Raw genomic sequence first — 144,179 nt, forward strand, 5'->3', positions numbered from 1 at the left:
CTTACACCTCAAAAGTGTATGACACCGTGCTCATTTAAGAGAGGCGACTGTGCACTTAAAAAGTGGCGGCGTAACAAAGGTAACATGCGATCCCCCACATAGTAACGTAGTTAATATGATTTTGCCAAGAAATCTTAGCAATTCTGTGAACTCCTTGGTACTTATGAGATGTTACTTCGTCTGACACAGAACCATCGATGTTATAAAGAGTGGGACTACAAGTGTTCGATTTTCCGAAAATTCTCATTGCATTGCACTTTTTGGCATTCACACGCATTTACCGTGCGTTGCACCAAATAGTGATAGCGTTCGGGTCGGAGTGAAATGCTGCAATGTCAGCGTCTGAAGATATTACGCGATAAATTACGCAGTCGCCAGCGTGTAGAATAGCAGACGATGTAACTACATTAGTCTGCTTGGTAATATCAACTGAAAACAAAAGAGGGCCGAGGACAGAACACCCGAGGTAAATGAACATTATTGGGACTCAAATTTGTTTTCTGTAACAAATTGCGTTTTGCTAAAAAAGAATGTTTTCAAACCAGGCAATAATATTGGAACCGATGTTTAATTTGCTTAATTTTGAACATTGTAGGGGGTGAGAGACAAGAACAAATACTTTCTGAAAATCTAGGAATATGCAATTGATGAAGCACCTATTGCCAAGCGCTCATTCATTAGAAGAGTTCATTAGTAAATTAGATTAGTTGCGTTGCACATGGAAATGACTAAGGAAACCCATGCTATTTATACGTAAGAAATCATTAGACTCGAGAGAGCTAGCTAAACGTAGGTAGATATGCTCCGAGAGCTTCCAGGGGATGCTAGTTAGTGATAGAGGCCTGTAGTTAAGAGAAGAAGGAGCGTCACCAGATTTGCACAACAATACCACCTTGCTCACCTTCCAACCGCTGGGTAACTGGCCGGAAGCGATTGACAATGAAAAAAGTTCTATTAACATGACGTAACTATAAATGTCAGTGCTCGTCTAAAATTTTGAGCTAATACCGTCAGTTCCAGAAGAGGAAGACAATTTAGAGTTTTTAATTAAGTGCAACACACCGAAAGAACCCATGAGCGCTGGATCCATTGGCGGATAACTCATTATACAATACTAAGGGAGATTAGTCGTTAACGCATAGGAAATAGACATAGTGAAAATGTTATTTAATACAGGACATTGTGAATGCCGGACCTGGGACAACATCACTTTTGTTCAACCTTATTTTGTTATCTTTAGAAGCACTGACATTGTTGGAAATTTTTATGATTTTCAGTAAATAATGATGGAACAGTTCCATTGAAAACACTTCCGTCTTTTCTCGTATTGCATATTTAAGTATAAGAGTTGCGTGGTGGTACTTGTACCACAACTCAGAATTGCTTGACCTGCCGCGGTGGTTTAGCGGCCATGGTGTTGCGCTGTTAAGTATGAGGTCGCGGGTCAAATCTCGGTGGCAGCAGCCGAATTTAGATGTGGGCAAAATGCAGAAACGCCCATGTCCCGTGCATTGGGGGCACGTTAAAGATCCCCTGGTGGCCAATTTAAAACGGCGTCCCCCACTACGGGGTGTCTCATAATCAATTCAGGGTTTTCGCACGCAAAATCATCCCAGAATTCAATTCGGAATTGTTAGATCGCTCAGATTTATGGAACGTGCGCTTTCTTTTCTCTATTGAGAGGGCTTTTTAAAGAGGTTCTGAACCAGACCGAACGATGTTTGCAAGGAATGGCACCTAATGGCATGTATTTCTTAATTACATGCTTAACTTGGTTCTTAAACAAAGACCAATTCGACTCAACTGTTTGTTCAAACTAGTTAGACAAGCAATGATCAATAAAATGTGACAGTCCTTTGTTAATAGAAATACAATTGGCATTAGAATAATCCCGTATATGCTTTGGTTTCAATGGAACACGCTTGGGGAAGACATTGCCTCCGAATTGTTTGATTAAATTGCTGGACTGGCCGAGAAATCTTTCCTTCTTGTATCATATTGAACTCCTTGCATGTCTGGCCTTGATTTGCATAAATTGTGAAGACCTGAGGGACTTCGTGATAAATTTTTCTGGTAGAGCCTCCAATCTCCACTACGTCAATTGCGGCTGACGTTGTCCTGCAGTTGAACTGATACCTTCGAATGACAGTACAACCCAGAATAAAAGCTGCCGCAGTTAGAGTGGGGAATGATACAGAACCTTCCGTATACACGTGCATGTAGCTACTACAGTCTTTTTATTGCATACGACCGAACTTGAGTTACCCGAAGCTTCAATTACGCAGTCTTGTAGGAAAGAAAATTAACCCACCGTATTTTTTACCAGCCATTCACTGGACACAGCCAACAGCACAGGAACGATCCTACAGAAGCAACAGCGAACAGCTGAATGACAGCTTACACTCGACTGATCTCATTCTCGCAAGCGGATAGCAACATTGGGCAGAATAAAATGGACAAACGCGTCTTTGCAGTTCAAGAAAGTATACAAAAGTATACCTCTACGCGACGATCTATACATATGTCGTAGCAAACGGGCTGTCTACTCCAAGTGTGATTAGGGGCAAGTGGCGGAGGAAGTACAGCAGATAATCGTTGCTTGTGCCCAACGTAATTGTGAACAGGAGGCGTTGGCATGTTCGTTACCGTAAATTGGCAACTTTCTTTCTAGAAACTAGGAAAGATTAGCTGTAAGAAATGAACGACTTCTGTCAAAATAGATCCGTAATTGATAACACCGTTGCCTTGGTCCAGCTGAAGAATCGGCGTGTGCAAGCACGCCTACCGCACGCTTTGGACATTACGGTATTAGAAGAACTTGAACTGGGCCTCGCAGGTGTTGTTGCATCTGGGTCGCAAGCCCCAAGGGTAGCGTTGGCCTGGCGGCCTGGGGCACAACTGGAAGCATCCGAAGGTCCTGGCAAAGCATGAGTCGACTGCTAACAGAACAACTTGTTTATTATAGCATCGCAAAAGAGCGGCTGGTCAGGTCGACCGAAGTGGAGAGACGGGCGAGCACGTTACTCGACGGAAGAAATCGAAGCCTCTCTCGGCGTCCGTGCGCTGCTGCTTTTATACTCTCGGAGTCGAGGGCAAGAAGGAACGGCTTGGGATGAGGCCACGTGACGGCGGTGCTCCGGCACGTTGAGACTAGAAGGTGACGCATCCGCCGGGCCGGCGCCGGTCAGGCCTCCTCACTTCACAGTTGGGGAGCTCCTCTCCCCGGCTGCCGCGCTTTGACAAGCGTGGGCACCAACATGCACACACACACACGCGCGCACACGAAGACACGTGGCATTGAAACATGCCTGGACGGGCTTGGAGGGGAGGCGTTGCGGCAGCGCTGAACGGGCCAAAATGTCCGCCGCTTTGAACGAAGCCCCGGCGTCCGTTGCATCCGCGCCGGCTATACCACGCGTCGTAGGCGAAACGTAACAGACCGCCCCGCCGGGAGAAGGAGATCCCGATGGACAGGGGACTGCATCCGCTGTCCGGAGGGATGTCGCTCGATGATGCTCGTAACCGAAGTCGGTCGTCCCTCGGCGTTTCTTGAGCGCAGCGCACCGAGAAGGCCTCGTTCTCACGTTCAGGTTCACACAGGAGACTGCAAAGTGACTTCGGGAGAGTTGCCATTTTTGTTTCTCGTTCCCAGCAAGCGTTAGAACTACGCCGAAACTCAACCGCTCAGTCAGCAAGCACGGCACTACCCTCACTAAGCCCTGCCAGGCTCTTTCCCCTTTTATACTAGTACCTAGTTCCTTACAGTAGTCTAGCAGCACTCAGAACGCGTCCACAAATTGGAAAATTGCATTAGAAAGCACGTCATCACTTTGAAACACTAAACAAAAGCAATATGTTAAAAATCCTGCCTCAGGAAGAAAAACATCACTAACAAACAACTCTGAGGCTGATTTCTACGTTAGGGGCTTCGACTTAAGCCATCGGCGTTACCGTTGTAACGCCTTTTTGTAACGCACCTCAAAGGAATATTGTTGCAAAGCGAGGCTCCAGCGCAGGAGGCGGCCATTTTTGGGAGAGATGGTCTGCAGCCATTGGAGAGGGCAGTGATCCGTCTCAATGATATACCTCGAGCCGGCTAGGTGGCATGACAATTTCTGAACGGCCCATACGAGACACGCACACTCTTTCTCGGTGGCGCTGCACGCCTGCTCATGACTGGTCAGCTTACGACTAGCGTACAGGACGGGGTGTTCCACTTCTCCATTTTCCCGTTGGCACAGTACAACGCCCATGCCTCGCTCACTGGCATCGCACTGAACAACGAACCCTTTTGTGTAGTCTGGCGATCGTAGCAAAGGCTGGCTTGTTAGGGCGCTCTTTAGGGCGCTAAAAGCTCTTTCCCTTGCCTCGTCCCAGACGACTGTTTGGGGCTCTGTTTTTCTTAGAGCATCCGTCAGGGGAGCTGCGATATCAGAGTACCTGGGGATGTACCTCTCATAGTAGCCGGCGACACCTAAGAACGACCGAATATCGGTCTTTGTGCGCGGTTGCGGGAAGTCTCGCACAGCGGCCACCTTTATTTCAGAGGGGCGGCGACGACCCCGTCCAATCACGCGACCGAGGTAGACAACCTCGGCCTGTGCTAACTGGCACTTGGGAGCCTTGACTGTCAAGCCCGCTTCGCGCAGGCGGGTTAGCACTGCCCGCAAGTGTGCCATATGCTCAGACCAGGATGCGGAGAATATCGCTACGTCGTCTAAATACGGTAAAGCGAATTCTTGCTGTCCCTGCAACACTTTATCCATGAGGCTTGAAAAGCAGTATGGCGCGTTCTTCAAACCAAAACTCAAAACATTATGACGGAATTTTCCCATTGGTGAAATGAACGCCGCATACCTACTAGCCCCTTCTGTAAGTGGAACCTCCCAATAACCCCTGACAAGATCTAGGGTGGAAATAAACTGAGCGCTACTAACTTTCTCAAGGCGCTCCTCGATGTTAGGGATCGGATAAATTTGATCCTTAGTGATGGAATTAAGCCTGCGGTAGTCGACGCAAGGACGAGGTTCCTTGCCCGGTACCTCAACTAAAATCAAAGTGGAGGTATAATCACTCTCACCCGCCTCAATAACACCGAGCTGTAGCATTTTCTTTACCTCCGCCTCCATAATATCGTGCTGGCGGGGTGACACCCGGTACGCCTTGGATCGTACTGGCTCTGGGGAGGTAAGTTCTATATCATGAGTAAGGACAGAAGTCCTACCAGGCCTCTCAGAGAACTGACCTTGAAACTCTTGTAAGAGCTGGTGTAGTTCGGTTTTCTGCTCAGGCGACAGCGGTGCTTTACTGATTAAGTCACTAATGACTTGATCGGTGTCTTTCCTGTTCGTCACTGAGCCTAGTCCTGGAAGCTCGACCGGAAGCTCTTCGGGAACGTTTACCATCATGCACACGACTGCTTATCGTTGTTTATAGGGTTTGAGCAGATTACAGTGGTAAATTTGCTGTGCTTTCCGTTTTCCTGGCAGACTCACCACGTAGTTAACGTCCGACAGTTTTTGAACAATCCGTGCTGGGCCCTCCCACTGCACGTCGAGTTTGTTTTTTAGCGATGTGCGCAATATCATGACCTCATCGCCCACCTCAAAACGACGGGCCCTGGCTGTCCGATCATAATAAACCTTGGCCCTCTGCTGTGCCGTTGCCATTGCTTCACCTGACAACTCCTGTGCCCTTCTTAAGCGTTCGAGGAGCCTAAGCACGTACTCTACCACGACTGGGTCGTCGCCCCTGCCTTCCCACGATTCTCGAAGCACGCGAAGCGGAGATCGCAGCGAGCGACCGTACACCAGCTCAGCTGGCGAAAACCCTGTAGCCGCATGCGGCGCGCTCCTTAATGCAAACATCACCCCAGGCAGACACAGCTCCCAGTCAGTTTGTTGTTCAAAACACAATGCTCTCAACACGCGCTTCATGACGGAGTGGAGCTTCTCAACGGAATTCCACTGTGGGTGGTACACTGAGCTGTGTAACAGCTTTACCCCACACCTTTCGAGAAAGGCTGTCGTCAAAGCGCCAGTAAACACTGTGCCCTGATCTGACTGGATTTCCGCAGGAAAACCAACTCGCGCAAATATGGACAGTAGTGCATTGAATATCTCAACTGAGCTGAGTTCTTTAAGCGGCACTGCTTCAGGGAACTTTGTCGCTGGGCAGATCACAGTCAAAATGTGTCTGTACCCCGTGGCTGTTACCGGCAGAGGTCCCACTGTATCAATAACGAGCCGTCTAAAAGGCTCCGTAATGATAGGTACCAACTTCAACGGCGCCCTCGATTTGTCCCCTGGTTTGCCCACCCGCTGACAGGTGTCACATGTCCTCACAAAGTAGTCTGCGTCCCGAAAACACCCTGGCCAATAGTACTCTTGCAAGAGACGGTCCTTAGTTTTCTTAACTCCTAGGTGTCCGGACCACGAACCCCCATGCGACAAGCGCAACAGATCCTGACGGTAGCACTGAGGCACGATCAGCTGATCGAACTCCACTCCCCTGCGGTCTAGATACTTCCGGTACAGGACCCCACCTCTTTCCACAAAACGAGCATTTTTCTTGGCGATACCTTCCTTGACATTGCAGCGTATGTTTTCTAGGCTGCCATCCTTTTTTTGCTCGGCTATCAAAGCCGACCGGCTGACTTTTAGCAACCTATTATTCCGTCTGACGTAGGCGCGATGAGCAAATCTGCAGATAGCTCTTCTAACTTTCCCGTGTCGGACATTTCCTCTCCAGTATCTGGTGCCTTCAACGCTACAGGCTCAATTTTATTCAGTTCGGACGTGCTCTGAATATCTGCTTGCTGCGCCTCTGGCCCTTTCTCATTGTTCGACAACGTCGGCCCCGCAACTACCGCCTTTGCAGCGAGCTCCCGAACTCTCGATCTGGTTAAGGCCTGAACGCTAGCCTCACCAAACAAAAGCCCCTTCTCGCGCAGGAGGTGATCGGACCTGTTCGAAAATAGGTACGGGTACTGGGGGGGGGGGGGGGCAGCATAGATGACACTGCGGCCTCCGTCTCAAGCGCTCCGAAAGGTCCTTCAATAAGCACTTTTGCTACGGGCAGACACACGCTATGAGCTTCCACGGCTTGCTTGATCCATGCGCACTCGCCCGTGAACATATCGGTTTCTACGTAAGAGGGGTGAACTACATCCATTGTAGCTGCGGAATCGCGAAGCACTCGGCACTCTTTCCCGTTCACGAGGAGGTCTCGCATGTAAGGCTCGAGAAGCTTCATGTTCTCGTCAGTGCTGCATAATGACAAAAACATGACTTTTGTTTTTGTTTCTGGACACTGCGCCGAAAAGTGACCCGGCTTCTGGCACGTATAACAAACGCGCACTTGCCTCGTCTCGAACCGCTTTCTGCGTTCGGCTTCGGTTGCCGCCGTCTCCATACGTTCGGTCGGACTGCTTTCGCTCGCATCCGCACTACGTGTGTCCCCCTTTGCTCTCATGGGCGTGAACTTCGGCCTCTCAAACTTGGAGCCAAATTCACCCTTTTGACCGTCCTTAGCTCCGCGAGCCCGACGCGTCACAAACCCTTCGGCTAGCTCAGCGGCTTTAGCCACAGTACTAACGTCTGGCCTATCCAAGACCCAGTACCACACGTTCTCAGGTAACCGACTATAGAACTGTTCCAGCCCGAAACACTGCAGAACTTTCTCGTGGTCACCAAACGCTTTCTCTTCTTTGAGCCACTCCTGCATGTTTGACATAAGCCTGTAGGCAAACTCTGTATATGACTCACTTCTGCCTTTCTCATTTTCCCGAAACTTCCGACGGAACGCCTCCGCTGACAGCCTGTACTTTTTTAGCAGACTCGATTTAACTTGGTCGAAATCCTCTGCCTCCTCTCTATTCAAGCGAGCGACTACGTCGGCCGCCTCGCCGGGTAACAAAGTGAGCAAGCGCTGTGGCCACGTTTGCCGAGAGAACCCCTGCTTCTCGCACGTTCGCTCAAAGTTAACCAGGAACAAACCAATGTCCCCTCCAAGCTTAAACGGCCGCATCAGGTCAGTCATGTTGAACAATACTCGTTCTCCTGCACCGTGTGCCTGACTTCCATTACGAGCCCGTTCCATCTCTACCTCGAGACGTTTCATTTCCAAAGTGTGGTCGCGCTCTTCTTTTTCTTTCTGCTCTTTTCGTTCGCGCTCATCTTTCTCTTTCTGTTCTTGACGTTGGCGCTCATCTTTCTCTTTCTGCTCTTTAAGTTCGCGCTCCTGTCACTCTTTTTGCTCTTTAAGTTCGCGCTCCTGTTTCTCTTTTTGCTCTTTAAGTTCGCGCTCCTGTCTTTTTGCCTTCTCCTCAATGGTCTCAAGGCATTCCGACAGTTCGTCATCCTCAGCTTCTAACTCAAGAATAGCCCTTAGCAGTTCTGGTTTTCTGAGTTTGTCTGAGGCACCCAGACCCAACTCTCTTGCAAGCTCCAGCAATTTCGGTTTGCGCAACGACTTCAAATCTATGGCTGCTCTGAATGCTGCTTTCTCTACTGCCTTCTATTGTCTTGCCGCAAACTAACGCGGCAGCAACGACAACCACAATTACCAGCTCTGTTTCTGACACTAACAAAAGCCTGGCAAAACTCAGAAGAAAGTCCCGCACTCACCAAACCTCGCAGCCAAGAATTCAGCGCAGTCATTCTGCTGCAGGCAACCAGTCATCACACAGGGCTCGTTGCACTGCTCCCGGATGGTCGTTGTGCTGCTCAGCATACAGTCAACCGCATATGTTCGCTGCTGGCCTCCTTTGTCGCAATCTCACCGCTGGCAAACAGTTGTTGCAATCTCACCGCTGGCACCAGTTGTTGCATATGGGTCGCAAGCCCCAAGGGTAGCGTTTGCCTGGCGGCTTGGGGCACAACTGGAAGCATCCGAAGGTCCTGGCAATGCATGAGTCGACTGCTAACAGAACAACTTGTTTATTCTAGCATCGCTAAAGAGGGGCCGGTCAGATCGAGCGAAGTGGAGAGACGGGAGAGCACGTTACTCAACGAAAGAAATCGGAGCCTCTCTCGGCGTCCGGGGGGCAGCTGCTTTTATACTCTCGGAGTCGAGGGCAAGAAGGAACGGCTTGGGATGAGGCCACGTGACGGCGGTGCTCGGGCACGCTGAGACTAGAAGGTGACGCATCCGCCGGGCCGGCGCCGGTCAGACCTCCTCGCTTCACAGTTGGGGGAGCTCCTCGCCCCGGCTGCCGCGCTTTGATAAGCGTGGGCACCAACATGCACACACACACGCGCGCGCACACGAAGATACGTGGCATTGAAACATGCCTGGACGCGCTTGGCGGGGAGGCGTTGCGGCAGCGCTGAACGGGCCAAAATGTCCGCCGCTTTGAACGAAGCCCCGGCGTCCGTTGCATCCGCGCCGGCTATACCGCGCGTCGTAGGCTAAACGTAACAGTGTTTATTGCGTTACATCCTTACAGATAAAAGAAAAGCGAGCATAGTGCATGAAACACAAACAACTGTTCGTGCCATTATTATTATTTCCTTCGCTGATTTCGTCTTTCTTTAGCGGCAAATATGTCGAACGGATATTAAGGCAGCCTATGACTCCATTCATCCCAAAGCAATGATCGATGTTTTGAAAGCCATTATCTGTAGAAGACGGCTTTACACATGGATTACTGGCTATCTTCAATGACGCAACTTTTTCTGTACTCCTGAAGACCTTACGGCGATCTAGGATTTTCAGAAAAAAATATATAATGGGAATATGTTACCTGCCGTGGTTCCTTAGTGGCTATGGTGTTGTGTTGCAAGCACGTGGTCGCGGGATCAAATACCGGGCCCGGCGGCTGCATTTCAAAGAAGGCTAAATGCGAAAACACCCGTGTACTTAAAGTTAGGTGCACGTTAAAGAACCTCAAGTGACCGAAATTATTCTGGAGTCCCCCGGAATATTTTAACTTTAACTGTTTCTTAATTTACCATTCATTCATATCAGAAAAAACCGGCCGCGTTGTGTTAGCATCGCACTGTATGCGGACTACAACTGCATGTTGTCCGCAGCGTGTTCCAGCCGTACCACTCAACGTCTCTAGAGAACACTAGAAACAATCTGTTTACTTGGATTAAAGGGATATGAGCTCGTTGCCCGACAAAAGCGTTGCTATGACTTTGCAGCGGAGGCGAATGGAGAGCTACTACATAGTGTTAAATGGTCGTCCCCGTTCCATATGTCTGAACAGAGATGTTTCAGAGTGGCGATCAACATTAATCTCAACTGGTTGCCTCAAGTGAAGAAACTGTGCGAGTTCTAGCTTAGGGCAAGCCGTCGGAAGCATCGATTCCTCAATTTCTTTTTCAGTCTTAAATATTATATCACGAGACATACCACCCTAGGCAATGTCACCCCTCCAAACTGTGGAATATATATTCCTGGAATCAGTGATTGAAAAAACAAGTTACAGGGACGTTTCAGTTCGTTAACCTGGGTCACGCACAATCGTATGGGTGCTACAGCGCACACGACGCTCTCAGCCATCGGTGCGCCTAAACGCCTGCGCTATCCGCATCGCAGATCGTATTCAAGGCAGGGCTAGCACGGTGGCGCCATACACAGCAGCCGCCGGAGCAGAAGGCCCCGTTGTAAACATTCACTTACTATCTAAAATGCCTAGCATGGTGTCAACGCGCACAGGCAAACATGAACACTTCACACTCGATGACCGCGGACATTCGTTGTCAAACTGCTGACGTGAGGGATCGCAGGAGCAGCAGCGGGCGAAGTGACCTTCCTGCTGTTTACCGCTTTAACGCAAACTGAGTGGTAAGAACACAGCGCACGCAAAGCTACGAGCCGTCGGCACACCTACATTGCGCCGTCAAAGCAGATCGCCTTCAAGATAAAGCCCACGCGACCGCGCGTTACCGCGCCGTGGGTCAGTACGGTGGTACAGTGGTAGGTTAGTAACATTCAGTACCGCATGGTGGCACGGGGGTAAGGAGAGCGATGCTAGGCTAACGAAAATGGAGGCTTTCCAGGCTGAGCTCGTTAAGCAGGTCGAAGAGCTCAAAAATGAGCTAAATATGGAGTGTGATGCACAGTAGGTGGTGGAAAAAGACTTCAAGCAGCGGAGGAAATGCTGAACAGGGCGCCATCGTGAACGAGAATGGTCGAGACAATGGAACGCACTCGGCTGATGTGACAAGAGAGGGAGTGTCAACAAAGCACGTGGAATGCGCGCAACGTGCAGAGGGGTGGCGGGAAAGAGCTGCATATACCTTGACGCGGCCACAAAGGAAAAGCAGGAAAGCAGGCGTCAATGCCGCTTGTCAAGTCCAAATCACACAGAAAAGGATGACAAAGGGAAGCAGGGAGAGGCCTCGGCACTAGGAGAGAGTGAAAGGGTGATTTATCACCGACGACTCAACCCTACCTATAGGTAGGGTTGAGTCGTCCCTCTCCACAATTGTGGAGAGGGTGAAAGGTGACAAAAGAGTGGTGGTAGGTACATCTCCAGGACGGACATTAGGCTGCCATGTAGCGAGCAAAAGCAAAGCTTGCGGAAAATACCCACGGACGCAACCTTGCGTAGTAGCAGGTGGGCTAAATAACGTCTTTAACAAAAAGGGACAGGACTAGCTGAGAGAGACTACTTGCGCTAGCTGTGCTCACAGGTGCAGAGCGAGGTGTGCTCGGGGCAGGAGGTGCCTGTACGTGATAGTAACTTACGAAAAGTCGTAGTGGCTATTAATGAGGCTATATGGACAATGAGCCGAGAGAAAGGCTTCGAGGTTGTAGAAGTAAACAAGGAAGTGAGAAGGTGTTGGTTTCCAACGAAACGGGATCCACGGCAATCACGGGCTTGGAGGAGAACTGGGCTGGCGACTTGCTGGTCACGTGGTTGCTTTTTTTGGGGGGCGCACCGGCGATCAGGAGGCCACTGTAGGTAGTAAGGAAGCAGATCCTCTAGGTGTACCTCGGAAAAGCATCACCGTAAAAGAGAAAAATGAGGAAAACAGGAAAGAGAGCTCGCCATGCGATAGGCTACATAAACGTACGGGGCAGTAGAAGAAAGCCAAAGTTGGTAGAGACTGAGGAGCAGCTAAATAGAGAACAAGGGGTGTGTGCGGTCACAGAAACACACCTTAGAGACTCGGAAGAGCCGTAAGAGATTGAGAACTATGTTTGGGAAGGGTACAAGAGAACTAAATTGGAAAGAAAGGGAAGGCGAGTCGGAATGCTCATCCATCAGGGAGTCAAATGGGAAAGAGTCAATTCGAAAATGTCAAGAGCACCTTTGGTTATCCCGTACAATGAGTGAAAAAAAAATAGGCTAGGCGTAACGTATTTGTGGACCGGAAACAATTGCACAAAGAAGAATCATGAGTTAGTGGAATACATAAGTGCTGATATTAAGGGTTTCGGGAATGATGTCAAAATTATCCTATTAGGTGACATGAATGCCCACATACGGGATCTAAATGGCTATACCGACAACAACGGGAAGTCAATGCCAGATCTTCAAGAGCAACATAAACTTGAAAAAATGTCCCAAAAGCCCGGGATACTCATTCTTCAACGTGTTGTTTTCACTGGCTTTACTCAACAAAAAGAAAGGAAAAAGAAACACAGAAGTTTCGCCACCTATGCGGGTGGCATCGTCAGTACACAAATGGCAACAAATGCGAAATACATCCTATTTGTGTATGATACTGCCGTAAACATCCGGCAGGGGGCCACGGTTAGAATTGCATGAAGATTGATTACGGCGGATGAACCATGATTCTACAAATTTTCTTGGGCCCCATCGGTGTTCCCGTGCTAGCGTGGTTACATTATCAAAATCGAACATCTGTCCCTTTGTTAGACAAGGATCCACCAATTCCGTCTTGGCACGTGTGGCATGGGTGGCTTTCGTAGCATCCCTTAAGTGTTCCTTGAGTCGAGTGCGACGTCGCCGCCCCGTCTCGCCAATGTAGCTGACGCCAGAGTCTCAGCAGTCGACCTTGTAGACTACACCACTTTGTTCGTCCGGAGGTGTGCGATCCTTTGGCTTCGGGAACACGTTTGCCAATGTGTACGAGGGTTTGAACACAGTTCGAACACCCAAAGGCCGTAAAGCCCTGCGCACTGCTTCCGATACACCGCGGACATACGGAATGCACACAAATGAAGCTGGCCTTTCGGCCTTGCTCTCGCGGGGTTTCTGCATGCGGCGCCGCGTATCATTGACAAAGCGCTCAGAGTAACTCCGTTTATGTAAAAGAGCGGCAACATTTGTTAATTCTTGCTCCCTCAAAGTTTGCGTTGACGAGAGCGCATCGCAACGGGACAGAAGCATACATACCACGGCATGTTTGTGTTCTGTAGGGTGGTGACAGTCAAAACTCAGCAGACTCCCGCTATCGCAAGATTTGCGATATACGGCTGCCTCCACTGAACCTCCTTCGCTCCGTCGTACCAGCACGTCTAGAAAGGCTAGGCTGCCACTATTCTCCATTTCACATGTAAATTGAATGTCATGATGGACGGCATTAAGCGCCTCATGCATGGCATGCAGGTTTTTCTTTTCGACAATCACAAAAGTGTCATCTACATAGCGACAGTACATTTTGACAGGGAAGGGCAAGGACGCCATCACAGCCATTTCCACGTGTTGCATTAACAGATCAGCCACGATTACAGAAACAGGACTGCCCATCGGGACGCCTTCTATCTGGTGATATATGGTTCCGGCAAACGTGAAATATGTTTGCTTCAAGCAGAACCTAAGCAGAATCATGATGTCGTCGACAGTCAGTGAAGTGCGGCTTTCTAACGTGCTGCCATCCTGCAGGCGTTTCTCAATAATATCCGTAGCCAACGCTATCGGCACATTCGTGAACAAGGACACCCCATCGTAAGATACCATAACATCGTCATTCCGAAGCTGCTGCTGACGTACTGCGGTAACAAATTCTTTGGAATTCTTGACCGTGAACAGTAACATAACCTTGTTATCGTGAATACAGGGCCCAAGCGTGAAGGATAGACCGAGTCGGGAGTCGGAAATCGGCAATCGACCATTGATTATTGTCTGATGACAAAAATAATTTATTATAAGTTTAGAAAAATGGTCATTGACGAAGAAGGGTATAGCAGCATAGACAGTAACCATAAACGCATCCTTCTTAAAATGGGATATGTAGTTGTGAAAGAGAGCGAGGAGCACAATATGCCCACTCCAAATTTGAACGTTGAGCAAATAGCAAATATAGTCAACAAGAGTCGAGGAAGAACTTGGCAAATGGCCAAGCAACGAGTAGGAATATGGGGAACTTCTAAGTGTGATAACGAAAGAAATACGGAAAGAGAAGCTACGTTCTCGTTGGAAAGTAAAAAAGAAACCGAAAAGCTGGCGGAACAGGGAGGTACAAAAACTGATCGCCGAACGACAGAAGGCCTCCCGAGAACGCAGGCAGGCAAAGAAGGCGCAGTTGCCGCAGGGAGAAGTAACCAGTAAATGGGAAATATATCAGGAGAAAAAAAGCTGTGGTTCAAATACTGGTTCAATAAAGGATAAAAGGTGAAAGTGAACGTTGGTTGTCAGAAATACGTGAAAAAAAGAAAGCTGCACCTAGAATACTTTGTAACCACATCAACTTATTCGGCAGGAAGTCTGGAACAATACAACCACATATGCTAAACGAAGATGGAAACAAACTTAAAGGGGACGCGGCATTAAGTGACATGCGAAAAATAACAGCCGGATCCTTCCAAGGCATTGACGAGGTCTTACTAGAGGGAAAGAAAGAGAGTAACAGAGAATGAGATGGAAAAGGAGCCGGTGCTGACAAATTTCGACTGGAAGAAAGCCGAAGAGAAAATTCTGGGAATATCAGGAACGTTGTCTAGCCACAAGGCTAGACAAGGTTCCCGATAGGCTGATTAATGATCTAGGTCCAAAAAGTAAGGACGCTCTTTGAAACCTGCATAAAAAAGTTTAAAAGATAGGCGAATACCAGGCAGTTGGCGACAAAGTAGAATGACTGTAATTTTTAAAGGTAAGGGTGAGAAAGTTAGAATTCACTCGTATAGACCGTTAACCATAACAACGGTAATATACAGATTAGTGACGCAGTCAATATAATTAAAGCTCCAAGCATGGGCAGACAATAATGGCATTTCGGGAGAACTTCAGAATGGCTTCAGAATAGGAATACGCGTCTGCATGATAACTTATTTGCCCTACTGAGTGTATTGAAAAATTCAGAGTAGAAAGCAGACCTTTATATCCCTTTTTAGACAGTCAGCAGAGACAACGTAGACTGCTACATTTTGTGAGATATTCTCAAAGGGGAAGGCTTAGGCAACGATCGCCTACAGGTTTGAGAGAGATTTACCTAGAAAATGCTGTTTGCGTTGAATGGGAAGGGATCAGGAAGGGGCAGAAAGTAGATATCAACATGATACTGAGGCAGGGGTGCCCTTTATTCCCACTGCTGTTTATGATGTACATGATGAGGATGGAAAGGGAGCTAGAGAAAAGTAATATCGGGTTTAATCTTTGATTCAAACAGGTGGATACAGTAGTAGAGCAGCAGCTTCCAGATTAGTTTTTCGCGGTCAACGTTGTATTGCTAGCTAACAAGCACGGTGATACGCAATGTCTGGTTAATGTCTATGGACAGGAAGGCGAGAATATTGGTCAGAAACTTAGCGTTGAAAAATAAAAAATCAGGCGTTATTGTATTCAGTGAAAACAGGGAACAGACAGTGTCATTTCAGGGCCAGAAAATACCTTGGTTAATAGAATATAAATACCCCAGTGCATAGATAAACGAAGGCGATAGGTATATGGAAACATGTGAAAGTACAATAACAGCAAAGGGGAAGATAAATGCGGCCATAATGGAACACAAAGCGCTATGGGGATACAATAGGTACGAGGTACTCCGGGGTATCTGGAAAGGTGTAATGATTTCAGTACTTACATTTGGAAATACGCTTGTTTGCTTGAAATCAGGGATACAATCAAGACTCGATGGCAACCAAAGGTCATTGGGACGCGCCGCAATGGGCGCTCACGGGAAGATTACAAATGAAGCTGTACAGGGTGATATGAGATGGACTAGTTTTGAAGTAAGGGAAGCTCGCAGTAAAATTGATTATGAAGAGCGACTGAGGAATATGAAAGAAAGTAGATGGGTTGAGAGAGTTTTCAGTTATTCGTAAAGGCAACACATTGATTGACAGTGGAGGAAAAAAGAACTAGGGAGGTTACCAGCAAGTATGCGAGCTGTATGGTGTGCAACATGGCAACAAAAAATATCAAGCGTTAAGTCAGAGAGGCAGAGATAATATCATGGGTGGCGGCAATGGAAAAGACACTTGCTATGAGTAACTACTTAAGAGGAAAAAACGAGATCAGGAAAGAAAGAACTTATAACCACTCACAGGGAAGATCATTACTTTTCGAAGCGAGATCAGGAACAAGCACTTATAAAGCGAGCTATAAGAAGGATAATGCATGCGCTTGCTGTGGTAAAGCTTTGGAAACGATGAAGCAGGTTTTATTAGAGTGTGAAGATATCTGCCCAGTAGTTGACTTAAGCTTCGCTAGCCTCCTTGAAGCCCTCGCGTTCAGCGAGAGCAGGGGGAAAGTAAACATGTTCGCAATAGAGATTAGTAAGAGGCGATAGGAAGATTGGTTGAAGAAAAGTCGGGAAACGACAAACAACGGAAGCCTACAAAAACAAAGTTAAAATAATATTATGGGGTTCTACGTGTCAAAACCGCTTTCTGATTATGAGGCACGCCATAGTGGAGGACTTCGGAAATTTCTACCACCTGGGGTTCTTCAACGTGCACCTAAACCTAAGCACCACGGGTGTTTTCGCATTTCGCCCCTGTAGTGTCGTAGGGCGACACTAGGTGCCCTTAGTTGCATAACTATCGAAGCCATAGAGAGATGGCACCACTGTTGCCCGGGTATATATATATATGGGTGCTCGCATGAATAAAGCGTCTTGCGTCTGGTGTGATATGGGTTGACATCTATCTCGTTCTTCTGCTGACCAACACTACAATTTGGCGACGAGGATGGGATCCGTTGCACTTTCGCCGCCGCCGCTATCCCTCGCCACCCCGGGCACTCCAGCCATTCCATGGCCCCGCTGGATACGCCTCTTCGAGAATTTTCTGCTCGCGTCTGGAGCTGCCGACTTGCCTGCGCCCCGCCGTCGAGCTCTTTTGCTACACTGCTTGGGGCCGGAAGGACAACGCATTTTCCATGCACTCCCATCGCCAACGGCGCCGAACGAAGCTGTTTCAGCCGCGCTCTCCGAGCAAGACGCCACAGCGACGAGTTCCCCAGACGCATACGACGTGGCCCGCGAGACGCTGGCTCAACATTTCGCCGACACGCGCAACGTTCGGCTGGAACGCAACCACTTCCGCGAACGCCGTCAGCTACACGGTGAGTCCATCTCTGACTTCGCCCTCGCGCTTCGAGAACTGGCTGCCTCTTGCAATTTCGGCGAGCAAGCAAACGAAAACATGTGCGAGCAGTTCATCACTGGCGTTGCATCTCCGCAGTTACGTTCACGATTGTTATTGGAAGGAGACGCACTGACTTTCGACCGTGCCGTCGAAATTGCGCTACTTAGTGAGCGAGCTCAGCTCGAGTCTGAAGCCTTTGCTAACCCCATTCAGCGCATCATACAACAGCCACGCCAACGTGACGCTTTTGGAATGGCCAGAGAAGATAACCGGCGTTTCAGCGACAATGACACGCGCGTTCCAAGTCAAGCCCGCGTTCGTCATGCTCTCCCGCCAACTTCAGACACGGCCACCGCCGTTGTTCAGTACAGCGGAATTTCAGGTGTCTGCGGTAATTGTGGCACAGCAGGTTACGAGCCGTCTGTGTGCCCCGCTCGCGGTAAGATCTGCTTCGCATGCGGCCGCCGTGGTCACTTCATGCAAGTCTGCCGTAGCGGCCGCAGCGCACGAGGACGACGCCCGGCTCGCATCCGCGAAGTAGTTTCTGAACAGGACACGTCGGCCGCCATCAGCATTCTCACTGTTTACGAAGATAAGCCCACAGGTGTATACATTGAAGTGGCAGTCACGCCAATCAACTCCAAATCGCAACCGCGCGTTGTGAAGTTCTTGGTCGACACTGGATCCGCTGTGTCAATTATACGGGAACAAGAATTCCGAAGCGTGTTCGAAGACAGCATACAATTGACCAGCTCTAAACTTACTTTGTTGGACTTCCAACGCCGGAAGATTCCTGTGCTGGGACAATTTAAAGCCGGAATCTCGTACAAGGAAAAAACGGCCGTTATAGCAATTCATGTCGCACCCGGAGGGACTTCTCTTCTTGGTCTGGACGCTGTGCAAGCTCTAGAACTACATATTGTGGGTGCACAGCTACGTTGCCTGCACACGGCGGCCTCGGAAGGTTCAGATGCCATGTTGGGAGGAGCAGCTAAAACGGCACAGCAACAGCACAGCCCGCTAAGTCTACCAAAGTTCGGTATGCCAGCTATGCTATGGGCAAAATTTTGCCATTTGTTCTCACCAGGCCTTGGACTTGCCAAGGGCATTCAGCACAAGGTCAAGATAAAGTCGTCAGCCTCTCCAGTCGTGCAAAAGCTCAGACGTTTGCCACTTTCTCTGCGCAAGCCGGTTAGCGACCAGCTTGAGCGTCTTCTTTCTGATGATGTCATTGAAAGGGTTAACGCTTCCGAGTGGGTTTCTCCTATCGTTGTAGTCCGCAAGAAGGACGACAGTATCCGCCTCTGCGTTGACTTAAGAGAGCCTAACAAAGCGATTGTAGTCGACAGCTTTCCCTTGCCCCATACGGAAGAGCTTCTACACTCTCTGAATGGAGCACGCCACTTCTCAAAGCTCGATTTAGCTTCTGCCTATTACCAGGTGCTGCTTCACCCAGATAGCAGAGACCTCACTGCTTTCATTACGCACGATGGCCTTTTTCGTTTCAAAAGGGTGTGCTTCGGACTGGCATCAGCCCAAGCTGCGTTTCAACACCTCATGACAACGGTCCTGCGAGGCTGCAAAGGGGTACTGTGCTACCTAGACGACATCATTATCTTTGGCAGGACTGAAAAAGAGCATTTGAGAAATCTGGAGCAAGTTCTTCAACGAATCTCTGAAGCTGGACTTAAGCTCAATGAGAAATGCGTGTTTAATGCATCGGAGTTACCATTTCTTGGGCATCGCGTCAGCTCGGAAGGAATAGCTCCCCTTCAAGCCAAGGTTGATGCCATTGTTCACGCTGCCACCCCCACAGACACAAGCATGCTGCGTTCATTTTTGGGCTTGGTTGAGTACTATGCTAAGTTTATTCCTCACCTGGCTGAAGAGGTAGAACCTATGCATAGGTTGCTTCGTAAGGATGTACATTTTGAATGGGATGACGCTGCCGAAAAGAGCTTTGCAAGGGTAAAGAAGCTCCTAGCATCGCACAAGATACTGCAAATGTTCGATCCGACGCTCCCTGTTATTGTGGCCACAGATGCGTCTGCTTATGGCCTGGGTGCAGTACTACAACAGGCTCACGGCCCACACACTCGGACTGTTGCATTCGCATCCCGAACTCTGACAGAAACGGAGCGGAAGTACTCAGTGGGAGAGCGGGAGGTCCTGGCGTGTCTGTGGGCATGCGAGAAATGGCACATTTATCTCTGGGGACGACCATTCATGTTGGTAACGGACCATCAAGCCCTAGTGTCTCTACTTTCGACACAAAGCACAGGACAGCGACCACTTCGCATCACAAGGTGGACCGCTCGTTTGCTTCGTTACAATTTCACAGTTCAGTACAGACGTGGAGAATACAACAAGGTAGCAGACGCTTTGTCCCGGCTGCCTGTTCCAGACACAGAAGATGGCCTTCAGATTGAAGAGGAAGTTGTGTCTCTGGTCACATCTTCAGTTCATGTCAATGACCTTCGACTTGCTACAGCCGAGGATTGCAAACTCCAGGAGGTTGTTCATTTTGTTCAGACATCATGGCCAGCGAAGAAATCTTTGACTGCTGAACTGACTCCTTACTATGAGGTCCGGGAGGAATTGTCCGTAGCAGATGGTCTGCTTATGCGCTCGGAGCGTATTGTGGTTCCAGCCATGCTCACTGCTACGTTTATTCAGCTTGCCCATGAATCGCACCCGGGAATTGTGAAGACCAAGCAACGTCTTCGTGAGAAGTACTGGTGGCCAGGTCTGGACAAACAAGTAGAGACTGCCATCCGAAACTGCACGGTCTGTCAGTCGGCAGACAAAAGTGCTAAGAGCTATCCCACTCCACTACAGCCAGTGGCCCTTCCAGATAAACCTTGGAGCAAGATAGCTATTGATATTGTGGGCCCATTTGAGCGTGCACCAGCCGACTGCCGTTTCGTTATATCGGTTGTTGATTATTTTTCCAAATGGCCAGAAGTTGCTTTCTGCAGGGATGTGTCTTCCACTAAAGCGATGGACTTCCTCCTGTCAATATTTGCACGAGAAGGCTACCCCGACGAACTGGTCTCGGATCATGGACCACAATTTACATCCCGAGATTTCGAGTCCTTTCTTCAAGACAGGGGCATCAAGCACAGCTTCTCGGCTGTGTATCACCCACAGGCAAATGGACAGGTGGAAAGGTTCAACCGTATGCTCAAATCTTATATTCAATTGGCCTTCCTAGAGCAGCGACCAGTGAAGAACACTGTGACAGAGTACTTGGGATCTTCAGAGTTACTCCTCACACTACCACTGGCCTTTCTCCTGCAGTGCTTCTGCATGGCCGGCACATCAGGACATCCTTGGACGTCATCGGACATCCCACCTCTAGCTTCTTCACGGACCCCGCTCCGGAGATGTCTTCACTTCGGAAGAGGGTGAAAGAGCACCAGCGCAAAAACAAAGTGTACGCTGACCGACGAAGTGCAGCCCGAGTACCGCAGTTCCAAGTTGGGAAGTATGTGCGCGTTAAGAAACCAACTCCTGGTCCGAAAGGTACTCCCAGCTTTGGACCTCCAATGAAGATCCTTAAGCGCATCGGGCGTTGGTCCTTCTGCCTGGAAGATGGTCGAACTTGGAATGCCTCACAGCTGACTGCAGCGCCAATGGGAGCATCGCCACAACATGCGGTACGGTGGGATGACGACTACCAAACTGCGCCGCTACACGGAGCACAAGCCTCTTCGCTGCCAAGTCCACGGACACCTGGCAGAACCTCTGGGCAGTTGGAGCTATCCCCGTCAATATCTTCAGATCTTTCACAGCCACAGGGTCCAGTACATGCAAGCCTTGCTTCAGAAGATGGTGACAGTGCTTCCGTTGTCATCGAAACTGCTGGCGAGCCGCCTGCGTTTCGTCGGTCCACAAGAGACAGAAGACCACCGGCAAGGTTGCAGGACTATGTGCTTGGATATAAACATTGACTGGCTTGTGAATATGTCTGTATTAAGGAAGGGGTAGATGTAGTGTCGTAGGGCGACACTAGGTGCCCTTAGTTGCATAACTATCAAAGCCATAGAGAGATGGCACCACTGTTGCCCGGGTATATATATGGGTGCTCGCGTGAATAAAGCGTCTTGCGTCTGGTGTGATATGGGTTGACATCTATCTCGTTCTTCTGCTGACCAACACTACAGCCCCCAGCGAAATGCGGCCGCCGTGGCCAGGATTCAATCTTGCGACCTCGTGCTCAGCAGCCGAACACCATAGCCACTGAGCAACCACGGCGGGTCAAAAAGAAAGTTCACAATAAGTGTTCAGAAAGTTTGGTTATGGGAATTATTCGTTTTTTTTAACGCAGGTAGGACATTGGGCAGCATAATAACAACAGGTTGGTGGGGCAACTTACCATCCCGTTCCAAAGGGAACGTTCACAGCATCCATCCATCCATCCATCCGTCCATCCGTCCATCCGTCCATCCGTCCATCCATCCATCCATCCATCCGTCCGTCCATCCGTCCGTCCATCCGTCCGTCCGTCCGTCCGTCCGTCCGTCCGTCCGTCCGTCCGTTTGTCCGTCCGTCCATCCGTCCGTCCGTCCGTCCGTCCATCCGTCCATCCGTCCGTCCATCCATCCATCCATCCATCCATCCATCCATCCATCCGTCCGTCCGTCCGTCCGTTCTCGCATTCCTACCTCGTGAGAGTTAGCGCTTTCAGAGGCTGTCAGTGAGGTGCTGCGCCTCTGGTCGCAGTTTCTGTGATCAGAGGTGGTGGCAGGCGCTGCAGAGGGTGCCGAACGCGTTGCTTGAGGAACTGGCGCTCGAAGTACCGGTTGGCTTCCGCGTACGGGCAAGGCACACGGTGGTAAACGGGAGCAGTCCCAGAACAGAGCAATATAGTACCACAAAGAACCACATCCCAATGCACGCTCAACGTATTCTTGAATAGTAAGCAGATTGCTTCTTCATAAATTTTATCGTTATCCGTTAATAGCAAACATTTCAGCAGCGCAATTTCAGGCATATGCGTTTAGACTTTGTGTTAAAAGGGTTAGTTTAAACACTGTGTAGAACGCTTAACAATTTTTATCCTAAAATTACTACGTTGTCCTTGCCCATAGTGCTAAAATATGTGCGGAAGAAATCTATAGAGATTCCAGAGCCAGCACGGAGGCCCAGGAGCGTTCCTCGTTCGCTTGCTTCGCGGCTTCAGACAATCGTCACTGATTTCACGAGCTGACCAGTTACGCTTGCGTGTAAAGAACAAGATGGCTCAAGCAGTGACACCATGAGACTAAGCTCTGAAATATATTCACAAAGGGTGCAAAGCCATAACCCACATTCTCACGAATGGCTCTAAGCTCATCGCCGTTCTTCATGCGGACTTTTTGTGCCCTCGACAGAGCAGCGATTCTCGTGGTGTTTTGAGTGACATCATCTACATCCGCGAGCGGTATCGCATTAAACACGCCCTTATGTATAAACCTGGAGAGCAACCAAGTCACTGGGTCATATTGAAAGATTAAAAAGCGGCGCTAAAAATTATGGCACAACTCATCTCTACGAACGACGTCCAGAAGCACCACGTGGGTATCAGCGCCGCTTGTAAAACCTGCTGGTATCACGGTCGGGTCATCAGACAGGCTGGCTGGGGTTGCCCACGTTTATTTGTAAGGAAAAAATTTATCGAATCAGATCCTGTATCTAGACTGGCTGCATGTCCAGACAACTAGGTAGGCCTCGAAGAGGACCTTGAAACGTGCGCGCGATTAGTCGCATGTTACTTTTATGTTTCGCGGGCTTTTTTAGGTTTGGAAAAGAACTTGTCTGGTCGGGAATTTTTCAGATTGGCCTACAATTTTTTCATTGGCAGCAATGCTCTAAGTATACATTTTTTGAGAATTTTATCGGAAACTTACCGTGGCAACCTTTAACACCCGTACTCTGTCGAGTGAGGCTAGCTTAGGAGGACTCTTTGAGGAACTATCAGGAACTGTTTCGGATATCATTGGCCTTAGTGAGATTAGAAGAACTGGTGAGGCTTATACAGTACTGACTAACGGCTATGTCCTCTGCTATAGAGGTCTCCCAGATAAGTAGCAATACGGGATGGGATTCCTAATCCATTAAGACCTAGCGGGCAACATTGACGAATTCTACAGCATTAATGAGAGGGTTGCAGTAGTCGTAATGAAGCTTATCGAGAGCTATAGATTAAAGGTGATACAAGCGTACGCTCCAACGTCCAGTCATGGTGATGATGAATTAGGCCAGTTATATGAAGATATAGAATTAGCCATCAGAAAAGTGCGAACTCAGTATACTGTAGTAATGGGTGACTTCAATGCAAAAGTGGGGAAAAAGCAAGCTGGTAAACAAGCAATTGCCTATGCGGCGTCGATTCTGGGAAGGCTAGAGCAGAGATGCTGGCAGGATTCGCGAGATGGAATAAGCTGCGAATAATGAACACATTCTTCAGGAATCAGAGCAACAAAAACTGTACCTGGAAAAGCCCTAATAGAGAAACAAGAAATAAAATAGACTTGATTCTTGCTACCGATCACAAGATAGTGAAGGATGTTCAAGTGTTAGGTAGAGTAAAGGGCAGGGATCATAGAGTAGTGAGGTCAAGAATTCACCTCAATTTGAAGCGAGAAAGAGTAAATTGGTCAGGAAGAAACAGGCCTGCCTACGCGCAGAAAGGGGAAAAGCCCACCAATTCAGGCTGCTACTTGCAAAGAAATGTGTATTCATAGAACAGAGAGATGAAAATGACATAGAGGTAATGGATGAAACCGTTACTAGGCTGGCTTCAGGAGCAGCAGTTGAAGTTGGAGGTAAGGCACCAAGGCAACCAGGGTGCAAGCTCTCCCAAATAACAAAGGGCCTAATAAAGAACCGACAGAGAATGAAAGTGTCCAACTCAAGAGATAAGATAGAATTCGCAGAGCTGTCAAAACTGATCAACAAGGAGAAAATAAAGGATCTTCGAAACTATAACGCGAGAAAGACGCAATATGAAATGGACGCAGTATGAATGGACGCAGTTTGAACTCAGTGAGAAAGAAACTTGGCATAGAAAAAACGAAGATTGAGAGATAAGCAGTATAATATCATCAACAATTGCAAAGGTATAGTAAAAGCAGCGGGAAAACTCTCAACTTTCCTCTACACTACCCAGAGTAGCCACAATACCTCCATTCGAAGCAGTCGTGAACAGGCTGTAGAGACTACTTCTATAACTAACGATGAGGTTACAAGGGCCTTGCAAGGCATCAAACACAGAAAAGCGGCAGGAGAAGAGGGAACATTCCATGTAATCAAATGGAGAAGACATAACGCTTGAAAGACTGGCGGCATCTTATACGAACAGTCTATCGTCTTGAAGGGTCCCAGAGAACTGGAAGAATGCAAATAATATACTAATCCACAAAAAAGGGAGACGTTAAAGAATTGAAAATTTATAGGCCCATTAACTTGCTCCCAGTATAATATAAAATATTCACAAAGATAATTTCCAATAAAATAAGGGCAACACTGGACTTCAGTCAACCAATAGAACAGGTTGAATTCAGGAAGGGATACTCTACCATGGATCACATCTATGTCATCAATCAGGTAATCGAGAAATTTGCAGAGTACAATCAGCCTCTCTGCATGGCTCTCATAGATTACGAAAAGGCATTTGATTCAGTGGAGCTACCAGCAGTCATAGATACACTACGTAATCAAGGAGTACAGGCCGCTTACGTAAATAACTTGGAAAACATCTACAGAGATTCCACAGCAACCTTAATTCTCCTTAAGAAAAGTAGGAAGATACCTATAAGGAAAAGAGCCAGACAAGGAGACACAATCTATTGCATGCTATTCACTGCGCGGTTGGAATAATCATTCAAGCTATTCAACTGGGAAGGCTTAGGAGTAAAGATAAACGGCGAGTATCTCAGGAACCTTCGGTTTGCAGATGACGTCCTGTTCAGCAACGCTGAACATGGAGATGAGGTGCAACAAATGATTGAGGACCTTAACAGAGAGTGTTAGAATGGGGTTGATGATTATTACGCAAAGAAGACAAAGATAATGATCAATAGCCGGACAGGGGAACAAAAGTTTGGGATCACCAGTGAGCCTCTAGATTGGGCAAGCGATCGCCAGCGCGCGCGAAATTGGGCTGCCATTTTTCGTCGCACAAAAGGCATACGACGCACGGCGACGATGTTATGGCCCTCGGACTTTATACGGAATGTCATGGTGACACCGACGGGGACGGCAGAAATGCGCTTGGAGTGTCCATGTAGATAGTATCGCAATAAAACGGTTTATCTGGAAAGAAGCATAAGGAGCCTGTAACTCCATAAGGAGTATGTAACTCCTATTTAATAAAAAAATAGTATTTGCACGTTCATAATGTAGCAGTCCTGATAATAACGTGCTTGAAAAAGTTTACGCCCTTGAGCAGGCTTCGGGTCTGAGGGGGTTAATCATTTTCTGGCGACCCCGGAGTAGAGGCGGCGCAGCGGCTCTTTGAACGTTCGGTACGCACGTTGCGCATGCGCGATACACGAGACACAAATCACGAAGGTAACACACAGACAAAACGTTATACATCTGCGTTAACTTCGTCTTGTGTAGCACCTGCCAAGCTACTGCACAACGTAAATTTTCAGTCTTAACCATCCCATCTTGTACTGCAGATTCCGTTCTGCCATTTTAATGCGTTCGTTGACACGCTATGCAGCAAATATAGTGCATTTTCACGTTGGATTTGTACACCTTTGTGAGTTGTTAACACTACGAGGTGTTCGAACCCCACTAGACATGGTCTTTTAGTGTCGTCACAATTTTATTCTGTTGAGTAGCAAACAAAAATCGTGCGTATGTAGCAGCTTAAATAATTCCAACCTCGACAAGGGCAAATGACACAGGAGCAAAGTACCCGAAGTTTCAACGTTGTGCTGAACGTGGTACCGTTCACGAGGGTTGCAATGTAGGCTTGTTGATAATGCATTTTCAAGGGGTGTACGGAGCGCGATTAAAGGACGGGACAAAAGAAGACACACAGGGACACACACAGCGCTGTGTGTGTCCCTGTGTGTCGTCTTTTGTCCTGTCTTTTTATCACGCTCCGTACACCCCTTGAAGGAACCGTTCAGTTGCATTTTCTTGTCGGTTTTCACGCGTGAATTTCCCGATGCATTTTGAAAGGTAAGTTACCTAACTTATTGAATTTGACATGGCAAACGTGCAGGCTATCGTTATGAATTTTCTTCAACAGCATTAGCTCCGTGGCTTGAGTATACAGCGTCGTCAATTTGTTTTCTAATATTTCGTGCACGTTAAGTTGCATCCCTTCTCCGGAGAATTTTATTCCTGCACAGAAACCAATAAACCTTGAATATGTTGCGAACTTTGTAATCTAGATTTGCGTTGAACGTTAATTAACTGTCTAGTTAGTAAATTATTGGCTTGCTATAGTGGCACAGTGACAACGCACCCTCCTGCACCGTCATGTAAAACTCGTGCAACAATGCGAAAAGCAGGTAAACAGCCTGTTCTTGTGGATACAAAGCGGTAGAAGACGATACGTTAAAGAAAAGTAAATCAAAACTGTGCAATGAAGTCAACCAGCCGCATTCTTTCCTGCGAATCTCTGAATCTTTTAAGCATAAACAGTTCTCATGAGATAAACATAAGAACTGGAGACTGGACGAGTTCACATGTATTAATTATTAACTACAGCGCAAAATATACACAACGGAGAAGATCAAACCACTCTGTGTGTTGTGTTCTTGTCTACTGTCTTTATGTTGTGCTGTAATTAATGAATTCATGAGGATCCACAGAAGTACGATGCCCCCACCCAAGGCACCGATTTCACATCCAAACCTATGTGCACGCACGCACGCACACGCACGCACATAAATGTTGCAAGAGCATAGTATGAAGCCGTATCAACAGAACGACATTAGAGAGGGGTGAGGGCTAACTTCCAACTAAGGTTTATTGTGAAAATGAGGCAATTTGTAGAGTTTACCAGGAAAGAAAGAGAGCAAGAAGGCCAGGTAAAAATTGGTGCTTGACGCAACTAGACATACATGAAAACATTACAGAAAGAAAACACAGAGCAGGAAAAAAACAAATCATTACAATCGCCAGTCTTGCATGGAAGCACCTTTCAATAAACACTGCTATTTTTTTTTCTGTAGACAGACTCAGAGCTTGCATATACAAGCACACTCTTCCAGTTCCATGCCATCGGGAAAAAAATTTGTTTCTTGGAAGGTAGTCGCATGCCCATCTGGTCATAACAATTTTTTCCCTGGGGCGCCTATAATGTAAAGCTATTCCAGACTTTTCTATTTCAATGCTGCAATCATCCCTGCGCGATTGGTCAAAAACTCTCTTGGACCACCCCGACTTCACCTGCCTGTCAGGTATATTCTCTCTTCCTGTTTGTCATTATGTTTGGTTTCATCAAGCACTGATTTTTTTTCAGGCTTTCTTACTATACTACTTTCCGGTAACCTTGAAAAATCACTGTATTTTCCCAATAAACTATTTAATTAGAAGTTGGCGTATCCCGTTCTTACTGGTTCACACTGTACACTCTTGCATGATTGCCCAAATAAAACATTTTGCAACGTACTCAGCAGCATCATAACGTTCATTGAAGTAACTTGTTGCATTCTAAAAAATAAAGAATAGCCTGGCTCCAAATGGCACAAGAGAATACTTATGACAAACAAGAAAACCGAGGGGCTCTAAAACAAAGTTTACTGTGCATGACGAGTAAATGCTGGCTGACAAGCAAAAACCGTATGCACGAAAAGGAGAAGCAAAAACTAATGTATGTTTCTTTACAGGAAACGCATTAATCTCTAACGGAGAGCATGCTGACACAAGATTGTCCCAGCGCTTTTAGACATACAGCTTTCATAATTTCTCTAGGGAGCTGATAAGGTCTGCACAGAATGCTAACTTCTTCCTGTACAGTACATGCTGAGATGTCTCGACATCTGAGTCTGTATTGTAGAGGAAGAAACGAGAATTCTGGGCAGATTGGCTGCGTAGCGCTTGCCTTCGTCGTTCTTTCGGTCCCTTGTCCCTGTATGCGATGTAAGGGATGTTTGAAACAATGGAATACCAACTAGCCCATACCCAAACCTTGCCTAGAAAAATTATGCAAGTTGTAGATCAAAAAACGCTGGAAGAATCTTGTGCTAGCATGGCCTCTGTTGCGCTTCCAGAAATGGATGCGTTTCCTGTCGGGATCTGCAGGGACACACATCAGTTTTTCCTTCTCCTTCTTGTCTATACCTTCCTTTCATTGCTTGTGAACCAACATTTACGCGGCGTTTTCAATCATCTTGGTCTCTAGCAGAAAGGCGTTCATTCTGTTTTCTGTTATTGTTTCTTAAGTACTGTAGAAGGTTGTGCCCTTCTTCCTTTCATAACTACATTTTTTTACTCCCCCTCACCTGAAACTCCAAGCTTACAGGCTTTGAGGTATATAAATGAATAAATAAACACAATCACATGGCATTCATTTCTTCGCATACGCCTCTTACCATCACTTCTTGAAAGATGTCCCCGTATGGATGTCTCGCAGGGCGAATTCGTATAACTGTCGTTTGCATTTTGGTATAGATTGATCCATTCTCCTCGGCTCGGCCTTCAACGAAGCGCAAGATGGAAGTGCCCCCTGTCTAGTCGCCTTTTTGGTGAGAGAAGCGACCAGTTTTCTACGTTCTAAGCACTGTCAAAGGCGGCCGAGACGCCTTATACCTAGCCGGGTTCTCCGCCTGCTGCGATGTTGCGATTCCGGAACTACGAGGCCAGAGCCGTTTAGAAATAATTCTCTATTGAGTTACCCATCCACCCAAGGCATCGATCGTGGACAAATCAAGAAAATTTTTAAACACGTAGTTCCCTGAGGGCTGTACTTTTCGGCGATATGTTTGCCTCGCCGCATGTGGGATTGCTCTTTCTCTCTTCAAATTGATGTGAATCCTAGCCTTTACTAACCTATGATCACTGCACTTCACCCTACCTATCACTTCTACAACATGCCGTGTGCTGGGATCACCAGAAAGTATGCAGTATGAAAGAGGAGAGATGCTGGTAGAATTCGCTAAAAGGAATAAGCTTCAAATAATTAACACCTTTTTCAAGAAGCGTAGCAACAGCCCTAACGGGGAAAAGCGGCAGAAGAAGACGGAATAAGAGTCGATCTAATCAAAGATGGAGATGGTGCAGTGGTGGCGTAGAGGTAGAGCATCCGCCTCGCGTGCAAGAGGACCGTGGTTTGAATCCCGGTGCCGCGCAATTTTCCGCCAAATAAAAAAAAATTCCGTGTTGATAAAATTTCACAAACAGGCCTGCAGTGCGGCCTGATCCCGGTGACCAGAACCGGTAACGCACTCCCTCACCAGAGCAGGATTGGCCACCCTGGTGCAGTACTTGGCCACAACCTCACATATGAACATAACAATCGAACCCCGGCCCTCAGTCCCCAGCAGCTGCGAAGCAACTGACCAAGGCGGCGGTCAGACCTGTGACGCCGCAGAGGGTGCTAAGAATCCCTGGATCCGCACAGGCCGCCATTGGAATCTGAACCTGGCAACGGTTAACGCTACAACGTTATCTAATGTGGCGAGTCTAAGAGTGCTATTGGAGGAATTAGAGGGCAGTAAATGGGATATAATAGGGCTCAGTGAAGTTAGGAGAACAAAAGAAGCCTATACACTGCTAAAAAGCGGGCACGTCCTGTGCTACCGGGGCCTAGCGGAGAGACGAGAACTAGGAGTCGGATTCCTGATTTATAAGGATATAGCTGGTAACATACAGGAATGCTATAGCATTAACGAGAGGGTGGCAGGTCTTGTGAAACTTAATAAGAGGTACAAATTGGAGGTCGTACAGGCCTACGCCCCTACATCCAGTCATGATGACCAGGAAGTCGAAAGCTTCTGCGAAGGCGTGAAATCAGCGATCGGTAAAGCCAAAATAAAATACACTATACTGATGGGCGACTTCAATGCCAAGGTAGGCAAGAAGCAGGCTGGAGACAAGGCAGTGGGGGAATATGGCATAGGCACTAGGAATAGCAGGGGAGAGTTATTAGTAGACCTTGCAGAACAGAATAAGATGCGGATAATGAATACCTTCTTCCGAAAGCGGGATAGCCGAAAGTGGATGTGGAGGAGCCCGAATGACGAGACTAGAAATGAAATAGGCCTTATACTCTGCTCAAACCCTGGCATCGTACTAGATGTGGACTGTGGACGTGCTCGGCAAGGTGCGCTGCAGTGACCATAGGATGGTAAGAACTCTAATTAGCCTAGACTTGAGCAGGGAACGGAAGAAACTGGTACATAAGAAGCCGATCACTGAGTTAGGGGTCAAACGGAAAACAGAGGGATTCCGGATCAAGCTACAGAACAGGTATTCGGCTCTAACACAGCAAGAGAACCTTAGTGTTGAAGCAATGAACGACAATCTTATGGGCATCATTAAGGGGTCTGCAATAGAAGTAGGTGGCAACTCCGTTAGACAGGAGTTGCCACCTACTATTGCAGGAGACGAAAGATCTGATCAAGAAATGCCAATGTATGAAAGCCTCTAACCCTAGAGCTAGAATAGAACTGGCAGAACTTGCCAAGTTAATCAACAAGCGTAAGACAGCTGACATAAGGAAGTATAGTATTGATAGAATTGAACATGCTCTCAGGAACGGAGGAAGCCTAAAAGCAGTGAAGAAGAAACAAGGAATAGGCAAGAATCAGGTGTATGCGTTAAGAGACAAAGCCGGCAATATCATTAATCATATCATAATGGCAGAGAGAATAGTCTAGAGGAATCTGAAATCCCACAAGTAACGCCGGAAGAGATAAAGAAAGCCTTGGGAGCTATGCAAAGGGGGAAGGCAGCTGGGCAGAATCAGGTAACAGCAGATTTGTTGAAGGATGGTGGGCAGATTGGTCTAGAAAAACTGGCCACCCTGTATACGCAATGCCGCATGACTTCTAGCGTACCGGAATCTTGGTAAAACGCTAACATAATCCTAATCCATAAGGAAGGGGACGCCAAAGAATTGAAAAATTATAGACCGATCGGCTTACTGTCCGTTGCCTACAAAAGTATTTACTAAGGTAATTGCAAATAGAATCAGGAACACCTTAGACTTCCGTCAACCAAAGGACCAGGCAGGATTCTGCAAAGGCTACTCAACAATAGACCATATTCACATTATCAATCAGGTGATAGAGAAATGTGCGGAATATAACCAACCCTTATATATAGCTTTCATTGATTACGAGAGAGCGTTTCATTTAGTCGAAGCCTCAGCAGTCATGGAGGCATTGTGGAATCAGGGTGTAGACGAGCCGTATGTAAACATACTGAAAGATATCTATAGCGGCTCCACAGCCACCGTAGTCCTCCATAAAGAAAGCAACAAAATCCCAATAAAGAAAGGCGTCAGGCCGGCAGATACGATCTCTCCAATGCTATTCACAGCGTGTTTACAGGAGGTATTCAGATACCCGTATTGGGCAGAATTGGGGATAAGAGTTAATGGAGAATAGTAACTTACGATTCGCTGATGATATTGCTTTGCTTAGTAACTCAGGAGACAAACTGCAATGCATGTTCAGTGACCTGTAGAGGCAAAGCCGAAGGGTGGGTCTAAAAATTAATCTGCAGAAAACTGAAGTAATGTTTAACAGTCTCGGAAGAGAACAGCAGTTTCTGGAAGTGGAAGTGGAAGGGAAGTGGTACTGGAAGTGGTAAGGGAATACATATAGTTACGACAGGTAGTGACTGCGGATCCAGATCATGCGGATGAAACAATCAGAAGAATAAGATTGGCCTGGGGTGCGTTTGGCAGGCATTCTCAGATCATGAACAGCAGGTTGCCATTATCCCTCAAGAGAAAAGTATATAACAGCTGTGTCTTACCAGTACTCACGTACGGGGCAGAAACCTGGAGGATTATGAAAACGGTTCTACTTAAATTGAGGACGACACAACGAGCTATGGAAAGAAGAATGATAGGTGTAACGTTAAGGGATAAGAAAAGAGCAGATTGGGTGAGGGAACAAACGCGAGTTAATGACATCTTAGTTGAAATCAAGAAAAAGAAATGTTCATGGGCAGGACATGTAATGAGGAGGGAAGATAACCGATGGTCTTTAAGGGTTACGGACTGGATTCAAAGGGAAGGAAAGCGTAGCAGGGGGCGGCAGAAAGTTACGTGGGCGGATGAGATTAAGAAGTTTGCAGCGAAAACATGGCCACAATCAGTACATGACCGGGGTAGTTGGAGAAGTATGGGAGAGGCCTTTGCCCTGCAGTGGGCGTAACCAGGCTGGTGGTGATGATGATGATGATGATGATGATGATGGAGGAGACATAGTGTTAGAAAAACTGGCGGCTCTCTATACAAAGTGTCTATCGACTGCAAGAGTCCCAGAAAACTGGAAAAATGCAAACATTATACTAGTCCACATGAAAGGAGACGTTAAAAAATTGAACAAGTATAGGCCCATTAGCTTACACCCACTACTTTATAAAGTATTGACCAAAGTAACCTCCAATATAATAAGGGCAACACCGGACTAGTCAACCAAGTGAACAGGCTGGCTTCAGGAAAGGATACTCTACAATGGATCACATCCATGTTATCAATTAGGTTATCGAAAAATCCGCAGAGTACACTGAGCCTCTCTATATGGCTTTCATAGATTACGAGAGGCATTCCATTCAGTAGAGATACCAGCAGTCATAGAGGCATTACATAATCAAGGAGTACAGAACGCTTACGTAAATACGTTGGAAAACATCTACAGGCGTTCTACAGCTACCTTAATTCTACATAAGAATAGCAGGAACATACCTATAACGAAAGGGGTCCGACAGGAAGACACAATCTCTCCAATGCTATTCATTGCGCGCTTAGAAGAAGTATTCACGCTATTAAACTGGGAAGGCTTAGTAGTAAAGATCGACGGCGAATATCTCAGCAACCTTCGGTTTGCCGATGACATTGTTCTATTCAGCAACAACGCAGACGAGTTACAACAAATGATTGACGACGTTAGCAGAGAGAGTGTAAAATAAGGGCTGAAGATTATCATGCAGAAGACAAAGATAATGATAAAAAGCCGGGCAAAGGAACAAGAGTTCAAGATCGCCAGTTGGTCTCTAGAGTCTGTAAAGGAGTACGTTTACCTAGGTCAATTAATCACAAGGAACCCTGATCAAGAGAAGGAAATTCACAGAAGAATAAAAATGGGTTGGATCGCATACGCCAGACATTGCCAGCTCCTGACTGGACGCTTACCATTATCATTGAAAAGGAAGATCTACAATCAGAACATTTTACCAGTGCTGACATATGGGGCAGTGAATTGGAGACTGACAAAGAAGCTTGAGAACAAGTTAAGGACCGCGCAAAGAGCGATGGAATGAAGATTACTAGGCACAACGTTAAGAGACAGAAAGAGAGCGGTTTGGATCAGAGAGCAAACTGGTATAGACAATATCCTAATTGACATCAAGACGAAAAAATGGAGCTGGGCAGGTTATGTATTGCGCCGGTTAGATAAGCGTTGGAACATTAGGGTTGCAGAATGGATACCCAGAGAAGTAAAACGCAATCGAGGACGACAAAAGACTAGGTGTTTACAGGAGGTATTCAGAGACCTGGATTGGGAAGAATTTGGGATAAGAGTTAATGGAGAATACCTTAATAACTTGCGATTCGCTGATGATATTGCCTTGCTTAGTAACTCAGGGGACCAATTGCAATGCATACTCACTGACCTGGAGAAGCAAGGCAGAAGTGTGGGTCTAAAAATTAATCTGCAGAAAACTAAAGTAATGTTTAATAGTCTCGGAAGAGAGCAGCAATTTACGATAGGTAGCGAGGCACTGGAAGTGGTAGGGGAATACATCTACTTAGGGCAGGTGGTGACCACGGATCCGGATCATGAGACGGAAATAATCAGAAGAATAAGAATGGGCTGGGGTGCCTTTGGCAGGCATTCTCAGATCATGAACAGCAGGTTGCCTTTATCCCTCAAGAGAAAAGTATATAACAGCTGTGTCTTACCTGTACTCACGTACTGGGCAGAAACCTGGAGGCTTACGAAAAAGGTTCTACTTAAGTTGAGGACGACGCAACGAGCTATGGAAAGAAGAATGATAGGCGTAACATTAAGGGATAAGAAAAGAGCAGATTGGGTGAGGGAACAAACACGAGTTAATGACATCTTAGTTGAAATCAATAAAAGAAATGGGCATGGGCAGGTCATGCAATGAGGAGGGAAGATAACCGATGGTCATTAAGGGTTGCGGAATGGATTCCAAGGGAAGGGAAGTGTAGCAGAGGGCGGCAGAAAGTTAGGTGGGCGGATGAGATTAAGAAGTTTGCAGGGGCAACATGGCCACAATTAGTCGATGACCGGGGTAGTTGAAGTATGGGAGAGGCCTTTGCCCTGCAGTGGGCGTAACCAGGCTGATGATGATGATGATGATGATGAATACAAGGTAAATACATGACCAGCTTAAAAAATCTCGATGATTGCTCTAAATTAAAATGAAGGAAGTATAACATTGATTAACATATATAACATAATAATAATGATATTTATTTCCCCAAAACAGGCTAAGCGTGAGCGGCGTGGTTAACTGAGCAGAAAGGTGGAAAACCCTATGGTAAGTGCGCCTGCCGTATACGCCTACCTTCCTGCATCATGCACAGCACGTATTGATATGGTGTTTTTGTTAGAGGTTCACAGTATACTAACAGCACGAGACACTGGACAATAAAGTGGACGACAGGCGTGTCTTTCAGAATGCTATGATGCCACGCACAGGTTCCTACACAAGTGACGGTAGCTGGCCAAAAAATTTGATGTGTCGGCTCTTGCGCCTTTAGAAATATTAAGAGAAGCCTCCTATATACATTCACAGCACACACCGCGATAGACGAACCAGGCTAGCGCTAAGGCTGAATGCCAGAACACAATTTCCATTCCACGTTCGGCAATCAAACACAGCTCATTTGGGGTTTCGTTCAGGGTCAGACGTGGGCTTTCCGGTCGGTGCGTGTTGCGTTTGGCGCAATAATATTGCTAGGAGCAGGAATCGCTCATGCGGAATCACAAGCAATATACACACATCATTTCTCCAGAAGCTGACGCTGAGCACGGCTAGCGCGAGGATCTGGTTGGGCTGACACGACAACTTCGCTGCAGCCAAATTCCGAATACAGCATATGCGGTGAAGGTAGCTTTATGGACTTGATAGCTCATCTTGTAGGTTGTTGTAGCGCAGGTAGAACTACACGGACATAGAACGCACGACACAACACACAGCGCTGAACAACCAGCTGCGTACAGCGGATGTTTACACGCGCCGTGTCACATCGCACCGAACTAAAGGTAAGTATACCTGGTAGCGAAGCTTCCATAGAAGCCCTTACGTTCAAAAGATGGCGGTTCAGTGGCGGTTCATGGAGCTTAGCGCCATTTGCGTGATGAGGGAACAATTGCGGTGGTAGAAAAGATCTGACGCCGTATCCGATAAGAAGAGAAGTGACGTCATCTCAAAGGCGCGAAATTTGTTTTGGGAGCCTGACATTAAAGCTGTATATTCAAATGACCCGCCATTCGACTTGATGGCCTTTCGAGCTTTCAGTGCCGAAATCGATGCAGGAAATGGTCAGCCGTACGGGTGTCGAAAGCGCACCCCTGAACAAAAGTTACTTTCTTTAAAGGCCGACGAAAGCTTTAGGTGCAGAGTGCTGGTCCTATCATCGGACGCCAAGCCCGTCGGCCTGCGCAGTCGCACGAAAACAACTAAAGTAAAAAAAAATATCTGGTGGTGGTAACTCACTACTTTTGACTGAACAGGTTAACAAACGACGAAGCTACCCGCGTCACCAAACTCACACAAACGTAGAGAAGCAAAACAGTACAAAGTTTGGGGTACATTGTAACAGGTGAACTTCATGAGCGCGCCTTTCTGCACTCTCCAAGGGCTGCATGGCATTGCAAGTGATACTGCATTGCATCGCAAGGCTTTTATTGATAATGATAAAATAAAATGAAGTTGTCTTTTCTTTACTTGTTACGCATATATAAAATTTATTAGGAATTTCATTTTTGTTGAATGAACCTAACTGCGTCTGGGTTCAATTAAATAACGCTTTTTTTCCCCAAATCTTTGTTCCCTCCAAACAAAGTAACGCTTCAATCGCTGCTCCCATAACCACTCTTGTTGATATCGGTGAAAGTTTGTTCCGAACCGCTTTTCGCTGGAGGGTTCGTGACCTATTTGGATCGGCCTTGCCAAACTTCAGAAACCACCGTTGCGCGCTTCAAAACAAATGTACACTTCAAAGCTGTTTAAATAAAAAAACGCCTATTTTATGCTCCTAATGAAGACAAGTCAATAATATTATAGTGTATATGTTTTCTTTGTTGTATTAACACGCCGCCGTGGCTGCTCAGTGGCTATGGTGTTAGGCTGCTGAGCACGAGGTCGTGGGATCGAATCCTGGCCACGGCGGCCGCATTTCGATGGGGCCGAAATGCGAAAACACCTGTGTACTTAGATTTAGGTGTACGTTAAGAACCCCAGGTGGTCGAAATTTCCGGAGTGCTCCGCTACGGCGTGCCTCATAATCAGAAAGTGGTTTTGGCACGTAAAACCCCATAATGTAATTTAATATTAAAAGAATTATGCGGCTTCTGTCACAAAACCTAGCAGCAAGCAACCCTGGTCGTCGAACCAGTCGCCTTGTTGAAATCGCAATCATGTGAAATGGGCCCTCTAAAAATCGCATTGCGAGACGTGCGACTGCCCCGATTTTCGTCGTTCCAGTCGCAGCATGTGAAACAGCCTTCACCCTCGCACGCTTTTAGTCGCACCTACCGCATACGGCGCGCGGCGATGATTTTATCACCCTTGGACTTTATAAACGGAACCTCACGGCGACGCCCTAGGTAGAAATACTCCTGTGTCCACATAATTGCTATCGCAATGAAAAAAAAACGTTTTCTGACTGGCTACAAACAGCGACAAACGGCATAATCTTGGTTCACTGTAGCTACGTGGCGCTTCCATGTTTTTAAATTTGGCACAAGTTACCCGGGACACTTGGTATGTTATTTCATAGGAGCTAGAAGATGACGCAAACTAAATAAATACAAGGTAGTGAACTGCAGAATAATTGAGAGCTGGAGGATTTGGTACACTTTCCAAAGACTAGTATTAGCACACAAAGGACGAAATACGGTGAAGGACAGCGCCCGTGTCGTACCTTTCACCGTCCTTCGTCCTGTGGGCTCGGTTAGCAGTCTTGTAAAAATGTACCAACCCACATAATTATAGATTATTTTGCAGTTAATTTCTTATACATCGGACTCCTTTGTGTGGGATAACCCTCAAAGCAAGCGCACGTGTTTCTTTCACCGTCCTTCGTCCTTTGTGTTCTCTTTATATTATTCCAAAAGAGTACAACGTAGGCGCTAACTATCGACTCAGCTTGTCTCTGAAACACGCACGCTTTTAAATGAGTAAGTATGTCTATGCTAACCCAATGAAGAACCCTATCGGTCCGTCCTTCCGTCCGTCTGTCACGTAACAAGATCACAAATTTCAAGGTAGGGTCCACAGCAGCGAGCGAATACACCTTCGTGCTGCCTCTCCATAACGCGAACTAAACATCGAAAACACAGCACACACGAAGCTATCAGGTATCAGCTCACTACGTCCCCAATGCTGTGTCCCCACCCAGATCCGTTACACGGATCTGCGTGGGGACTGGGGTGGGATCTGGGTGGGGGTGGCGCCTATGCACAAAGGAGTTTTACGTACACCCCTTGTTGCATATGGGTCGCAAGACCCAAGGGTAGCGTTGGCCTGGCGGCCTGGGGCACAACTGGAAGAAATCCGAAGGTCCGGGCAATAGGTGAGTCGACTGCTAACAGAACAACTTGTTTATTAGAGCATCGCAAAAGAGCGGCCGGTCAGGTCGACCGAAGTGGAGAGACGGGCGAGCACGTTACTCGACGGAAGAAATTGAAGCCTCTCTCGGCGTCCGTGGGCTGCTGCTTTTATACTCTCGGAGTCGAGGGCAAGAAGGAACGGCTCGGGATGAGGAGCACGTGACGGTACCGCACGGACACGTTGAGACGAGAAGTGACGCATCCGCCGGGCCGGCGCCGGTCAGACCTCCTCGCTTCACAGTTGTGGAGCTCCTCTCCCCGGCTGCCACGCTTTGGCAAGCGTGGGCACCAACACACACACACAACACACACACACACAACACAACACAACACAACACAACACAACGCACACAACACAACACAACACAACACACACACACACACACACACGCACACGCACACGCACACGCACACGCACACACACACGAAGACACGTGGCATTGAAACATGCCTGGACGCGCTTGGCGGGGAGGCGTTGCGGCAGCGCTGAACGGGCCAAAATGTCCGCCGCCCGTTGTCCGTTGCATCCGGCGTCCGTAGCCCCGGCGTCCGTTGCATCCGCGCCGGCTATACCACGCGTCGTAGGCGAAACGTAACAGACCGCCCCGCCGGGAGAAGGAGAGACACGCTGAGAGACATGTTGAGACGAATGTAGTGACGCATCCGCCGAGCAGGCGCCAGGCAGACCTCCTCGCTTCACACTTGGGGAGCTCCTCTCCCCGGCTGCCGCGCTTTGACAAGCGTGGGCACACACACACACACGCACACACGAAGACACGTGGCACTGAAACACGCCTGGACGCGCTTGGCGGGGAGGCTTGCGGCAGCTCCGAACGGGCCAAAATGTCCGCCGCTTTGAAGGAAGCCCCGGCGTCCGTTGCATCCGCGCCGGCTATACCGCGCGTCGTAGGCGAAACGTAACAGACCGCCCCGCCGGGGGAAGGAGATCCCGATGGACAGGGGACTGCATCCGCTGTCCGGAGGGATGTCGCTCGATGATGCTCATAACCGAAGTCGGTCGTCCCTCGGTGTTTCTTGAGCGCAGCGCACACAGAAGGCCTCGTTCTCGCGTTCAGGTTCACACAGGACACTGCAAAGTGACTTCGGGAGAGTTGCCATTTTTCTCTCGTTCCCAGCAAGCGTTAGAACTACGCCGAAACTCAACCGCTCAGTCAGCAAGCACGACACAACCCTCACTAAGCCATGCCAGGCTCTTTCCTCTTTTATACTACTGCCTAGTTCCGTACAGTAGTCTAGCAGCACTCAGAACGCGTCCACAAATTGGAAAATTGCACTAGAAAGCACGTCATCACTTTGAAACACTAAACAAAAGCAATATGTTAAATATCCTGCCTCAGGAAGAAAAACAACAGTAACAAATAACTTTGAGGCTGATTCCTACGTTAGGGGCCTCGACTTAAGCCATCGGCGTTACCGTTGAGACTCCCCTTTTTATAACGCACCTCAAAGGAATATTGTTGCAAAGCGATGCTCCAGCGCAGGAGGCGGCCATTTTTGGAAGAGATGGTCTGCAGCCGTTGGAGAGGGCAGTGATCCGTCTCGAAGCATGCGAAGCGGAGACCGCAGCGAGTGACCGTACACCAGCTCAGCTGGCGAGAACCCCGTAGCCGCATGCGGCGCGGTCCTTAATGCAGACATCACCCCAGGCGTGACTCTGAGTACTTCGTTGTGCCTTCCAGACCTAAATAGCATTCTGTAGCCACAACGTCCAAAATATTCAACGGAACGCTTTGCATCAGAAGTATTACGCAGCCTTTCAAAAGTAAATGTTTGAAATCAGGTGAGGTAATCCCGCAGCTTGGTTTCGAAGCTTGCTGTTTCTGAACGGTGTCTATAATGCGGCAATAAATAAAAATCAAGTTCTTCATAGCACTAGCGCGGTGTCTAACGTCCGCAATTTTCGAACCCATGTAGGCACACAAGATTTGTTACTGTGTATGTGGAATCACTGAGTCCCTGTGATTCAGCAGAGATGCGTCCTTGAATCTTTTTTACTGCTCCACACTCTAGAGGATCGACAACAAGTTCTACTTTATCGCGAAGATTGTGCTTAGTGCGCAATGAGGGCGGTGCTAAACGCTTGCGCTGACTTCGCGCATTGGAAACTTGTAGATCAGCAACTATGATACGAGAACATCGAGCTGTTTACCCGCAGATAATGTCTAGGCCAGTGACCACAAAAAAAGGCATACAGTGGTCCATCGTCGCAAAAATCTCAGCGCGCTCTACAAATGCACATTCCAAGGTCAGTTCTCGGTAAACGCCGATCAATAATCTGCCAACTCTTGTATCTGTCATCCCGTCGTCTGTCAGGCCCCAGTTCTGATATGCCTTTCTAAGATACCCATATAAAGCTACCGTTCGACGCCAGGTTATTTCTGCCTTCTGCAACGAGCACAACAATGTGGGTGCCTCGCCTCTTAAAAGAAACGACGAAGGCGGTCGCACGCCTGCAGCCCACATGGCACCTTGACACGGCCGCCTACGAAGTGCTCAAGCCCTGGGTCCACGGGGAGAACCTCAGGGCCCTCGACGTGGTTCGTTTTGCACCGCCCGCGGCTATGGCAGCCGGTGCCGAGCCTCAATACCTCGACGTCGGTTGTGGGCCGGGAAGCTTTACGAAGGAAACACTGCTGCCCCGAATGGAACCAGCGTGCCGCCGTATTGTGGCTGTCGACAGGTAAGCTACTATGACCAGCTGTGCTTTGTATGCGTTATTATGTCCACTAGACCACGCCTGAAGCGCTTGACCTATGGCTACAGCCTTCTAACGTAGGCTACAGCGGTGATTATTTTAATAATGTAGAAATATGGAACAGTGAATATGAAACAAGCAAGATATTTCATGAATGCCACCATAAAAAAAATAAGTGATTTAGCAGAACAACTTCTAGTTGTCTACTCAAAATCAAGTCTACTTGTAGCGTGCCTTCGTTGTGGGCCACAGGGTATACAAACTTAATTCAAGGATCCTATACGACCTTTAAGGTTCTTGCAGTCTCGTTCACATTCATCGCTAAGAAGTCCTATCGTCATCTTTGGTGGCACCTTGTTGTTTGTGACGAACATTAACTTAATAACGTTGCAGAGCAGGAAGGGTTGGCGGAATTAATTGCAAGAGTTAGATGCAACAATAATCCTTTCATGCTAGACGAATGTCAACATACACCAACCACTGATACACGCTAATCTAATGTGCTTACCTATAACGGATAGTTTACTGAAATATCATATTTATCAAACCGTTCGTCAATCGCTGCACTGACGGAACTTCTAGCAAACGTACCCGCCGTGGTTGCTCAGTGGCTATGGTGTTGGGCTGCTGAGCACGAGGTCGCGGGATCGAATCCCGGCCACGGCGGCCGCATTTCGATGGGGGCGAAATGCGAAAACACCCGTGTACTTAGATTTAGGTGCACGTTAAAGAACCCCAGGTGGTCAAAATTTCCGGAGTCCTCCACTACGGCGTGCCTCATAATCAGAAAGTGGTTTTGGCACGTAAAACCCCAAATATTATTATTATTCTAGCAAACGAATTAACTTTCGTAATGTTTCGAGTGTTTCATGTCCATTTCATTTCATGTCTCATGTTTCATTTCATGTCCTTCTGAAAACAACATAAGGATAGCACATCTGCTTGTTTATGTATTTATTTTACCCTCAAGCGCACAAAGCTCTACTGAGGGGAATGGGGCACATGAATGAACAATACAAAGTATCAAATGTAATAACATATATATAACATATGAGGAAGCGATGTTAGGCAAACACAACAGAAAGTTAGAGTAAAGGTACAACGCGGAAAACAGATTCATATATATAACACACTTGACGCGTCCATCAAATAAGTAATTGTTTATGGTTCCACAAAAGAAGTCGTGGCCCGAAATGGAAACGATATCGCAGGAAAGGTGGTTCCAGTCACTGGTGGGGCGACAGAATAAAAAGATGTTAGTGCTGCAAGTAGTAGCGTGTGCCTTGCGGTAATAATCGAAGCGGACTGAAAAATAAGATAGGGCCGTAATGAACTGAGCTTTCAAAACTTGATGATGGTGTTTCTTATACAAAAGCGTACATGCGACATGCTTTGCGACGTGAAACCGGTGTTTCATCGACGTGGTACTACTAGTATGTTGGTAGATAGACATTATAAAACGTACTTCGTTATTCTGTATCAAGTCAAGTGCGATTGAGAATGGTCCGAAATAGAGCATGCGTATTCAAATTTTGGGCGCACTATTGTTTTATACATTGTTAGTTCCACACTTACAGAAACATGGCCAAAGTTACGTGGCGGGTATCCTAGCATGCGGTTCCCATTGTTAATAACGTAGTTAATGTGATGGTTTCAGTTTAGATGAGAAGTTATATGAATTGCCGGGTGTTTATAAGAAGTAAGATTCTACAATAGCGTTATTTAGGGTTCAGATAACAGGAGGTCTGCGAGTGCGTGAAAGACTTTAAACTTTGCGTTTGTTAGTGTTTAGTTCCATGTACCAATTTCTGCACCAATTAGCAATATTTGATATACCAGTTTGCAGATACAATACAAATACCAATACCAAGCCAATACAAGATACCAATACAAAGCCTTGAGGCACGCCGAAGGTAACAGGTGACGACGGTGAGGTAGAATTATTGGCCACAACATACACTAAGCGATTAGTTAAAAAGAGCTCAATCCAAGTTAGAATTCTGTGTCGATGTTCAAGCTCCTAAGCTTGTAGAATAACAGCTGGTGGGTAATCTTGTCAAAAAGCTTGGAAAAGTTCAAAACGATACAATCGACCAAGGAACCATGATCTAGAATGGCGTGTAAGGATTGGGTAGAGAACAACTGCGTTGCACATGAAAACGATTTCCTAAATCTATTCTGTGACTTCGCAAAGAACGAGTTGGATTCTAGCAAGGTGACCAGATTAGAGATTACACGCTCCAGAAGCTTACATGGCATACAAGTGAGAGAAATAGGTCGATAATTAATGATGGATTGTTTGTTTCCTGATTTATGTAGTGGAACCACCTTCGCCTCTTTCCAAGCATGATGCATCCCTCTTTTATCCAAAGACTGTTGAAATATCTTACAGAAAAAAAAGAGAGGAGCATACTTTCGTTTCTTTAAGAAATCTTGAACTGACATTGTCAATACCATACGCAGAGGACATTGGGAGTGATTCAATCAGTTATACGATGCCAGGAGCTTCGATCTTGTTTGGAGACGGGCAAATAATTGCGTACAGGCAAAAGAACAGACGTGCTAGTGGACAAAGCTGAAAATGCCATTTGCGAAGCACAGGGAAAATTAATACACGTATATTGTAGCGAAGAAGTGGAGCGTGTGCTTCGCGTGCATCATCAACGTCTTGCTTGAAGTTAGCGCTGGCGCGGTGGGGGCCTGACCCTCGGTCAACAGACCTCCTGCCCATGTATTGCTTTGGCTTCGCGTTGGACATAGATTGCCTTTGTGCTTCAAACTGAGGACAGCGGAAGAATAGGTGGTGAATGTTCTCATCACAGCCGCAAACATCAAATCCAGGACTGTCAGCCATTCCATTACTGCTGAATAAGCTTTCGTGAAGGCAACTTCCAACCACAACCGACCCAGAAGAGACGCTTCGCGCCGGTTCATTCCGGCCGGAGGTCCCAGTTGCAGCGAAGGGTTGAGTTTGTGCGCTGTGATGTACCTTGTATGTGCGGTATTCCACTCCAGTCGAAACCAGTCAAAACTTGAGAAAATGCGGTCTATGGCCCATTACCATTTGTACATCACCGCATTACATGCGCTAGTTACTGCCCAAAAAAGTGGCTAAAAATATTGCTTCCGAGTTCATCGTAATGTTTGAGCACAATATCCCTCAAGCTGTAAATTCTTGTACGCTGAAGTGTAATTTGTCATTTACAATAGCGATGTTTAAATGGCCACATAGAGGGCATCATACACTTCGTTGTAATTTTTTGGCTCTTTTGAACGCTAGTGGTCCGTGAGTTCCGCCACGCGGGTTTTGCGTCGCCTCGAGAGATGTCGCCACGCTGCATGGCGCCTCCTTCAGGCACGTCGTAGCGGTTCCGCGGTTATGGTGTTGCGCTGCTAAGCATGAGGTCGCGGGATCAAATCCCGGCGAAATACAAAACGCCATGTCCCGTGCATTGGGGGCGCGTTAAAGATCCCCTGGTGGCGAAAATTAATGTGGAGTACCAAACTGCAGCGTGCGGCATTATCAAATCGTGCTTTTGGCACGTAAGACGCCAGAATTCAACTCATTCTAGCTGGGCAGTGCGCTCTGTCTCCCTGGTGTATTTCGCTGCTTGTCGTGTGGCCTTCAGCCGGATTTCTTCTTCTAGATGGGCCGCTTCCATATGGATCCGTGCCCAATATGGCGTGGTGCGGTGTGCCGTCGTGAACATGCACTACACCCATTTTAAGATTGCGGATTGTATTATCTCCAACCAATCTGCTTTGCGCGGTTGCCATTTCATGCTTATTTCTACACTTGATTACGGAAGAGCCAGCAATTTTTTTTTCTAACCCGAGTGTGGTAGTCTTACTGTACCTATCTAAAGGTACCTCGAGATAAGTGCTAGGTGTCGGAAGCTGCTGTATAATAACGCAAGCGCGTTAAAGGGCTCGCGTCACAAAAAAATCCGGTGTCGGCGTCTGGTGTCTTTTGGCGGAAGATCATTCCGAACCACAACCAGGCTGGCCTTCCGCGTGGCGCACAGACGGTGCTGAACTAGGGTGGCTAGCATTCTAGCCACCCTAACTGAACTAATTGAATTCCCCAAAGATGCGTCAGGAAAATCGCATAGTACAACCTAAACACGATCTACATACCTGATAGCGTCGGATTTTAATTTGAATATACCAGAAAACATAATTTTGTTACGTGGAAACTCACACAAGCCACACTTCCAGCATTTCTGCCTTTCTTAGAGCGCTCGGTTCCTTGCAACACGGTCCAGATGGCGCTCCCCCTCCGCGGCACACGCAAGCAGTTGCATTTCTACGGGAAAGCTCGCCTTCGTAAATGGCGTTCGCCGCCAGTGTTACCTGGTAAACATTATGCTTGCGTAAGCTGCAGTTGCCGAGAGGCGTGAAATGTCAGGCAGGGATCTTTGAATAGCGTCGCGTTGGACTCTTAAAGGGAAAACATTAGCGTCCTCCAATTTTTTTTCAAACACGATATGTGTGGAATTTGAACCGTCATGCCTAAGAGCAATCTTTTTTTTCCTTAATAAAGACAATGAGGAATAAATTCTTAATGTTAGCGCGTACAGGCGCCTCTGCCGGCCCGCCACCTGTTCACTCTCGTAGGCCAAGTGATCTCGGAGGGAGACTGTACGCCCGTCGTGAGATGGTTTAGAGTGTCCACAGGGAGACGCTAGACAGGAGCCCTTTCCGCAATTCATGGCTGATTCGTGACGTATTCCTGGTGTAACAATACGTTTTGTCCCAACGTTGCTTGAATGCCAATCACACTAACGTTGAATGTCGTTTTCATGCTAGTTCTGCTGGCTTTTTCATTTGAAAAGTGATACTATAAATAAATTTTGGGTGGGCCATCCTAATAAGGTCACGGGTAGATGCGTTTCAGCTCAGAAAAGCAAGTAAGCAAAGCTAAGCACAAACAAAGTAACATGCGAGCCAAACAGTTCTTATGCATTACTAGACGATTTTGGAATGTCTGTGGTGTATTTTTTTCTTTTGTACTCGAAAGTTTGGCCTGTAGCAAACAACCTTTCGTGCATTGTTTCATACATTATACATGACTCAATGAACCTTCCAGCGTTATCGCTGCTGCTCGAGTAAGATCTAGCATGTGCAGTCACATTCATAAGTGTAACACGTGAAGGTGAAAGCCTTCTGCACACGTGGTAATGCATTAAGTTATATGATAGGAGGGGTCAGGCTTCTTCTAACACATCACGAGCCGCAGTGTGAAGTAAACCTATGGCGCTGTAGGTCGACCTCCTCAACGACACATGCGAGCACCTTATGCACTACCGAAAGGTTCTTTCGTTCGTTCTCTTTTTCTTTCCTTTTCTTTTTGTTGCAGTCTATGTAGCTCAAGCAACGCATTCGTTTAAAATAAGGGCTTGCATTTGCCTGAGGCGTTCCAGTTTGAATTATACACAGCGATTGTCGCCGTAATATAAAGATCATAATGCAATATAAAATTTTCAATTATCCCCCTCTGAAAGAACTTACGTAAGTGAAACTAATAATTATAACAAGTATCTCGTTAATGAGTGCATTAATTATTTAGTTGTTTAATCATTAAAAGGAAGTGTTAGTTTGCGTTACTCGTATTACCTAAAGGATTAAGTAATTAGGTAAATAATCATTTGGTTCATTATATTTGCGATATATAATAGTGTTCAGCCTGGCACTTATAGAAATTAAGCAGCCAGTTTCTTTAGTGCCCACGTATTGCTTGAGTGATATCTGCATACGAAGGCGGAGGTTTCCATTTATAAAGTTACAATTTATTTTAATTGTAACAATTGCGTGTGCATTTTCACAGTTGTAGATATTCTGCAGCCTAATGATGTATATGCACCAATTCTGACTTTTACGACTAATTATTGTATAGCATTCGTTGGATACCACCAAACTTCAACCAGCGAGTTGACTCTCTCTCCTTTTCGATATATTTACCCTTTCTTAGGCACCCTCACACAGAGCACTCCAAACGAACAACTTCACCACCCATTTAGCAACTGCCGCGTCACCCCCTACATGTCCTCTCCACTTTGCCACTTCTGTGCAGCACACTGCACCTTTCACCACATTGTAGGGAGCTGTACAGAATAACCCCGTAGCACACCCAATCCGTACCACACACGTGAGCTTTGGGAGAGAGCCCTAGCCAGCTCCACCCTCACAAGCCAGCGCCAGCTGATAGCGAGGACCGTGGGCGCGATGATTGCCTATGATTCCCTGGAAAGGGGAGACCACTCTGAAGACGACGCCTAAAGAATCCCTGAATAAAGGTGTCCATTCTCTCCCCCTCACGCATTGCTCTACCACCGAGCACGTGAGGACCTTGTATATAAGAAAAAAAAGCTACAAGCATTCACAAGCGCAACCGGCGCAAAGAGCCTTCGTTGCAGAGCGTGTTGGGGGAAACATGGCGGCGTCCGTACAGGATGGATGGATGGATGTTATGAACGTCACCTTTGGAACGGGGCGGTGGTTTGCGCGACCAAGCTCTTGCTATTAAAGTTGATGCTGAAGTGGCGCCAGTTGGTGACGTCTACAAAAGGAGCCTCAGCCACGGGCCCTCCCGGAACACACTACCCCACTTCCAGTCCACTATACTCTATGGTATACTCATTGTCCCGGCTATCTTGCGATACCAGTCGTGGATCGCGTTCGGTGATTTTCATCGGGGCGCGTTCTGCTAGGCGGCAATGTTCTCCAATTTGGCAGGGCTGTGTGGAAGGCGAGTGTGGGCCGAGCGTTATGTCCGGTGGCGAGGGGACGAATGCTTCAGTGCTAGGCGATGTAGTAGTGTGCAGTTGCATGAGTGAGCACGGCGCATGCGCCGTGCTCCGCCATGCCGGGCACCAGCTATTAGGTCTGGCTGTTCTCAGGAGGGCAATGAACTGTGACATAGGTGACCGCACCTGGATGAAATGTCCACAGCTGGATGGCGAATCCCTTGCAGTGCCCGTTAGTGTCACTCACGCACGAGAAGAATCTCTGCAGACTAATTCCCGCAGGGCGAAAAGCAGAGCGAGGAAAGGCACGTTCGTTCGCTGGCACAGACAGCCATGGAATCGCAATATATATCAAGCAACAAATTTATATCGACGTTGCCACCAGAGATCAGCCTTTATCAGGAATGGTTTTACAAGTGCATGACAGATATTTTAACGCTTCGGGTAGAGTATTCCTGACACATTGCGCAACTAGCTGAAAGGAAGTTGTAAATTGAATTAACAAAAGAAAGTGTGAGGATACATAGTACAATAAAAAACAGCACAGTTTCGCTATGATTGACGCACAGTACACTGCCACGAATTCAGTCATCAGGCGAAAAAATTTCATATCTTTCAAAAGTCGCTGAATGATTTCTTGTTTACGAAAGGTCATGCTTCGACTCCATACGAGACTCACCAAGTTGAATTATAAAATGCAAAAGTTGAATTTCGTCTGCACTTCTCATATTTTGCATGTAGTGTGATCTGCTCTAGAGTGTCTTCTTTTTTCCTCCGCTTCTCTCTACTCTTCAAACTGAGGATTGTAGTGTTCTATCACGCTTATTTTTCCCATTGTGTAGCGTTCTTTTTGTTTACATGGAAAATATAGCCTAATATCTCACGCCTAGCTCTAGTTGACGCTTCATCACGTAAGCCTCTTCTGTTCCCTTCCGGTACAATAACTGCAGCGCTAACAGGACGCACGCCTGTGAAGGCTGTAGATATTGAGCCCTATGTTGTCGTTCTTCGTGACAACGTAAAACTTATTTTTTAGGGTATTGATAACTTGCTGACACCTCAAAATAGTGCGTTGATTGTTTTGAACGTAAGAAAAGACGTTACCATACTGAAAAAAAAAAGAAACGTATGTCCCATATCTCCCATATCCAATAAGAACATGTGAAATATTTTGAGATAACGGGAATAGGGAGTTCTCGAACATACAAGTAGTTTATTTTTTTTCGACAAGGAAGGGTTTAAATTTCGGAAGGTCGATGGATAGCGTTATGATTCCTTAAAGCCGTGTTTCGAGAACACATGTAAGGTTGTATAGTGTTCCAGCTCATTTATTTATTTTTCACACGATATGGCCCTGTAGTAAGCAGCACATGATCCATGCATTTTATTCTAGAGTTGCCTTATGCATTTCACTAGCTCTAGTTAGGAGAGGGGTGACTACACAAATCTGACAGCTTTCTTTCTTTCCCACTAAGGTGCGACAAAGCCATACACTACGCTAGAGAGAACTTCAGCCACCGACGCATAGTGCACGACATCCTGGACATTGAATCCCATGACGCGACGAGCATCCTCGAACGATACGGAGCATTCGATCGTGTTTTCTCATTCCTTACTTTCCACTACGTGGCGGACATCGCGATGGCTTACGGCAACATTTTCAAACTGCTGAAACGTGGAGGCGAGTGCCTGGTGCTCTCCATCGTTCGAGCCGACGCCATCGACGTATGGAACGAGGCATACCGGATGGAAGAGTGGAATCCACTGATGATCGTGAGTGTTATTTGTGGAGAAAGAATCTTCGCGAAGTCCAGTGGGCGTGGCTGTGTGTGAGTGGAAACAGCGTAAAGGCGAGCCCTTAAGGTAAGGTCTATTTTGACTAAAGGAAGCAGATGGCGTTTTGTTCGAGTTCAGTGGAGTTCATAGTTACATTGATAGTGCGCAGTGTTTTGTGCTTTATCTTGCAACCTCCTGTAGATATGATCCACAGTTGTTAATGGCCAATATGTTTCCAGTAACACTGTTTATGTTGCAAACGTTTATTTCTACACTCTTACGAAAGTTAAGGTTACTCGTTTCAGAAGGAAATGAAAACGTTCTACAGCCAGTGTGTTACAAACTGTAATAATTATGTACCGTACCGTACAGCGGCCACACGAGCATTATGGATGCAGAGAAAGTTCAAAAAGCAATCCATGAATCCCATATTTTCCATAATATATGACGTTTTGTTGACATTGATGCAATGATATATCTACAACCTTCAAATTGTACGTAATGCTTAAATAACAGTTGGGTCTTCCCTATCGCAACATCTAAGCTCTGGCCTTTTCTTTCCTCCATGTGAGAACTGTTATTGTCGATGTAAGGAAAGAAGTATGGCACTAGAAAGTTCCGTCTCCAGCGCGTGTCTCGGAGCCACATGATCGGCACGCTAGCGCCATCGCCATCACGTCTCGCTACTAGTTCGCCTACCAAGCTGGGCCATCGTTGTTACCGCTGTGTTTCCGGCTGTCGCTCGACGACTCCAATAAACCTCGTCACACAGAGATCTGTGTGCACGAATCAAGGCCGTGAAGAGCGATTGCTTAATTCCTCGGAAAGCCTGACCATGCCGCCTGTTTACACCAATCACTGGTCAGATTACGATTAGACCTGCGATATACTGAACTCTATGAAATCCGCTTTCACTTTTACTACCCTGCATGATCTAGTAATCTCATTGGTGTGCTGAAGGCTGTGCAATAACACTTACGTTTGAAGTTGCGATATGTGCACGAGGTGACGGTGCAACAACTATACAAAAATGGAGACAGTCGCAAAAGCGCTGTCTATAAATTCCAAGGCGAAAGCCTTTCTATGCTCATGGTGAAGTTCTTTCTTAATACGTCTTTATTTCTGCTTTTAATAGGCGAAGCCTTGTGGCAGAAAAGGGGTGCTCTATTGGGGAGGGGGACTGGTGCTCTCTTCTTCCTCGAGGTGGAGTGGTCCCGAGGTCGGCTCTGCAAAGAGGCGGCCAGGCCCTTCTTGTCCCTGAAAAAGTCCAAAAAAGCACTCCAAAGTTGGACTGAGTCCTTGAGCCCGATGTGCGATGGCGGGTCGAGCCACTCCTGTAGGGTGCCAGGTCGGTTCCCGCCCAGGGAGTGTAGTGTCCTTTCTCGGACCGTGTCAAAGGCAGAGCAGCTCCACAAAAGATGTTCGGCTGCACCTCTGGCCGGGTATGCCGGGCACTTAGGGCTCGGGTATGAGTGCGGGTTGATAATGTGTAGCCTTGCTGGTGACAGAAGCTGGCCGGTCTGGACTCGGCGAAGAAAAACCGCCTCTATCCTGCGAAATGTACTCGGTGGGTGGCGCATGGTCAAGTTTGTGTCAGCAGACCTGATCGCCGGAGTGTCCACCGAAGCTCATCACGCCATATGAAGACATATTAAAGAATGAAAAATGATTGATAGTGACAGTTAGTGAATGATAACGTTATAATAGAGATTGGTAGAGGTTAATCATGACTAGTAATGACTAGTAGTGACTACTAATGACTCCAAAATGACCAATATGTCTAACGACGGCTAGTAATGACCACAATTGATTAAAAATAATTAAAATGCTTACTAGTGAGCAGTAAGAACTAATAACAGCTGAAATGACTTGTAATGACTATGAAATGAGCAATATGTCTACCGACAACTTGCAACGACTACAATAGATTAGTAATGGCTAGAAATACTTAGTAATGGCCCGTAATTACTCATAATGACTATAATGGCTTGTAATGACTACTAAGGACTACGAAATGACCAATACGTCTAACGATAAATTGTAACGACTACAATTCTACAATTGATTAGAAAATACTAAAATGTTTAGTAATTACCAGTAATGACTAATAATGACTGAAATTACTAGTAATGACTACTGATGGCTAGGATATGACCAATATGCTTAACGATGGCTTGTAATGACCGCAATTGATTAGAAATGACTAGAAATGCTTAGTAGTGAGCAGTAATGACTAAAAAACGAAGAGAAAGAGATGCAATGAGGAAGAGGAGGAAGAGTAGGCTTTCGACGTTCACCTCTTAGGAGAGATCTTAAGAGACCCGGAAATATTTAGCTTTAGCGGCAGTGACTCAAGTCAGAGGGGGGGGGGGGATAAATCAGAATATCCTTTTTTCGAGAACAACCATAAATAATTATTCGATGCTAGAAATAGTTGGGTTCACTACACTGCTTGAACAGGGCTTTTTCCGCGCTAATCAAGTAAACAAAATGTGAACGTAGCAAACACAACTTCTGTGACCTGCGAAAGTTGCGACGAAACCCTCTGTCACGTAGAATGAAGGCCGGAACCTGGCCGAAACGTAGGAAATAAAGGGTGCATATATATATATATATATATATATATATATATATATATATATATATATATATATATATATATATATATATATATGCTGCTGTGAATGTAACATGCTTCGCCTCTTCATGTCAGTGAGCATGCATTGCAGGGGAACAATCACAAATCATGCTCACTGACCTGGAGAGGCAAACAGAAGGGTGGGTCTACAAATTAATCTGCAGAAAACTAAAGTAATGTTTAACACTCTCGGGAAGTCGGGAAGAGGCCAGCAGTTTACGATAGGTAGCGAGGCACTGGAAGTGGTGAGGGAAAACATTTAATTAGGGTAGGTAGTGACCGCGGATCCGGATCATGAGACGGAAATAGTCAGAAGAATGGGCTGGGGTGCGTTTGCCAGGCATTCTCAGATAATGAACATCAGGTTGCCATCATCCCTCAAGAAAAAAGTGTATGACAGCTGTGTCTTACCAGTACTCACGTACGGGGCAGAAACCTGGAGGCTTACGAAAAGGGTTGTATTTAAATTGAGGACGACGCAACGAGCTATGGAAAGAATGATGGGTGTAACGTTAAGGGATAAGAAAAGAGCAGATTGGGTGAGGGAACAAACGCGAGTTAATAACATTTTAGTTGAAATCAAGAAAAAGAATAGGGGCATGGGCCGGACATGTAATGAGGAGGGAAGCTAACCGATGCGCATTGTTTCCGGATTGGATTCCAAGGGAAGGGAAACGTAGCAGGGGATGGCAGAAAGTTAGGTGGGCGGATGAGATCAAGTTTGTAGGGACAACATGGCCACAATTAGTACATGACCGGGGTAGTTGGAGAAGTATGGGAGAGGCCTTTGCCCTGAGGTGGGCGTAACCGGGCTGATGATGATGATGTCTGCTACGAATGTAGAGTGGATTTATTACAGTGAAAATGGTAGAGAAGACAGGGGATCGTCCGCAACAGCCGATGATGATGATGATAAAGCCTCAATAGCCCAAACCCACTAAGGGCGATAGACCGCAAATGGGGTGAAGATATGATTGAAAAAATAAAATAAATTTGTTAATGAATGAATAAATAAGTAATAATATACCAAAAGAAATGAATAATCGAAGATGAGAAATAAATGGACAATAAAATATAGTAGTGCATAATAAGGCAGTCAGCTCTGCCTAGGTAAATATAGTAACAAGAACATATCGGTAAAATACATAAAGAATAGACGTAAAAAATGGGCAAGGTAAATTTTGAATAATGATTGTAATAATATTATAACTGTGAATTTGTTGGGTGGGTGGATGAGTATGGTCAAACTTTCTTGAAGAAAAGCTGTTTTGAAAAGAATGAAATTTTGTACTTCTTAAAGATGCGAAAATCTATGCCTTTATATATCGCAGGAAACTGTAGGACTGTAATCTGTCCAGCAGTAGTGAGTACTCGACACTCTCATAAACTTTGACAATGTCAACAAAAGCACTAAATTTTTTCTATGCCGAGGAAGTTGGATACGGCTTTCCAAGTCTACATGCGCACACCAAATGGAGACCAGACAGGAAACCTATTTTTTACCCTATTAGTTTTAGCATATTTGACATAAGAGAAATAGGTCTAACATTGCCAAACTGCGAGCCGGATCCTTGTTTTTAAAGTAGCGGAATAATTTTGGCTGTTCTCCATTTTCGAGGAATCTAATCGTTTCTTAGAGAATAGTTCGGAAGGCCTTCAGGAGACATTGCAAGCAAACTTTTAACATGTCATTGGATATGCTGTCAGGACCTGGCGCTGACGCAGGCAGATATCTAACGAAGTGTGAAAGCTGTAACACTGACTTCCTCAAAGTCGTGTGACGGCAGGCCTTCATGACCCATTTGGCAAACGTGATGTTAAGCGTCGCACTAAGCCCTTTCCTGTCAATTCTAAGAAGCAGATATTTCGCGTAGTTGAATGAATGAATAAGTTTTATTGATAAAGAAATGGATCTGTGGCCTATGCTGGGGTAGGGCAAAATGGGAAAGTTGTCTGATTACGCCGCAGTTTGCGCAGATGTCGCTTTACTTGAAGTTTGTGTATTTTTCAGTTCGCTCGCACCCATAGCGCAAAAATATCAAGAATTCATTGTGGAGCACTTATTCACGGAGAAAATTGAGGCTGATGTTGCTGCTGCTGTACTCATTCATCTATAGAGACTGTTTCTTCTTTTGGCCTAGATGTTTGCAATGTCTGTGAACTCACTGGAAAAAGTGTGAATGTGCGCGGTTTAGAGATTTGTTTTATCCAAGCCAATGGCACAGGAAATAAAACGTTATGCTTAATGATCATTGTCTTCTTTTTGCAGCATATCCAAGATACATTGAACTGTGTTCAGTAATTTTGCATATGTAATACTTGGCTTTATAATTTGTCTTTCTCAATTCCCCGTTCAGAATCCTACAGAGCTGTTTCCAGGAATGGTGCATGGTAGCGCAGTCATGAGATCAACTGTTCAACTAGAAGCCGACACGAGGAACAGCGTTTATGCTGCTGGTCTCGAATGTTTAGCCTACCAAAGGTACAACAGCTGGTGGATGTTTCGTCGCCTCGAGGATTACCTTGGTAAGCTGGCAAAAAATTACAATAAACATTGAACGGCCAGTTGATAGGGCCTGGAGTTTAGGTGATCTTTTTTTCCCTACGACTGCGCTTAGAACTCCCCAAACATGCGCAAAACGTTGTACTCAATTTGTTCGAACGCACAAATGTGAAGCCGAAATGAGACATTTCGAGTTCTCTCCGTATCTTACCTTAATGCAAGCCTAAAAGGTATACCCTGAAATGTAACTTTCTTGCGATAAATAAGATAGTAAATTCTACAACTAAACAGTAAAAGTATACTAAGTCGTCCATACCTATCGAAACATACTCAAAATGAACTTTACGCAAGTGAAAACACTTTTAAGCTTAATGCGATGTTTGTCTCGATGTAAATAAGCTGGATTTTTGTTACCTGTGCTGCCGCCTGTAAACGTACCTTTTTTTACAGAAACAACTTCTACCATAAAATTATGCCTACAAAGAACCAAAACACAATGACGAGCTCGGAGTACTTAAAGTGTTGTCACAATATCTAATCATTCTTTTGTTACTGTCAAATCCGCAGAGATTCCCGAACGTAGCAGCAATATTTTGTGCTACCTGGACATTAAAATACATGTCGCTTTCTGAGTTTTATTCACAGCAAGTAGGTCGCTCGCTTCTGCGGTGCAACCACTGCATGTGATGTTTCTGGTCGTGGACATCTTGTCCTAAATATATTCATGACCTCGCCAGTTATGTTGTCTTTTATTCTGACAGAGCTATACGGCAAGGTTTCCAACCCTAAGGTTAGCCGCATTTGAACGCCGCCACACTGTGGCCGAAAAGGCACTAATAGTGAATGCAACTGCCTCCTTCGCTGCTCCGACTTGGATCAGAAAAATGCGGAGCCTGGTCTACATTGCAGAAAGAAAAATAGCGTCCAAGCTGAACTTAAAGCCACTCTTAAAGCCAAGGGGAAATGTGTCAGCGCTTCTTCTGTAGCAAACAAACATGGCAGACTAACATTGCGCGCATCTAGTGGATACCGTCTTTGTCGTGTTTATTCAAGCGTCATGCGCATGCGTCAGTTGCTTTGGCTGCCGCAGAGCATACCCATGGGGCAGGTACTCCGCTGACGCCAACGATCTTAGTACAGTAAGAGAGCGGAAGACGCACTGCGAAACGGCAGGCCTTGCGCTAAGTACACCACAGTGAAACTGGACAACTCCTGGCGACAAACAGCCATTTGGCCAATACGGACTCTGCGGTTAAGATCCCGCTTGCGCGGAAATTTAGGCAGCGTTTACATATGAGCAAAGTGGGCCATCCTGCGTGGTATACCTACACAAACGCAAATTAAAAATAAGAGTCTCTTGCATTGAATCGACAGCAGAAAGTCCCGATATCTCGCAAAAGTCTCCGGTAAGGAGGCCACAGATCTCGCAAAAGTCTCCAGCAATCAGTCCCTATATATCGCAAAGATCTCCAGGAAAGGGTCCCGTTATCTTTCAAAATTCCCCCGCAATGAGTACCCATATTTCGCAAAATTCTCTGGAGGTGCTCCCCGATCTCGCAGTCTCCAGCAAAGAGTCCCTAGATATCTCTGTCCTAGCTGAAGCATGCGCACGACAGTCCGACCAATCCGAAACAGGTCTCGTCGCACCTAGTGCGCAGCTGCCGTTGCGGACTGAGCGTCAACAAAGGAAGCCGTGGCAGTCACGTGGCCGGAACTCCGCCATGTCGCGGTCGCACTTCCATGTCGAAGATGAGAATGCCTCTGAGACGCTCTGAACTAGAGCATGGCACTCTGAAAGAACCCGCCATATGTGTGCTTAGTGTTTTATTTTGAGCAGCCAAATGTAAATCGCGCCACGAAAGCGCGCTAGTAATTTGCTGACTTCTCATGTGATCTTTTATATATATATTTGTGTGCGTTTGTGTGCGCGCAAAATGAAAAGCCAAGACTTTAGACATAGCGACGCATATGAAACTGTAATTAAAATAAAATAAAACAAGGTATGCTATAAGATTTCCAACTGGCTGCCTGAATTGACTACAATGTCTTCTTCTTGAGGAGAAACCCGCTGCATTTAGGCATTCGGTAGGCCGCGGTCCCTCTTCAAAGGATGCAGCCGCCGTTGGCAACTACTGACCTTCGTAGCCCATTATGACTACCCTACCGCATTATGGATAGAGCAGGACACGACCGCAACAAATGATGTGCAGTGGCGCTTGGGCCGTGTTACAAGGGGCACTGGCTGCATCCAGCGACTTGTCGATGTATCGGGTTCGTAAGGCTGGCGTCATGGCGTGACCGCCGTCGAGCTTTTCCGGGACTAGCGATGCTGAGGCGTGTGGGTGGTTTGAGCCGAACCGATGAATGCAACTCTCGCAAACAGCGGATATACAACCAGTGTTCGATATTAATGAGGCAGCGTTAAGGAGCTCGTGTCGCAGAAAAGCTGGTGTCGTCGGTGGCGTTGGCCGTGAGCGATAAATCTCGGCAGGCAATTCATAAATAAAAGCAACTTGCAAAATAGGCGGGGTGGGAATCAAACCAGGGTCTCCGGAGTGTGAGATGGGGACGCTACCACTCAGCCATGAGTTCGATGGTTCAAACGGGACAAAAGCGCCTCTAGTGAATACGGTGTTGCCTTAGAAACGTGCCGTAGAAAGTTATACTGCGGTGTATATCGGTAATTATGAGCATGTAAATTGCAAAAGTCGCAGTTGACCGAGTAGCGAAGTACGTTTCCGCTACATTTCTTCTGCGCTTGGCGCACACGCAAAGCCATCTTGCGGCAAACACAGAAGACCCCCTCCTCGCAATGTACGGCGCTGCCCCGACAGGTGGCACGCCACTCGGCCGCTTCTCCCCTTCGTCAAGTCAAGAGCATGCCGAGCAAATGAGTGGGTGGTGCGAACGGTGTGCGCTAACGCTATCGCGTTCGTCTTGAAGGCGAAGCTTAAGCGTCCTCCAATTTTTTTGTTCATGTTTGTGTTTTATAATTGGAAAATAGGTTCATAAATCTCCTAGAAGGTATCGCACAATTCAGCTGTATTAGTAGAAGGAATGCGAATTACTTGTACGACAAATGGCAACGCTCAGTTACGTGAGAACAGAACTTACATTAATTAACCTTTCAAATATGACAAACATTGAATTTAATTCGATTTACTCTGAATACTTGTGAATTCATGCCTGTCTCGAACAAATTGTACGACTAACGGCATTTTTAAGATTTGTTCCAGGATGGTGAAGCGAAGTACACTGACGTTTAAATACTTAGTTTCCCAGAGTAATCCAACTCACAGCTGGATTCAACGTAGGCTGCGGGCTAATGCATCGTTTGTCGGCTTTTGTAGGCGGGAATAGGGGTATTGGACATAGTTTTGACCGTTCTGCTCAGTGGATACAATTTAATTAGAATCAAACCTCGATAAAACGAAGTTCTACTTGCCGCGAAAAGCGTCGTGAAATAGCAAATTTTTTTAATTCATGATTTAAAGTTTCCGCATTAAAACAACTTCACAAATTCTCAGAGCATTCTAGGTGGATAATGTTTTCTTAGTAAGCATTTATAGACAAATCACAAGAAAGTCGGGCTATAATAGCACGGTTATTAGTGCCAGCGCGTGCGGTCCAGATCGCACCGAGAGCAATACATCGACGTGCCTCGTGGCGTCTGATATTAGCGTGTGTTGCATCGCGCCGTGACGTTAAGTCTTGGACGCCATGTCTGACCACGGCGCGTGGCCCGCACACGGACACGCGCGCGGGGAAGGCAGACAGGGGCGCGTTCCTGCCCTACTTCCCTCCCAGTGCGTGCTTGATCAGGTTGCCGTGCTTAGGCTGCGCCGGAACATCATCGCCTGCCACCCGGACAAACGGATATCCCTGGGCTGGCCTCCACGGCCTCTTCCACAGCACGGCCTCTTCCACAGCACGGCCTCTTCCACAGCACGGCCTCTTCCACAGCACGGCCTCTTCCACAGCACGGCCTCTTCCACAGCACGGCCTCTTCCACAGCACGGCCTCTTCCACAGCACGGCCTCTTCCACAGCACGGCCTCTTCCACAGCACGGCCTCTTCCACAGCACGGCCTCTTCCACAGCACGGCCTCTTCCACAGCACGGCCTCTTCCACAGCACGGCCTCTTCCACAGCACGGCCTCTTCCACAGCACGGCCTCTTCCACAGCACGGCCTCTTCCACAGCACGGCCTCCTACGAAGGGATGCCTCGTTGCTGCTCCGACTGCGAGTTGGCTGCTATTGGACGGCAGCCCGCCGGCACCGCTTTGGGATAGTCACCTCGCCAGCCTGTGCCTCCTGTGGTGAACCAGAGACACTGGAGCACCTCCTGCTGGCCTGCCCTGCTCACCTGCAGCACCGTGGCCGACTTCTGCAAGAGTTCCACCGCCTGGGGCTCCCATGTTTACGACAGGAGGATATTCTCTTCCCCTGTCGTAATCAGCTACCAGCCTTCCTAAGTGTCGTCGAGTACCTCGACTCGTCGGGGCTCTCGGCGAGACTATAGGGAATTTCTACAAAGACGGGTGGCCTAACGGCCATCGCACCGCCTCGGGCTTTCTGATCCGCCACTACTTCGCATCTACCTCTACGATCCTCAACTTTTCTCCCTCCTATCCTCTCTCTCTCTTTTAATCCCATCTCCTCCACCCTTCTGGCGCTGAGCCGTGCTCCCGCATGGGTTGCAGACAATAGTGCTAGCCTTTCGTCCTTCCCCACAAGAACCACTTCTCTCTCTCTCTCTTTCACTTCCTCCCCATCCCTCTTGCGCAGAGCGAATCGTGAGCTCTCGTGTTTTTTAGATTTGTCTACCAACGCATCAAATGGCCCAGAGGTGCTCCTGCCTACCGAGCGCGCGCGCTGGTTTTGGCGGCCGAACTTTTCACGCAGTAAGATGCTTGAACTATCGCATCGGCGAACAGTTTTTCGCTAGATTTACTAGCTATACAGGCTCCAGGTACACGATTGAAATGGCCGCAAACTTCGTTAAATCGACACTGTGACAAAGTTAGTTAAATCGCGCAAAATAAATACACGCTCTTTGAGGCAATTAAGATCGGGAAATGGAAATAGTTCGTAACATCGCGAATTTCGTGAAATCAAGGTTCGTTATATCGAGGTTTGACTTATCACGTGACTTCTTTTCTGGAGCTGCAACATGCGCGCTGCAATGTCTACCTGGAAATTTCTGCACGTCGTTAATTAGCTGTCTGGGGATTGCAATTCTTGTGCAAATACATTCTGCCTCTTGCACAAAGCTAGCTGAAAAGGTATACCGCTTACATGTCACAGGCGACATTAAAGGAAATCTGTTTCAATTAAGCAAAAAGAAAGAACACTCACACGCATAGGCATAGAGGTAGTTTATTCTCATAAAATTGCGCATCCGGGGAAGTCCGTGCGGGTCTTTCTGCTTCGCGTAAAATTCAATGCTCATGCAAAGGCTGTAACGACAAAGGCTGTATTTCCATTGGCTCCATATGCATTGAGTCGTTTGCTAAAGAGCCACGTAAGGTCCTTACGCTGAAGAAGGCCTTGAAGGGCCTTGAAGAAGACACGTCCACTTGTCGAAACGTTGGCTCCGGCTTTCACCTTGTTCTAGTTTTGCTCAACGTAAGGGCCTTGCTGCTCCTTGTGTAACGAGCGGTCTAAAATACTAGATAAATGTATGCAGATGCCAGGGACTTAGGTTAGGGGGGCTACGAAGCGCACGAGTGATAGATACTCTTTCCCCGTGCTTGCATGAGTAGGGAACCATTCTTCAAGGAAAAAGCCCACTTTCCATGGGGTTTCTAACGGGGAAGGTGCTTCACTGACACACTACTGCAAAGCCTTACGTACTGTTAGGTTAAAGCGTTCATTGGTAATGAAGTGATGGAATTAGCGTACGTTATGATAAAATCTTTCAGATTTACTTCTATTCAACGCATCCGTCAATACAACTCTGTAATGAGGACATTGTTTTATACTTGATTAGATACCCGAAGGAGCACATTGGGACAGATGCTCGCGAGGTGTCTTTGCCGACAGTGGATGGCCCTGTAATGTCAATTATGTTTCCGTTACGTACAAAAGGCTTTCGAGTACCTTACCTGGCATGTACTGTCTTGTTCTGTGCAGATGCCTTCATGTCGGCATTCCAAGCATACGACGGAGTGCCTCCAGAGCAGCAATCTACTCTCAGGGATTTATGGATCGACTTGCTTCAGAAAAGGACTCATTCCGTTCTTGGAAAAGAATGCAGCGTTAGATACACTTTCAGCATTGTTCACGCACGAAAGCCACAAATGTGCGGAGAAACATAACTAGCGGGCAATCACGCGGGCAATCACGCGGGCAAATAGCGGGCAATCACGCCAAGTGTTTCAAACTCCTTTTTTAGCCATAAATGACTATCTCGAAATTTTTCGGAGCCAAGATATTCTGTAGAAAAGAGTTGAATGATTACAACATGTGGAAGCAGTTCAGCAAGTGTCTTGTTTCGTAGTGATTTATTCTATTTCATAGTCTTTCTTCCTTATCATCCGTAGCGCCACCTGGACACTCCCAGTGCAGCGACTTGCTGGCGACCGAGCCCAGTAGCAAGCACCAAAATATCAGCAAGTGAAGCGTTTCGTTACGTGATACAAATCGTTGTTAGTGATACACTGAGCGTACAGCATTAGCTGGAAGCGAGCCTCTGCAGGCCCGCGAGGATTTGAAGTTGCAGTGCGATGCCCTTGAGATTTTGTCAGCTTGTTACGCGCTTTGCGTCGTATGGGAAATTCTTTTAGTAAATCGGCGGCATCAACACCGTCTACCATCTACAATTTTTCTGTTGAGGCACACGTAGTTCTATACGAACACAATGTAACTCTTAGAGGTGGACGACACCGAAGATCATCTTGATCCGACGTGACCTTAGTGTGCTAGCATTTCTCGCAGCTTTATTAATTGTGGAAGTCGTAGTTTTACGAAGCACAAAATAAGAGCAGCATTGCCAATTTAGTGGTTTTTCCGCAAAATTGAGCGTTTCTTTTTACGGTGCCTTGAGGGAAAATTTGTTCTGTTCCTGATGGTGGGTATTTTAGCGGGTTTTAGCAATAACTCATGCTTCAAATGTCACAAACGCACAGCTTATCCACGCCCCTCTTTAAGTCAAAGAGATTTATAATCTTCAGCAACAAACAGTGTGATTCACATTCATTTCTCCTCAGAGCTGTAGTTCTAGCCATTTCGGCCGCTAAGTGATTTATGTGCTAAACACGCCAACTGATTTATGTGTTCAGAAGCTTGTTTCTGTTCATGTATATTGATTAAGCAGGCTGTTCACAAGCTGCAGACCGAACCAGCTGCAAAATGCTCCAGTTAGTGAAGTGCGCCTTCCCGCAACGCCACCTCGGTCGCTCAGTCACCTGGGTCTAGCGAAGTGTACTTTGCAGCAAAGCCAGAGCGGCGCGCTCCAGCGCTGTAGCCGACGAAGCGAAGCGCCTCCCCGACGTCCGTGTGCGCCTGCGCCGCTTCGCTTCGATGCGCCGCCGCGCCGGATACACTGGCGCCCTGCGGAGCCCGGCCACGGTGAGCCGTGTTCACCCTAAGAGTGGACGAGACTGTACATAAAGGCTATAATTTTTGGTGGAGCCCGGCATAAAGTGCTTTCGCGTTAAATAAAGCAAGGAAGAGATTTATACGACCAGATTCATTAAATCATTACAGGTGAGGTCGATATAAGGGCTCTAAGGAAAAGAAACAAGGTCAACCAAATTGACACGTGTACTTATCTTTATCGGGCGACCACGTTTCGCCGCCTAACAAATGTTATCGCACAGCGCGGGACGCGCCTGCATGTATCCGAAGTTTCTGGAAAGTTATCGATGCTTCCATCCGCTGTCTGTTGTCGCCGAACCTTATGTTATCTGATTTCATCGCCTGACGCGAATGGTGTAGAACTTTGTGGAAGGCACGCGGGTCCCAACGATAAGTCTGGAACGTTGGACGATTGACGTATGAAAGCCGACGCGCTTGACCCGTTGATCAGATTTTCGACGATCGCCAACCGTGTTCGCCGCTATCGTTGTGCTATAAGTGTAGCCTGTCTTGTGGGCACAGGTTCGCCCAATAAAAGTTAGTTTTGTCGTTCACAGTATTGCTACTGTGTTCTTCAACGTCACCACCAAGTGGCAATATGTATACAAAATTCTACAATTAAATGCATCTAAATCAAATAGATTAATTCAAAGCGATTTTTTTTCACAGCCCCGTGAGAAAGGCGGGGCCAATAAATTGTCATCATCATTAGTGACCATTAAAGAGGCAGGACGCCGCCTAGTTTGACCATTGAAGCAGTCAACATCTTCATTTGTATCTTGGTGCATGATACAAACATTTAGCACCCGTTGTGGTTATTTAATGGCTTTGGTGTTGAGCTGCTAAGCATGAGGCCGCGAGGTCCAATCCTGGCCATACGTTGAGGCCGGGATATGTAAGCGGCCCATAAAGCGGCCGCATTTCAAATGGGCTGAAATGCAAGAATGCCCGTTTACTTAGATTCAGATTTATTTATTTCACAATAGCCCTAAAGGCCCTTTAGGGAGGGTATTACATAGGGTAAAGGTTACATTGGTGAGGCTAAGAACAGTGCGTAAATGTAAATACAATACAAAAACAAAAATGGGACAAAATTAATTAGAGTGCATCAACGTATAAACACACAAGAAAACGAAAAATAAAAAGTAAACATAGTTATCAGTACAGCAACTTTAAATGATTTGCACAAACTATGACAACGTCGCGGAGACTTTGGTTATCGGCGCGTGAAAAAATGCACGTTAAAGAACCACAAGTGGCGTTACCCAATAAGGCGTTACTCATAATCATGTTGTGGTTTTTGCGTGTAAAACCCCATAATTTAAGAAACATTTCGCACGGTGCAAAGACCTGGAATGGAGGCCGCCATGGCGCTCGCTAACACTCTTGTACACACACAAAAATACTCTAGAAATTGCATGGGACAACGGCATGGCGGTAGCAGGTTGCGGAAACTCCATATGCCTTCCTTGGGACTCTCGGTAGCCTGCCGATACGTGGCGACAGCACCGCTAGCTTGCACCACTTGCGGCTGCCGGATATCGAAAATGAAAATAATTCACAAATAAAACAGTGCCTTCATGACGTCACTGCTGAGGTCAGAAGGTATAGGAAAAGGGCCCGAAAATGGGAATAGGAGGGTTGCCGCGGAAGCCCTCCTTTCCCACTTGGCATGCAAGCGGGATGTGTTCGAGCTCTCTTGCAGGTCCTCTGGCTACGCGACGGCATTGGCCAAATCACGGAGCAGAACCCGCTGAAGTGCGCCGTGTTTACGAAGAGATTTTTTCTTTTGCTGCTGCGTTTACCTCGCAAGACACTGTTCATCATTTAATGCACTGGGACATCGTTCGTACACACCAGCGTCAAGCAATTATAAGGAGAAATATTTATATAGCAAACCGTCGTTAAATGCAAATATTTGCTTTTAAAATGTTCCATTTCTTCATTTTGTGGAAGTAGTCGCTTAGGAATTATTGACTTCTGGTTAAGCTTAAGGCTACAGTTGAACTACTTCACAGATGTAGTGGGTGGTCGCATAAAGAAAAATGACCTGCTGGCACCATCATTTGTTAATTTTGTTCGTGTATTTTGAAATAAATCAGTAAATCTAGCCATTTCTCAATTAGGCAAACTCAGCGCAAGTAAAAGTTAAACATTTTTTTGTTTTTATTCACACTGCGAGAGAGAGAGAGATAGTGAACCCTTTCTCTCTCTGTGTGAAAACACCGACTCCACGCATTGCGAAAGTGTCTATCTGCAGAAGCAATTTTCATTCACAACTAGAATTTATGCGTAATAAGCCAACATAGATTTTCACGATGTTATTCATTTGCTTTATTTCATGGCTTGTGCAAGGCTCCCAAAAAAGTTAATTGACAACCAATAAATATCGCAGAGTTACTCAAGCCGTTCCTAAGTCAAGGGCGTACGGTACCGCCTATGCGCTAAAATTCAGAGAAAACGGGCAGCTTAAACCTTCTTCAGTGCGATATCTTAGAAAGGCAACAACGAATTACGTGCCTGCATCGTTTTGCTGTAATTGGTTTTGAAATTTGATAAAACATCAAAGATATATTTTTTATTTTTATTTTACTTTAGTCTTGGGTGTACATGTGGGCAAAGTGTGAACAAAAGGTATAGCCCAGCAAATAGGCACACTAGCCCTTCATTACAAGTATTTTACCGGCAGCAGATGGGCTGTGGTCATGACGATTGAGTCCGGCGACACTTTTCTTACGTCAGTCCACTCAGGCTTGCAGAGAACTGCTTTACTCATAAAAAATTGAGCCCCTCCTCAGAAGATAGCGTGAAATACTTGTGTTTACCTGTGGTTACCTGTAGTCACTAGCAAACCCCAAAAACTTCGTAGAACTGGAAACACCGGTGTTATGACACTAGAGAGCCGCACAAGAAATGTGATGCTCCGATTAAGCCATCTTCGTAGAATGCATTGGCACCCTGGTTTCCTGGTCTTCCGTTTCTCGCATGCCTGCTCAAGCTTCTCTTTCTTATCTTTTCCATCTTCATATTTAACTGAAGCGGATTAACGAGCCCGATCCGACTTGTGATAATGCTGAGTTCGTGGCAAGGCTGAGCCGAGGCAAGCTCGACGGACCCGCGTAGTCAACTTCACGCACATCGCCGAATTTAAAATAAAAAAAAATAAAAAATAACTATACAAAAAGCTGAGTTGTTTGTTATTCATTCAATTTTTTTTTCATTTCTAAAAGGACTTATGGTTGACAAGAAATGCGAACACCCGAACCTACTTTGCTCCATCATATCTTAGGGTTCTTGAAACTGAAACTAGCACTCGCCTTCCGGCGGTTGGCTGTAGCTTGACTGGAAAGATAATCGCAAACGCATTGTGAAGAGGTAATCTTGGTATGCACATGCGGTAAGTTGTTTCATCACCACTTTTATTGCTCCTTACTTTATGGTCATTAAGTTGTGTGTGTATATATATATCATAACAAGCCAACAAACAGAAACCAACACAACATAGGGGACATTACTCATGCTTACTAACTGAATTAAATAAATGATAAATTAATGGCACTGAAAGTGGGTGAAAAGACAACTTGCCGCAGGTGGGGAACCATCCCACGTCTTCGAATTAGGCGTGCGATGCTCTAACCAATTGAACTACCGCGGCACCGTTTTCCCATCCACATTCTTGGGTGTTTATGTGTTTTACTACTAGAACTAACTTCGGATGTGTTAGCCAGCGCCACCACTCACAAGGAATTACCCCAGGGAACGAAAAGGGAGCCACCCGGCGACCTAACAGCTTGTCCTTATGAGTGGGTCATAGTAGGTCTTGAGGCAGTCAGCCTTGACAATGTCTCGTCCCCGACGGCGCATGTTCGAAGACAGTTCAACGGGTTCGACTACGTAGCTGACGGGGGATGCGCGTTCGACAACCCGATAGGGCCCTTCATATTTAGGTAGTAGTTTTGAAGAGAGACCAAGTGCAGCGAAAGGAACGGAGAGCCACAGAATGCCTCCGGGCAGGAAAGTGGTCGCAGAAGAATGTGTCACCGCGAGTGCTCTTCTGGCGCTCTTGGTCCCTGGAGGTGAAGGCCCGAGCGAGATCGCAGCACTCTTCAGCATGTCTTGTCGGGGCAGAAATGGGCGCACATGGAGATGTATCCGGCCGGTATGGCAGAATTCTGTTGATGGTGTGCGACGGGTGGTGACCGTACAATAAGGAAAAGGGTGAAAAGCTGGTGGTGCTCCTAATAGCGGTGTTGTACGCATAGGTCACTAAGGGCTGAATGACATATCAATTTGTGTCGTCGGAGGTGACGTACATGGCAAGCATGTCGTCGAGAGTACGGTTGAAGCGTTCTGTAAGGCCAATGGTTTGAGGATGGTACGCCGCAGTTGTACGATGAACAACGCGGCACTCTTTAAGAATGGTTTCAACTTCTTCGGGACAGGAGGGCACGTCCGCCATCACTGAGCAGTCTCTGAGGTTGCCCATGACGCAGGATGAATCGACGAAGCAGGAAGAGGGGGAGGCAACATCGCGCGCTGTAGCTGCCGGGAGGGCGGCATTTTCGGCGTATCGCGTGAGGTGGTCGACTGCCACAATGGCCCAGCGGTTGCCAGCCGATGTCAGGAGAAGGGGCCCATACAAATCAATTCCGACGCTCCCAAACGGCCAGGTATGGCAAGGTAAAGGTTCCAAAATAGCTGTCGAGAGGCGGGGTTAAGATTGCCGGCGCTGACAAACGGGGCAAGAGCATACTAACTTCTGAACGTAGCTGTACATTTCTCGCCAGTAGTACGGCTGTGGAAGGCTGGTACGTTTTGAAAACTCCCGTGTGTGCACACTGTCGACTGACGTGAAAAGTTGCGCATATCTCGAAACGCAGACTGGGAGGTACTACTAAGAACAACTGGCGCCCGTAGAGGTTATAATTGCCGCGATAAAGCAGGTTGTCGCGAATGGCGAACTGCTGAGCTTGACCATGCAACGTGCGAGTGGTTGATTGGGCTGCTGCACCAGAAAGAAAGTCCATAGAACAGAGGAAATATAATGGTCCTTGCGTTGCTCAGAAGCGACGGTGGTAAGGTCGAGCAAAGAAACGATAAACTCGGATAGAGAGCAGCAGGCATAGTCGTCAGGTAAGAGAGAGCGCGAGGCGGCGTCGCCGTCAGAATTCTGGTGTCCGATGCGGTACAGAACGCGGATATCGTAGCCCTGCAGGCGAAGTGCCCATCGGGCCAGATGGCGTGAGTGGTCCTTCAGTGACAACTAACAAAGTGCGTGATGGTCCATGACGATGTGAAATGGGCGGCCATGCAAATATGGCCGGAACTATTTAAGAGCCCAGATGATGGCCAGGTGTTCTTTTTCCCTCATAGTGCAATTTGTCTCAGCTTTCGTAAGTGTGCGACTTGCAGAAGCCACGACATAGTCAGAAAACCCTTGTTTGCGCTGGTCAAGCACAGCGCCGAGTGTCCCTCGGTGTTACTACATAGCCTCTTGACAGCTGCAATTATCCATGCTCCGCCAAAGCATTGCAGAAATTGCTGCACTTTGTACTAACCTGCATGTCCAGAGGGAAGCTAAATAGAATAGTAGACGGTTGGGAAAGGAGGCACAGAATGGATAGAACCGACAGTTGCGAAACGAGGGAATAACAGCATTGTTACTATTCGCTCGCACTTCCTATACAAGGAGGGTGAGAGGATAGGAAAAAGTTGACGTTAGAAAACGATATTACTAAATACACGCATTTCGGGCAAACGGGATAACTTTAGAGAGATAATATTTAATGGCAGAAAGGTGGAAATGTCGGCCTGAGTGAAGTGCCTCTAGCCTGCTACTCCACACTGGGGAAAGGGTTTGGGGAATAACAGAGGTAGGATGTGAAGAGGAAGGAGGGTGGTGGTATGGTGAATAAGTTCACGTTGCAGTAGGGTACATTTCGGCTATTTCTGAAAAATAAACACCATGTAATTTTGTCAAGCGGAGAACTTAAGCCAGGTGTGACTAAGCAGAGCCGCATTATAGCGCAACGTAGTGATTAAACGATACTACCAGATCGGTCCCATGACAAATATACACTCATGTTCCGGCTGCAGTAGCTTTGCGGATATGGTATTGCTCGGGGTCTTGGGTATGATTCCGATCACGATAGCCGGATTTCGACTGGGACGAAATATAAACCCTTGTGCACTTCAATTCAGGGACACGTTAAAGAACACTACGGAGTCAAAATTCACGATGTCATTGCATCGTCATCCTCATAATTATCATCATCATCATCAGCCTATTTTATGTCCACTGTAGGACAAAGGCCTCTCCCGGTGATCTCCAATCACCCCTGTCCTGCGTACATCGTAGTGAGTGTTAAAGAACACCAGGTGGTAAAAATAATTCAGGAGCCCTCCCCTACGGCTTGCCTCATAGCAGCTTTGGGATGTTTAGCACCATTTTTTTTACACATGAGTCCCGTCTCCTAAGAGTTCATTGGTTTTGAAGAGTTGCCACTTCCTTCTAGCAAGGTGCTTTTCAGCTGCCTGTCTGCCATAGTTCAAGTTCACTGAGTGAAACACAAAACCCAGGCACATTGTATTTGGAGTGTAGGGCAAGTAATTGTGGAACATTTCTGTAAAGTACACGTACCTTTCTTTTCTGGTGCGTTCTGTGCATTTAGTTTCTTCAGTGTACAAGTCATAATATAAATATCAAATTTGGCAATCATACTTTTAGAAATTTTTTCATATCACTATTCAATGTGGAGCATTTCTTCTAAAACTTCTACAGGAGTAACCTGTCAGAATACTCTTTGTAAGCCACTGTTATTATAATATCTTATAGCTAAGCAGGCAAGCCAGCTGCGTTTAGTACTGATCAGTTTACTATTCCTAAATACAAGGAAAATGTAATGCCAATGACTGTTTGAAGGACAATGCCAATGACTGTTTGAAGGACGCTTCAAGTTGGTCTGTAAACTTGTATACGCCACAAGTCATCTCATCGCATTTATTCACAGTTAGGCATGTTTGACGGAAGCCGCTCAAAAAATTTCGGATATCCTTATTGCAGCTTATTTACGAATAATTCACACAATTCTATGATTCCTAGATGTAAGAGTCGCATATTCTCTAGATCAGTACTTACTCCGCAATGCTTCAGTCGCTTTCTGGCTGGCGTTCCAACGCCCACAAGGACGTCGCCGAAGAAAGAGGCTTTGGACTCCAGAGGTGTCTCGCTTTTATTGTAGGGGATTTCAAGGTAAATACTTGTGGAAGTCTGGTAGATGCTATCTCGTATACATACACAATTCATAATACCTTCTATTTCTGCAGTATTCCTACCTTCGGCTCACAGCAAGGCATTTTAATTTAACCACGAGTGATATCAAGAACACATTATCATCGTCGCTTGCTTGTGGCTTCTGAGAGCATGTGTGAAAGGAGTGGAAAATAAATAAAAATAAATATCATTGTTAGCAAAGATTGGTAAATTTCCCTAACAGGTAAATGCACTTATATCCCACTCATGTTCAAGGCTACATTAGAACAGCACGAGAATATTTGAAACATACTGTAGAAAGTGGATAAATGTCGCCAGGATCATACTGAAACGTGAAAACAAAGTTGCGAGGATGTTTCTAGGGTGAGCAAGACGAAGTTGGACAAACGCTGCGATTGATGTTTCTAGGTCGAGCAATAAAACGTTGGCAGAATGTTACTATAAGGCTTAAGCGCTAAGATTGTTAGTAAATCCTGCTTTTAATGTTTGAAGTATGTTCATTCACCATCGAGGGTTTGTAAAGGATATTCTACTACATTATCGGTGGTTAATAGTCGACGGGACGTTGGTATGAAGTGTTTAGGAAATTTGAGAACTGTATCAAAGCAATACTCCTCTACCGAACAATTACCTTAATGATACTCCCCTAGAAGTCGTAACCTCCTATAAATACCCAGGCGTCCACATAACCTCGTCAGTTTCCTGGTCATTGCACATCTATAAAGTAATTAACAATACTAACCGCATGTTATGTTATCTTCGCCGAAATTTTCTTCTGCTCCTACATCCTTCAAATTATTCTTATACAAGACGCTTATTAGTAGCAAAATGGTCTATGCCTCATCCATCTGGGACCCGCACCTCGAAACCCTTATTCAGTGGCCAAAACTAATACAAAAAAATGCCACGCGTTTCATTTATAGCGCTTATGGCCGCACGTCAAGCGTAACTGCCACGAAAAAGTATTTGCTAGTTGCCCCTCTCTCAGCCCGAAGTAAGTGCTTTCACTTTACTTTATTTTGTAAACTATATTTACAGAATTCCTACCTGCGCGATAATCTTATATCATCTCCTACCTACACTTTCTGTCGCATTGATCATAGCCATGAGGTTGGAATAAGTCAAGGCCACACCAGAACCTGTCACAAATAATTTAGTCCTAGGATCTTTCAAGAATGGAACCACCTTCCCGGCGCAGATGTCGCAATCAAGGACAACTCAAAGTTTTGTTCGGCCATATCCGACATCATCACTCCCGGTTGCAATTAACTAATCAATTTCGCAGTATTAAGTAATCACCTTTTGCTATTTTGTTATTTACTTATGTATATGTTTCTTACGCACTACCCTTTGTAATACTTCGGTCTTAAGGATACAATAAAATAAAATAATGAATAAAATAATAAACCGTCAGTCGGTTGTAGTAACATTTGTTTCAAATATGCTTATCCAAAGCTGCTAGAAAATTTTTTAAAGGACGTTTGCTCCCATTGCAGCTCTCCTGACGGGGCAGGCTGCAACTTTATTTATTGCGAAAGCATATTACGCCCAATGACACAAAAAACCAAGGTGGCCGCATGGATATGGGGGCCAAATGCTAGATCACCGGTATACTTAAATTAAGGTGCTTGTTTAAGAACCACCCGCCGTGGTTGCTCAGTGGCTATGGTGTTAGGCTGCTGTGTACAAGGTCGCGGGATCGAATCCCGGCTTCGGCGGCCCCATTTCGATGGAGGCGAAATGCGAAAACACCCTTGTACTTAGATTTAGGTGCACGTTAAAGAACCCCAGGTGGTCGAAATTTCTGGAGTCCTCCACTATCGCGTGCCTCATAATCAGAAAGTGGTTTTGGCACGTAAAACCCCATAATTTAATTTAATTTTTGTTTTGTTTAAGAACCCCAGTTTGTAAAATTGTATCCGTGGTCCCCTGCTACGGAATGCCTCATAATCCGATCCTGCTTCTGGCCCGTAAAACCCCATAACATATTTTTTTTTATCGAGGGTGCAAAAAATGACCGACGGTGCAAAGAGTGCAAACACATGAAAAATGATCGCATTGACGTCAACTTTTTCAGGGAGGTTCTTCTAAACAAAGTAGGTTTACGGATTATAAAAGAAAGAAATTCGGCAGAGACGGTTAAGGCTGCCTACGTGTGGGAATGCGAATGCATTACAGCCCACCTGGCGAAACGTTTTTCTCCGCACGTTCCTTGTCCGCGCAAGCACTCGCCTGCGTTGACCTGCACCCCGGTAAGGCGAAATCAAAACGCGCCCGCTTGCCCGCGAGGATTTCGTAACTCGAGGGACCGCTCAGCGCCGTTCAATCGGACAATAATGCTTTCTATTTCGTACATTCATCTATACACTCTTGCTGTGCGGCCACCTCTTCGCCACTGACTGCGCCTTCACGCGTGCAATGACGCACGCGCTAGGCATCCCTTTGGTCATGGAGCCACACTGGCGTCGGGGAAGTGTGCACGGATCGCACCTCGGAGGCTCGATTCCCACGCAGACCGGATCTTCCTAATTTTGTTTTCAAAGCTACTAACTTATTGGTCTACAGAACCTCCCTGAGCATCCGAACATTTCTTGACGCGTTCTTACTCTTTTCGCCTTCGGCCGTTTTTGGTACCATTTTTCGGTCGCGCCTATTACGCCGGCAAAATTTCGTGTAATGAGGCATATAAAGCTTTCGCATGAAAAATTCTTACATTTCGGCCTGGGTGGCAATTCAACCCGGGCCTCCTGGTTGCGAGACTAGCGCGCTACACGGACGCGACGGTTGCTCCGCGCGGTTCTGGCTGATTGACGGTGTGGCCTAGTACTTGCGTTATTGGGCAAGTGATGGCGCAGGTAATCGGAGGAGACGCGCCACACCTTGAGTGCATAAAATTAGCGCGCTGCCTTCCGCGCGTCACTCGCGCTTCGGATTTCATCGGTGCTATGTTTACTGCGACGGACTCTCGACGCCACATCATGAGTGTATAAAATGAGCTGTTCTGCGCTCAATATATACGCAAACACACACCGAATCAGCATAAAGAACCCTAGTGCACGTAGAAAACATCGATGGAAAACGTTAAACCTGTGGGTTCTATCGCTTTCACATTCCCACAAGTAAGCAGACTCGGCCAAATTTTTTTTCCGCAGACATGCTTCATGTTAGACGACGTTGCTTACTGGAATGAATTGTAAGACTGGCTGTGCACACCCTGCCGGCTTGTAGACATGGTAGCGCGTAGTAACTGTCGATGCAGGGTTTCTGCAACGAAGCGCTATATCCCTGACATCTCGCAAGCAGGTCGCCGCGTGTTCTCAGAACACCGCCGAACAGCTCCAGGGAAACGCTAATCGCACTGAAAGAAGGTGGGTCCGGATACGCGCCCAGACCATTTCGTCGTTCGTACACAGGAACGATGGCCTGCGGGAATGTGCGGCGCAAGCTGCAGCTCAACGCCGGAAGCGTGCAGACTGCGGGAAGAAAAGGGTCAGGCTAAGCGACAACGTCGACAAAACCCTGCAACTGAGGAGCGCGAACTGAGCGCGCACAGTGCCCGCCACGAGCATGCCGCTGTAAGGAAGTGCGAGGCCGACGCAACGTTACTATGCCGACAAGAGTCTGTTGGCCTAAATCGATGGTGTTCCCGGTCATCGAGTTCTCTCGTGTGTCTGCGCATACCATGTCGCGCGCGTGTCCTTTGCGAGCTTATGTTTACTTGAAGTTATACTGCCACTAACGCTACGAGCCTTACTTCGTGCAATATTCGAGCATGTTACTATAGCGTTCATTTATTCGCCTTTGTGGCGAAAGTGCAATCATTTATTTTAGAGATCACACTTTCACCATAAGGGCATATTAAAATAATAATTATAAGAAGAAGAGGACAAAGAAGAAAGCAATAATATTGTCCAATCAGGTTTATCAGGTTGTGGCCTGTATATGCTATCTTATGTGATGAATCATCGTGAAAATTATTTTTGAGGTAAGTTGTTCTCCTACCGACTTCAGCTCGAAGCGCAGAAACATTTAGACATAGGAAAAACGGGGCACGCGACACGCTACTTATGAGCACGGATAATGATAATATTGATACAATGAGGCTAATATAAAATAACTCACTCGCACATAGGCGCCACAACGACGCCAATGAATCTTCCTCGGTTTCAGAAAAGCTCTCGACACGGTACCCCATTCATTGCTCATAGAAAAAATGCATAAATATAAAATTCACCCGGAGGTTGTCGCATGGGTTAAAGAATATATTACCCTGCGCCATCAGGTCGTGGTTTTAAACGGGGTTCAGTCGCGCCCGCAAGAAGTTAAATCCGGTGTACCCCAGGGCTCCGTCCTGGGGCTTTTACTTTCTTTATTGTATATAAATGATATTGGCGAAGGTCTTACGTCGCAGCTAAGGCTGTTTGTAGATGACTGCTTGTTATATAGGGTGACTAACAGCATGAATGATGCCAGTCTGATTCAGGAAAACCTCAATCTAATTAGTGAATGGTGCACTAAGTGGCGCATGCAGATAAACCTAACCAAAACAGTCAACATGACATTGACTCGAAAGAAGAACTCTATAAATTTCTCTCACACCTTGAATAACAATTTAATAGCTAAAGTAACACAGTTTAAATACCTAGGTGTTTGGTACACCCCAGAATTATCATGGCAGAAACAGGTTAATTATGTAACCGCTAAGGCAGGGAAAATGTGAGGTTTTCTTCGTAGGAACTCCAGAGCATTCAGCACGTCTACACAAGAGGTGCTATACAAAACGTACGTAAGGTCCGTCCTTGAGTACGCCTGTGTAGTGTGCGATCCTCCGACGGCACGTGACATTGATGAACTTGAGAGGGTACAAAATCTAGGTGTGCGGTACGTGTCAGGTAGATACAAAGTTAATTTCAGCGTTACGAGTGCTAAGGAAGAGTTTAAATGGGATACCTTTGAGGTACGACGCAGAAGGCTGCGACTGAAGCTTTTCCATTCCATATTCTACGGTACAATTGGTATAGAAAGGGACAAATATATAATGCCGCTCATTACCGATCCCAACGCGTGGACCATGCGCTAAAGGTACGAGAAGTTCCATGCAAGACAGAACTGTATAAGAAAACATTTTTTTCAAAAACTATACAAGAATGGAATGGGTTACCTGCCAGTGTCGTCAACGTCGTGTCAAATGATGTATTTTTTGCCCTTTTGAAGTGACTAAACTAGGCCGTTTCTTTTACCTTTAGATTGAATTGCCCATGTATAACTTACCGTGTTTTGAAAATTCTGTAACTTCAGTTGAACTTTTGTTGTTGTTTTTTCTCACGTCGGGTAAAAAAAAATCTTTTGTGAACGTTTATAACTGTTCTGTAAAACCTTCCCCCCACACCCACAGTAATGCCTTTTGGCGCCTGTGGGTACTAAATAAATAAATAAATAAATAAATAAATAAATAAACACAGTCACCTAAGTATTAAGCACGGAATTCGCGGAATCCCCACTACGGCATGCCTCATAATCAGACCGTGGTTTTTGGCACGCAAAATCCTAAAAGGTAATTAATTTTTATTCCTTTTGTGAGCATCTAAAAAGAAACATGATAGCAGGGGGGAGTACAAGTGTTTCATATTGTCGCCTGCTCAGTCATAAAACTGACCAGGCACGTATCATATTTATTTATTTATTTATTTATTTATTATTTATTTATTTATTTATTTATTTATTTATTTATTTATTCGGTAATCTGAACATACAGAGGGTCCTTGCAGTGTCTAGATACTACTTGGCTGCATTTCAACTGCACTTATGGAAAACGACCTTAACAACTCAATGCAAAATCAAATGTTACAATAGAATATTACACTTTACAACGGTATTACATGCCACAAATATATTACAACGTGGCATTTTAAAACAATTACACTTATAGCTCTGTCTCTGGCATGAATACCTAGCTCAAATTAGAAGAACCGCAATCAGACGACACACACACTTCTCTACTGAGATACTTCAATAGGAGCAATAAAGTGTTCTCGGTCATTCGCAGTTACCACACAACCCATCTGTTTATTGCACTCAGTGGTCAGCCGCAAAAAGAAAAAGTGATTGTAACAGTAATTATGAAACCTGATAACAGTAACACACCTGGCATGCTAATTTCTTGTCACATGTTCACACTTAGCGCACATATTTGATTATTGGATGCAAAAGCATATTCAGCGCGCTTGAGTTAGTCGCTGCAGACGCTAGTTTAAGCATGCACCGAGTAAATCCCAATGTTTTCTTAGCCTGACCAACAACATTATCTATCCGTTTTGTCCAGCTCAGGCTTCAAATCATAGTGACATCCAAGTACTTATACTCTGTTATGCAAACTAAGGGAACACTGAACGGTGTATGGGTAAATTCGAATGGCGCTCTGTTATTTAGTGTTACTGTCATGACCAACTGTTTTTTTTTTCTGTTGCAAATTTAGGAACATTTGTCATTCCTTACACAATTGATTATTTCATGCAAGTACTCGTTGAGTTTATCTGAGTCGGCAACCGACGTAGTTTAGGTAAAAAAAAAATGGCTGTGGCTTGGCTAAGGTTAAGCCCAGGATGCGAAGCATACTAGCCTTTATTTTAGTTGTTGAACCACTGTTTAGCCTGGTGAACTGCTGTTGCTTGGCTATATTTGGTTCGGCTAGTAGAAGAAACAACTCATGCGTTACTCTGCTTCGCCTTCAAGAGTGGAACGCGACAGCGTTCCCGTCGACCCGCCAGGGGGTGTAAGACAATGGGCTACGGCGCAGCGACTACGCGCCCCGCATTGGACGCGGTGAGCGTCGAGCAACGCAGCGTTCGGCGCGGCAACGAAATGTGCGCCTGAGCTAGCGACGCACGCCTGAGCCTTAGAAACAGCTCGTTTCTAAGGCAACACCGCATTCACTAGAGGCGCTTTTGTACCGCTTTGAAGCATCGTACTCGTGGCTGAGTGGTAGCGTCTCCGTCTCACACTCCGCAGACCCTGGTTCGATTCCCACCCAGCCCATCTTGCAAGAGTTGAGCCAAAGCCACCTAGAAACAAGCGCCGCTGCTGCGCGAGTTGGAGCCCCGTTTCTCCTCTGTCGTGACGTCACGGTGTCACGTGGTCAGCCTTGAAGGCGACGCCGCGAGCGACGGCGCGAGTCGGAGCCCCGTTTCTCCTCTGTCGTGACGTCACGGTGTCACGTGGTATGGCATGGAGTCAAAGGTCATTGAAGGCGACACCGCCGCGCCTGAGGAGCTGGGTTGAGCTCTAGTAATACGCTTCGCATAAAAAACAATTCAATCGTCAGCAAGCAGTCTGGCTTGAGCCGGTAAGTTATCTAGGAGGTCACTGCTAAACATGCGGCACCCCCGACGCAACGCAACCTATGGCACAGTGACTTTCCTGAGCAGTAACGAACGGCCGGCAATTGTTTAGAAATGCCTCAATCTAGCGAATAACATTGCAATTTCCCAACACATCTCTTAATTTCAATAGTGGTTTCTGATGACTAACCGCCGCAGACGCCCTGTTAAAACAGAGGTAAACCATATTAATATGTCTTCTATCAAGCACTTCACAGAGAAAGAATGTAGCTTCCGTAAGTTCTGTCACCGCCGACAACACCATCACAAAATCCGTACTGAAACTCGCTGAAATACTTATTGACAGGCAGAAATTTCCTTCTATATTCGGAGGCTTTGTGTTGAAACACCTTCCAGGATTTAGTAGTTAAGGCAATTCCCCGCAGATTAGCATGCAGGCGAAAATACGCTAGCTAATAACTCCTCCTTTTCATAGCGTGCTTTCTCTCTCTCTTCTAGCAGCCCCGCCTTTCGATATTGGAATTGTTTTGCTCGTTCTTCAGTCGTCGACAAGAATTCATGATGACACTGATGTTTTTTAAATAACGAAAAGGCGTTTAGCATGCATTCAGCATACCTCTTTAAGAGACATTCTAGATAGCATCAATCCCTATTGGCTTGCTTTGCATGAAGTTCCGCCAAATTTCAAATATCTCCTGCTCTGCAATTCCGAGTTCTCCAATGGCGGAAAGCTCCTAGGCACGCCAAGTTCAGCAGTGTTGTCGTTGTCTGTAGTAAACACACTATAAAAAATAAAAACAAGTTAAATTAATTTGCGATTTCTTCTTGTTATCGATATGAACTTGATGATGATGATGATGATGATGTGTGTGGTTTAGTGGCGCAAGGGCCAGATATGGCCAAAGAGCGCCATGTCCGTGTTAATTAGTTTGCAGTGAAATCATGAGTACTATGAAGTTGGTGTGCTGTGGCTGTAGAGGGGCCTTAAAAATGGTAGCGCTAAAGTGCGTAAAATCTGTATAATAAGATTATGGCGATGACTTATGAAGTGTACTATGAACAATAAGACAGTTAAAAAGAATGATATGATGTCTAAAGATAAATCAGGTTATATAAGATATGCTAGAGCACTAATGCCTCCTTAGAGCCCTTGAAACACAAGGGCCTGGAGGCATGTGCTATTTAAAACAATTATCGCAGCGGCATCCTCTGGAGCGAGGATGCTCTACGAATTTAATGGGCTTATGACGTGTAGAACTACATCTTTTAAGAAGTCGAGGACTGCCTTGGTGTTAAAAAGCGGTTCATGACCAAGAAACATAGCCGGGTGCAGAGGGATGTAATAACGGTATGCTAGCGGAAAATGTTTCTTTCCTTCAGGTTCGGCTTTCCGACACTCCAAGAGGACATGGAGGACGGTCAGCCTCTCACCGCATCTACCGCAGGTTGGAGGATCGTTTCCCGTGAGTAAAAAGTTATGGGTCCCAAATGTGTGTCCTATTCTCAGGCGACAGAATAGGACTTCTGTTCGCCGAGATTTTGTTGGGGAGGGCCAAAAACCTAACCGGGGCTTTATAACGTGCAGTTTATTATTTATTTCTGCGTCCCACATGCGTTGCCAGTGGTTTCGCAGTTTCTTTCGTATGTAAGGTTTCAGATCTGTGAGAGGCACCAAAGCAGTATTATTAACAGCAGGGAGTGTAATTGGCGTAGCCATCTGGTCTGCCAAAACGTTACCTTCGATTCCCCTATGGCCGGGTACCCAGCATATGATGATTTGCTGGTTAGATAGATAAGCTTTGCACACGTCGGAATAGACCTCAGTAAGTACGGGATTTTTATGTTTGTAGGGTGACATTAAGGCCTTCACCACACTTAAGGAGTCTGTATATATAACAGCTTTTTGGAGTTTTGATTTCTTTATATGCTTTACAGCCGACCATACAGCGTAGGCCTCTGCCGTAAAAATACTTGTTTCTGGATGTAGTACATCGGATTCCGAAAAAGAAGGACCGACGGCTGCATAGGATACTCCGGCATGTGATTTGGAAGCGTCTGTGTAGAACTCTGTGCATGAGTGTTTGTACTGAAGTTCTAGGAAATGCATTCGAATTTCTACCTCTGGAGCATGCTTTGAAACTTTTAGAAAGGATACGTCACATTCTGTGACCTGCCAGTCCCAAGGAGGTAATAGCTTGGTTGGGCGCATTAAGCGGTGCTCCAGGAGTGGGACATGCATTTCATCGCTAAGCTCCTTCACATGCAGCGAGAAAGGCTGTCTTATAGACGGACGGTTGCGGAAAAGTGTAGCAAACGTCATATCGGTAATGGTATTAAAACATGGGTGTTCAGGAATGGACTGCACTTTAAGGAAATAAGTAAAGCTGACGTATGTTCTCTGTAAGTGGAGCGGCCATTCGTTCGATTCAGCGTATAGGCTTTCGATCGGGCTTGTTCTGAAAGCACCAGTGGCTAGTCGGATACCTAGATGATGGACAGGATCCAGCATCCTTAGTGCGCTCGGGGCGGCAGAGTTATACACTACGGCCCCATAATCCAATCGTGACCGTATTAGGCTCTTGTAGAGATTCATTAGACACTTTCTGTCACTACCCCACGTAGTCTTGGATAGAAGTTTCATTAAGTTCATTGTTTTTAGACATTTTTCTTTCAGATATTTGATGTGCGGAATGAAAGTGAGTCTATCGTCAAGTATAATACCTAGGAATTTGTGCTCTTTGTTGATAGGAATTTGTTGTCCACACAGTTCTAAGCAAGGATCGGGGACCAGGCCTCTCTTCCTTGTAAACAGCACACAAGAACTCTTTTGAGGATTGATTTTAAAACCATTTTTCTCTGCCCACCCTGACACCTTGTTTAAACCATGCTGTACCTGTCTCTGGCATACTGCGAGGTTACAGGATTTGAAGCCTATTTGAATGTCGTCCACATAGACGGAATAGAAAATGGCCGGTGGTAAAGAAGCACGAAGCGTTGTCATTTTAACAATAAAAAGTGTGCAACTGAGCACGCCTCCCTGGGGTACACCAGTTTCTTGTGTAAAAGGACGTGACAGCACATTGCCGACTTTTACACGGAATGTGCGATTGGACAAATAGCTTTCTATGAGGTTTAGCATATTACCATGAATGTCCATTTCTGCCAAGTCTCTTAAGATCCCGTATCGCCACGTTGTGTCGTATGCCTTCTCCATATCGAGGAATATGGATAAGAAAAACTGTTTGTGTACAAATGCGTCACGGATGTTTGCTTCAATACGTACAAGGTGATCAGTTGTGGAGCGCCCTTCCCTGAAGCCACACTGATAAGGATCAAGTATTTTGTTCTGTTCAAGGAAATGGATGAGGCGCCGATTTATCATTTTTTCAAATACCTTACACATGCAACTTGTGAGGGCTATCGGGCGGTAGCTTGCCACTGAGGAAGGATCTTTGCCTTGTTTTAAAACAGGGACCACAATGGCTTCTTTCCATGCAGTCGGAAGGTACCCTGCTTCCCAGATAGTGTTGAAAAGTGTAAGTAGTGTAACTTGCGTGTCATTGTGTAAGTGTTTCAGCATTTCATACATGATTCTGTCAGATCCCGGTGCAGAGCTCTTGCATGCGCTCAAGGCAGCTCTGAACTCTGCAATACTAAAAGGACGGTTGTATGGTTGATTTTGACGACATTTTCTGTTGAAAGGCTTACGTTCTTCTATTTGTTTGTGTTTGAGGAAGGATTGTGAATAATTTGTTGAACTTGACACGTTCTCAAAATACTCCCCAAGTGAGTCTGCCTGGTCTTGCAGTGTATCGCCCCGTGTGTTTACCAGAGGGAGTGAATATGTTTGGCGCCCTCTAATCCTATTCACCCTGTTCCAGGCTTTGGCCTCATCTCTGAACGAGTTAATACTCGATAAAAACTTGTGCCAACTTTCTCTTTTGGCCTGTCGGCGGGTTCGCCTGCCTTGGGACTTTACTTTTTTAAAGTTCATAAGGTTCTCTGCTGTGGGAGAAGCGCGTAGCAACCCCCACGCCTTGTTCTGATTCTTACGGGCGATCCTACATTCGCTGTTCCACCACGGTACATGTCGTTTGCATGCCAGACCACTTACTTCGGATATGCATTTTGCTGCGGCATCTATTATGAATGATGTAAGATAATCCACAGCAGCATCAATTTCTAAAGAAGGAATGTCGGCCCATGAGATGCTGGTGAGAGTTCGAAATTTTTCCCAGTCGGCTGTGTCCATCTTCCACCTAGGAGCGTGTGGTGGATATTCGTTTTCTATAGGTGATCTTAGCAGTATAGGGAAGTGGTCGCTGCCGTAAGGGTTGTCGGCAACTTCCCATTCAAGTTCAGGCAGTACAGACGGGGAGACTATGCTAAGATCTATTGAGGAATAGGTTCTGTTTGCAAGAGAGTAATATGTGTGTTCCTTCTTATTCAACAGGCACGCACCAGAAGAAAAAAGGAACTGTTCAACAAGGCGACCTCGCGAATCTATACGAGAGTCGCCCCACAGGGAGCTGTGCGCATTGAAATCGCCAAGAACAACATAAGGTTCTGGGAATTGATCGATCAAGGACTGGAATTCATGTTTGTTCAGTTGGTAATGCGGGGGTATGTAAAGGGAGCAAATGGTAATGAGTTTGTTTAGTAGGACAACTCGAACCGCCACTGCTTCAAGGGGCGTGTGTAGCTGTAAAGGTTGACACGCAATACTTCTGTGAATGACAATGGCAACACCGCCCGATGATGCGACGGCATCATCGCGATCTTTGCGAAAGGTAACATACTGTCGAAGAAAGTTTGTGTATTTTGGTTTTAAGTGTGTTTCCTGTAAACACAGCACTTTTGGATTGTGTTTGTGGATAAGTTCTTGCAAATCATCAAGGTTTCTAAGGAGACCTCTGATGTTCCATTGAATAATTTGTGTATCCATATTTATTTTAAATAAGTACTGTGTCTACGGAAAGGGAGGTGATGCCTTAGGTTACAGAGCTCTTTCGAGGCCCTGTAACCGGGGTTTTGTTTTTCCTGGAGCGTTCGAGGGAACCTCGCCGCTCCTTAGGCGCTTGCTGCGCCGTAGGTATAGGTGTTGTGTCCATTGCCTCTTGTGAGGCGCCGGACACGCGCTCTTGCGAGCGAGAAGTTTTTCGTGAGAGTCTCACCTCGGAAGGCAAGACCCCTGCACCCACCAGCCCTGAGGTCGATGGGGCTCCCTGTGGGATTTGGCTGCGCCGGCTGTTGCCAGCGCTGGGAGGGGCCGGGGAGGTCGAGGCAGCCTCAGCTGCGCCTACCTTCGTGGCCGCTATCGGTCCTGCGGGATCGCTGCGTGCAGCGCAGGTTTCCGCAGATAACTCTTGTGGGACCGGCAACCCAAGGGTAGCCGGGCCTGGTTGCTGGTTGGATGGAGTAGGCTTACCTACTTCCACCCTGGGGGCAGGAGCCAAAGGTGCCTGCTCGCTGCACGCGGGCAGGGCACTCGGCGATTGCCGCTGCGACGCTGCCCCCCGACGCGCCGCATCAGCATAAGGTGTGCTGTGGAAAGGTGAGCACCGTTTACGGGCTTCCTTAAACGAAATATTTTCTTTGACTTTAAGGGTGATTATATCTTTTTCTTTCTTCCAGTTCGGACAGGAGCGTGAGTAAGCTGGATGGTCACCACTGCAGTTCACACAGTGAGGTGTGCCACTGCAGTTCTCGGAGGGGTGGCCCTGCACTCCACACTTTGCACAAGTTGTCTGACCACGGCAGCTCTGCGAGCCATGGCCGAACCTCTGACATTTGAAACACCTTCTAGGGTTGGGGATATATGGTCGAACGTTTAATCTGATGTATCCTGTTTCAATCGTTTCTGGCAGTACGCTGGATGCAAATGTTAGGATAAGATGCTTTGTGGGGATTTCCTTATTGTCTCGTCTAATTATAATACGTTTTACATCAGTGACATTTTGTTCTTTCCATCCTTCCAGGAGTTCAGCTTCTGTCAAGTCTAGGAGGTCTGCCTCTGACACGACTCCCCGTGAGCTGTTCATTGTTCGGTGTTGTGAAATAGAGATTGGTATGTTACCAAATGTTACAAGACTGCCAAGCTTTTCATACTGATGTTTCTGGGGGATCTCTAGGAGAAGGTCCCCGCTAGCCATTTTCGTTACTTTATAACCTGTCCCTATAGCTTCGGTTAAAGATTTTGCAACTATGAAAGGGGAAATGAATCTGGCCTGTTTTTCGGAGTTCTCGCTGTGCACAACATGGTATTTCGGATATGTCTCTCTTGTTCTGTTTAAGCATATGGTTAGGTCATCGGTGCGTCCCCTCTTTTGAGGGTGACGATCAAGAAGGCGGGGAAATGCGGGTGTTCCCATAGTATTTCAGTTTCTTTTCGGCGGCAATGGCGGCCACCCACCACGGAGCCCAACATGGGGACGCTGCAGGACTTAACGCGTAAGGCTGCAGGCGCCAACCGTACATTGCCACTATAACCTAATATATTATACCCAAGGGAGGGCACATACACAAGGTTAACCCTTGCCGCCGTGGAGAAAGGAAGTAAATGGAAAAGAGAAGAAGACAGGAAAGATTAAAAAGTGAGAGATAAAGACGAAGATTCGAGGAGAGAGAGACAGGAAAAGGCGACTGCCGATTTCCTCCAGGTGGGTCAGCCTGGAGGTGCCGTCTGTGTGAAGCCGAGGCCGAAGAGGTGTGTTGCCTCCGCCGGGGGGCCTTAAAGGTCCAAACACCCAGCATCGACTCAACCCCCAGGATCCCCTTTTCCCCAGACACGGCTAAGCCGCACACGGCTAAGCCGCGCACGGCTACACGCGGGAGGGTCCAACCCTCGTGTGCTCGGGTCCGTGGTGTCGCAACACACCAAACGCCTGCTGACGCAGACGCCCCTGCGGGGGATATGAACTTGAGGCGTACTTACCTCGGAGATAGCGCTAATATTCTTCGACAGTTGCTTCCGAAATTGTTAAGTGGAGTCGCGGATGAACTTTGCCATTGTAACACTCGTATGCTTATAGACTTTTATTGTACATTTTAATCCGTTGCTAGAAGCAGTTGTGGTAGAGCAGGCCTGGACAGTGTTCGCGTTTATAAGTCCCTTTACGACGCTAAATCCATTGCTTACCTTCAGTAATTTCACGCGGAATCAGAGGGTTATATACTCATTTTCTTCATCCTCAAAGGCACAACTGTTATAAACTTATGCTAGAGTTTTAAACATGAGCCCTATATTACTCACACTTGCGCCCTGCTGGTCACCAAGATCTTGAAACAATTAAAAAATATTCATTTTATCCAGCAAGTTTTAGATCTTAAGCTGTATTATAGTCCTCATACTATGCACGTATTGTGCACTCTTTTCTAATCTGTCATAACGTCAAGGTCAAAGTAACTATGGACTGGCCTAAAATGCTCGGTATAACTTCAAGGGTATGCGGCCGTGATGATAGGGTCTCGTTCCGAAATCAAGAGGTCCAAAACAGATTTGAAATCGTGTTTTACACACGTCTATTGATGCACTACCTGGTGAAGGCCATGTAAAAAAAAATTCCGTTAGCACAGCCACAGATTCATGCTCTCGTTCTGATCGCAAAATCGTGTTTCACTGAACACCCGGAAAGTTCAAGTGACACAGATGCATGCTGTGCAAAAAATTTCTCAACATTTAGATGGTGGAGACATCGATCTGACACTCCGATTGTTGCCTACGAAATAGTTTCTACATCAAATGGAGTTTGGTGTTATTGTTTAATGATTATTGGCTTTCTTGATAGCTTAGGTTTTTAATGTATATTCAACGAAGTTTCACGTTTCTTCGGTGTGGCACAGCGATGCATTCATTACTAAATAATAAATGCATATTCCTAAAATATGTACAAGTGTTTTTGACGATGAGCACACCTAGATCTCTTGGAACTGTGTACCGTGGAAATCGTACATGGACACACAGACCCAAGCGTCGATATTCTCTTGCCTGAAGCTTCGAAAGCAATTGGTTTCAGCTACCATACAAACTGCAATAAATTATATATCTGTGGTCTCATATGTATATTTATTGACAACTGTGTATCCAGTAGACGGAGAAGTGTAGCGAAATGCCTGAGTTTGTTGAGACCCCTAAATAATTGCTTCAAGGCGAATAATCAAAGGGATGGCAGCCGCCTTCTTCGTTTTTGCTGTTGGTTCCTGCAAAACAAGTTCGATATTTGGGGTATATTTTCGTGCATGCAACACATAAGTTATTTATAAGTGAATAGCAGTATGAACAATGAATAATTGTTGTACACTATCGTAGAAGAGGCCCGCGCAAGAATGCGGTGCGGATTTTTCTGAGAAAAGTAAAATCGCTTACTTGCGGCACACTGAAATAAAGTTTCGGTTTGGATGAAGATCCCAATTACGACAATGCAACTGCAAGGATCTTTTACTGTTCCGAAATAGACAAATACGCCAAACATTGTATTACCTGCTGAAGGCTTATGCATAAAGTCAAGCGTATTCCCGCAGACTTCGGAACTTTTCAGGTAGTCATACTTTGAAATCCTTTGTAGCAACTTCGCAGCGTTTTGAAGTTTATCCTAACAGGTGCCTATATATGTGAAAAGTATTATTTGCCTATTTGAACCGTTTTGAGCCTATATATTGACACGTGTACTTATATTTATCGGGCGACCACGTTTCGCCGCCTAACAAATCTTATCGCACAGCGCGGGACGCGCTTGCATGTATCCGAAGTTTCTGGAAAGTTATCGATGCTTCTATCCGCAGTCTGTTGTCGCCGAACCTTGTGTTATCTGATTTATTCGCCTGACGCGAATGGTGTAGAACTTTGTGGAAAGCACGCGGGTCCGAACGATTAGTCTGGAACATTCGACGACTGTTCTTTAAAAGCCGACGCGCTTGACCCGCTGATCAGATTTCCGACGATCGCCGACTGTGTTCGCCGCTTTCGTTGTGTTATAAGTGTAGCCTGTTTTGTGGGCACAAGTTCGCCCAATAAAACTTAGTTTTCTCGTTCACAGTATTGCTACTGTGTTCTTCTACGTCACCACCACGTGACATCTGGTGGAGGTGCTTTTCGTCCATGTACCGGACGCCCCCGACAAGCCGTGATCCTAGCCCGGACCGCAAAGAGAGCACCAACGTAGTCCTGGACCAGCGAGCAAGCCGTCGTCTACAACAGCTGCCCCCGGAGCACGGACTTCTACCTGAGAAGCCCAAGAAGATTGTGGCCAAGACAACCACGATGGCTGCCCCAGTGTCACCCATCGTACTTCAACAACCCAGGGAGCCCCCTACCTTCCGTGGAGCTACGTCAGAGGATCCTGAAACCTGGCTCGAAACCTTCGAAAGGATCTCGACCTTCAATAACTGGACCTCTGAGGATAAGCTACGACACGTGTACTTCTCCTTGGAAGATGCCGCGAGGACTTGGTTCGAAAACCGGGAGTCCACCCTAGCAACATGGGACCTATTCCGCAGTAACTTCCTGAGGACGTTCACGAGCGTTGTCCGAAAAGAAAGGGCCGAAGTTCTACTGGAAACCCGAGGCCAACTACCCAATGAGACCATCGCCATCTTCACAGAAGAGATGACCCGTCTTTTCCGGCACGCCGACCCGGAAATGTCCGAAGAGAAAAAAGTGCGTTTCTTGATGCGAGGCGTAAAGGAGGAACTTTTCGCCGGAATGGTAAGAAGCCCACCGAAGACCGTCGACGAGTTTCTTCGTGAGGCGACGAGCATCGAGAAGACACTGGAATTGCGGAACCGGCAATTCGACCGCCGCACCAAGCCAACAAGCTACGCCGGAATTCAATCACTGGCCACGGACGATCGGTGCGAGACCATCAGGGCCATTGTGCGCGAAGAACTGCGCAAGGTCTTGCCATCGTCGCAGCCTCAAGTGGCCTCGATCGCCGACATCGTGAAAGAAGAGGTGCACCGATCGCTTGGAGTTCCTGAGGTGCAACCACAAGTACCGCAGCCTCAGCCAGAAGCGATGACTTACGCCGCCGTCGCACGCCGTCAAGGTCCCCCTCCGCGACCGCATCAGGGCCCTGCAACGCCCCAATTCCGTCGTCCGCCGCCGCCGCCAGTACGACCACCCGTCGCCCAGCGCACCTACGCGAGGAAGACGGACATTTGGCGCGCCCCCGACCACCGCCCGCTCTGCTACCACTGCGGCGAAGCCGGCCATGTTTACCGCCGATGCCCATACCGCGAGCTGGGATTGCGAGGCTTCGCCGTCAACGCACAGCGCCCGAGGGAAGGTGAACGCCCTCGTGACATCGCCGACTACCTCGCCGCTACTAAGTGGAGCCCTCGACGACCGTCCCGTTCGCCGTCACCAGGCCGCTACCTGTCGCCACAGCGCCGACCATACACTGGCCCAGCCCGGGGCCGGTCCGTCAGCCCATATCCGGAAAACTAAAAGCAGCAACCGATGGAGGTGCGGTTGCTGTTCGTCGAACTGACGAAGATCCTCCGCCGCCGACGAAGACGCCGAAAAGCCTATCTCGACGACATAACAACGACGACACACCGCCGTCCCGACGAAGTCTAGCAGGAAAGAACACGCTGACGAAAGACCACCTAACGACGCCACGTACCAACCACAGGTCAACGCGACGCAGCCGTGATCCGACGCCGAGGCGTAACTGCAACGCAAGACAAAGAACCACCGACCTCGACGTGCTTCTCGACGGCCACGCAGTCACCGCCTTAGTAGACACCGGAGCCGATTACTCTGTCATGAGTGGACCCATCGCAGCCCAATTGAAGAAAGTTAAGACTGCATGGGAAGGCCCGTTAATTCGGACCACTGGAGGACACCTAATCACGCCGAGTGGTATCTGCACGGCAAGAATTACCATTCATGACCGGACTTACCCTGCCACCTTCGTTATCCTGCAACAGTGTTCACGAGACGTCATTCTCGGCATGGACTTCCTGAACCAACACGGCGCAATCATCGACCTGAAGTCGAAGTCAATAACGCTGTCGGAAGATCAAGCGATACCGCCGGAGAGCTGTCGTAGTCACCGCGCCTTGAGTGTGCTCGAAGATCAAGTGAGCATCCCGCCTCGCTCCAGCATTTTTATTTTGGTCGGCACCGAAACACCCGCTGACGTAGAAGGCGTCATCGAAGGCGACCAACGTTTATTGCTCGACCGTGAAATTTGCGTCGCAAGAGGGATCGCTCGACTGCACGGAGGAAACACGAAAGTGTTGCTGACAAACTTCAGCCAGGAGTTCAAGCACATCAACAAGGGCACGACGATCGCATACATCGAGGAAATTCAGGAAACCAGCGATGCCTTTGTCCTCTCGGATTTTGTTGCATCTACCCCGACGACCGTAGTTCCCGAGCCAGACTTCGACATAAATCCAAGTCTCCCCGTGATTAAGCAGCAACAGCTCAGAAGTCTGCTTCGACGATACAAAGACTGCTTTTCGACGTCATCGAGGATTCGACAAACACCAGTCGCAAAGCATCGCATAATAACCGAAGAGTGCGCTCGACCACTACGCCAGAGCCCTTACCGAGTTTCGACGCGAGAACGCGAAGCTATAAGACAACAAGTCGACGAAATGCTGCGCGACGACATCATCCAGCCGTCGAAAAGCCCGTGGGCGTCTCCAGTTGTTTTAGTGAAGAAAAAGGACGGAACCCTACGTTTCTGCGTCGATTATCGTCGACTGAACAAAATCACGAAGAAAGACGTATACCCCCTCCCACGGATAGACGACGCATTAGATCGGCTCTGCAATGCTAAATACTTCTCATCGATGGACCTCAAGTCTGGCTACTGGCAAATAGAAGTCGACGAAAGGGATCGCGAAAAGACCGCCTTCATCACGCCAGACGGCTTCTATGAATTCAACTTTATGCCATTTGGACTGTGCTCGGCGCCTGCAACGTTCCAGCGCGTGATGGACACGGTTTTAGCAGGATTGAAGTGGCAGACCTGTCTTGTTTACTTGGATGACGTCGTCGTCTTCGCCGGAAATTTCGACGATCACCTTAAGCGGCTTGCGACAGTATTAGAGGCCATCAAGTCATCAGGGCTCACTCTGAAGCCTGAAAAGTGTCGCTTCGCTTACGATGAGCTTCTATTCCTAGGCCACGTCATCAGCAAATCTGGAGTACGCCCCGACCCGCAGAAGACAGCTGCCATCGCAAAGTTCCCGCAGCCAATCGACAAGAAGGCAGTGCGCAGATTCCTTGGCATGTGTGCCTACTATAGGCGCTTTGTCAAGGACTTTTCACGCATCGCGGAGCCGCTAACACATCTAACGAAATGTGATGTCGAGTTCAAGTGGGAAACGCCGCAGGCCGACGCATTTCAAGAACTCAAACGACGCATGCAGTCGCCGCCGGTACTTGCACACTTCGACGAGGACGCCGATACTGAAATCCACACTGACGCCAGTAGCCTAGGCCTCGGTGCCGTCCTAGTCCAGAGGAAAGACGGACTTGAACGGGTGATATCTTATGCTAGCCGGTCGCTGTCAAAAGCGGAAGGCAATTATTCTACGACTGAAAAGGAATGCCTCGCCATCATTTGGGCTACAGCAAAATTCCGCCCTTACCTCTATGGCAGGCCATTCAAAGTCGTCAGCGACCATCACGCGTTGTGTTGGCTAGCTAACTTAAAGGACCCTTCAGGACGGCTGGCGCGGTGGAGCCTCAGATTGCAAGAATATGACGTCACCGTAATATACAAGTCCGGAAGAAAACACTCTGACGCCGACTGCTTATCACGCGCCCCCATCGATCCCCCGCCGCAAGACGACGAGGACGACGACGCCTTCCTTGGAATAATAAGCGCGGAAGACTTCACTAAACAGCAGCGAGCAGACCCGGAGCTAAAAGGCCTCGTCGAGTACTTGGAAGGGAACACCGACGTTGTCCCTAGGGCATTTAAGCGCGGGTTGTCTTCGTTCACGCTACAAAACAACCTGCTCGTGAAGAAGAACTTCTCACCAGTCCGCGCCAGCTACCTTCTTGTTGTACCGTCAGCGCTGCGTCCAGAAGTACTGCACGCCCTACACGACGATCCAACCGCTGGGCACCTTGGATTCTCCCGGACGCTGTCGAGGATACAGGAAAGGTATTACTGGCCGCGTCTGACCGCCGACGTCGCCCGTTACGTCAAGACATGCCGAGACTGTCAGCGGCGCAAGACACCACCGACAAGGCCAGCAGGGTTACTACAGCCGATCGAACCTCCTCGTCGACCATTCCAGCAGATTGGGATGGATTTGTTGGGGCCGTTTCCGACGTCAACATCCGGGAATAAGTGGATCGTCGTGGCGACGGACTACCTCACCCGCTTCGCTGAAACTAAAGCTCTACCAAAAGGCAGCGCAGCCGAAGTGGCGAAATTTTTCGTCGAGCACATCCTGCTGCGACATGGTGCCCCAGAAGTCCTCATCACCGACAGAGGAACGGCTTTTACAGCAGAGCTCACCCAAGCCATTCTGCAATACAGCCAGACAAGCCACAGGAGGACAACTGCCTACCACCCGCAGACGAATGGTCTCACGGAACGCCTGAACAAGACCCTCGCCGACATGCTAGCAATGTACGTCGACGTCGAACACAAGACCTGGGATGCAGTCCTGCCGTACGTAACATTCGCTTACAACACGGCGGTGCAAGAAACAACACAGATCACGCCGTTTAAGCTGGTTTACGGCAGGAATCCGACGACGACGCTCGACGCCATGCTGCCGCACGTCACTGACGAGGAAAATCTTGACGTCGCTAGCTATCTCCAGCGCGCCGAAGAAGCCCGACAGCTCGCCCGCCTGCGGATCAAGAACCAGCAGAGGACCGACAGCCGACACTACAACCTCCGACGACGCTTTGTCGAGTACCAGCCCGGTGACCGTGTTTGGGTTTGGACCCCTATACGCCGACGAGGACTGAGCGAGAAGCTCTTGCGTCGCTATTTCGGACCGTACAGGATCATCCGACGTATTGGCGCACTGGACTATGAGGTCGTGCCAGACGGAATTTCGCTGTCACAGCGGCGCCGCTCACGACCTGAAATTGTCCACGTTGTGCGACTCAAGCCGTATCACCAGCGTTGACGAACTTTGGGACTTCGCATAACTGACCTTTGGACTTGATTTCTTTTCGTTGTTTTGTTACTTATGTTTAATAAGTGTCCTTTTGTGTTTCGCTCTCTTATATTTGTAGCATCGGGACGATGCTATTTAAGAGCGGGGTATTGACACGTGTACTTATATTTATCGGGCGACCACGTTTCGCCGCCTAACAAATCTTATCGCACAGCGCGGGACGCGCTTGCATGTATCCGAAGTTTCTGGAAAGTTATCGATGCTTCTATCCGCAGTCAGTTGTGTTATCTGATTTATTCGCCTGACGCGAATGGTGTAGAACTTTGTGGAAAGCACGCGGGTCCGAACGATTAGTCTGGAACATTCGACGACTGTTCTTTAAAAGCCGACGCGCTTGACCCGCTGATCAGATTTCCGACGATCGCCGACTGTGTTCGCCGCTTTCGTTGTGTTGTAAGTGTAGCCTGTTTTGTGGGCACAAGTTCGCCCAATCAAACTTAGTTTTCTCGTTCACAGTATTGCTACTGTGTTCTTCTACGTCACCACCACGTGACAATATATATATATATACACATATATATCGTCTTACGATAGGGGGGTACATTCAGTGGCCCAAGTTTTCGCCTTGCTTAGGCCACTGCTAGGTATGTGCTCCCTGTCATGATGTCGTCATAGTGGTTCCATCATCGTCATTAAGCTTCGTGCTGACACTCGCGTCAGGCCATCATAGTCACGCTTTCCACCCAGCTTGAGTCACTAGGTATAAGCTCATGGTTTGATGCGATCGTGGTCATTGCATGGATATCATGCCCGCTTTGTCATTCGACACTAGTCATGAAGTCGTCGTCATGCCATTGCCGTCATTGAGTAGCGCATTCCTTGTCACACCATCGTGACGCAGTCATGGTCGTACAATCGTAGTCTTTCGAACTTCGTGATCTGGCTCTAATCATGCTGCCATTGTCACGCCGTCTACTGAGACCATGCTGTTCCAGTGGTGTAATAGCTTGGGTCTCTAGGTGCATGTTGGTGGTCACGATGCCGTCTTGGTCTTTCCATCTACGTCATTCCAGCTTTGTCATCAGGCTCTGGTCACTGCATCGTCACCCGGCCATCGTCATCACAGAGTCGTCGTCAAGCTGCCGCTTTAACATTGTCAACGCTTCAGTAACGTCATCCCATTGTCGTCATGCCGTCATCGTCATATCGCCTTCGTAGTTCCATCGACGTCAATCTTTCTTCATCATTTTAATGTACTCATAATGTTGTCATGTAATCGCGATTATGCCGTCCTTGTCATGCCGTGATCGCGGGACACTCGCTACCATACATTCGTCGTCTTGGCACCAGAGTTATGCAGTAGTCGTCATTCCAGCTTTTTCATCCGGTTGTCGTCATAAAGTCTTCGTCCCACCATAGTCGCTATACGGTCATCTCGTGCTCATACATTGAGATCATAGTGCGTGTTGTCATACAGTCGTCATTTCCGCCACGCTGTTGTCGTTACACCAGCACATGGTATGGGGAAACGGTAATAAAACAGACATAGAAAAATTGGCAGTTTTGCAACGGCGAGCTGTCCGGTTTCTGAACTTCTGAAAACAATACATAGGATCTTCTATACTAATGATGCGCTACAACATTCCTAATATTAGAGACTCTTACAAAACAAAGATCTGTATACGGCTATTTAAGCAGATCTCCAGCAACAGGGAACTATTTTCTACTCTTTACCTGAGTAGAGACACGGGATACAACCTACGTCACACATCAATAGTATTAAAGAAACCAAGGACAAAATATGGCACGCAAACGATCGAATATGAAACCATTTCTTTATGTAATATGTACCCTAACATTGTTGACGAAGCTATAAATTCTAGAACAATTCACAAATTTAAACATGCAATACAAAACATAATATTTTCTGATCACTGTGTGTTTAACGAATGTTAATAAAGTTTGTTTAATATCAATAGTAATGTTATTAATGTTATATTCTGAATGTATAATTTTGTTAATAACAGAATGTTCTTATTTTTCCTGTGCTGTATGTATTCAGTTACTTGCTATTTGGCAAACGGTTTATACTTTTCATTGTTTAAAATTTTGCTGTAAATAGTTTTGAAGTTTTGTGTCATATTAGTTGTACTTTGTTATCAGTTGACTGCTACTTCTGCTGCTCCAGCGAGGTAAAGGCCTTAGTCAGGAGGATTACGCCCTCCTTTTGCCTTACCTTGCGGGCAAACCTTGTATTTATGTTGCCCAAAATAAACTGACAAAAAAAAAACATAATTTAAGCGTCGACATTGCATTGCTGTCATACCGCCATCATTATACCGCTTTTGTAGTTCCATCGATATTTACGAAATACGGACTCTCGCTGCTTTCTTCCAACGCTATTCGCATTACCGTGAACAGTCAACGTGAGATCAGTTCTGCCGCAATTATTTGTTTAAATTTTATTTCAACTATACAAAAATTCACAGGGTCTCTCATGTTATCCCTAAGACGACTTGACGGCGAAAGCCTAAGTGGCGATGCATTAGATGGACACATGACGTACAATTCGCTTAGTTAATTCACTTACTCGTCGTCTGAGTTGCCTTAGTATCTTCTTAATCCCTCTTAATTCCATAGGTCGAGGGTTCCACTCGCACCCGAGGTCGTAGGTTCGAGTGCCTTAACCTCGTCTTAATTAACGCTAGGTTAACTAATTTCGTCTTCGTTAATACCAAAGGTCGTGGGTTGGGCTTCTACTTATCGTCGTGTGTTCGAGTGCTTTAACTCTAGCTTAATTATTTGTGCTTTAGTTCACTTCTTATTTACCTCCAGAGGTCTACGGTTCAACTCCCACCAAAGGCCGAGGGTTCAACTCCAACCAAAGGTCGTGGGTTCGAGGGCTTTAACTGTATTAGAATTAACAGTACCTGAATTAACTTCGCCTTCATTAACATATATGGTCATGGATTGGACTCACACGAATGGCCGTGCTTTGACTCCCACCAAAGGTTGAGGTTTTGCAGCCTTAATTAACTCGAAAGGTCGTGGGTTATACTCCCATGAAAGGTCGAGGTTTCGTAGCCTTTTTGTACCTTTCGTATCGTCGACGACTTTTCCCTCAGCCTCGACTGAACGATGACATATATAAGGCTTTCGCCCTAATAAATAAATTCTGTGGTTGTAATTGCCACAGTCGCGACCTGGCTATGAAGCACACTGTAGTGCTGAACTGTGGATTAGGATTGACAACATTGTTTTTTTTTTCAACGTGCACTTAAGTCTAAGTGAACGAGTATTTTTGGACTTCGTCGACATCTAAACGTGGCGGGCGCCACGAAAATTTGCACCTTAATGGGGCAATGCCATAGCCACTGGATTACGGCGGCAAGATTAAATTGGTACCTTTAGTCGTTCCAAAGCAATCTCCATCGTTAAGGAGCCTGTTTCTTCTCCCACATTCTTATTATAAGTTGCATCATATCAAATTAGCGAACGAGATTTTACCTCTTCGCCGCGCAAGCGTTTTTCTATGCGAAAGTGGTCTCGCCTTCACAGGATGCTTTCGTCTGCATTACGACGTACCGCTGCGCTATGTTGCCTTCTATTGTCTCCACCGCACAAACGCTTTGGGTTAATCCACTTCCAAAAGAATACAATTTCAGACAACTATTTGTTTCAACGATAACGCCAACCCGCCATACATCGGTTGCTTACCTACGTTGCTTTTTGAAGACAACTTTCTAATACGTGCATCTAAGCTAACGTTAACCAAGCTGTAAAGCGAAACAACATATGTAAAAAACACGGTGCAAAATACGACTTTAGGACGCTGGGACGCTTAGGTCAGGACGCTGACCCCCGAACATCGGAGGAAACTTGCACCGTGTTTATGAAATATTTATTTTGTTGAACGGCTTGGCTAACGATAGCGGGTAGACAGGGTACAATTGAACACCGCATCGCGCTGCACTTGATGGCTCTGTGTAAAGCTTGGCGGCGTTCATACGTTGGTTCCGAAGGTCAGGAAGGTCGGACTCAGGACTATAGGAACTTTTTCGCGTAATAAAGAATTATTATTTGTAAGTGATATCTTCATGCAATGGGCTTTATGGTCGCAACCGACTCTCATCCGTCGTTTCCCACTAGGTCATTGTGTGGGAGAACATACCAATTATTTGTTCACTCGTTCAAAACCCTAACAAGTAGATGACATGATGAAGCGGGAAAGCGATGTCAGTGCCATGAATTCCTCATACTAGTCGTGCCTTTGGTCATGGTTTGCTTTCACTGTGTGACGAAGTTCCATTTCAAACCACGAATAATGCTGTCTTCTGTTCAAGGTACTTGCTCTACCCAGATTACCATATAGATTATCGTTGTGTATTACTTGTAGGAAATCAAAGATATATGGCAGCTTACTAAAGTGCTGTCCATTGGTCTAAAATTTCCTTTAATAAATCTTTCCACATGAATCACTTACAACAACTATTGCTTCGGAATTAAAACATATAGATGTGGCTCGAACAAAAATAGGGGCCTCGCCAAGCGAAGCTTTCGCGCAGCAACCTTTTCGCAAAGTGAATCGAACTTGTTCACGATTTCTATCTCGCAGACTTAACCCGGCGCCTCTAATTCAGGGGTGTCCAAACCTGCGCACCGGTCCGCAGGCGCCTTTTTTACTAGTGCACAGGCGGCAGTGGTCCATCTGGTGGCGGCTAACACACATATGGGCCATTGTTATTTCCGCAAAGTCAACGTTGTGCATCCAACTGCGAACGCGGCATCTCCGGCAAACCTTAAGATATTGCGCTTTTTCCTGCGAGAAAGTATCACAGCAGCTACGAGACGAGGTCACGACCCAACGCTTGTTTGTCGAAACTAGCGTCAAAGAATCAGGAGCTCCGTGCTATGATCGCACGAGTAGTGCATGACACTCCGATTGGCCGGTCCCAGCCACCACTTCAGAAGGCGTGCCGAAGATTTCTCGGCTCCTCGGCGTCCTGCGCCGAGAGCGCTTTAACCAGTCTGACGCCCGCGAAACTACAACATGTAAGTAGTTGTGTAAGTACAAATCTGCATTCTTCGGTCCACGACACTCTGCTAGCATCAGTCCACAGCATGAATCGTACTGTAACGGGTAAGGACATGAATAAAATATTACTAATGGCTGCTCCCGTGCACATCTTGCAGTAGGGCAACCTAAAGTATGCCACTGTTTATGATGGCAGACAAAAACCTGGCGCCTTTGTGGTGCGGTCACAGTGATAGAAAATCCAGGAGTCATACCCGTGTAATCGCAGCATACAACGTTTAAGAGGTCGTAGTGGGTGCGGAGACACATTAATATTTTTTACGGAGTGGTTATGGCCAGTCGTGTTCCATGTAGTATGTTAGTAGATGCACACATTTCGTTGACACGTGCCATTATCGCAGTTGGGCTCTAATTCATTCAAACTGCGATGGGTAGAAGCCACAACATGGCCCTAATTATAAATCCTTTGCATTGGCACAGTAGGGTGTCTCAGGCGGGAGATTGCACTCTGTGGGAGAGAGTGCATAGAAATCAAGCATGTGAGTAATGATATCAGCAAAACTTTCACCTTGGAACACCAGCCTTCATCTCAGGTCGCATTGGAAGGGTCACGCGGGAGGCTCTTCGCTTGTTCCTAAAACTGACGTTTACGCAGAAGGAAAAAAAATACAGGCAAAAGATCAGAAAATTTAGTAGCTCTCACAATTATTCCCATGATTTAAAAATAGCCATGGCCTAAATACTTTTGGGGGATAGATCGTACATGTCTTCCTGATAAGTTGACCAAAGCCGTCGCTTACGAACAACACACGAAGGAGATAGGCGACAAGGCATTTTTTGTCTCACAATAGGTAACAACAGCAAAAAAAAAGTTTGTTATAGACCATGCAGTCAAAGATCCCAACATTGGTAGAACAAAATAAGTAAACATCCATCTTCTTGATTTGATGACTGGATCGCGTAGGCGGGCAGGAAAGAAGAAATATATGGAAAGAACAGACAGGTGGGCTAGCTGGTACTGCAACACTTGGGGTGTAGCGCAAATGGCCACGCAGGACGACAGAGCAGCCGGATACAAGGAGCTCCTAGCAATTGATTGTTTATTTCATGTGGTCACTACACATACACCATAGTATAACAGCAAGAAAACGAGAAGACAAAATCAGTGGTCACTACAATATGTGTGTTGAACACGTGCAATAAACAATCAGTTCCTAGTAGCACTGTGACTTCGTCTCCTCTGTCGTCCTCTGGGCCAACTTGCGCTAAACATCAAGATTAGAAGGATACAAATACCACATGCGCAGACTACCATTTATATGTTACTAAAGAAGTTGGCAGTTTGAAGTTGGCAAAAGGGTGAAGAGTAGATAGTGCTAGCAAGGCTTAGCGTTGGCGCTCGAGATTGTTTCAGCTATACGTGCGTGTGACATATTCGTGTGACGCAACACGCAAGGCAACTCCTGCTTGGCAGGAGCAACAGCGGCCTGGCACTTACCAGGTGTCTATCAAGGGCGCTATAATGTAAAGCTATTCCAAACTTTTCTATTCCAATTCTGCAATCAGCCCTCCGCGATTGCTCAAAAACTTTTTTGTGCCACCCACACTTCCCCTGTCTGTCACGCGACGTCACGAAAATCGCTATAGCTCCCCCTCTGATATGACGTGTACACACTGATTATGCAAGATTCTACTGGACAAAAGAAAAATCGGTATTTCTGATTGGACGCCTTTTCGTCATTAGCCCTCTCATGTTGGTCAAAAGTTTTCGGGCTCTACCCAGTTCACCTGCCTGTCACGCGCCGTCACAAAACCGCGAAAATTCACCGCGTCAAAGTGACGTGTACGCGTTAAAGATGCATTAATAGGCCGAACAAAACTGAATTTCTTTCTGAATAACCGCAGACTGCCCCGTTCCGAAAGGAATAAAAGATCGCTGCCGGGAATCGCTCAGGCAATGGCTACTCGCACCTGCTGGAGAGCATGGATTTATTTCCGTATAACAAAACTTTTTGTGTGGCCGTGTAACGTTTTGGAGCACTTTCGGAACTTGTACGACCTGGCTCTGCCAACTCTTCTTTGCTGAGGAACCGTTTAAGCGGCATTCTTAACCTTCCGTTGCACGCCGCCGCGATTTCCGACCAGCTACTGCAAGCTAAGTTAAGGAAAGCGGACCAAACGCAGACGCCGGCACCACCTTCTTCATCCGGTTATGTATTTTCAGTGCGCTGGCTCGGCCCCATCGAAACCCTCACCACTTGGGCGTGCTCCTCGCCTCCTGGCAATTAAATACAAACGAAAAACAGCTCAACGTAGGCAATATTATTCATTTTGAAAGGAAAGAAAAGTCACCTCCTGTAAACTAGAAGAGCGTTTGATTGGTCTGTTCCGACAACGCTTCGGGTCACCACCCGATGCTTGCGTCGGCGGTTACGCAGATTTGACGTCAGGAAATTGGAATAAAAACATATTGGAATAGTTTTACGCTGTAGGGTTCCAGGGCTGATGTGATCAACACTGTCAGATGGTGTTGCAAGCGGCGGGCCTCGATAGTGCACGTGTTCAAAGCGACGAAAAATTATGGATATTAGTCGGCGCTCAGTTAAATATTCTATAGCGTTATCTTCACTTTTACTCCCCAGACTACATCATACACATAGCTTCTCAGCAGGAATGGTAGTGGGATTGTAGCGTGCGTGCGTACGACGCTCATGCCAGCAGCGGCGGGCACAAACTCCGCCCTCGCTCCGCTATCAGAGTGATTGAGCGAAGCGTTGAAGGTGCGTCCACTTCGCCATCTTAGGATACCCTTTAATTCTATGCATACGAGCCGCACATATACCGTTAGCGGGATAACACAATGGCTGCGCAGACACCGTACGTGACTGCACTTCAAGCATCTGTGTAATTGCTATTCATTCATAAAATAGGTTTTCAAGCCAGAACACTCACTAGCATTCCAGCAGAATATATCTCATGATTAATGTCAGCGATATTGAGATTATCATTGAAGCAATGGGGCGACAGACCATAATTCCGCTGAAGAGACCCTTCATGTACAGGGCGTATACTGCAGTTGAGCTACTTTCTCGCGAATCCATTTGGACACACGGCGCTGTCTAGGGACGTCGCCGTGAAGTCCACGCGTGGCGCGTCTGAGATTATACAGCGTGTCCCAGCTAACTTTATCCAGAGTTTAAAAATATGCGAATGCCACCTAGCTGGACAGAATCAAGGTAATATTGTTTGTCATCGCTTGGAGATACTCAGATTATTTTTGCCATTCTACCTAATCACATAATTATTCCTAATTATTTATTCAACTTCTGAAATAGTATAATTAACTAATAGTGTCAATGATAAAATTGCAGAACAACATGAAAAACTCCCGATACATCTTTCTGTCGCTCAATACGTGCAACATAAAATAGTTTTTCCGAGCGTGAAAGAAGTCTGCAAATACATGCAAAGTGCGTCGAGCGGCCAGTCGCGCAGCAATTTTACACGCATTTGCGGGCTTCTTTTGTGTAGCAGGTATTCAGCAACAGAAAGCTGTATCAAGAGTTTTTCATGCCGCTCTGCAATTCGCTCATTGACACTTTCTATCTAGCTAATTATAGTATCTATTCTATTTCAGAATAATTGAGAAGTTGTCGAATTAACTAAAACTAATTATCTAATTAGGCATAATTAAAGAATAATTAGAGTACGCAACTTAAATGAATAGTAAAAAAACATAGTGGAATGATGGAAGGAAATCTGCTTACACTAGTCCAAGCATTCGTAATAGGCAGAAATGTATACGTGGCATCATACCTACGATGGTACTCGTCAGAATTATACAAACTGCCTTATGTGTGACCCCTTTTTTAGGGGTCCTTAAGGTAATAAAATGAAATGAAATAAAGGAATGAAACATCGATTACACAAGGATTACTTGAGATTGGAGATGACAAATATCCTAGACGCACGCCTGCTCGGGAAGACAAACATGCTGCTGCGAACTTTTAACACGGCATAGCTCCCGAACAGGCTCGTATTCGACTACGAGATCACAAGGCTGTACGAGTACAACCTGAATGACATAACCTGATACAATTGTCACAGAGCGTGGCACATTACCATGTACTGCCCTTCAGACAAAGGTCGTAAGCAGTGCGGACAAAAAACATCATGAAGATAAGGAATGCGACGAGAGCTGTTCTCTTACGCCTGACAGACACAGGGTCATGCATTGCTACATTCAACTTGTCCTAGCCATCTACTGGAAGACTCAGTCATGCAGAACATGGAAGAAGCTCGAAGGACAATGGCCTAGTCTAAAGCAATGCGTCTAGAACACCTAAAGACAACGCGCTCTCCGCTGACTATGAAAAACAAATAAATGAACTAAAAACACTCTGCAGTTGAGAGTGCTGTTACATGAGATACTCGCAGAACTAGCACCATCGCACCCAGATGTGCAACTAAGAACAACGTCGCATAAAAGTGAGCCAAGGGGGCCGGCCGACGGAGCAAAACGCGTAATCTCGAGCAATCGGGTCTGGTGACCAGTGAATCGTCATATTGACACGTGTACTTATCTTTATCGGGCGACCACGCTTCGCCGCCTAACAAATGCTATCACACAGCGCGGGACGCGCCTGCATGTATCCAAAGTTTCTGGAAAGTTATCGATGCTTCTATCCGCGGTCTGTTGTCGCCGAACCTTGTGTTATCTGATTTCATCGCCCGACGCGAATGGTGTAGAACTATGTGGAAGGCACGCGGGTCCCAACGATTAGTCTGGAACATTCGATGACTGCTCTATAAAAGCCGACGCGCTTGACCCGCTGATCAGATTTCCGACGATCGCCGACCGTGTTCGCCGCTATCGTTGTGCTATAAGTGTAGCCTGTTTTTGTGGGCACAGGTTCGCCCAATAAAAGCTAGTTTTGTATTCCACCATATTGCTGCTTTCTTCACCGTCACTACCACTTGACATCTGGTGGAGGTGCGTGTGCGTTCATGTACCGGACGCCCCCGACAAACCGTGATCCAAGCCCGGACCTCAAAGACAGCGCCAACGTAGTCCCGGATCATCGAGCAAGCCGCCGTCTTCAACAACTGCCCCCGGAGCACGGACTTTTGCCTGAAACCAGGAAGATCACCACCAAGTCCACCCCAATGGCAGCCCCAGCATCTCCCATCGTGCTGCAGCAGCCCAGGGAGCCTCCGACGTTCCGCGGTTCAACGTTCGAGGACCCGGAAAGCTGGCTTGAGACATACGAGAGGGTCGCTGCTTTTAACAACTGGAACAGCGACGACAAACTGCGACATGTCTTCTTCGCATTGGAAGACGCTGCCAGGACGTGGTTCGAGAACCGAGAAGCCCCCTTGACGACCTGGGAGCTGTTCCGAAGCGGCTTCCTGCAGACATTTGCAAGCGTCGTACGCCGAGAACCAGCCCAAGCGCTATTAGAAACCCGGTTGCAACTACCAAATGAGACCACCGCAATTTTTACAGAAGAAATGCGCCGCCTATTCCGCCACGCCGACCGGGAAATGTCCGAGGAAAAGAAAGTCCGCCTACTCATGCGTGGTGTGAAGGAGGAACTTTTTGCCGGGATGGTACGAAGCCCACCGAAGACCGTCGACGAGTTTCTTCGCGAGGCCACCAGCATCGAGAAGACACTCGAGATGCGAAACCGGCAATTCGACCGCCGCACGAACGCGACAAACTACGCCGGAGTTCAGTCACTGGCCACCGACGACCTACGCGAGACTATCCGAGCTGTCGTGCGGGAGGAGCTACAAAAGCTGTTCCCATCATCACAGCCTCAAGTGGCTTCGATTGCCGACGCCGTGCGTGAGGAACTCCAACAACAACTTGGAGTAGCCCCTGAATCGCCGGAGCCTGAGCCGCAAGCGATGACCTATGCCGCCGTCGCACGCCGTCAAGGTCCCCCTCCGCGACCGCGCCAGGGCCCTGTCACGCCGCAATTCCGTCGTGCGCCGCCGCCGCCGCCGCCAGCACTACCACCCGTCGCCCAGCGCAGCTACCTGAGGAAGACAGACGTTTGGCGCGCTCCTGACCACCGCCCGCTCTGCTACCACTGCGGGGAAGCCGGCCATGTGTACCGCCGATGCCCATACCGGGAAATGGGACTGCGAGGTTTCGCCGTTAACGCGCCGCGGCCACAGATTGGCGAACGACCTCGCGATATCGCCGACTACCTCGCCGCCACTCAGTGGAGCCCTCGACGAGCTTCCCGTTCGCCGTCACCAGGCCGCTACCTGTCGCCGCAGCGCCGACCATACACTGGCCCAGCCAGCGGCCGGTCCGTCAGCCCATATCCGGAAAAATAAAAGCAGCAACCGATGGAGGTGCGGTTGCATTTCGTCGAACTGACGAAGATCCTGCGCCGCCGACGAAGACGACGAAGCAACCATCTCGACGACCTAATGACGACACGCCGCTGTCCCGACGAAGTCAGGAAGCCAAGACTACACCGACGAAAGACGACTTGACGACGCGACGTTCAAGCTTCAGTTCAACACGACGCAGCCGTGATCCGACGCCAAGACCCAACTGCAACGCCAGACAAAGAACCACCGACCTCGACGTGCTTCTCGACGGCCACGCAGTTACCGCCTTAGTGGACACAGGGGCTGATTACTCCGTCATGAGTGGACACATCGCCGCCCAGTTGAAGAAGGTTAAGACTGCATGGGAAGGCTCTCAAATTCGCACCGCAGGAGGACACCTCATCACGCCGACTGGAATCTGCACGGCAAGAATAACCATTCATGACCGGAATTACCCTGCCACTTTCGTTATCCTCCAACAGTGTTCACGAGACGTCATTCTCGGTATGGACTTCCTGAACCAACACGGCGCAATCATCGACCTGAAGTCACAGTCAATAACGCTGTCGGAAGATAAAGCGATACCGCCGGAGAGCCCTCGTAGTCACCACGCCTTGAGTGTGCTCGAAGATCAAGTGAGCATCCCGCCTCGCTCCAGCATTGTTATTTTGGTCGGCACCGAAACACCCGCTGACGTAGAAGGCGTCATCGAAGGCGACCAACGTCTACTGCTCGACCGTGAAATTTGCGTCGCAAGAGGGATCGCTCGACTGCACGGAGGAAACACGAAAGTGTTGCTGACAAACTTCAGCAAGGAGTTCAAGCACATCAACAAGGGCACGACGATCGCATACATCGAGGAAATTGTGGAAACCAGCGATACCTTTGTCCTCTCGGATTCTGTCGCATCTACCTCGACGACCGTAGTTCCCGACCCAGACTTCGACATAAATCCAAGTCTCCCCGTGATTAAGCAGCAACAGCTCAGAAGTCTGCTTCGATGATACAAAGGCTGCTTTTCGACGTCATCGAGGATTCGACAAACACCAGTCGCAAAGCATCGCATAATAACCGAAGAATGCGCTCGACCACTACGCCAGAGCCCTTAACGAGTTTCGACGCGGGAACGTGAAGCTATAGGAGAACAAGTCGACGAAATGGTGCGCGACGACATCATCCAGCCGTCGAAGAGCCCGTGGGCATCCCCTGTTGTCCTGGTAAAGAAAAAGGACGGAACCCTACGTTTCTGTGTCGATTATCGTCGACTGAACAAGATCACGAAGAAGGATGTATACCCCCTTCCACGGATAGACGACGCATTAGATCGGCTCTGCAACGCTAAATACTTCTCGTCGATGGACCTCAAGTCTGGCTATTGGCAAATTCAAGTCGACGAAAGAGATCGCGAAAAGACCGCCTTCATCACTCCAGACGGCCTCTACGAGTTCAAGGTTATGCCATTTGGACTGTGCTCGGCGTCTGCAACGTTCCAGCGCGTGATGGACACGGTTTTAGCAGGACTGAAGTGGCAGACCTGTCTCGTTTACTTGGATGACGTCGTTGTCTTCGCCGAAAATTTCGACGATCACCTTAGGCGGCTTGCAACAGTACTCGAGGCCATCAAGTCATCAGGGCTCACTCTGAAGCCAGAAAAGCGCCGCTTCGCCTACGATGAGCTTCTGTTCCTAGGCCACGTCATCAGCAAGTCTGGAGTCCGCCCCGACCCGCAGAAGACAGCTGCCATCGCAAAGTTCCCGCAGCCCACCGACAAGAAGGCAGTGCGTAGATTTCTTGGCATGTATGCCTACTACAAGCGATTTGTGAAGGACTTTTCACGCATCGCTGAGCCGCTGACACAACTAACTAAATGTGACATCGAGTTCAACTGAGAAACGCTGCAGGCCGACGCATTTGAAGAACTCAAACGACGCATGCAGTCGCCGCCCGTACTTGCGCACTTCGACGAGCTCGCCGATACCGAAATCCACACTGACGCCAGTAGCCTAGGCCTCGGTGCCGTCCTAGTCCAGAGAAAAGATGGACATGAACACGTGATAGCTTACGCTAGCCGGTCGTTGTCAAAAGCGGAAGGCAATTATTCCACAACGGAAAAGGAATGCCTCGCCATCGTTGGGCTACAGCGAAATTTCGCCCCTACCTATATGGCAGGCCATTCAGAGTGGTCAGCGACCATCACGCGCTGTGTTGGCTAGCTAACTTAAAGGACCCTTCAGGACGGCTGGCACGGTGGAGCCTCAGACTACAAGAATACGACATCACTGTAACATACAAGTCCGGTCGAAAACACTCAGATGCCGATTGCCTATCACGCGCCCCCATTCACCCGCCGCCGCAAGATAACGAGGATGACGACGCCTTCCTTGGAATAATAAGCGCGGAAGACTTCGCTGATCAACAACGAGGGGACCCGGAGCTAAAAGCCCTTGTCGAGTATTTGGAAGGGCACACCGACGTTGTCCCTAGGGCATTTAAGCGTGGATTATCTTCGTTCACGCTTCAAAACAACCTACTCGTGAAGAAAAACTTTTCACCAGTCCGCGCCAACTACCTTCTTGTTGTTCCGTCGGCGCTGCGTCCAGAAGTACTGCACGCCTTACACGACGATCCAATTGCTGGGCACCTCGGATTCTCCCGGACGCTGTCGAGGGTACATGAAAGGTATTACTGGCCGCGTCTTACCGCCGACGTCGCCCGTTACGTCAAGACATGCCGAGACTGTCAACGACGCAAGACACCACCGACAAGGCCAGCAGGGTTACTACAGCCGATCGAACCTCCTCGTCGACCATTCGAGCAGATTGGGATGGATTTGTTGGGGCCGTTTCCGACGTCAACATCCGGGAATAAGTGGATCGTCGTGGCGACGGACTATCTCACCCGCTTCGCTGAAACAAAAGCTCTACCAAAAGGCAGCGCAGCCGAGGTGGCGAAATTTTTCGTCGAGAACATCCTGCTGCGACATGGCGCCCCAGAAGTCCTCATCACCAACAGAGGAACGGCTTTTACAGCAGAGCTCACCCAAGCCATTCTGCAATATAGCCAGACAAGCCACAGGAGGACAACTGCCTACCATCCGCAAACTAATGGTCTCACGGAGCGCCTGAATAAGACCCTCGCCGCCATGCTAGCGATGTACGTCGACGTTGAGCACAAGACGTGGGACGCGGTCCTGCCGTATGTAACCTTCACTTACAACACGGCGGTGCAAGAAAGAACACAGATCACGCCGTTTAAGCTGGTTTACGGCAGGAACCCGACGACGACGCTCGACGCCATGCTGCCCCACGTCATTGACGAAGAGAATGTTGACGTCGCTAGCTATCTCCAGCGCGCCGAAGAAGCCCGACAGCTCGCCCGCCTCCGGATCAAGAACCAACAGAGGACCGACAGCCGACACCTACAACCTCCGACGACGCTTCGTCGAGTACCAGCCCGGCGACCGTGTTTGGGTATGGACCCCGATACGCCGACGAGGACTCAGTGAGAAGCTACTGCGACGCTATTTCGGACCCTACAAGGTCATCCGACGTATTGGCGCTCTGGACTATGAGGTCGTGCCAGACGGCATTTCGCATTCACAGCGGCGCCGCGCACGATCTGAAGTGGTCCACGTGGTGCGCCTTAAACCCTTTTACGGACGCTGACGAACTTCGTTATTTTTGTAGTTTTTCTTTGCTACGAGTGCTTTTGTGTATTACTTTCGTTTGTTTGCAGCATCGGGTCGATGCTTTTTTAAGAGGGGGGTATTGACACGTCTACTTATCTTTATCGGGCGACCACGCTTCGCCGCCTAACAAATGCTATCACACAGCGCGGGACGCGCCTGCATGTATCCAAAGTTTCTGGAAAGTTATCGATGCTTCTATCCGCGGTCTGTTGTCGCCGAACCTTGTGTTGTCTGATTTCATCGCCCGACGCGAATGGTGTAGAACTATGTGGAAGGCACGCGGGTCCCAACGATTAGTCTGGAACATTCGATGACTGCTCTATAAAAGCCGACGCGCTTGACCCGCTGATCAGATTTCCGACGATCGCCGACCGTGTTCGCCGCTATCGTTGTGCTATAAGTGTAGCCTGTTCTTGTGGGCACAGGTTCGCCCAATAAAAGCTAGTTTTGTATTCCACCATATTGCTGCTTTCTTCACCGTCACTACCACGTGACAATATCAAGGTAAACTCTAGAAAGCCGCAATATGCAGTGACTGCAAAGCTCCAGCAGAACCAGGAACTCTGAAGGTCAAAAACCACTCGCAACTAAAGACGGTGTACGTGTAGATGCTAAGCATCGTGACGCAGAACAGACACACCATGATCGACCGCCTTGAAAGAATCTAAGGTTGAAATTTCAGGCAGCAACAATGTAATGCAAGCCCATATGGAAGCAATATACCTGCAAATTCATAGAAAATATGCAGAAGCAACCTGACAAACCGAAACGGCGATAAGACGGCACAAGAAATACGAACATAAGGCAGGAATACATGCAATGGATGTCTCGAATACTAACATAGAATGTACCTACGCTAAAACTGTAAATAAGAAAAAAATATAAGTCTCAGTTTCGCCTGAACAGCTATACGATGTAAGGATAGTAGTTTTATCAGCCTTATAAACTTGGAAACATTCGCTTACTAACTGAATTTACAAGCATAAGGTGTCAGCGCGCACGAGCAACCATGGATCCATCACACCGGGTGAGCGCCGACACTCCCTGTCGAAACGCTGGTGCGAGCAACGCGGCAGCAGCAACGAGCGAAGTGACCTTCGTGCTGTCTATCCATTCAACGCAATAGCAGCGAGCCCACAGCACGCACAACGGTATGAGCCGTCTACATATCATTTTCAAAATACGGCGCGCGCGACCGAGCGCAGCCGTACAAAGTATACACCTGGCAGTTGGCGGAGTCAAAGCCGCCCCCCGCCCCTCCCGCGCTGCCTCCCGCTTGCCTCCATATATGGCGCGCGAGATTGAGCCGCGATCATCAGGTCCCAGTACGCCCGGTCGTGAAATGCGGAGTTGCTGCCGGAGCACAACCGGCGCCCCGCCCCCATTCCTCCCTTTCATTGCCCCACGGCCTTTCGCGCGACGGACGACGGCGCGTTCGCTCTCCGCTTTCTTCGTTCGCGCGCGCAAAATTAAGCCACGATTGTAGGCCTCCATCACGGGCTTTCATTCGAACATACAGCATACGACGCGTGGCGACGGTGTCATCGCTCTTGGTCTTTATGCGGAACATCACGGCGATGGCGACGCCGACGGCTATGCAGAAATGCGCTTGGAGTGCCCGTATAATTACTATCGCAATAAAATCCAAGCCCTTTGCCGTGCTGCAAGAGAACTGTCCACTGTTCGAGGTTACGAATTCTTTCACTAGGCTGCCATACCAAGCCAGCATAAGAGAAACCAACAAGTGCAAGAGCCACGCACTTAGTTTACACGACTGCAATTCTTCTCCCCTCACCTGTACCTTTCTACTACCTATCTCATGGTGACGTACGATTAGGTACATAGCTGCCTCACAAGGAGCATGTACGTGCAAAGAAGCACTGTTAACTCATATTGTGGTTGAAGAGACGGAAACATAATATGGCAATGTGGAGATAGAGAGGGCCTGCCTAATGGCTACAAGTAAATCAATTACTTACATGGCATGCTTTGGCGGTGGCATAGCTGTTGCTCTGGTTTTCGTTGGGTCTAAACCATGTTTCCTAAATTTGCCGGCAAACATAGTTGCCAGAGCAGATGACTGACCTGAATTTTGCATAGTGGACAAAATGAACAAACATGCAGCCAACAAGACAAAAATATAAAAGCAGGGAGCCTGCGCCATTGCAAAACGGCACAGGCGGCCGACGTCTGACGGGCCCTCTCTCATACGCCGCTTTTTATATATACATATACCCATACAAAGGAATAGTGTGACAAAGAAATGTTCTCGTTTTTTTTTCTTCGAAGTATTATTTGTAATGTGAACTTTCATTCGCACATTTCTGCGTAGCGCGAGTGAATGCAAATCATCTTTAACGTCAAGAACGGTAGAGAACGTGTATTGTTCCACTGCATAATACGGGCTTGATCAAGCAAAGAAACCACTAAAGAAGGCTTGCATTTCAGAAGGATTAGATATTCGCGCGCAGAGATTTACGTTGGCAGAGCAGCCTCAGGTCTTATTTGGGGCCCAGTATGTGCGCTACTGTTAACCAATGAATTTATTGGTAATTAATGCGCCTGGTGTGCCAGACACTGGATCAAAGAAGAAAATCGTAATCGAGTCCCGCAGATTCTGCGTTAGCAAAACTACTGCCCCTAAAATTGCTGCACTGGGTCCCCATTGTCTCTTCACGCAATGTGAATGGTTCGCAAACATTATTAAAAGAAATTCGTAAAAACATCTCTACGTAAAAGATGGCTTATTGCAGCTGCAGCGGGAAAGTGTAGTGGCGAAGATTTGCATCTTAAGTATTCCCTAGCGGAGAAAGTATGGTGACAATGAAATGCATAGAGAACAGCGTGCTTTCTGAGCACGTACTGCATCTTCGTTCTAGCTCACATTAGTTACTGCATCTCTGCCACAGTGAATTTTATACAAAGATAGCTTGTCAATACATATACATAGCCCCTCTCCCCCCCCCCCCCCCCAAAAAAAAAAAGAAATCTGCTTTCTCTTCTAGATAGGTTTCACGTCTAAAACCGTGTCCAATACAGCACTGTCAAAATGCATTTAATTTTCGTTCATGCACCGTGGCACACATGCTTTACTCGGAAGAATTAACTCTGCTCAATGCGCTTGCCCTCATACTCAACGTCACTGAAGAAGTGCAATGGCTCCACGCTTCACGTGAAAAGGCAGTTCACGGTGACCAACGCCAATGCCATTCTCTGGCCGCTTTTACGTGGTGGCCGAGCCAGGCATGGAGCAGAACTAATTACTCCGAGCAACGCCTGGGACTACTCGTATCGCGGCGCGCGGTCGCGTAATCATGCGGCTCTGTTCATATTTCGCGTTTTTAAAGCGAAAGCTTTACTGGCCGCGAACTTGCGATTTCACCGTGGCGGTGCTCCGAGGAGGCACATGACTTCCGAAAGCGCACCTCGCCGCGGATATTTCTCTCTCTCTCTAGCTCCCTAGTCACTACTGCGCATGCGCCACTAGTAGCACCGAGCCACAGGTGGTACGCCGCTAGGCAGCGCCGCGCTTTTCCGCCGCCGATGTTTGGTATGACGTTACCCGCGTTCCTCATTGTTGCGCTTGCCTCTGCTCGCTTCGCCAGCTGCGTCGCATGCCTGATAACATGTCGGAGGATTGAAAAGGAGAGCTCGCGTGCGCCGCAACCACAGTTGTGGGGGCAGTATGGACGGCGACGATTCTGATAGGCGGGAGGAGGCCTGGAATCGACATCGGAAAGAGATGAAGAGGAAACAAATCGCCCAGGAAACAGACGAACAGCGCGCCGAACGACTGGCTAAACGCCGCAACATAGCTAGACAACCAGACTAACCTTGACTTGGAATCAAGATTAACCAAGGCTAACCATGCTATGCCTTAGCTTTCGCTACGTATCTCCTGGCATAGCCGAGCTAAGCCACTGCCATTTTTTTATTATGCGAGAAATATATTAATTCGAGTCATAACACACTGAAAACAACTGAATCGTATGTTTTAAAACACAATTATTACCTTGTAATCAATATACGCACCCTCAATCAAATAATTAAAAATATAGTTAATTATTCTAACCTTATTATCTATAGTTATATTATGAAAAAAGGTTGTCGTGGTGCGGTACATCACTCCTGACAAAATACCGTCGGTTTCGTCCTCGCACATTCTATATTTTATATTTAAAAACTCGGCTATAGCCGAGCTTTTACACTGTCTTTTACGCTGTCCGAGCTAATGTTATAACATTAGCTCAGACAGTGTGCATATAGTATGAATATTAGGCATGATATACTGATGGGTACCTGAAAATAAAATGGAAGGTACTAAAAAAATGGCAACGGCATCATACAATGAAGTAATCCTATGGGTGTTTACCTTGTGACCAAAAATTATATTGCAATTTGTTTTTCGGCTGAATGATGAGAGAGTATGCAGACAAAAACACCCTTGTTCATTTTTGCTGCCGCCTTGCACTGAGCAGTTGTTTTCAATGAAGCAGTCTTCAAATTCTTGCATGTAATCGTAGAAAAACATCATAAGCCCTTTCATACCTGCAAATAAATCTTCCTTGCTCTAATTTCTCATTAGGTTCGGTTGGGGTAAGGGGAGTTGAGCATTAGTGTTAAGAGAAGTGAACAGCATTGGTCGCTTTTCCTCAATAAGAAGCAGAAATAAATCGCAAGCCATGCGATTTATTTCTGCTTTTTATTGGATAAAAGCGATTGTTGTAGGAAATGCGAATTGTGGCCCAAATGTTAAAGAAGCTTGCTGATGACACTAAGTTGCTGATCACACTATGCGCATTTGAAGAAACTAAGAAGGCATTACGAAAGATACAGTTAGCAGCCTTTTCCGCACATGTCAAAATGCACGCCATAGTGGTGGCGTGATGCATAAATTGAACAAAATTACTTCTGGCTTGAGGCGAGAGATATATATTATAAGTTTACATTTAAGCGGGTCGGGAGTGAAGGCTCTTCTAACCTGAATCTCTTTTGAACTGTGTCGCTGAATTAGAAATCGATAAGCTCTTAACAGTGTAGGAAAATCTATAGTAATCAAAATGGGTTCGCGAGGCCCAGGTGGTGTTTTTGAAAAGCAAATTAGATTCATTGAACAGGCTTCGTTTAGTGGAACAAAGGTAATAATCGCGACATATTAGGTTTCCTGCAAGACTGCCCGTATAGAGTAACGAGTGCTGCAGTGTTGTTTATGGAGATCGCTCTTTTATACTGAAAGTACGCCTGTTGGCTTAATTTCAGTTGACTCTCAAGTGTTTGCTACTGGTGCGAGATTTAGTTTTAGAGCGAAAAATTTAAATTTTTTTAAAAATTGGCTTTGACAGGTAGCACAATTCTAGTTCATGAGCTGGTCTCACCGAAGAGGCAGACATTACATGCAGAAAGAAATGAAATGCTTAATTGAAAAATTAACAAAAATTCACGAATTACGTTTTTAACTAGTTACCTTATCGCATAAATTGCGATTTAGACATTCTAGCGGGTGACAGTGCAAGTCAGGTGCACTTGAAGAAAGAATTATGTGGATAGCACCATTTACGAGATATGCGTCGTCAAACAAGTGATAGAAATGCGCTGTCGTTCCACTTACTCTCTTAATAAAATGTTGTATATGCACTGAAGAACAAAAGTAACAGGGATGCCAATGCATATCGCCGCGAAGCTCTGGAATTAATATCTCAAAAGTAATGTCATCTTAAAAATTCTTTCTAATTGGATCCGCCCTGCGAGCTCCCCAACTAGAATTTGTAAATTGAGTATGTACCACACGGTAATTAGTTCAAGAGTTCATTAGTAAATTTCTTAATTATTCGATTACGCATTTCAATGTTTTGCACATGTGCCCTTCTTCGAGCAGATCAGCTGATGAACTAGAATTGTGTTATCTGCTACAGGCAATTAAACATTTTTGGGAGCATTCCCCCCAAAACACCCGGTGTGTATATTTCACCGACCAATATCAGCAAAAATGTCTTTGCCGCTGTACATTTCCAGCAGTACATTTTTCATTGTGAATCGCTAGAGCTTGTAAGGGTAAAATTGCCATTCACGCCGAGAATTGCGTTGTGCAACTTACTAGAGGATGGGGATTTTTCTATTCCATGAAATTTCGTTCAACTTTGTATGGAAACGACCTCACATTTTAAAGAATAGATATACGCTATGACATACTTGGAGATACCTTGCGTTGTAAGAACTCCTGATGCAATGAACAGACCTGTACGTAACGAATTGTATGTAAATGATTACCCGTTATCAATTACATTTTCGTAGCTTCGGAAATAACAGATTGTTTTAGTTGGTGAGGCTCACTGTGATTCAATACCGCTTCACTAAGCAACTACAGGGGTGGTATTCTGTAAGAGTCCACCTAGTGGACTGTCCATTTCGGCCGCTGCTGATTGGCTAGGGCCGCTCGTCTCCTCCTCTCTCGTAGAGCTGCATCCAATAAACAGTGTCCGAAATGGACAGTCCACTAGGTGGACTCTTACAGAATACCACCCCAGGTAAATGCTGATTTATTCATGAGACGAGCATTAAGAGGCTACACAGCCTCGAGCATTTGAATTTCGCGGGGACTATATTCGAACACGTGTGGTCGTGCCACGCCGGCCCTTCGCGCATGCGCACGGTCAGGAAGCCGAACCTAGACACTTAGTATTTATTTCCTCGTCCCAAAACTGGAGGCACACCCTAAATTTGGGCCTAGGAATTGAACGTGCGAGATTGTTACATGTGTAGGGGCATCTGCATAAGTCAACGTGCCGTTGATCGAGCGCTGGAGAGACGTGCGCATAGACACGGCCATTAGTCCGGGTACAGAATTTCCAGCAATTAAGAATATAGTCGTTCCCTATTTCGACGGCGGTTTTCGTGCGCGCGACGTTGCATGTTCGCGGGTAAGGGTAAACGAGCCGCTGTGCGGATGTCGTCGGACGGAGGAAGAGCTTGACGAGCACTGGAAAGTGTACAGGCGTCCACAATGACCTGAAGCTCGAGCATGGTTACACTGTGAAGTGTGATGATTGAGTGCTTCCAGCCTATTCGAAAGTGTCTCGTAAGGCCCGTAGTTTGCCATAGCAGTACAACTCTGGTGTTCATGAGCTTGTTGATAAATGCGCTAATGACGAGCCGGGGCTCTCCGTGGAGCACTTCGAGATTTAATTAGCGAATATTAAATTATCGGTTCCGTATTCATGACAAGGCGGCTCCAGCAACAAAGCTGACAGATTGTAAAATACTCGACACTGTATCAATGAAATAGAATTTCTGTTACATGTACATGATGCCTGAGCAACAAAATGAAAAAAATATTAACGTTTCTCCGTTTGCTAATTTTGTTGTAAGTGAAAAACAGCTGTAGAAATTGCTGAATATAACAATTCCTTGGTTGGGGCAGAAGCCAGTATGGTCTCAAGTATTTGATTACGACATTCTGCTGCCTATAGTGGAGTCATGGTGCGGGAATACTGACTGCATAAAGCGTGGTTGTTGGGTTGCTGCATCAATTATTCACCGTTGTTTCGGGAGTTACAGTACTGCGATCGTGAGGGATTGTTACTGCACCTGTAAATTTAAAGCTTCGAACAATATCCTATTGTTAAACGAACAGGCGTACCAGTTCCGTGGACATTCCGAAGCGATGTCTATGCGGCAAATCCGCAGCTGCTTTCAGCGTCGCATGCGTCAGAATTTTGCACGTTTCCATTTTGGGCAAAACGCATGTGTTATTTGACTTAACACCGCAATTTAAGTGGACGTTTCTTCATAAGAAAGGCACTTGAGGGGCTTCTAGAGCATTGGCAGTGTTACTATAAAATTTCCACACTTAAAACTGATGCTGCATATTACTCGCTGTACCGTTTCAACTATGTGTACAATCACGCATTTACTGTTTTAGCAGCTCAATATCTAATACTGGGTTTTCTTTGATTGCCTGTTGGTCAACTTTATTACGCTAACGACGACCGCCTTCATCGGTGAGCGTCCGTCGTTAATTTGTTGTTGTCAGGCCTATTCCTTATTCCAGCCCTTGCCACATCGCGAGGAAAACGAAGTCTTCACCTGCAACCGTCATGACCATTCTTAGTGCTGTAGAATTCCTTGCCCAAGTAAAGGAATATAGCTCTCAATTTTTGACTTGGCAAGTCATGCCACTAAATGCTTCTAACTTCCGCGTAATTCAAAACAGATAAAACATCATCATCATCATCATCATCATCATCAGCAGCAGCAGCAGCAGCAGCAGCAGCAGCAGCAGCAGCAGCAGCAGCAGCCTATTTATGTCTACTGCCGGACGAAGGCATCTCCCAGTGCTTTCCAATTACATCTGCCTTGCACTGGCTCATTACATTTTATGTCTGCATATTTAGTAATTTCATCACACCGGCAGATTCCCTGCCGTCTTCGACGTCTCTCCCCATTCCTTGGCACCCATTCTCTATATCTAATAGATTAAAACTTATCTGCCTTACTCATTGTAGAGCCTTGCCAACTTTAATTTTCTTCCTAATGTCAACTAGAATATCCACTTTCCCACTTGCTCTCTAATCCACACCACTGCCTTACTTACTTTTAAAGCTACTCCTAACAATTATCCTCCTGTCGCTCATTGCGCGGTTATTAACTTCTCCAGCTTCATTTTTCACATCCATCGTTCAAAACGAACTCAGGACTCTCGGGGTTCCCGGTGCTTGCGCCGTGCTCAGTCCCACGTCCCCTTCTGGGACCCCGATATCGTTCCCTCGTTATCAAAGGTTCACTCCATGATCTCGGCACCCTGCTGAATGGAGAACTGAAGACGATCGGCCCATCTGCTTGAACTGCCATAGTGTCGGGCACGTTGCTCGGTACTGTAACAACCTCAGGTCAATCCCGGAACGTATTCCAGCATTTGCTCATGCTCACCGCCTTGATTGCAGCCTTTTTCAACCAATATCCGTGGCACACCCATACAATCCTCACGCTGCCACGACATGGGTCAGCCACTCACTGTCGCCTACAGGTCACAAGTTGCGTTCGCAACCTTTTCGCCGTCCGTCCTCCCCCTCCCCACCACCTCGCTAAGCGATGTCGCCGAGCAACCGTGACTCCTTCACTCCAGAAAACTAGACAATGCAGCGCCCGGAGGTAACGCTGCATCCACGACTCCGCACCAAAACCCTCTAGTTACTCTGCCGACTCGACAATGTATGCTAGACGCTGACGCTAATGGCGTGACCATCTCTTACCTTGCCAAAGTCGAGGCTCACTTTTTTCTTTCATGAGCGCTGGCCTTCGCCTTCGCCTGATGAAGATGGTCACACCTAAGAGTGGACCATGGAGCAACTCCGGCCGTCCCTGGAATGTGTACCGCTTCATCCCCGTCACCGGTTACCCAACTTCTGTTTTATTTGCCATTCTTGAGCAATGCCTTTATTACGGTATACTTCGTATGGACTTTATAACTACCCATTTTGCACTAATTGACTGTGCGACTAGGATCCTGCAGCTCAAGCTAGCTCATAGCTAATGCTCCGACCATGCATTCGGCCCGTCTCTGCTCTATCGACTATGCGCACATTGCCCCCCCCCCCTCTCAAGCCGCCATATATATTGACACGTGTACTTATCTTTATCGGGCGACCACGTTTGGCCGCCTAACAAATGTTATCGCGCAGCGCAGGACGCGCCTGCATGTAAAAAAAATTTCTGGAATGTTATCGATGGTTCCGTCCACTGTCTTTCACCGCAACTTGTATAATCTGATTGCATGTATGCGCGACGCGAATAGTGTAGAACTTTGTGGAAGACACGCGGGTCCCAGCGGTTAATCTGGAACATTCGACGACTGATCTATAAAAGCCGACGCGCTTGACCCGCTGATCAGATTTTCGACGATCGCCGACCGTGTTCGCCGCTATCGTTGTGCTACAAGTGTAGCCTGTTTTTGTGGGCACAGGTTCGCCCAATAAAGGTTAGTTTTCTCTTTCACAGTATTGCTACTGTGTTCTTCAACGTCACCACCACGTGACATCTGGTGGAGATGTTTTTTGTTCATGTACCAGACGCCCCCGACAAGTCGAGGTCCAAGCCCGGGCCACAAAGAGAACACCAACGTAGTCCCGGACCATCGAGCAAGCCGCCGTCTTCAACAGCTGCCCCCGGAGCACGTACTTCTACCTGAGAAGACTAAGAAGATTGTGGCCAAGGCAACCACAATGGCAGCCCCAGCGTCCCCCATCGTGCTGCAGCAGCCCAGGGAACCACCGACGTTCCGTGGTTCCACATTTGAGGACCGGGAAAGCTGGCTGGAAACGTATGAGAGGGTAGCTGCGTTTAACAGCTGGGCAAGCGACGACAAGCTGCGACATGTCTATTTCGCATTGGAGGACGCCGCCAGGACGCGGTTCGAGAATCGAGAAGCCACCTTCACGACGTGGGACCTGTTCCGAAGTGGCTTCCTGCAAACATTTACAAGCGTCGTGCGAAAAGAGCGAGCCGAAGCTCTACTGGAGGCCAGAGCGCAGCTCCCGAATGAGACGATCGCGATCTTCACTGAGGAAATGAGCCGTCTGTTCCGCCACGCCGACCCGGAAATGTCCTAGAGGAAGAAAGTCCGCCTACTGATGCGTGGTGTAAAGGAGGAACTTTTCGCCGAAATGGTAAGAAGCCCACCGCAGAACGTCGACGAGTTCCTTCGTGAGGCGACGAGCATCGAGAAGACACTGGAATTGCGGAACCGGCAATTCGACCGATGCACCAAGACAACAAGCTACGCCGGAGTTCAATCAATGGCCAACGACGACCTGCGCGAGACCATCCGGGCAGTCGTACGAGAGGAACTTCAAAGAATATTCCCTTCGTCGCAACCTCAAGTGGCCTCAATCGCCGAAATTGTCAAAGAAGAAGTCCAGCGATCACTCGGAGTTCCCGAGGTACAACCACAATCATCGCAGCCCCAGCGAGTTCAAGTGGGAAACGCCACAGGCCGACGCATTTCAAGAACGACGCATGCAGTCGCCGCCCGTACTTGCGCACTTAGACGAGCAAGGCGATACCGAAATCCACACTGAAGCCAGTAGCTTAGGCCTCGGTGCCGCCCTAGTCCAGAGCAAAGATGAACATGAACACGTGATAGCTTACGCTAGCCGGTCGTTGTCAAAAGCGGAAGGCAGTTATTCTACAATGGAAAAGGAATGTCTCGCCATCGTTTGGGCTACAGCGAAATTTCGCCCTTACCTATATGGCAGGCCATTCAAAGTGGTCAGCGACCATCACGCGTTGTGTTGGCTAGCTAACTTAAAGGACCCTTCAGGACGGCTGGCACGGTGGAGCCTCAGACTACAAGAATACGACATCACTGTAACATACAAGTCTGGACGAAAACACTCAGATGCTGATTGCCTATCACGCGCCCCCATTCCCCCGCCGCCGCAAGATGACGAGGATGACGACGCCTTCCTTGGAATAATGAGCGCGGAAGACTTAGCCGAACAGCAACGAGGGGACCCGGAGTTAAAAGGCCTCGTCGAGTATTTGGAAGGGCACCCCGACGTTGTCCCTAGGGTATTTAAGCGTGGATTGTCTTCGTTCGTGCTTCAAAACAACCTACTCGTGAAGAAGAACTTCTCACCAGTCCAACGCCAACGCCAACTACCTTCTTGTTGTTCCGTCGGCGCTGCGTCCAGAAGTACTGCACGCCCTACATGACGACCCGACCGCTGGCCACCTCGGTTTCTCCCGGACGCTATCGAGGATACAAGAAAAGTATTACTGGCCGCACCTAACCGCCGATGTTGCCCGTTACGTCAGAACATGCCGAGTCTGTCAGCGACGCAAGACACCACCGACAAGGCCAGCGGGATTACTACAGCCGATCAAGCCTCCTTACCGACCTTTTCAGCCGATCGGGATGGACTTGTTGGGACGGTTTTCGACATCAACTTTTGGAAATAAGTGGATCGTCGTGTCGACGGACTATCTCACCCGCTTCGCTGAAACTAAAGCTCTACCGAAAGGCAGCGCAGCCGAAGTGGCGAAATTTTTCGTCGAGAACATCTGCTGCGACATGGTGCCCCAGAAGTCCTCATCACCGACAGAGGAACGGCTTTTACAGCAGAGCTCACGCAAGCCATTCTGCAATACAGCCAGACAAGTCACAGGAGGACAACTGCCTACCATCCGCAGACGAATGGTCTCACGGAGCGCCTGAACAAGACCCTCGCCGACATGCTAGCAATGTACGTCGACGTCGAGCACAAGACGTGGGATGCGGTCCTGCCGTACGTAACATTCGCTTACAACACGGCGGTGCAAGAAACAACACAGATCACGCCATTTAAGCTGGTTCACAGCAGGAACCCGACGACGACGTTTGACGCCATGATGCCGCACGTCATTGACGAGGAAAATCTTGACGTCGCTACCTATCTCCAGCGCGCCGAAGAAGCCCGACAGCTCTCCCGCCTGTGGATCAAGAACCAGCAGAGGACCGACAGCCGACACTACAACCTCCGACGACGCTTTGTCGAGTGCCAGCCTGGCGACCGTGTTTGGGTATGAACCCCGATACGCCGATGAGGACTCAGTGAGAAACTACTCGGTCATTTCTGTCAGAACTACTCGTCCAGGTAACACATGCACATTTCCCATTGATGTTCGCGCGGAATCGCATCCATAAATCGCTTGAATGTTGCCGGAGCATTACACATACCAAAAGGCATTACGTTAAACCCGTAGAGTCAATCCGGCGTTATGAAAGCAGTCTTCTCCTTGTCTGGGGGTTGCATATAGTTATCTGCCAGTAGCATGAGCGCAGATTGACAGAGGAGAACTACGAGGCAGAATGTAAAGAGTCAGTGGCATTAACTATACGTGGGAAAGGATATACGTCCTTTTTTTCACTGCGTTTAGGCGCCTGTAGTCCACGCAGAAACGCCATGAATTATCTTTTTTATCTTTGTTCTTGACCAATATAACAGGGGCCGCCCACGAACTATTGAAATCCTGGATGACACCTTTCTGTAGCTTGTCTGTAATTGTTCTTCAATCACTATGCGCTCGTCTGAAGAAACGCGGTACGGCTTCTGTCGTATAGACGACGCTGTTGGAGTATTGATGCGGTGGTGTACGCGGGCGTGCGGTGGTGAATGTAGACGCTCTTGTGCTAAACCAAACACTGAAGCATTGCGGGCAAGGAGCTCTTGGAGCGCTTGTTAGTGGGAAGAGGGGAGCGATTTGTTAATCATGCTCTTATATTTTGAAGAGTGGTCACTGAGCGACAAGCTTGTGTCCGTGGAAGCAGCAACTGCACGAATGGTCGCAACGCCACCTTCCTCAAAGCGAGCTACTTTCAGTCCGGCAGGCAAAATAACTGTCTCGGAGGATAGATTCACCGTCCACACGGGAGCACAACCTTCTACAACTCCGAGAAGTAAGCGAGGGACAAGTACATTCTTCCTTAGGGTGTCGATGTATGCGGGTTCAATTAATTCATAGCGAAAATAAACAAAGGCGCTAGACGAGGTCACTGGGGTGAACGTTGCCATCTGCGCAGGCACACGTACATCAATGGACACGCAAAATACTTCTTTACAATCGGATGGAACATTATCAAGCGCTGGTAATCCGCCATCGCTGCTGAGTATGATTTTACCAGCCCTGCAGTCTAATGTTGTTCCACACTCCCGTAAAAGTCAACACCAAGTATTACGTCATGCGTGGGACGTGCGGGTACAGTAAATTGCTCTCGAAATGCCTTTCCACCACTGGTTATCATAACTTAACATACTCCCAAAGGACGCAGCAGTTCACAGCCTACTACGCGAAACGTGGTATTTCCGTCCCAAGCAAACGTCACTTTCGTTCCTCGGCGATTCTTGAAAGACACATTACAGACAAGGAAGCGCCAGTATCTACCTAAGCCAATATATTTACACCATCGACACAAACACACACTTTGTTCTTTAACATGACGATAGGCGGACGGATTTGAAGAAGTGACCGTCCCGCGACTTCACCTCTATCGGTCGCACCTGCTAGTTTCTCAGCTGGGGCGGCGTAGGCGAGCGGCGACACGAAGATGGCGATCGACATGTCCGGGTCAACGGTGGAGTCAGGCTGCGGTCAGGTAACTGGGGAGTCATTCCTTCGCGTGTACTCTCGAGGTAGCTGACGAAAAGGGACAAATGCTTTCCAGGATACAGATTCTTGCATGCGGAGTTAATATGCGCGATCTCGCGGAGCACGCTGTGGGCGACGGCGGCAATGCCTCGCGATGTGTCCCTGAGTCCCGCATCTATAGCAAACAGGTGGCCCGCGATTATCATTGAAGTTGGGCACGGATCCCCAAGAAGTGTTGTGGACCGGAGACGCAAGTCGCGACTGTCTGTCGTGTCGACGTTCAAAACTCATAGTCTGCGGCTGTACCAAGGTGCTCTGGGAATGGGTGTTGTCGTAAACGGAATGGTCGCTGTAGGCAGGGCGTGGCCAGGCTGCCGGTGCCTCACAGTAGCGCGCTCATCAACGAAGCATCGGTGGCCCACGCTGTTGGCACCTGGGCCTTGAAAATGAGCCAGCTCATTTCTGATAACTTGTGGTACTAAAGCTGCAAGGCAGTTAGAGGCATATGCGTAAACAGTTGCTTCGTTGGTGACGTTGTCCAGCCGACCAAACTTGGGAAGGATGCGGCATGTTTTAAGAGCCTTGAAAGTACGACAGTGACGCCTTAAATCGGATGGGGTAGTGAAGTCGACCTTAGATATAAAAAAATTGCATACATCTTCGGCAGTTGCCTTGTGTAGGTGCCGAATCTTGTCCTCGTCCGACATACTTGCATTCACAGTTCCGCAAAGCATCATGATTTCCTTAATGTAGGTAGCGCACGGCTCTTTCAGTAACTGCGCTCGTCGTGAAAGTGTCTGCTCAGCCTTTTGCTTTTTCGAAAGCGAACAACCAAAGCACTTATTTATCTCTTCCAAGAAGATTTCTCAGGTTGTGAGCGAGCCCTCGTTATTGTCAAACCATATAAGGGCAGTTCCGGCAAGGAAAAAGACAACTTTAGGGAGCTGCACAGACTCGCTTCATTCCTTATGGTGGCGCATCCTCTGATAGTGTCTCAACCAGTCTTCGATGTCCTCATTCGTTTTGTCTGAGAATGTGCGTGGTTCTCGAGGAGGTGTCTAGTACCCAGCTTGCCTTGGGCGAATGCTTTCTTCCGCGGTTTCCTCGCCAACGTCGCCTCCGTCCGAATCAGTAATGTCAGCGTCTCCCGGTGGTAGCCCGGCCAGCCGTTTCCTGCGTCGAAGGAGTAGTACAGCTCGGTCGCCCAGTGTGATCTACCCGGCACGTCCGTCAAAATTGTTACGGATGGGATCGGTTTATTTGCAAAATTATAGATGGTTAGCGTACAGCAAGGTACAGGACGGTCATGCAAGGCCAACAGGCCGCGACCAGCTCCTTGCGCACAACTCTACTTTACCTTTCTTCTGTTGTGTCGTGTAGCGTGAAATATATACATACCGTAAAGTAACATTATGAGGTGCAGCGCAGCAACATGGCTTCGAAAAAGTCCTTCGCCTCAGTCGTGAGAGAAAACGAGCAAAGACCAACATCTGCAAAGAGTCAATCAAAGCCCTCAAGTGATACAGCCGCAAGCCACCTACAATTACCCCCAAGGTCGCAGCAGTAGAACAGGAAGAAACAAGAAAAGTCGTTAGATGGTAGCACTGCAAATGACATTTCAAATATGCTGATTCCCATGATGTTCACAGCAATCAAGGCTCTTCTCCGTGCCAGTCCGTCGTTTAAAAGCATCCCCGAGGTAAAGGCCGTCCTGGCTTAAGAACCGCTGATGTCTACTTGTTTCACCACGCGACGTCATGGTTCTTCAGAGTAGCAACGATGGCTTCGCCATAACTTGTCTCGCCAGCAGTTTTCACCAACAAGCACTTCCGCGCATGTACTATATTCCACTGGAACGCTGGCGACTTGCGCTCGAATTTAGCATACTTTAAGTATCGTGCGCGAGTGTACCGATTCCCTTTTATTGTGATTTCTGAGTCTCGCGTCGACGAGCAGTTTAGGATAAAGGGTTATTATTTTCATAATTCAACGCGAAAAAACAGTATTAGGCGACGCCTCGTTGGATTCCGAAACGATGAGCCTGCCTCTGTGATTGACATAGTACCCGTACCCTATGACCAGAATGAATATATTTGCCCAACCACAGTGATTGCATCTAAAGTGTTAACCCTGATTGGAGTCTACATGGAACCAGGCTCACTTTTCGACGTGTCAAGATTTGAAAACTGGTTGACAAGCACTCAATTTCTACATATTATTTGTGGTGGGTTTCCCGCACATAATAAGGTCTGGGGTAGTTCACATACATGTGCTCGTGGTGCTAAACTGGCGAAGCTTCTCGCAAGATACAATATAGAGCCCTTTAACGATGGCGACGTAACATACCTGAAAAACTCGAAGACAGATGCATTGACGTCACAATCGTATCAAGTCAAGTTGTCCCTATGTTAGGCTGGTGTGCAGATTTCGGGACTCGAGGTAGCAAACACTACCCCATCCTAATATCTGCCCTTCATTTTCATGCGTCACCCAGAAAAGTTAAACTGAAGTGGTTAGGTTGGGAAGCTTACATAGCAGCCGTAGACGAAAGGAACACAGCCTCGAATACGAACGCAGAATTAATACCGCCAATAGCTCGCTGCCTCAAAGTACGCGCTCTGCCACTAAGCATTGAAATGTACCAACTAACGACAGAGAATTCCAAAGCCCATGTGCCATTCGAAGGCGTGGCGAAAGAAAGGCTCTGCGTACTAAGAATATTGAAAACCTCAGAACTTGTCGAAAGGCACAAAGACACATACGTCGTTACCTCACCAAACTGAACCGACAAAGGCGGAGGGACGTTTGTGGGACGCTGGACGTACGAAAGCGGCTGAGAAAAATTTGGCGAGCTGTCACAGGTATTCGCAAGGCGCCACAACAGCTTTACCCTTTTATCACGCTGTCATTACATGAGCGCGCATCACTAAAGAGGTGGCACAGCAGTACTGTGGGCTCCTTTCCGGTGGGGCCAGACCTTCTCTACAAATTGCAAGTCATCAGCCTTGTCCACGTCGAGCGACCCTTCCTGACTTAGAGTTACCATCTACAATTGAAGAGCTCACGGCAGGAATCGGCGACACAAACAAGCGATCATCACCTGTCCATGACGATATGAGTTATGAAGCCCTCGCAAATCTATACCGCATATCTCGCGTACGTCTTGTGGAGTACTACAACGTCTCGTGGTTAAATGGGGAGGTTCCTACGGAATAGAAGTTTGAAAAAAGTTATTCATATATTGAAGCCAAGAAAACCGCCAACAAATTACGCCTCCTTGAGGCCCGTATCTTTGCTCAGTTGCGTAGGAAAGGTATTCAAAAAAATGATTCACATACAATTAAATTGGTTTATGAAAACTACGCAACTATACCAGGAGGAAATGAATGGCTTCCGTAAAAGTAGCTCCGCAATTGATAATGTCACTGCCGTAGTCTCATCACTTGAAAGAGATTTAGCTTGCAGAAACACACATAACGCATTATTTTTGGACTCGGCAGGACCTCAATAAAGCTTGACAATAGCATACTATTAAGGCAGCATATGACTCCGTCTATCATAAAGCAATACTTGACGCTTTGGAAACACTTGGTCTTGGAGGACCGCTTTATGCATGGATTGCAGACTATCTTCAAGGACGCCAACTTATCATGTGTACTCCAGATGGCCCCACGGCGCATTATGCCATCGAGAAGGTACTACCACAAGGAGCTGTGTTAAGCTCGCTATTATTTAATGTAGCCCTCATCCATATGAATAGAAACCTGCCCCATGGCCTCAGCATCACTGTATATGCGGACGACATCTGCATTTGGAGCGCGGCGCGTTCCCGCAGTACCACCCCAACAATGTCTCGAGAGAGTGCTGTGAAATATATCTGCCTACGTAAAGTCAAGAGGTCTGAAATTGTTCCCCGACAAAGGCATTGCTATGGCTTTCACGTGGAGGCGTATGGAAAAATACCTACTAGTGTTGTGTGGTCGCACCCTTTCATACGTCAAGACACAAAAGTTTCTTGGAGTGACGATCGATAAGAATCTCACATGGTCGCCTCAAGTGAAAATGCTGTGATATGATTTCCTCGGCGTCGCACGTATTTCAATTTTTAGCGGGATCATAATGGGCCAGCAACTGTCAGTCAATGGTGCTTTTCCATAAGGCATACGTCGACGGAACACTACTGTATTGGCTACCGCTACTGCGCAAAATGTCTCCCGTAAGCAAGAGAAAACTTGAGGCAGGACGAAACAACTGTCTTCGAATATGTCTTGGCTTTCCGAAGGGGTCGTCCCACTCAGGAAATGTAGCAGAGGCTCGATGCCTGTGTTTTGAAGTATTAATCTTTCAGGAGACAATTTGAATTCACCTTATACACGCCGTTCATACGAAGACCCACTTTCTAAAGGATATTTATTCAACTCGTGCTACATCTAGCTTTGGGCAGGCCGTCGGAAGCACATCTATTTCGATTTCTACTAAGGCGTACAAAATTATGCCACAAGACATATCACCCTCGACCCTGTAGCCACTGGAAATCGTGCAATATGCACCTGGAATCAATGCGAAAAAGAAATTGCCTCAATTCCGCCCCGACTCGCGGCTGCGGCGGAATGCTACGACCACGAAAGCCAAACCTGGGCCGTCCAGCAGGTCTCGGCGGCTCTTGAAAGACAAAGGCCGAGCGAAACCGACGGAACGTTGCCCCTCAGGGCGACCGACCGCGGGAGTAACACGCGCTGGAGTTGAGTAGAGACCACCCGCTGAGAAGACGTCAGGGCCCGCGTCACGGCGCCATTTAGTCATGGTGTCGTTCTGCAGGCGACTACATGAAGTTGTCTCTCTCTCTCAAGCAGTGACCATCAGGCAGCTCTGGAATATGTGCACAAAGAATATGCAACCGCAACGCACACATTTACAGGTGGCTCTACAGCACAACGCCGCTCATCGTGATGACTCTTTATACCCTCTACAGGGCAACGATTCTCATTTCAGCTTGAGCGAGCGACATCATCTACGTGAGCTGAGCTATATGGCATTAAATAGGCCCTTGTGTGTGTACTTTGACGTCAGCCGCCAAAGACATGGGTGATATTCACGGATTCGAAAGCAGCCCTGAAAAGTATGAGAAACAGGCACAAGCGATGTAATAGCCAACCTGCAGCATTTGATATTGCCCAGGTTCACCAGAAACGGAAAAGCGGATGAAGCTGCCCCAAATGGACTCCAATATCAAAATTTCAGAAGAATAGTTTTTACCAAAGCCGCTGCTTCGAACATAGCAAAAAAGTATGCTAATCAAGAAAAAGACCGACTATGGAGTCTGCCGCTTCACCAAGACAGATTTCAGCGTTATATGGATCCAGAAGTGAAATCGAAAATTCCAAGACCACTTCCTCTACATTTAGAGACAATACACCATCGTCTTCGACTAAACGTGGCTTATACGAACAATTATCTGTACCGCACAGGGCGTACCACTAATACCACTGTGATAACTGTGCCAACTTAGAGACAGTGGAGCACATACTACTTGAATGCCACGCGTACCGCGACAAGAGATGCGTTTTGAGAGACATATTCAAATGATTTGCCACGGTGTACATACTGAAGACCAATCTGGTCCAAGCAGGACAGGCAATACAATTTACAGAATATCTGTATAACACAAAAGGAGAACAACAGCAAGAAAAGAAACATGATAGTACCAGAGGAAAGAACACAAAAAGACACAATCATCTAGTCATATGGTGCGTCATAAGGTTCTGTCAGGCTATTCCAGTCGGACATAGAAGGCTGAAAAAAAGAAAACTTATAAATGTCTGTTCTTGCAAAGTAAAGGGTTAGAAAGTGTGTTTGGTAATGTCGCGTAGGTCTTGTGGCCAAAGGGGAAAGAAACTCTGTCTGATCAATAGCCATTTTACCATTAGGAAGTAAGCTTAAAAAATTCAAACGGCATTTTTTCTTCTCGATTGAAGTAGCTCAATGTTGTTAGCTTTCATGAGGTCAGAAGGAGAATCAGTATACTTTTATTTGGAGTAGATAAACCTGACAGCTTTCCGCTGAATCCTTTCTAACGTTTTAGCGTTCAGCTAAGTATAAGGATCCCAAACAATGCAGCAATATTCAAGCTTAGGTCGTATGAATGTGAAATAGCTAAGAAGTTTGACATTAGGAGGAGAACTACAAAGTTTATGTCTTCAGTAACAAAGTATGCGGAAAGCTGAAGAGCAAATGTTATCAATGTGCAGATTCCAAGAGAGGCTATTAGTTATTGTCACTCCTCGGTACTTGTAACTGGTAACCTGTTTCAAAGGAAGAGATGTCAGGTTATAAGTATATTTGAGAGGAGTTTTCTTAAGCGTTGAACAAAGATAAACAGTTTTATCGGTATTAACAGTCATGCCAAAATCTGTTCACCATTTATATACATTAATGAGATTAGAATTCAACTCAACCTGATCATGTACACCTCTGATTTCACAAAATAACACCTCATCTGCAAATAACCTAATTTGAGTTCCAGGAGTAATTACGGAGACAATGTCATCTATATATAAAAGAAACAGCAAGGGTCCCAGAACACTTCTTTGAGGCACACCTGATGTTACAGGAAGACTGCAGGAATCAAGACCGTCAACTGAAACAAACTGCGTTCGGTTATGTAAGTAATCGGAAACCAAAGAGACCAAAACGTCGGGAAGGTTAATATTTATGAGTTTATCGAGCAATTTATCATGAATAACTCTGTCAAATGCCTTACTAAAATCTAAGAATATCGCGTCAATTTGTCCATAATTATCTATACATGCTGCAAATGAATGAATTACTGTGACCAATTGTGTTGCAGCAGAGAAATTTCTTCTAAATCCGTGTTGAAAGCTTGAGAGTATAAAGTTTTCCTCAAGAAATTGAATGATGCGTTTTGCTACAACGTGTTCCATTAATTTACAACAACAAGATGTTAAAGATATTGGGCGATAATTTTCCAATAACGAACGGTCACCTTTTTTATGGATGGGTATAACTTGAGCTGTCTTCCATTCACCAGGTAGCCTCGCACTTAATAGTGAACACCGAAAGAAAATCACAAGAAATTTAGCAATAGTTTCGGCATAACGACGAAGAAAAATATTGGGCAAACCATCAGGACTGCAAGTCGATTTTGTTTTCAGATTGAACAGCATTGTGACTACGCCGTGGTATGAAATAAAATCAACCTGGGATGCTAAAAATACCACGTGACGCAGGTTCACGGTTGTACTTGCCTTCGAAAATACTCCAGTAAAATAAGTATTAAATTTTCAGCGATAACTTGTGGATCTGTAATAGAGATGCCATCAACCGAAACCTGCGTCACGTGCCTGTCAGCATCACTCAACTAATTCCAAAATTTTCTTGGTTCATCAACCATAAAGTTAGGCAAAGTTGTTGTGAAAAAGAAGACCTTAGACTCGTGAATTGCACGTGTGAGATCGTTTTTGATACCATTATTGATAATAAGATTGGGAGTAGACTTTAGCCCTTTTTAGTTTCCGTTTCAAATGAATAATTTTTCGCGTTACCTAGGGTGTACGTTTATGCACTTTCTTTCGCTTGTTTAGTACGAACGTATTGAAACAATAATTGCACACATCAGCAAACTTTTTCCATAGCAAGGATACATTATCATGCTCTTCAGCAAGATCACCCAGGCAATTTGCCATATGCGCAATCACAAAAGTATCATGAGCTCTTTCGTAATCTCTAAAATAGCTTATGCTACTGGTTTCATGAGAAGCAAATTTCATTAGGGGAATTGACATATATGCAAGACAGTGGCCTGATCGACCTTCTTCAACTATGACAGTGTGTTCTGTAAAATCCCGGTTTGTAAAGGCCAAATCTAATATCGAGCAAGATGAACCCTGGATGCGAGAGGGCTGTTTGACAATTTGAACCAGGTCATGAGTGAGCAAAATATCAAAGACAATATTATTATTTTTGTTGAATTTGCTAGTTCCTTGCAGTCGCTCCCTGTCGACGCTGTGTAAATTAAAATCACCCAGCAAAAAACTTTCTTATTACGACAAAAGTACATAAACTCTCGCAATTTAATTAGGTAATCAGGAGTAGAATCAGGTGGCCTGTAGCATGCTATCAGTATAAAGCTATGACCCCAGCAAGATATTTTTAAGCATAAACACTCAAGATCGCGGAAGCAGTCGAGTACCACAGCCTCAATTGAAGATTTAAAAAGGATTGCTACGTCCCCCGCCCCTGGTTTCTCGGTCTCCACGAAAAACTTAATAAGAAGAAGCAAAGACTAAATCGGCTGCTATGTCACTGTATAACCAAGTTTCAGTAAAGACTGAAATGTGTTGGTCATGTTCAATTAACTTTAATTCCAGGATATCTTTCTTGTTAATAATGCTCCGGGCATTAACATTTAAAACTCTCAGGTACTTTTTCTTTGGCTGAGCACGAGTAACATGACTAACGGTTTCATTGTAGAAGTGCGATGAAGTGCTGCTTTGAATACTACTGCTCAAGTTTTGTGCTGCATTTGCATGCAACTGCGCGTCAAAGGCGATTTGGTTTATTGTTTTCGTTTTTTTTTGCAGAAGTACTCTATCATTTTTGTTCTCATCCCATACATAGGCCACGTTATTGATATACAGTTTATCAAAAGCCAAAGAAACCTTATCATCCTTTTCACGGTTTGTTCTTGTACTTGTCCATAACTTTCTTCTGACCTCACGTACTCTAAGCAAGAAATCTTCACCGATAGAATATTCAGTATTTTTTAGTTTATAACCTTTCTTTAGAATTTTTACGTTATTCCGCGACTCCGTTAACTTGAGAATCACTGGCTTTAACTTTCTAGTGTTTGGTCGGCCCAACCTGTGAATGCGCTCTATATCAATGCCATTTATTTCAAGAATTTTCTTAAAAATACCTTCATCGACTGCTTTTTCAAGTTATTCGGTATCCTCTTTCTCAGATTCCGGAAGACCATAAATGAATAATTTGGATCGTCTGCTATGGTTCTCTAAATCGTGAATTCGCGCCTCAAGTGACTGAATTGTGTTACTCATGCGTTCAATCTGATTCTTGCATGAAGAAATTTGCTCTTCCAAGACAGCCAGAGCGTCCAATTTAACATCAATAGCAGATAATCTTATGTCTTTGATTTCTTTGATGTCGGACGCCATCAATTTCAGTTGATTCGCAAATCTTTTATAGGTCAGGACCACGATTTGACTCAATATCCCCTCCAAAAAACAATAACAATCGGAGTGAATAAAGTACCACATGCGATACAAAATTCATCATACAACTTGACAGACATAAAAAGGGCCCTTACTTCAGAAATTGTAGGACAATATGAATTAGTATAAATTAGATACTAAAGTATAAACGAAATTCAAATATTCCAAAAGCAAACATCAGAGTAGTATGCTGAAGCAGTATGGACCATCGAAGAAGGTTCGCGACAGCCTCCTAAACTGAGGTCTAAAGGCACGTTTATAGTCCGACGTTATCGGCGCGCGGGCGAGCGTCGTTCGTGGTCAGTCACGCTACGTCGGTTGTGCTGCGCCAGCCGAGATGCCATCCCCTCTATAGACCAGAACACGCTAGCCTCGCACCCAGGCTAATCGAACGCATACTCTCGCACCCGGATTGCCCGGTCGACCAGCGCCATTTTGTTCTGGGCTGCCAAAGCGTGTTCGCCGGCGACCAGCAGACATGGCTAGCGCTAGCTCTAGGACTCCAAAGTGCGGAAATGTGCCCGTTCACGCGAATCCAAAGTACAAGAAGTCATCTGGGCATCGTTGCGTCGTGTTTGGATGCCAAAATAACCAGCGGAAAAGGAGCAGGTTGCTTAGCGCTGTTTGCGAAGAGCACAATACACGTAGGGAATCGTGCCGGTGCGGTGTTTTCAGCCTGCACCGATTTCCATCCGCAACGAAGAATGACAAGCTGCGCCACCGGTGAATAGCTGCAGTGAATAGGAAGAACTACCAACCCAGTGAAAATGCACGAGTGAGTATTCGATCAGTGTATATTTTGGTGCCACGTTCAACTTTGCGCCCTACGAACGTAATATGTGTAACACGCAGGTTTGCTCCGAGCACTTTCTGGACAAGCCCACAGAGCAGAATCCCGCGCCGGTGCTTCGCCTTGGCTATAACAAGAAGGCAAGCCTTTTCGTGTTTTCATTCAGGCAGAGCTCCCGACGGTTAAGCGGAACAGTTGAGTTTGCGGTTAGCGATACTTGCAGCTGCTGCACGGCATGACCATTAAGCGTGAACGACAATTTGTAAACGATAGTATGTTGCCCTGCTGGTGAGGGTTATTGCTAATTAAAGTAAAACGAAGTCTGCTCGTCACGTAGCATACGTCGACAAAAACGTAAACAACGACTGCTCGTCGCCGAAGGCGTTCTTGCAGCGCGCCTGTCTTTACGAGCTGGTGTTGCAGGTGTCATTCGTAACGAATTCATTTGAGCATCCTGAGCTCTAAACTGCGTGCGGGCTGTTATGCAGGGCAAAGCGCAAAATTTTTCCGTTCACAAGGCGAGGAAAATAAGGTGCTTAATTATTGTTGTATTTTGTAACAAAATTTTGCTCGTTCTCACCAGTTTCTTTTACTGTTTTCTAAGGGAGCGCTAACAATCCGATATGGCCTCGCACAAGCGAAACAGGTCTGATACCAGGTAGCTGCAGTTGGTGGGGCTAATTTTTTGGAATGCAGGTGCGGTTGTTGTCTTGTACCAAAGGCTTCCCTGATGATGCAGCTTTAAGTAGGGATGGTAATTTTATGTGCCCTGTCATGGTTTGTGCAACTGTACAAAACCTGCATCCGTCATGCTCGCCCTGTTATATGGGCTTTGACTGCACATGTAGTTGAACATTATAACTACTGTAGTTCCTCATTTTCCAATGAGTGCAGGTTTAGCATCACATGCTGCTTGTTCGAGTACTGTAGGCTTGTGTTCTTAGTGTTGTACTCTTAAGGGGTTGCACGATACAATTGGCCTGGTGCATTTTCTATTTCATTTTGAGAGGACTTTATGTCTTCGCAACAGTGATGACATGGGAACGAACTACAGCCCTTCTTACTATAACATATATATTGTTTTCAATGTGCAGGTGGTGAAGGGCAGGCGTCTGCTAATCAGGCAGTCAAACGACCTCGCCAGTTGGTTGCCAAACGCGGCCAACCCAGTAGTGACCATGACAAACAAGACCAAACTGAAAGTGCAAATACAATGTTCTGCGTGCTTTAATAAAATGTGGCACCAACACAGTGCTGTAATATCCTTCACAGGTTACGTGGTTACCCGATGTATTCGCTTCTGCAGTCTGCACATCACTCAGTGTGGCCATTGCGGACTTACATGAGGTCCTGAAGTTTGATTGAATCGAGACAGCGAAAATGACAGGCTAGAAAAAACGCGAAACACGCCTTCCACCCAGCTAAAAAGCCCAAGTTTCGCTTTCGCGCCGAGTCGCATCTCCCGGCGTGGCAGCCCAGGCCTGCTACTTCGCGGCGCTTGGGATAGATGGCGCGACCGGCGCTCATCAATATGGCGGCGCGCTTTGAATTCACGGTGTTCTGGTGTATACTTCAACGCGCGCGCCTTCGGTTGCTATCTTCGGAGCATGCGCAGAACGTTCGCCAAGTCGCGCGCCGTCCGCAAAAGCCGCCTGCGGAGTTGTGTTGGCGCCTTTTTCTTCGCGCGCAATGCATTGTGGTGCGAGAGTTCCGCCGACGCCGACGCGCGAATGGCTCAGGAGCCACATCGGCGCCGGGCCCGTCGAGGCGCGTCGGAAGCCGCCGGTTACGTTGGCTGCGCCGGTCCGCCCGACTATAGGGGTGCCGTTTTCGCCGACGTGACGTAGCGTACGCGCGCGCGGGCGTTACGTCGGACAATAAACGGGCCCTAAGGGAACACGTGAGCACATCAAACCGTGACAACCTCTTTTACACAAAACTTAAACCTGGACCCGTGCTGGACAGACCACACTACATTAGGCCATGCCGAGTTGAAACAATGGTCTTGTCTCCTAATACATGGAAAGTCAATGTTTCCTTTTTTTTTAGAATGTCAAAGTTTCTGTTTCCAGAGACATTTTCATTAAGTGTGCATGAAAAGACTAACCAAATTCAATTGTTTCCAAGATGGCGTACATTATACAGATTGCATCTATACGCTAAGAAAGTGCTAATAATTATGACAAACTTCGGTAAACTTGAACGAAAGTCAGTCACGTTTATGCTATCTATTCAAAATGCAGTGCCATCTATGTCCGCTGATTTTAAAGACAAGAAACGTTCGGTATTTATGCCATTGGTGCCTATATAATTCTTAACGTCCACAGGAAGGTGCTCGAACAATGTGGGTTTGCATCCCCTTGTTTTCATGCTCATGCTACTTAATGCTTGATGATGATTTGCCAGTGAAGTTGAAATGTTCCTAAAGTATATATATTTATGGCCAGCCCTTTCAAGGACTGATGTTTTGGTCCAAAATGCGTTGACCAAGTCTGCGTAGTAACATTAAAAATGTACTACTTTGGGTAGCGTATGAGGAAGTGCATCTTAAACGGGGACAACATCATTTAGAAACACGTTCTTAAAGTCCACACAAAAACACAAAATTATGTGCTCAACCTGGGCCACATACTCCTTTGTTAGCTTTCTGCTCATGATTGCATCAACAAACTTTCTGAACAAAATATGCAATTGCCACACCTTACGGCCTCTTGGTACAGACTCACCCTAAAAAAATGGCAGATATATGAAAATGTAACACAACTGTGAGACACTTCCTTTGATCCTTCCGTTCTTTTTAAAGATTCGCGAAGACAATATCATTGGTTGGTTGCACCTGTCATGCTCAGCACCTTGATATGGAACAATACCATTGTTTAAGTACTGTAAGGTGACTGCAGCCTGGAGAAGAAAATGGAAGAAGTTTGCAATGGAACTGAATAATACCCTCGTGCCTATCGTGCATTAGATTGGGGGAAGGTGTTATGTGGGTTAAAAACCATAAAACGCAATGGTAGAATCACTACGTGCGTCATACAAAGGCAAGCAGCTTATAACACGAGTAAGCAGGATGAGCAGATGTAGTTGTGTACTCCTTGGGTCCGCTATATAAAGTCAGAGGATCGGTGCTGAGTTTTAATCTCAAGCCGCAATGACATACGATGCCGATATATCCGGCCATGACTAAAGTTGCTTTTGAAGCCACCAAGACGATGCAAAGAAAGATTATCGCCCGCAATGCAGAACATGAATCCCTTTGCGTTTTCTTCATTGACAACTATTCCCACTCTTTCTAGTTGAGCCATATCGTGAACAAATTTCTGAAGAATCTTTTTTAACCCGTGCTATCCAACTAGCTTTTCTTTAGCAAGAACTGCAACAATAATTGACAAAAGCTTTGATCTGGTTTCCGGAGAAGCATTCAAATTTCAATAATAGACTGCCATAAGTTTATGATTCCCACCTCTTCTATCAAGCGTATCGTATACTTCAAATTCCTCCCTGTAAAGTTCAAAGTTTTCTAATCACCATGAAAGTATGCATGATTGCTAAATTCTGCGGCATCAGAAATACCAACTTGCTGCTGAGAGGGTGCTGATTTTGTGAAGTGCACAGAACCAGAACACCGTTGGAGCGCGTTTTTAAGATGGGCACATACGTAAATGATTAGCTCACACCTCCTGCATTTCTACTATTGTTGGTGTCGGAACAAATGACAGACAGTGTTTCCATTACTGCTCAAACTTGCGCTGGCTAAGTAGCTTACCAAGCCACTGCTCAACCACTTCCTTTACTTCATCTTTGACTTGATGCACCGATGGAAGAAGATGTTCAGTCATGCTTTGAATGTACAGAACATCAGTAGCTATCTTTTACAGGGCAGCATCAGGCAACTGGTTGCCATCTTTGCACTTCAACTGCGTCAGTGTGAACTCCTTGAAGTCTGGCTGACCACTGTGTGAACTTCTTGCACCTTCCAAGCAATCAGCAGTCTCACAGCTGACACATCTACTGGCACCTTCAGTGGTGGCGAACATATCTCGCGTGCTTTGTACTTTTTGTACAACCCAGTGCACTGAGTTGTGTTCAAAGCTTTCAACGTGATGCCTCGAGGCTCGTTTACTACATGAACCACATGACACGAATGTGTTCAAGCACACCTGACGACCACACAACCAGTTTCTTTATGATCACGCTCTAAATGAAAGCGACTGAACGAGGACCTGAGCTTAGTAGCCCTCTTTCTGCTGTTAAAATAGTGGAAGAAGCGCAAAGGGGTATCTGCAAAAAATAAAAAAAAAGAATTATATGCAGCATAGAACTAGTAAATGCGAAACGAATAATAACGTAAAATAAACTTATTCGTTAACGTCACTGGTTGCAAAATTAGCTAATTTCAGCCTAATTTATCCAGACTAGGCTGACTACTTATACAACACTATCCTACTTGTAAAGAATTACTTTCTTTATTTTACTTCGCATTACTTAACCTGACACGGCGTTTTTTTTTTTTTTTTTTTTTTCACTATGTGCTCACTCCTCATGTAACGTCCTGTTCAGGGACCTTTGAGGTATAATAAATAAATAAATAAATAAATAAATAAATAAATAAATAAATAAATAAATAAACTATTTTCGGCAACCTTACAGGCCTCGTGAAGAGTACGATTACAAAAATATTCAGCATAGTTTACTACTTAAAATGCAACACATGGTGCCCTGCAAGATCAGGCTGCATGCACAATACTTTGCTGAAAAATAATGCACAATACACCGTTCCCTAGACTTCCCGTAATGCACATATCTGTTGCCTGGAAATATGATGAGTTTTCCTTAATTACCAAACGCGTAAAAGGTCAAATGTGCCATCCCACAGACAGCTAGAGAGCTTTCAGGTAGTGCATAGGCCATGCAATGCTTTCAAAAGTGCATAGGCCATGCAATGAATACATTTACTTGGAATCCCCTTAGTCTTTTCGAATGACTGAACTGATAGGGATATGCGTAACATAACATGAATCCTTGCGTTTTCATAAAACACGAAAAAAATTTCATTGACAATTACGATACTCCCTAATGCAAAATTGGAGCGCGGCGCTATATGTGCTTTCATTTCGCGATATATTGGCTGGCGAGGACAATCTGTCTCGAGCTGCACATTGCAAACGGAATGAAGTGTGGCGTGACTGGCTTGTTAATCGGCAGATCGCGAGAGGGGGTGCGTGGGTGACAGCAGCTGCCACAGACGGACCTCCGCTCATGCAGCGCTTTGTCTCCATATTGTGATGGGGGTGGAAATGCATAAAAAGCAAAGCACAGTATATAAACAGACAATAGTCTGTTTATATACCATGGTTGTATACCGTTTATATACTACATAGATGGCCAAGATGGCTGAACAAGCGTAACGTTCCGGCGATCATCTTCCTTTTTAGTCCAAGGAGGTGTTTCGTAACATCTATCCTTCCCGGCGGGCGGAGTGACGTATTGGCGCAGACAATTACACAATGAGGAGGAGGCGGCGAAGTATGGTTTTAAATGGGATACGTGCTTGACGTCACGAAACGACTGGGCAAATTATGAACTGTCGAGTGGCGCGATCTCATAGTCAATGCCACTAAGTTGCTGTAAAACATTCTAATCTTCGGTGTAACACAACAAAAGCTTATCAGAAAGACCTACACAGCGAGATGGAGTCCAGAGAAGTGCAAGACATTCCGGAGAAAAGCAGCAGTGACGGTGACTGCGGTAATAGCGGTCCTGTTGAAATAATTGCGAGTCGGATGGTTGGTCATGGGCAATATGACGTGCCGGATGGGCTCGCGCGCCAACATAGCGAGCATACGCTGTGCTATCTTGTACAACAATATGTAGTAGCGTATCGAAAGGAAATGCTGGGTAGTGGTCAACTAGCACGTAAAATGGCGAAAACCCGGCGATGCCAGGATGGGATGATCCTGGTGTTAAAAGCGCAAAACGTAGACGGGAAACGAGACGAGAAGTTGACACCACAAGCGATGTGGTGTCGACAGGGCGGCGCTTGTGGAGCCGTCTTCTCGTCTCGTGTCCCGTCTATGTTTTGCGCTGTTAACGCTAGAATGGAAAACCAACAAGCCCAAGCTGCTATTCCAGTAATGGGATGACTTGTACGTGAACGTGAAGTATGGCAAGGTGCTGCCACAGTCACGATGATCGTCAGACAGGTGCATTTCCAGCATATAGTTTAAGGTGAGGTTGAGCTTCTAGATGAGCCGGTTGGTCTGCGGGTGGTATGTAGCAGCGAGCTTGTGCTCCGCTGACCAAGAATGAAGGAACCTATGAACAACTTTGGAGAAGAAGCAGCGGCCTCCACCTAGGCACACCATGACGACGGATAACGTAACCAAGTAGGAAATCGGCGATGTCAGTGCCGCAACTAGTCGGCAAAGCTCGCGTGATGGCATAGCGCGTAGCATAGTAGCTAGCAACTCGACCCACTTGTTCCTTTAAGTAGACGTAGGAAATGGGCCAAGGAGGTGAACACCGATGCAGTAGAATGGCTGCTTGGGTATATCAATGGGCCACAAAAGGCCTGCAGGCAACGCCGAGGGCCGTTTACGTCGCGGACGAAGGTAACACGCAGCAACGTAGCGTAGAGCAAATAGGTGCAGAACAGGCCAGAAAAACCGGCGCCGCACGTGGTCATATACGCGCGATACTCCACGATGGCCAGCGGATGGGGCATCGGGGTGTTCTTTGAGAACAGCAGCACGAAGTTGCTTGGGGAAATTGCGCCTATGCTGTGGTCACTAGCATCGGTGCGAACTTGTGTGGGGGCCGACAGGTCAAAATGCATCAGAATGGGTGGTGATGTAAGTAAACTGACCAAAATGGTGAATGTGGTAGGTTGCTCACGACCCCAAGAAAAAGAGACGTCCTTCTTGAGTAGGTCAGTCAGCGGCTGGGCAATGTCGGCAAAATTCCTGACAGAGCGGCGGTAGTAACAGCACAAGCCGACAATGTTCTGGACATCTTTGACTGAGCGAAGAACAGGAAAGTCTTGGATGGCACACACACTGTCAGGGTAAGGTTTGACATCACTAGCACTAACAAAGTTACGAAAAATAGTCATGTGACGTCGAGCAAAATGACACTTAGAGTAGTTAGGTTGCAAGTCGGCGCGCCGAAACACATTGAGGATGGCCGACAGGTGGGTAAGGTGGTTCTCAAAAGTAGGCAGAAAGACAATCACATCATCTAGATTGCAGACAAGTAGACCACTTATGAAGACACAAAAGTAGACCACTGAGGGAATCCATAATTCACTTAAGGGTTGCATTGACATTGCACAATCCAAAAGGCACGACCTTGAACTGGTAAAGTCCATCAGATGTGACGAACGCAGCCTTCTCGCCGTCCATTGCATCAACGGTAATCTGCCTAGCACCCGGAGCGCAGGTCGATGGAGGAAAAGTAGGTAACTCCGTAGAGGCAGTCCAAGGCCTCATTCATTGAGGGCAGTGGGTATGCGTCCTTGCGCGCGATGTTGTTCACATGTCTGTATAGTCAACATAATAGCGCCAGCTGCCGCCTTTCTTTTTGACTACTACCACCGGGGACGCCCATAGATTGTAAGAAGGTGCCACAACGCCATTTTTCAAGATTTTGTCAACTTCACCTTGGAAAACATGACGTTCGGTGAGGGAGACGCGGTAGGGACGGCGTCGAATAGGGCTAGCGTCCTATGTGTCGATTCAATGCTGGACAACAGATGTTTGGCTCAGAGAACGATCGTCGAAGTAGAAAATATCATAGTATTAATCCAGTAGGCGGCGAAGGTCGGTAGCGTGAGCAGAAGAAAGGCCGGCACGGTTCATTCCGACAAAGGTATCGCGCAGCGAACTTGTGGTACAAATTAAGGATGAGCTGGAGGGACAAGTGGGATTAAACGCGAAAATTTCGAATTCTCCCGCACTAGTGGTGGCGGCGAGCGGCATAATATTGCCACGGGGACGAGAGTAGCCAAAAGGAATAGGAAATTGTATTTACAAAATATATACAGAGAGAGACGGCTGCAGGCTAGATGGCAGCACAACAACACGAGCGCTACTCTGATCGTCGTCTTCCCCGTCTTTCTGGCGCATTTTTCCATGCTTGCTAGGCAAGATGCGGGCTTCATTGCGCGGGAATAGTGCGTAACATAGAACCCCCGCCGGCGAGAGCGCCACCTTGGCGCTTAAGGAGCAGTAGGATCGTGTCCCGAAACATAAGGCTTAAGTCGGGAGACGGGCACGATATGATCGACTGTCAAATGGAGTGATCTCGTACGTGACGTCAGTGATCTGGCGTATGACCTTGTAAGGCCCGGAGTAGCGGCAAAGAAGCTTTGACGACAAGCTAACATGGCAGCACGACGTCCAGAGGAGGACCAAAGAGCCCGGATGAGGATGGTGATCGTAGCGGGCCTTCTGGGACAGCTGGGAGGCATAAAGACGATCGCTTGCAATCTGGCGAGCCGTTGCGGCCAGAGAAGCTGCATCGCGGGTGTAGACTGTAACAGGGGTTGTACACAAAATTTCTGCTACAATATACTGGCCCATACGTCATACTGTAAAACTTGAGTGACGTGACATACCTCATCGCAAGAGTGACTTAGCACAACTGGCGGTCACGGAGAACGCAAGACGTGCGCGTCACCCGTCTTAAACTGTGCCACCACTGGGCTGTGTAAGTCGCTTGGAGAGGTTTGTCTCCCCCCGGAAAAGTTGTCACGCTGCACGACACAGCCGAAGGAAGAGAAAATAGAGGTGTGCGCGAGGAGCTGGCCGCTGTCTGTTGGCCTAGAATGACCGTCCTGTCCCTTGCTTTACCATCTATCATCTTGTAAATAACCCTGCCCCATCCGTACCAATACAAATATCCCATCCGGATTCGGTGATGGTTCTCGTCTCAAGTCATTTCTCAAGTCTCGCCTCTGTACAGTGAGTCTCGTCATTTCGGCACTTTTCCCTAGATTTGCTCCATTGTCCGTGCAAGAGTAGCTGCTTTCTTTTTCGGATACTTGCCATATGATGCAACATGCTCAGCTCCACAGTTTGCACAATGACCCTGGGAACGTGACACGCACTCCTTATGCGTATGTGCACAAGCGCGCGCGCAGATCTTGCTGCGGATGGGGCCAGTACAATAGTTCGCTATATGTCCATATCTTTGACATCTGAAACATTGAGTGGCAGACCCCATGTATTCCGTCACGGGATAACTGCAGAATTCAAGTGACACTCGGTTCGGTAAAGGTGCATCCTTAGAGAATTCCAGGATGACCGAGCGTCTTCAAGTTTCCGTTACTACGCCATCTTCGTTAGGGACATACAAAACTTGCCTTTTAGCAGATATGACTCCTTGTTCGCTCAAATGCTCCTTGAGGTCGTCATCCGAGTACTCAACAGGAACGTCCTGTATCCTCCCGTACGTGGCAGAGTAGGAGTATGGAACTCGAGCTTCTACAGGAATACCCGATAGATCTGCCACTGTGAGGAAGCGAGTACCTGCAGTAACTGTAGACACTGTGACCATCGGGCTATCCTTGTTGAGACGATCGCTGAGTACCTTTTCTTGGGCTATGGTCATGACCGCAAAAACCAGAAGATTTGAGTTTATTTTGCATAAGCTATTATGAGGCTGAGTTGGCTTGAATAAGACAAGAACACCTGCGGCTCTTTTTTTTTTTTTTTAAGAGACGACAGTTAATGCTGTTTGGTCCATCTCTTCGTTGTCTCCTGTTGATTCCCTTGTCTCGACCTCATTTTCACGTAGCCTTTGCCTTGCTTGCTCATCTTCTCTGTGGTCCAGAGAAAGAACATACTGACCTGATGACTGATTGCTTGCACTGGATGCCATTAAAGCATCACGTAGGGCGGGCGACAACGGAGGCCCGCCACGCTGTTGCTTCGGCCCGGTGCCCTTCGGGAGCCGCTGGCTCTACTTCTCTCACAGGACCCTGACCCTCAGACCGGCGTTCGTTGAGAGCGGAGCAACAAAAAAGCAAAAATGAACTATACACTTGCAAACAAGACTTAAAGTTACAGTCGGGCATTTGAAAGCACGCCTATTTGTCATCGTCTTCCTCTTCTCTTCTAGATATTAAAGAAAATGCAGTCTCAGTACTTTTCTGTGCATCAAAAGCCACGGAAGATTTTTCTTTAGTTTCCCATATGATGCAATATAAATGCTTGGATAATCAGGTCAAATGAAGCATGCGTTATGGATCTGAACGAATTTTAGTATACTAACATAATGTGCAGCCCATGCTCAACTTGCATACCTCAATTTTGAATGGCCAAATCTTTTAAAAATTATTTCACTGTGATGAACTCCGTAGGCAAATTTAACATGAATTTTTACGTTGTGGAGAGTTAGAATAAACCAGAAATAATTGTTCTCAAGAAAACTGTGCGCGCGTCGGAACCATTGAGGTAAGAACTGCAACACGACGGGTAGAAAGTAATAAAATAGTTGCGATACATTAGTACTTGCGGAGACACTGTTTTCAATGCGTTAGCTCTAGTTTTTTTGCTCTCCTAATTTAGCACATACCGATTGTTGACTGTAACTCTATTGAAGAACTTCGCCGTCAACGACAAATTGACAGATTTGCCCACGATGTACTACAAGATGAGCTTGGAAAAAATCGCATTACCTATTTTTCTAGTGGATATACGTGAGGAGCTGTGAGGAGCTGTTCTCATGAGTGGAGCACTAAGAGTGCTCCACTCATGAGAACACCCACTTTCAGAATTCTCGGAAATAGTGAGGGCGAAAGAAGGATGTTTTGGTAACATATCCACCTACGACATTGTAATTTTCCTTAGAGTGTTGGCTGGAAAAAATGTGTTTAAACATGTAGTCCATCCTCGAGGGTTTTATTTTCCTGTATGTGCTGGGTGACATGTCGAAGTGGCGATGGTGCTGATGAAACCTCGATCTCTATGCAAGACCTCAATAAAAAACATTTCGCCACATATAAAACATGACTGGCTAGCGGCACGACAAATTGAAAGTTTTTATGCAAAATAAATATTCGCTAATTTTTTTTTGTACATGCAATATATATTTGCAAAGCGCTTGCACTAGCGATGCAGCCGACCATGGCTGCGATGGGTTCCACCTTAACCGACGTTTTTTTTTTTTTTCATTATGTCATTTTGCTGCAGCTTACAACGGTGTCTTGTGGCGGCATAGAAGGCTCGTGGCATGCTTCTCGTGCAGGTGCAACCCATATTGACAATTGTTTTGTGGGTGAGACAGTACGGGCCATCGTGAACGATTGCTTCTGAACTTTTGCACAATGTACTATTGTTAAACTGATGTAACCACCTGTTTCATAAATGTTCAGAAGCGAGTGTCATGCTTTCAGCTCGCAGCGGCTTTCAATGTCTGCGTCAGCATGTTAAACGGTTTCAGTTTCTGTGTGTTATGTTGTGGCGTAGTAGTGACGGTGAAGTATAAAACTACGAAAAGCGTGGGTTGAAGTTTCTTTTTATTGGGCGAACTTGTACCCAGAAAACCTAACAACACTCAAAGCACAACAATAACCACGAGTAGGGTTCCACATGAGATCGATTCCCGCCATCACAGTTTACAGAAAAGGACTAGTTACACCTCAAAAAAAAAAAAAAGAAACCGGTTTAGCACCTGTCCCAAAAACAGGAAAACCACACGCCCGTATTTCACCCTACGAAATAAGCTCGTGTGACTGCAGCGCTCCCAGGTAAACGCTCACACAAAAAGTGGCGGATACACGATGGACCTTCTACACAATAACCCGAAAGCAGTGCAGCGCTCTCATTGTGTACCAGAGCTTCAACAAAAATGAATGGTTACATACAATGGCCCTATCATATACGGAGACATATCCCGCCATCCACCTATACCCTTTTTCTTTATTTGCTGTTCTTTGCTTTTACCTACTATTCTTCATTTTCTTTGTAATCCTTATCCAAGACACCCAGATATTTATCACGGCTTCTAAGCCAATTTATATTGGTGAACGTGTCAAATGTTGACAGCCCTTCGCCGTGCCAGACTCCAAGGCACTTCCCTAAGTTTACATAGCTGCCCATGACCTCACTAAAACTTTTTGCAATACTGATCGTAGTCGTGACGTTCTCTTTATCCATGCACCATACAGCTACATAATCCGCATGCACCAGCAGATTCACTTCAGTGGCTTGTAAACAAAACCCACGAGTGCGTTGATTTTCGACAATGCTCTTACACATTGTTTCAATATATACAGTAAACAATAGTGGACTTAGACAAAATTCCTGGCTATTGTATAATCACCTCACGCAGTCTTAAAAATGTATACACCCTATGGGAATTATCTTGTCGCACAACAATAATCATCGCCATTTTCCTTGCTTGCGTTTCCTTTCTTGAAAACTCTGCGCTCGCTACTTTCCTTTCGAGAATGATGTGTCACGCTGACACCGTGGGTGCCGTTCGAGAATTTATTTATTTATTTATTTATTTATTTATTTATTTATTTATTTATTTATTTATTTATTATACCCTCAGGGCCAATGGTATTACAGAGGGAAGTGGGCAGTAAGTTCAACATAAATTATGCACAACAGCATCAGAAAACAACGAAAATATACTAATATACGAATACAATACTAGCGGATAACAAGCCAAAGTAAGTAAATATTATTTCTAACTATTCAAACTACATATTTCAACGTACATAGATTACATAAACCAAAGTGCATAAGGGACACTAATAAGCAAAGTCCACAATTCAATGTGAGAGGAGCATACAAAACACACTTATAAACACAGGGAAAACAAGAATATTCAAAACAAAATGTCGCGTAAGGTTTTGTTAAAATGGTTAGCATCACTTATGGAGGCAACAGTTACAGGAAGGCGATTCCACTCATCAGCTGTCTGCGGGAGAACTGAGTGTAAGAAGGAGGAGGATCTACAAGATGGAATACCAACTTTGGGTTGGTGATCAAGCCGAAATGATATGTAATGTGGTACCGAAAGAAGCTCATTTTGTAGTGCGGGATGATGATATATCTTATGGAAGAGAGAGAGCCACAAGCTATTTACAAATAATTTGTATTAAACCAGTCAGACGACTATTTATCTTCAAATAATAGAAGAATATTAGGATGGTGGCCACTCAGTAGCACAGTAAGTACATTAACACCTTGAGACAAACAGGGGCGCTATAACGTAAAGTTATTCCAAACTTTTCTATTCGAATTCTGCAATCAGCCCTCCGAGGTTGGTAAAAAAATTTTTGTGGACCACTCCCCCATCGCCTGTCTGTCATGTGACGCCACGAAAACTGCGCTAGCTCTAAATCTGACATGACATGTACAGACTGATTATGCATGATTCCACCGAACAAAAGAAAAATATTTATTTTTGATTCGACGCTGTTTCGCCATTAACCCTCTGCTATTGGTCAAAAGGTTTCAGGCTGCACCCGCTTCACCTGTCTATCACTAGACGTCACAAAACCGCATGAACTCATTCCGTCAAAGTGACGCGTACGCGATAAAAATGCATTAATATGGCGAACAAAACTGGATTTTTTTCTGAATAGCCGGAGGCTGCCCCGTTCCGAAAGGAAAAGAATATGGCTGCCCCCGATTTCTCAGGCACTGGCTACTCGCACCTGCCGGAGAGCACGGGTTTATTTTCGTATAATAAACCTTTAAGCGCGGCAGTATAACGTAATCGAGCACTTTCGGCATGTACACGACATCGCTCTGCCAACTCTTCTTTGCTGATGATCCGTTTTGGCGGCATTACTAACCTTCCGTTGCATGCCGGCG

The 144,179-nt window shown here is 46.9% G+C and overlaps 1 protein-coding gene and 1 long non-coding RNA gene across 2 annotated transcripts; one reads left to right on the forward strand and one right to left on the reverse strand.

Moving 5' to 3' along the window:
• Positions 1 to 40,649: 40,649 nt before the first annotated feature.
• LOC126522217 (juvenile hormone acid O-methyltransferase-like) lies at positions 40,650 to 61,327 on the forward strand. Its single transcript, XM_050170951.3, has 4 exons — positions 40,650 to 41,145; positions 49,382 to 49,679; positions 54,678 to 54,846; positions 60,959 to 61,327. Exons 1-4 carry the CDS (start codon positions 40,868 to 40,870, stop codon positions 61,141 to 61,143), a joined length of 930 nt encoding a protein of 309 aa, XP_050026908.1. The 5' UTR covers positions 40,650 to 40,867; the 3' UTR covers positions 61,144 to 61,327.
• A 23,740-nt stretch (positions 61,328 to 85,067) lies between these two features.
• LOC140218786 (uncharacterized) lies at positions 85,068 to 108,354 on the reverse strand. The gene is made up of 3 exons (XR_011894971.1): positions 108,168 to 108,354; positions 96,721 to 96,792; positions 85,068 to 85,213 (listed from the first exon to the last, which is right to left on the reverse strand). It is a non-coding gene; the product is annotated as an uncharacterized lncRNA (long non-coding RNA).
• Between the last annotated feature and the right edge of the window lie 35,825 nt (positions 108,355 to 144,179).

Source organism: Dermacentor andersoni, chromosome 6 (assembly GCF_023375885.2).
Source record: "Dermacentor andersoni chromosome 6, qqDerAnde1_hic_scaffold, whole genome shotgun sequence".
NCBI classification, from domain to species: Eukaryota; Metazoa; Arthropoda; class Arachnida; order Ixodida; family Ixodidae; genus Dermacentor; species Dermacentor andersoni.

Excerpts from the sequence above, each read along its gene's own strand:
- LOC126522217 (XM_050170951.3), top strand. The coding sequence starts at position 40,868 with ATGTGGGTGCCTCGCCTCTTAAAAGAAACGACGAAGGCGGTCGCACGC. Across the intron at positions 41,146-49,381 it reads CGTATTGTGGCTGTCGACAG|GTGCGACAAAGCCATACACT; the intron begins GTAAGCTACTAT and ends TTTCCCACTAAG. Across the intron at positions 54,847-60,958 it reads TCGCCTCGAGGATTACCTTG|ATGCCTTCATGTCGGCATTC; the intron begins GTAAGCTGGCAA and ends TGTTCTGTGCAG.